The sequence below is a fragment of the Platalea leucorodia genome (genome assembly GCF_965183815.1).
Source record: "Platalea leucorodia genome assembly, chromosome: 4".
Taxonomy (NCBI): Eukaryota; Metazoa; Chordata; class Aves; order Pelecaniformes; family Threskiornithidae; genus Platalea; species Platalea leucorodia.
Window position 1 is genome coordinate 124,244,994 of NC_138826.1, and position 143,782 is coordinate 124,388,775.

A 143,782-nucleotide genomic window follows, 5' to 3' on the forward strand; every position below is an offset into this window, starting at 1 on the left:
AGGCGTTGCTCTTGGTCTCGTTACACCCTTCCTAGGAGGGATAAACTCAACGAACTACTCCTTTTCCTCTCCCTCCCCTTTGCATCAATACCAGAAGCTGCTGTGCCTCTCCTGGTCTCCACCCGGGTGCAGGATCCGTCCTGCAGCCCTTTGCGGTGCAGCTGGCGGTGGTGCGGGACTGAGCATCGCTTGGCACTGCTGCATCTCCCCCGTCCAGCCGGGTCCGGATGCGTTCGTTTGCCTGTGGCACAACGTGGGGCTCTTGTGCGTTTTAGCCAGCAGTTTAGGGGGAGAGGATGGAAACTGGATTAAAAAAGAACAGGCTGTTCCAGCTTTTTCCGCTCAATACCTGGGCGTTTCATGTCAGGGAGGGCAGAGCGATGACTAAACTGCGTGGGCCAGATTTTTCTAGCTCTAATTGCCAGGTGCCGGTTTGCTGTCGGGCGTTGTGCTCCCTCTCCCATCCTATTTACATTTATTTCTTTTTATTTTTTTGAGTTGCTCGATAGCTGGAGGCTGCGGTTGGATGCGGGACAGGAGGGGACACACTGGGAGGAGACACCAACAGCTCTTTGGGAGCAAAGCCACCCCAGTCGCCTGTGGCTGGGTCAGGTCTGGCGTGGTAGGTCCTGCTGAGCACCCGTGAGTGATGGGGGATGCTTGTCCGGATGCGGCCACCATGGTGGCTTGTATTGACAACGTGCCCCAGAGATGTCCTCTCGTGTCCCTTCTTCTTCCATCCTGCACCCCACGTGGTGGCACGAGGGGCCGTGATTAGTTCATTAAGGGGGTTTCTGGGATTTGTTGGGAGTTTTGCCTTGTTTTGGTGTTGTGTGCATGTGTGTGTAGGGATTATGGGTGGGATTTTTTTGCAGGGGAGTGGTCATTTTTTGCTCGATCGAGTTCTATATCCTATAAATGAGTGTCCTCCTCTTCCTCCAGGTCCTCCTTCATGAGGGTGTCGAGAGGAACGATCCAGCTGTCCCCCAGCTCACCGTTGAGGTTCACCTTCTTCTCCTGCATTTCGGAGGAGGTCTCCATCACCTCCAGCGTGGGGTTATCGTGGTAGCCGTTCTCCATCGTCTGCAGCTCCTCGGTCAGGCGCTGCTGCGAGGAAAGAAAACCCAGAAACCCTGGTGAAAAACAGTTTGGCCATGCTGTGCGTGCCACCTCGGGGCCATCGCCTCCCAGCCAGCCATGGCCGCTGCCCCGTATAGATGTATGTAACTACATATAGAGACTTTCACGGTGAGGTTGAGGCTGGAGTCAGTGCCGGCGCAGCGAGGGGATAGCATGGAGCTGGCAAGAGAGAGACTCTGCTAATGGTGGGAGGGAGGAAAGAGCAGCCAGAGACATGTGGAAAACCTCCAGGAGCAGCTGCCAGCTTCAGCCTGGCCGTGGACCCGCAGCTCTGTCCCCCTGGGGCCTCAGGAAGAGGCCGAGCATCGTTGCCATACCCCAACCCTGCATCCCAGTTCCTGCCTCCCCATCTTGACTCTGTTCTTCCTCTCCCCTTTCTGCCCCCCTGTCCCTTTTTAGCTGCTTTATTGTTGTTCTCCCCCTCGAACTGGGGGGCAGCTCCCACCTTGCAGATGCTGCTGGCCCATTTGCCCCTCATCCTGGAGCTCCCGGTGGAAACCAGGCAGGGAAAGAACAGCCCCTCCAGCCCCTTCTCCTTTGGCCATGCATGGTTTTGGCTGATTCATGGATGAATCAGGCACTGCATCACCCCAGTGCTTGGGTACGTGGTACTCCAGGCTCTGACCCGGCCCTTCGTCCCCTGGAAGACCCCCAACCCATTCCACTTTTGCTTTCACCATGGCAGCTTCTTCATCCCCATCCCACCCTGGAGGGATTCACCAGGGAGCTGCAGTCCTCGGTCAGCCCTTTTTTGGGCAGCACAGGGCTCTCAATAGGCACCCCTGTTAAAATCTGCCTGGAGTTACAGCTTCATTTATTACAGTGCTCCTAATAAATGTCAGGAGACAGGCGTGGGAGGGAATCTACGGAGAAGGAAAGGGATGGAGAAGTGAAACCGCAGGGCTTGGTGCTAGCAGGGGGGCTGCAAAGGCGCTGCTGGGGGGGTCCCTGGGTTGCACGTGGCGGGGGGATGCGGGCAGGGATGGCGGGATGCTCGAAAGCGGAGGAGGTACCTGGGCTCTCGCAGGGGCTGTTTCCCCCCATGGGGTTGCTGCTACAACCCCCAGATGGATGGATGGATGGATGGATTTTCGGGCAGCGCTTTCTCCCCACCGCGGCAAGGCACTCCCCCCCACTGTGCAGCAAGGGGAAGGGGTCTTTAAAGCTGGGCTTTAGTCCTGTTAAAAGCTACTGAACCCTACCAAGCACCAGGGGTGAGAGCTGGGGGTGTTACGGATGCGGCACCCGCCCCTCCGATCCCTGTGTTGGAACTCACATTAAAGATCAGGGCCACATGTCCATCATCAAACCCGGGGACATCAGGGTGGATGTGCTGGTTATTTCCAAGGTAAAACAACAGCAGGGTTTAAAGGGGAGGGAGGGGGGAGGATTGGAGAAAAATAAAAATAAAAAAAACTTTCAAGTCATTTTTGGAAAAGAAGTAGGAGGAAAACAAAAGAAATCACCCAAAAACAAATCCAGAAAGGAGAAATGGGTTTGATTTTCTAAAAACTTGTTGCAACTGCTTGGAAAAAGATCTTTTACCGTGCTCTGAGCAAGAGCCGCACTGAGGAACTGGCATCCTTTGCTTTGGCTTCGCTACCTTACCCTGTGGTGGTGGGTATTTACCTCCAGCATCCAGCCAGGGCTGGTATGTGTTCCGCTGCACCGTGTTACTTGAGGGAGATGCAGTCCCATTGCTAAAAATACCCTATTTCTACCTGTTTTATGAACAATACGGGGCAAGAGTGTTATGCTGCTCCCTGTGCCTGCTGGGGTGTTTTTCACCCTGACCAGGGGGATTTCAGCCGAGGGATGGCCCAGCTGCAAAACCCCGTAAGCTCCAAGGGGACCACAGCAGAGGTCAAATAGCTATCGACGCCTTGCATCCTTGCCCCATTCCCTCCCAAAAAATCAAGCCTCATAAAAACAAGTCCGATGGCGGCATTGCTTTGCTCTTCCCTGCCTCCTGTGTACATCTCCCTTAGACTGCCAACATTTAAGGCAAAGGCTGCCTTATCCCTCGCCTTCACGCAGCTCCCGGCACGTGGGGCAGGGGTTGGGACCCCCTGGGAAGGAGGAGCTGCTTTTGGGGGGAAAATGACTTGAAGTAGGACCCAGGGGTTTGCTTTTCCAACGGTGGTTTACCCAAATTGCATCATTTGGCCTCATTTTTTTTTTTTTCCCCCCTCCTTTCTCTTACTGTCTCTTCTCTGGAGCTAAATCCTCAGCAAGAGCAGCAGGGGCCGATGCAAACCTGGGGTACGTGGCAGAGCTCTCCCCGCCGGTGCCGTGGGGCGTGGGAATGGCCAGTCCTTGCAGGTGGATGCTACACTAAAATCACCCAGAATTGCTTCCTGAGATAAAAACGATATTATTTTTTTTTTTTTTTCCATGTCTGTTCTTCCTTAAATCCTGCTGCTGCTGCTCTGAAATTTGGCCCTGGCCCAACTCTCCTAAAGGCTGAGCTGTACAGCGTCGATGCCCTCCTGCGGCCATCCTCCTGCCGTCCTCCCACCCTGCAAACAGCCGCGGGCTCGCCGCAGCCACTGGCACCCCTGGGAAGGCATCGGGGTGATGCTGGGCACCCAACCCTGCTCCCCTACTCATAAAAGTATTTTGAGAAATTTTTTTGGGGTGGATGGGAGTATACATGGGTTTGGAGGGAGGTTTTGGGTTCAGGAAGCCTTTCTTGTCAAAGTTATGACCCAAGGATGCTGCTCAGCTTCCCTGGTCTTCATCCTGGCTGCTCCCCACCCCGACACCCCCAAAGGGCAGCTCCTGCCCCTCCGGAGCATCCACAGCACTTGGGCACCCCTTGAGCAACACGCAAGGGTGGTGCCCGCTGGGCAAGCCAGGGCGTCTCCACCAGCAGAGACGGCAACATGGATGATGTTCCTCTCCTGAAGATGCCTCTGGGACAAAAAGGTCTCGGGGTACCTGTCCCACCCCCCTCCCACCTCACCTGGTCCTTCTTCTGGGAGAAGCGCTGGTGGCAGCAGCCGTAGATGGCCGCGATCAGCAGCAGGGAGCCAGCCAGGGTGACGATGGTGATGATCAGGGGCGTGCTGAACTCATCGTTGATTATCATCTCCCTCTCCATTTTGTCGTAGGTGATGTTGGTGATCCCAAGCTGCCACGGGAGAGATGGGTCAGGCCCCGAGGAGGGCTTCCCGTGCCACCCACCTTGGGGGACATCCGTGCTGTGCCCAGAGACCTGCTTACCTCCTCTAACTTGTCCTTCTTCTCCTTCAGCTCCTTGAAGACTTTTTCAGGGTCCAAAGGGACTGGGGGAAGAAAGAGGCTGCAATGAGCCCAAGGGTGGGGGGCCAGGTTGTGCCCCTGCCTCCCAGTCAATGGGGTGACCCCCTTTCTGGAGGAGGCTGAGGGAGATACGTGGGCATGAAGCCAACCTTTGCAGATGTCGCCACAGCCCGATAAGGAGCCGGGATCTCTTCTCTTGGAAGGGGGACAGAGACCCCAGTCCCCACCGTCCCCCAGCCCCAGGCTGTGCACACCCTGGGGGGGGTCTCCGCTTCAGCGGGCGAGACCAGCGAGGGGCTGTAACCAGGTACTCCAGGCCATGCCGGAGCGGTGCAGGATTAGTCCCCAGGGCCCGGCTGCCCTGCTCATGATCGGGTGCTGGAGGCTGGACCCCCCATCCAGCCCCTGACCTCATGATGAGGAGGAGGATGGAGCTCAGTCCTTCCTCCTCCTCGTGCTAGGGCAGCGTGATGTCTCCATCCTCCCAGCACCCTCGTGCTAAGGCAACGTTTGAGCACCCCTGGGCTGAGGGGGCTTTCCCCAAAGGGCTGCGATATGGTCAAGAACCTCCCCTCTGTGGTCCCTTGGGGAAGGATTTGTTAGCTGGGCACTGGATTTTAACCACTTGGGAGGAATTTTTCCTCCTAGAGCCTGGTCCCTGCCTTGGCTCATCATGGATGGGAGAGGGATCTGATGCATTAATTGGGGAGCAAAGCTCATTTCTGGGCTCATTGTGCCTCTCCTGAGCCACTGAGATGGGGCAGCCCAAGGAAAGGAGCCCCTCGGCCAAGCTCTAGCAGACCCCAAGGGCTCCCCCAAGCCTCAGGCTGCATGCCCATGCGGGGGTCTCTGACACGGGTCCCATCCCGTCCCCCTCCGGGCAGGATGGTGGGATCATACTCACGGTGCACGACCGCCCGCATGGCCCAGTGCTGGGAGCGGGGCTCGCGGGAGTTCAGCGTCACCGTGCACGTTTCCCTGCTGGCATTGAAAGCGTGCTGGCCCGTCGAGCAGAAACTCTCGAAGAAGGAGATGTTGACGCTGGCGGTCTTCCACTCAGCCTGCAGTGACAGCAAGGGCTCAGCACCGTTCCCCCACCTGGGGACCGCCGAGGAGCATCTCGCCCCATCCCCAGGGATGCTGCGGCCATCCCCATCCCCATCCTTCCCCATCCCTTTGCACCGCCCGGCCACCGCCGGCCCTCCCAGGGAACAGGAAAAGTATAAAAGTAGTTTCTTTACAAGAAGCTGAGCTCTTGGCTGCCGTTCCTCACCGGGGCCCTGCGCCGGCCTTATCTGAGAGCTGCAGCTTTTGGCGTTACAGGAATAGCAGGTCCCCAAGGGAAGCAGGGCGGGGGGGCCAGGGGAGGCCGAGGGGCCGCAGCGGGAGTGGGACGGGGCTGTGCAGCCCCCCTGTGCCCCCACGGGCATCTGCGGCCCTCCCACCACCCACATTTCTACCCTCTGTCCCCAAAACACAGGTCCCTGTCCTGGCACTTCCCCACGGCTCTGCGGAGGCAAGAGAATGTGTTTGGCTTTCGGATAAACTGGAGCATCCCTGGAGGGGTTAGCCTGGATGGAGCCGGAGGGGTGGTAGAGGTGTGGATGGAGCCCACATCCCCTCTGAGATGCTCCTGAGGCTTTTTACATCTGCTGAATGCTTCATAGCTGCTGGAAGCTCATTAAGGTAGAGATGATCGCCCTCCTGCACGCACAGCTCCTGCACAGCTGCTGCTTGCACAGGCGCTGCGTGCACAGGTCCTGTATGCAGAGATGCTGCGTGCACAGGTTCTGCCTGCACAGGTCCTTCGTGTGCAGACCTGGCCTGCGTAGCTTCTGCAGGCACATGTTCTGTGTGCACAGGTCCTATACGCAGAGACGCTGTACATACAACTCCTGCTTGCACAGGTCGCACGTGCCCAGGTCGTGCATACAGAAATACTGCGTGCGCAAACACCGCGTGCACAAGTCCTTCGTGCACAGATGCTATGTGCACAAGGTCTTGCCTGCACAGGTCCTGTGTGCAAAAGTCCTCCGTGCACACTGAAACAAGGTGCCAGGCAGCACGTGCCCTGGCTGGGAAAGGCTCTGCTCCCGCCTGCTCCAACCCCAAACCTTCCCCTCCCTCTGCAACACCGTCCGTGCCAGGTCTCGCTCGCACGGATGGCCAGCAGCATCCCGCTTTCTCCACTGCAAGGACGGGAGCCACCCAGCCGAGGAAGACACCTAATCTCACCCCATCTTATCTAAATATTTGGGAAGCGGCAGTGGAGACAGGATGCACTTGCCAGGGCGGAAGACCGGTCCTGGACACAGCGCGAGGGTGAGCTCAGCATCGTGAGGCCCCGGCCGTCCCTGGGAACCGCCGCTGGCCCTCGCCTGTCCTTTCACTTTGCACGGGGAGAAACTTCCCCCGGGCCCCTCTCTTGAATCCGCACCATCCCAGCTGCATCCCTGGGAAAAGAGCTGGATGGGAAACCTGCCCCAGCCCTGTGCCAGGCAGCCCGCGGGCAGCGCGGTGAGACCTCGGCAAGGCAACATCCCCAAGAGAGCTCGTAGACAGCGGGACAGGGAGGAGAGGGTCACGGCTTGGTCAGGGCGGTGTTTTTATCATCTTCAGACGCTGGGTTGTGCTCCTACGCTTTAAATGCCCCGCAGTTTATCAGTCCCTGCCTGTTCAGCATTTTCTGCTCAGCAGAGGCATGAAAAGCCTCTCTGCTGCCTCCCTGCATCCTTCTTTCCCAGTTTTTGCTGCAGGTCTGCCTTCCCTCAGCCCTTAATAACCCACTTCTCCTACCACTCCGTGGGGGAAAAAAAAAAAAAGGCCTTTAAAATGCCTTTTTTTGGGTGGGAAGGGAAATCAGATGCGTGGCTAAAACCCAGCTGAGCACCAAACCACTTTGCTGCCGGACGGTGAGTGGTGCCTAAACCCCTTTAGAGGCTGAACCGCAGGGATTTACCCTTTCCAGGGTTGGAGAGGGGCACGGAGGGATGCCCCGGCAGCGGTGCCATGGCCCTGGCAGCTCTCCCCTCCCGCCACCGGAGCCGCTCACATTCCTTGGCCGGAGTTGACAGGCGCTGCCGAGCAGCTCGAATCCGGTTCCCACACTGGCGGGGACCTAAAACTAACATCCCCAAATGAGGTAACAGCACTTGAGTCAACAAACTGCCCCCGCCAGCTGGACGGGACAAGGGGGACCGTGACCCCGCTCGGTGACAGGGTCCCTCCGCCTGCTCTGGGGACCGTCCTGCTGTCCCCAGGCCCGTGGGTGTAACACAGCAAATTATTTCGGGCACCTGGGCGTGGGTCCGGGTGGTCCCACTGTTGCTTTTGCATCCCCTGCCTGGAGCAGGCTCTGGTCCTCCCCAGCACCCTCCAACTTGCCTTGCTGGGCACATCTGCATCCCAGCTGGGGACATGATGGAGGAGTGATGCTGGCCCCCTGGGAGGTGGCCACAGGGTTGTGTGGCTCAACCAGAGCTTGGGGGACACCAGCCACCTCTGACATGGTCACCTCTCGCTTCATCTAAGGCATTTTGGGGTTGGGATGAGGAACAGCTGTCCATCCATCCGTCCGTCTGTCCGTCCGTCCGTCCATCCATCCATCCATCCATCCATCCATCCATCCATCCATCCATCCATCAATCCATCCCAAGGCTGGAGCACCTCAAGCAGCCAACAAAAACCCAGCTGAAGGTAATTTGTGAGCTGGACCTTGGGAAAGTCACCCTATGTCGCACAAGGCATCGAGCTAATGAGCCTTGTTAGGAAACTCATTAAGGTCCTGCTGTAATCAAAGGAAGGAGAAGGGGCAAAAGGGAGGGTGGGGGAACATGGACCAAGCTTCAGTGCTGGTTAAAAGCACCACCTGAAAAGAAGGATGGTGGGAACCAACCAGCCCCAGCCATACCTTTGGTCCACAAAGTGGTACCAACCATGTATTTGGCTCTTTTTTTTAAGATTTACAGATTAAGGTTTTTTTGTTTGTTTTGTTTTGTTTTAAATTTACTGTAGCTGGAGAAACTGAGGTGCAGCGGGGCGCAATGCCTGCAATTCCCAGGTTCGGACCCTGCTCGGGTCTCTGCATCGCCAGTGCTGCCCCATGAGCCTGTCTCTGCACAGGAGGGGTGGTCTGCACTGCCCTCTCCCCTGCCGGGAGGGATCTGGACACGTCCCCCACCACCGGGCCCCCGCGTTGCCCTCGATGCTTCCCCGGCTCCTCTCTGGAGCCGAGCTTTTGGTACGATGCCGCCCCGACCCTGGATCGTTCTTGCGGACCAGGATTGGAGCTGTTTCTGGAACACTTCTCCTTATAGCGCACACTTTCCTGTTTTCCCACGGGTTGTGAAATGCAAAGGATTTTTTCACTTTGCTGTCAAGATTTGGCTAGAAACTTGTTTACCGGGCCTACAAAGCAGGGAAACCAGATAGTGCCATTTCTCTGTTATCTGCTCAGCTTGGGAGGCATAAAATTCGTTGCAATTTTCAGGAATACACCGAGTGGAAAGTTAACGGCAAGCGGGTGGGAGGTGTTTTGGCAGCTGAGGAGGGCGATGCTATGGGAGGATGCACCCTTGCAGTGTTTCTGCAGCTGTTTTGAGGCGTAATTGGCATTTTGTACTAACAATGCTTCGGCTCGTTATTACACCCAGAGGAATCTAAGGGAAACAGAGTGGCAGACTTGCTGGCTTGCCAGCTCCAGCACGCCATTGCCCAGCGGAGCAGGCAGACAGGAGCCATGGATGATGCCAAGCCATGATGTCCGCCCACCCCTTAGCTCGCCGGCGCATCACTGCACACCGGCACTTCCCAGCCTTACCATCCCTGTTTCCAAAAAGCCTCCCAGCACAGCTCCAGTGAAGCCCCGGGGAGGACAGCGGCTCCATGCAGAGCATGACTGTGCTCAGAAAGAGGAAGGAAGCATTAAATACCAGCACGGTCATAAGGCACCAGGGTGCTTTAGGCTCCAAAATTAGATTTTGTCAATATCTGATGAAATATTTTTATATATTCAGTATAAAATTTGATGGGAAGCTTTCCCAGCGTGGACAGGGCTGGAGGTTCAGACATTACACAAAGCATGGCAGGGGATGCCCTCAGGAGAGGCTGTCCTGCTGTGGTGTCTGGGCCATGGGCATCATGGTAATAAGGTCCCTCCTTGGAGTCATCCTCAGCATTAACGGCAGCACAGCTAAGAACATCATCATTTCTGCAGGTGTGTGGACAAGGAGCATTTTCACCCAGCAGCAGCCAAAGTAGGAAGGTGATGACCATGAGATGGCAGCAGACAGGCGCTTTCCCTCCTCCAGGAGCACGGTGGGTGCTATCGGGAGGTCCGAGCCCTCTCCAGGGCTGCCAGGCAGGGCCACCACCAAGCCACAGGGAATTTCAAGAGCTGCTGTGGTCAGTAGGAGCGATTGTGCTCACCTCAGCATGTATCTCAAAAGGTTTTATGAACACAGTGTGGCTTCACTTTGCATCTGACCACTGTATGGTGAAGTCAAGTCAGTCCATTTTACAAACGGGACAGCCGAGGTTCATGAAACTGAGCAGCTATTTCTGATGCTGTACAGTATAAGCTGTGAGAAGGTCCCTGAAGTGCCAATTTCCCAACGCTTACGCTGCCTTGACAGTGCTGAGATCCAGAAACCAGAGCATTATAATGCCCAAAACCACCCCTGAGCCCTACCCGCAGCTCAGATAGATACAATCACTCTGTCAAGATCTCACCAGCCATGTGGTGTTGACTCTTTCTCTTTGTCATAAACTTAAAACTTCAGCCTATTTAAAAGTTATCAATACATTGCATCTTCCCTATTACAGGAAACTCATAGTTTCCACAAGAATCATTTTGAAGGTGGGTATCCCTCAGAAAAGCCAGCAGACAGTACCCACCCACCAGAAGAAGGCGTCTTGGTGTATAGGCTTGGGTTGGGCTTGCCTTTCCCCAACCTTGGCACTACATTTTACTACTCCCTGGTCTTGTAGAGGATCTGAAACAAATGAAATGGAGTTTTTTGCTCTCACTTTAGGGTTCTGTGAGAGCTGATATAGCATCGAGGAGCATAGTGAGTCCCAAACTCCAGGCTGCTGCGCTTCCCAGTTGCTCTGCAGTCGGATGCCACCCTACCCCAACTGTGAGGTGCCAAGATCTCACCAAGTACACAGCAACTGTGGAGGAACTCCACATTTTTTTGCTTGGGTTTTGGGATGAACTTCTGGCCCCTCTGCAAAAGCAAAAAGCTTTCCTGTTAGCCTTTGCAAAGGGCACGTTTCACCCTCTAAATTTCCCATTGCTCTTTTTCTGAGATCTGGGTAGGCTCAGCTGGTCCTTTTACTTGAAGACCACACAGGTCTCTTCTCCTCCTGCCATATCCCCCACTGGGTCATACTGCTGAGTATGGGTTTGCATTTACCATTTTACACGCCAAAAGCGGTTGCATCTTATTTTGCTGAAATTACTTTCATGTCTGTAGGCTCACATGCTCACAGTACCACTGGTTAAAAGCTGATCTCCCACAGTAACACAGCTGCTAATCCTACACAGAAGTCCAAAAGGGTGGTACTTACACAGGTTTTAGCTTCTTTCAGATATATGATGGGCCAGTCACTTTGCTCCTCATCTTTACAGATGATCTGGAAAGACAGAAGAAAAGCAACTCTCAAATTGTTGACATAGGTTGGAAGGACAGTTGGTCGCCGATATAACAGACTGCCCCAAGCCAGGAGACATCCCAAGCAAAGCTCTGGTCCATTTTATGGAATTGAGACAGGCCTGGGAGCCCTTCACTCCACTCTTTCTATGTGGAAAGGGTTTTCACAGATAACTGACACGGCTGTCTGCGGGATGTTTGCTGCTGCACTTCCCAAACCAGGCTTAGGATTTGCAGTGTGGGGTAAAGCAGGAATTGGCTTGGGCAGTAGGAAGATCCATGCCAGTGGGCTGTGATGCAGTCCTGCCCTACAAAAGACAAGCATCTAGAAACAGGATCCCCTTCCCTCCTTCCCAGCACTTTAGTTATCCTGGCTTCTGTTTTGAGACGCCCCTATGCTCCCAAACCATTTTCTGCTAATATCATCCATGAACGGTTGACGCTGAATTGTGGTCTTTGCCCTCTCATCATGTCCAAATCCACCCCAAGGCAGCTTCTCCTCTCCATAATGTTTCCCTCTCTCTCCCCAAATTTCACGTGTTCCCTGTTCAGCATTCAGACCATAATCCCCTTCACCTCCATCCTCCATGTCTCTTCAATGGAAAGCTACAGGAGAAAGGGGTTTAATCTAGAATTATTTTGCCGCTTCATGTTTTCCTAAGGCAGATCTCTCTGACACAGACGCGCACAGCAAGACATGTACGTGGGATGCCAGCTAAATATTAATAGACACCACTACGAAATGCCCACCTTCCCGTAGGTGTCACTACCTGATTTTGGAAAGGATCGTTCGGGTGCTGGTGGCCAGGACTGCTGCTCGCCGTCTTGTCCCCCGGGGCTGGGGCTGATGGCTGTGCACCGGCACGGCTCTGGTCAGCACTTGTAGGAGTGGTTGACACAGATCCAAGGTCATGGCTTCTCTGGTCTGGGTCCCCTACAGCAAAAAACAAGCAGACAGACACTGATACAGTATAGAGGATACAGCTGACACAGGTCTGTTCATCAGCAGTTAAAAATAAGTTTTCAGTTCTAGCCCTGCCTTGAAGCTGGCTGTGTCAAAGCTTGGAGAGGTTTTGGGTTTCTTCTTTCTTTTTTTTTTTTTTTTTTTTTTTTTTTAATTAACTGTGATATGAAAAAAATATTGCAAATTGTATTTTCTGCTGCTGAAACCCATCAGACTGTTCTGGAGAGATGAACCCAAAGGCTATCATAGCTGTGCATTGGTATCTGGGTAATCACTTAAAAAAGGAGTATTGTTGGGTAAATGGGATGGCCCTCATCATTACACTTTATCTGGGGTGTTGTCCATGGAGGTTTTTACAACAGAGGCAGACTATCTGAGCTGGCTACCCAGGATATCCCAGTGAACGGAGTTCATTGTGCAGTCCCACTGATGACTGCAGCCGCTTCTGTTAGGAGGGGATGAAATGCCATAACCTCTGTTGGCTGCGTCTCCATCAGCTATGGAAGAAGCCCAGCGTGACGTGCTTAGAGGTAGTGCCTGGCACTATGAGAGCAGCCTGGGGTGTCCTGCCTGCCTGCTACTCCAGAAGGGCACATACCCCACGTCTACCAGCCCCATGCAGGTGTCTCAGATACCCGAGATCATCTCAGATGCCTTTATCAAGGTCTGCAGCATCTTACAGTTTCTTGTGCAGTGGGAGCAGTGCAAGGAGCATAGTAGCCTCCTGCCTCCCCAAAACCTTTTGAAGAAATGGATCTCCATCCCTGGGTTCCTAATTGATCCTTAAATGGTGACAAAGAGAATTAAAACACCACATCCTGTTCACAGCCTGTTTGCTTTTGGGATTCCTGCCTCTTGAACAGAAAAGATGAGGGATATGTCTATCCCAGATGCATTCTGAAGGCTCCAGGAGAGAATTAATTTCAAAGCCATCTGTTTCTCTTGCATTCTCTCACCTATTTATTAAATATAAAGGTTTTTTAAACCTCTTCATGCTCAATGCTTGACGTCAAATTTAAATTAACATAATTTCATATATCATCCTTTAACGGAGAACAGTCCTGTGGAGCAGGAGGGGAAAGAAACATCCTTCATGAAGACACCCATTTCACCTCCTAAAGCCTGCTAACATGCTCAAAACATGACTTGGATGAAGCTAGTGAAGATGGTCTTGCATTAAGACCGTGGACCATTTAGTGATGCTGACAGCAAGGAGGAGCTGGAAGGCTGAGGGGGAAGGAGATGGTTTTTTGAGTGGCTTCTGTATTGCAGGTAGCTGGAAATTGGGTCAAGAACAACCTTCTCCAGAGGAAGACAATGAAGGGCTTCATTGTCATCACAGCTTTTATTCAGAGCCAGATGTGAGCTGAACCCACAATCCCACCCAAGTCTGGAAGGTTCCCTGGAGCCCTTACAGTCCCACAGTGTGATTGCTTTCCTGTAAATGCTACCAGACAAAATGCCAAAGGGGACCCTAGACTGTGCCTGACCGGGACACTTATGAACTAACATGGCTCTGTAAAGCTCCAGAGGTCTAGAGAAAACATATTAATGCTGTTCAGCAAGATCCTAGACACCACATGGACACTCACAGTGCTGCTTAGACAGAAGTCAGCAGCCAACCCCCCCCGCAGCAATGATGAATATCCTACCTAACTCCTTAGACTCTTTAGAGGTTGTAGACTCAGAGTTTAGCCACAAAATCTCCTTAGTCATCTAAAGTTTATTTTCTATGCATGCCCAGACAGCCTTCACTAAGCTGTCAGCCATACTAGGGATCTTCTACAGTCAGCATTCGGGGTGCTGTCAATCATCTCTCTCACCAACTCTACAATGTCAGTCTCCACCTCCGAAATCGTCGCTGCTGGCTGCCTTTTGCAGGCACTGAAGATCGAGTCATTGCAGTTGATGTTGCTTCAGGCACAGTTTGTTCCATGGGAAGGCCAATGTCTACGCTTTGCCCGTTGACTCATGCCTTGAATTTCACTAACTACATTGACTCGATCTCCACCAATGACAACAGGGACATAAACACCCAGTTGTGACGGAGACAGCCATGCTGAAAAGTCCTAAAGGGACACGAGGTGATGACACCCCATAATGACAGGAGGTGTTTAGGGTAGCCAAAGGAAAAGACCACAAAAGGGCCTCCTAACCCAAGAAATCAAGGTTCTCATCTTCTGGTACCTGCTCCAGGAATCGGCGTGGTGGCTGCCTCTGAGCCCTTCTTGGTGCTGCCAGGATGCTCCTCACCCACAGCTTTACTAGTGGTGGGGGAGATGGATACACCAGAAGGGGTAACAGAAGCGTCAGTGCTTCCAGGTGCAGTGGAAGAGGTCAGTCCCTGGACTGGAGAACTGGGAGAAGAGTGAAGCTGCTTGGTGACAGATGTGGGAGAAGAGACACCATCGTTCTTGTGCCCAGGGGTAAGGCTGCTCACTGGGACGCCCGTGCTTGCAGCAGTGCTGGTCAACTGGTCCGAAGGCTGCCCTCTCTGAGCTTCCACACTGCGAGAGGATGTGACAGCAGTCCCTGAACCTCCTGGGGTGGTTGGATGGCTGCTTGCATGAGTGGCAGCTGACGAGCTTCCCAAGCTGGCTGGAGAGCTGGTCTTCTGCTGGGCCATGCTGGAGGTTGCAGCAGGAGTGGCTGTTGAGGCTCCAGAGCTGGTTGAAGAGCTGACCTGCTGAGACAGGTGGGGCAATGTCATAGGTGGGGTGGGTGATGGGTTTCCCAGCTTGCTTGTAGGGGTGCTCCCTTGAACTGTGGTAGGTGACATCGCAGAGGTGGATGCTGAGTTTCCCAGGTTGCTTGTAGGGGTGGTCCCTTGAGCAGCGCTGGGTGATGTCACAGGGGTAGGCGATGAGTTTCCCGGCTTGTTTATAGGGGTGCTCCCTTGAACTGTGGTAGATGACATTGCAGAGGTGGATGCTGGGTTTCCTGGAGTGCTTAGGGAGGTGGTCGCTTTTATCTTGTCGCTGTGTGTAGTCGTCATGGTCTGCCCATTTTCTCCTTGGCTTCCAAGGGTTGTTTCCTTTGTAGCATCCTGAGAGCTGACACCTAGGGAAAAGTAAAAACGCCAAGATAAACTTTGAACTAAGGAAACTACCCTTGGTTTCCACCCAGAACAGGTATTTGTAGAAATAAACGCTGACCAGAAACCATGAGTCATTCACTCAGGGCTTGTCTCATACCAAACTCATACCAAATGCCACATTCTGGTATCACTGTCAGGCAAAAAGCAGAGCAGAGGAGGAGGAGGAGGAAGAGAATTCAAACACAGGACTTCAAAGATATTGGAGGGCAAGACCTGCTGGTTCCCAGAAGGCACGTTTCCCTCAGATGGAATGTGCACCAACTCCCATGCAGAGCACTGCAAGTCATTCCCAAAATAATGTCCAGCCCTTGTAAGGGAGCAGTCAAGGGATGTGCGGAATGCTGTTTGTCCAGCCCCGTTATGAGGGTCTCTCACATCCCTGAAATGGCGAGGAGCCTCAGATAAATAAGGTGACATTTCTGACCATTCTGAAAGTTAGGTGCTGGAGCGTGTCCAGAGAAGGGCAACAAAGTTGGTGAAGGGTCTAGAGAACAAGTCTTACAAGGAGCAGCTGAGGGAGCTGGGCTTGTTTAGTCTGGAGAAGAGGAGGCTGAGGGGAGACCTTATTGCTCTCTGCAACTGCCTGAAAGGAGGTTGTAGCGAGGTGGGGGTCGGTCTCTTCTCCCAAGTAACAAGTGATAGGATGAGAGGAAACGGCCTCAAGCTGTGCCAGGGGAAGTTTAGGTTGGATATTAGGAAAAACTTTTTCACCGAAAGGGTGGTCAGCCATTGGCACGGGCTGCCCAGGGCAGGGGCTGAGTCCCCATCCCTGGAGGTATTTAAAAGACAGGTAGATGTGGTGCTCAAGGACATGGTTTAGTGGTGGGCTTGGCAGTGCTGGGTTAACGGTTGGATTCGATGATCTTAAGGGTCTTTTCCAACCTTAATGATTCTATGATTCTATGATTCTATATTCTTTTTGCAAGCTCAAGCTTTGTGTCTTTAATTGCTCATATTTCAACTTAGGGGTTTTTTTCCCTCCTAAACTCAGATAATTACTATAAAACCACCATAAAATAAGCACTCTCACTTAAATCCGCAGAATCAAACTGTTGAGAGTGGTGAGACACTGGAACAGGTTGCCCAGAGAAGTTGTGGATGCCCCATCCCTGGAAGTGTTCAAGGTCAGGCTGGAGGTGGCTTTGAGCAACTTTGTCTAGTGGAAGATGTCACTGCCCATGGCAGGGGGGCTGGAACAGAGGATCTTCAAAGGTCCCTTCCAACCCAAACCATTCTCTGATTCTATGAAAATTTGTACACACTGAAATTCCCAGTTGGGTGAACTGTAGAAACAATATTTATTCTACAATTCTATTTATTCTAAGAACGGGTCAACACTGGACAGAGTTTGCCAGTAAATACAAACAGCATTTACATGGACCTGCATTATTTTAATTTTAAGGATGTTCAGTTCAGCTGCCCATTGCAAATATTACCACCAATCTACAATCACATACTTGTTTAGCTGATTATTTTACTATTCTGAAAAGCCTGAGAAAGTCACATTAAAATGTTTAAAGTCAGTGTTCACTTTCAAAGGAAAACCTTAAAAAAAATCAAAGGATGCATTTAGGAAAAGGAGACGCAAGCCAGGAAAATGAAGGGCTCCCTCTGCACGTACCACGCAAATCCTTAACGCCACCACCTGAACCATGAAATTCCCATGTGTTTTTCCATGACCTTTATCCTGCATTTGTACATCACATAGAAATACTACTTTTATCATGGTTTATTTGTTTTTGAGGAGATCCATGAAGTATTTCACTGAGAGTTGACATTACCTAAGTGGGAAAAAAGCTCGATCTCCAAGCAAAGAGGGTTGTCCATTGCTCAGTTATCTCACATTATCATACATAAAGAGATCTGCAGTTGGTTTCTGAAGAATACTTCAAATTTTCAAATTATGAAGCTGTTTCTCAGTGAGGGATGCAGCTGAAGGACAGCTTGCCTCGCGAAAGATTGCAACATCCTGCAATGCTAAAATGTGGTATATTCACTACTAGACTGGATATAAAAATTTGGGTCCATTTTTCTGTTTGTAATCACTGCAGGAGCTCCGTCAATTGCCACGGAGATAACTTCCCCCCATTGCACGTGGTGACCACCAGCTCTGGGCTCTTGCCCAAATTCACCCCAAGAAAGGTTCGACCAGTTTTTCACCTTTCAGGAACCGCAGGCTGCACTGAGCCACTTCGTCTGTGGATCTGTCTGGAGTCAATACAACAGCCTGATTTTGGAGTGGGGGGTTCTTCTATTTGATGACCCTGCAGAAGAGGGCTATTTTTTTGCCCCATGAGGCACTTGTATATTATTTCCAACCCTCCAAAACAGGAGTCACACATCCAAGGTTTGATCTTTAGCTGTACCCTAATGCTGCTCTCCAGAGATCTGCTTCGTTCCTCCATGCTGGCACACTGGCAAAGTATTTTCTCTTACAGAGCCTGTTTATTAGCACTGGTTGTGCTTCAAAGATCTGATGAAAGCTTGAGCTTCTGAGATTCATACCGCTGGGGAAATCTAACCCCACCACATCAGGACACCAGGGGGGTGTGGAGGTATGTTTGAGACAGGACCTGGGGAGTGGGATTTGGCGTGGGGAGGCTGCAACACTATATTTGTGGGAAAAGAGCTTTTGTGGAGACAAGTCGTATTTCCTATAGACCAACCACTGTCTACAGGAGAAGAAGAGGTAAGGAAGCAAAACATAGGCACAGGCACCTAGCAGATGAAACCCAGGTGCAAAAGATAGGAGGGAGTTTTCATCCAGTTAGCCACAAAATGGGTCTATCCCATAAACAGGGCTGTAAAAGTTTGACAGGGGTTTTGACAACAAGGGAGGTTAAAAAAAAATCCTCTCAAGGTAGAAACAATACACAAGAGACGCAAATAAAGAAAGGGTCAGAAGGAAGGTGGAGGAAATCCCTCGCTGCTCTTGCTTCCTTTTCATGCTCCAGCCCCATCCCAGAGAGGCAGGAAGCAAACATGCACCAAAGGAGAGGTAGAAAAGACAATTCAATTCAACTCGGTCCAAAAGAGAAAGGGGCAGGCCCACGCTTTGGCTCTGGGCCAGCCCCGGTGGCCAGCTGGGACCCCGCGAGCCAAGAAACTGGCATCCCTGCCCCAGCGCTTCCCCGTCCCACCCTGGGGAGCTGCAGCTACATTTTTACCACTTTTAGCAAAAACTGGGAGAAAAAGCCCAAAGCAAGGGGTTGCTCTGCTGATGGAGAACGCTGGTGTGATCCTCCAGGCTTGCCCTGGCTGGGGTGGTAGTAGGGCCTCTTTCAACAGACACAGGGTGACACAGTCCAAAAAAGCAACTGGGAGAAGAACCAAGACTCAAGGTGATGCCCACAAAGCTTACTAGTATTTTATCTTTCCACATGTCTGCAGCCACTCTTAGCGCTCCTCTCCTGCGAAGGTCAAGAGATGTTAAAAGATCAATTTATTCTTCCTCATTAAGCCTGGACCAGTGATTTAAGTGGGCTCAAAGCAACTTGAGGAGCCAGCACACTCCTGCTTGGAAGCGGTGAGCCACCATGCAGGGGGATGGATGCATTCAACAGATGCTGACCACGTGGGCAGGTAGGACACTATCCATCCTACCACATGGGCCTGGCTGAGGTCAGGTGATGCTAAGTGCCACAGAGGTAGAAATCACTCTCCTTTGTGGGTAGTGACCTTCATCCCTTTGGCAAAAGGCAACACAAATGATATATGAGCCAGAAAGTACTTCACCACACTGTTCCCTCCCTACAAACCAGCTCCTGCTGTAGCGGGCTGGATGGGAGCACTGGGAAGCCCTTTGCAAAAGATCTCCCATCCTAAGCTTGATCTGAAGGTGACGTTTCTTTAACAGCCTCCACCCCAGCTCAGCTGGGCTGCTACCAAATTTTCTCATTCCCCCTTTCTTGTCCCACAGCTTGCTTGTCTCAAAGCAGACTGTTTTGAAGAATTATTGTTGCTGGCTGAAATGCAATGGCTGTGGTGAGGAGCAGCCACGGAGATGGCCACGGGAAGAGGAAATCCAGACAGGGTGCAAACTTGACACTCTTCAAGACAACGTGCACCACCATGGCCGGACCCACAACATACCAGCAGAGAGCAGCCGTGGCTACGGCTGGGTGAGATCCTCCTTCCATGGAGGATCAGCACCCTGTCCATACCCACACTTGTCCGGCAGATTTTTGGGCACCCATCTGTCAGCGAAATTTACCTTCTCTCTCCAGTCACATTAAATTAAGCTGATTTCTCACCGCTGTTGCACAAGGAGCCAGATGCTGCTGCGGTCGTGGGGCTGCACACCTTTTTGCAGTTTTATTGCTCTGGGCTTAATATTAGTCGTTTGGCCAGGGTCTCTGTCTCACTGCAGCATTGGGAAAAAATGTATTTTATTCAGACTAGGGAAAAACAAATTGCATTTTTTTGGTGTCTTGCAGGTTCACCACCCACAGAATATGCAAACTCATTGCTCTCATTTTCATAAGCCTAGCCAATACTTAATTCCAAAGCAGAAACAAATACAGAACAAGCAGTGAGAGCACTGCAAGCCCCGGAGTCACCGCTTTCCTTCCACATGTGCTATATCTCTCTCAAACGCCAGACAACTATTTTTTTATCTCTTCCTCCCTAACTGGCCACCCGTGCCAAATCTTGGTGGCGGACCTGGGGGTAATAACTGGTAATGAGCCCCTGTTTGCCTGGGCTGGTAGCCAGTATTGCCTGACGACTGTCCCCCACAGAAGAAATGAAAAAGACCTTGTCGAAGGAGGAGAAAACCCCTGTAACCACAGACTGGCGGTAATAACAACCAGGCAGGACAGGATTATGTTTGGTGCCCCTTTAGCATGAAAATTACTCACAAAAGATACAGTACGTCCATTCGCAGGAAACAAATGACCCTTTCATGCTGTGAGCCCCAGAGAGAAAAGGATTTAACGCATGCTATGAGAGAGAAGGAGGATGGAGGAGAGGTCCTCTAAGCTATCTCTCCCCTTACCAGGAGGAAATCCTTTCCAAAAGAAAGTTCACTTGAATTTCAGCCACAGTCCCTCACCCTGTTTTCCAGAAGGCAGAAAAAACTACCTGCCCATGACTTTCCTGGCTGCATTTTGGCAGGGCAAGGCCACTTATTTGATTTCACTTTTTGACCGTCGTCAATTCCTCATTTTAAGGAAAATGAGAATAATATAGCAGCTACTGGTGTATTTTGACAGCACTGGTTGCAGTGAGTCTAATGCTTTGGTCTGCAACTCTCCTCTCACACGCATCACTTCGAAAACCCCAAACCCTTGCACTTCTGTGCTGGGTGCGGGGTAGATCCGCAGGAGGAGAGTGCAAACCCTCCACGCACGCATCCGTGCGCACGGCAGCCAAACAGCCCGGAGGAAATGAGTCTGCTGCAAAAACATGATTTAATTTCCGGATATGCGTATCCTATGACCGTGCCTGCCATACGGTGTCTCCACGATGGGGACAACCCCGGAGGGGAGAGAACTTTCCCTTATTGCTAGCTATCAAGATGAGTTTGTTCGGCCCCCAGTGAGCAGTATTTGGGAGGCTGGAGGTGCCACTGTCAGTCCCTGCTGCTGTGGGCGCTCCTGGACAGGGCTGGTGTGGGAGTGCTCTGGTCAGGAGCTGTTGGGATGTGAAAAACCACCCAAAATGGAAAAGGAAAGGCATACTGGCTTGTGCCAATGCAGCTCCTTGCAACATCAGTGGAGGGCCACAATATTCAGCCGCTGTTCACCACCACTAACCATGCCATGAAGTGATGCTCTGGTTGTAACCTCGTTGCAGTAGATGTGTGGTATTTTCCGGGCTGGGGAAGATGCTTGGGGGGAGTAGCTTGTTTGGAAAGGTCATGGCTTGGAGCACAAAAAGAGAAGCAAACTGGCACAAAATGCAAAGCGAAAGGACACGTCCTGTCCCTGCTACCATCAGCCCACCCGAAGCCATCACCTCTCCATGCAGCTCCTCTGATTAATTCCCTGCCCAACAGCTTCCCGCTTCCTACTTTGGTAAAGCCCCCCCCCCCCCCGCTTATTGAAACAGCTCAGATTGGCTGAAAATCTATTAATAGTGAGAAAAGGAAACCCAAAAGAATAACTTAGGAAATGGTGGGTGACACACCCCACGCCGGCGGGCTGAGCCCAGCTTGGAGCCTTACGCCAGCCAGCTCCTGCTCCTCCCAAGGTGGGATGAGAAAGCTAAGGAGCCCGAGCAACCCAGGGAAGGGGAAGGGATGTGAGCCAGGCCTGAGGAAGTTCATATTTGCCTCCTCTTTTTTGCAGCCTTTCCTGATTAAACAGGGGCAATGGGTTGAGTTTATCAAAGGGAAAGCAGGGGCTGAGGCTCCAAGGGTGGCCTTTGCTAGGGGTAAGCACGTGCCAAAGCAAGTGAAGAGGCTCCTGGTCTTTTTGCATCGCAAGAGGCTCCTGGGCAAAAGGAGGGTTTTATCCACCCTCTGCAACGCAGCCGTGTCTGAGCTGGAGCAGAGACCAGTCGCTGCAGAGGACAGGAAATTTGTCACCTCCTTTTAAAACTGTGAGAGCGATTGGCAGAATATCACAGAACGGCATTATTTATCCTGGACTTAAGCTGGGCTACCAGCGCAAATGGTTACCTCACAGGGTTTTTAAAGTTTGCCTGTGTAGAGGCTTTCTCCCTTCCATCTGCTTAGGGAAAGATGGGCTCCAAACAGCACCATCCTCCCTAGCTAGCTGCTGAGATTTTGGTGAGGGATGTGGGATGAAGATGCTGTTAGCATGCACGCCACCCTTCGCCTTTGCAAAGAGGCACTCTCCACGTGAGAAGATATGCTTCCAAACTGGCATCACCCAACCCCTTTGCTGCCAGTCTCACCATCAACATTATGAAATGGTTTCACCCAGGCCAAAGACCAACTTGCCTTCCCGGGTGGGAAGATGGGGAAAGGTCCAACAGCCACTGCCAGAGCATTTTCAGACTCTAATCCATCAGTCCAATTATCCAATGCAGGGATGTCTGTCTTCTGCAAAACCCTGCCAGAATAAAAACTGCTGCAGAACAGTCTTCATAGAATTGCTCTGCAAAATATTAAAGACAAGACCTAATGGCTGGATCTAATTAGTGCCACGGTATCACGCGGGAAGGAAACAAGTATGTCTGGACTCTGACTTAAAGCCACGGGCTTGTTGTTAGCAGGGAACCTCCTTTACCTCGCTGTGAAAAGGCTCTATTGAAAAGACCTTCAGATTGGTGCTGATTAGATCTTGTATGCAAGTGACAGAGAAATCAAGGTGATAATACTGACAAGTGTCATCTTCTTTGCTGTCAAATGAAATGAACCTGCAGCCGCAGCCTCTGTCCTGAAGGACTTACCCAATAAGCCCTTACTGGCTGGACATGGAGGGGAAAAATGGATGTGCTTCAAGCCCTGAGGGGTTTTGCTCCATCTCCAGATGGAGAGGAGCATCCAGGGCTTCCTCCTGCATTGCTGCACTGCCAGCCTGGACATAAGCCTCGGCTGGAGATTTGGGGCACGTCCCTGCAGCACCTTAGCATCATCCTGAGGACTCATCAGTCTGCAGGATTTTGCAGTCACTCACATCCCTACAGTAGCCAAAAGCCTTTCTGCTTTAATTCAGACCTGGGAAAATTTTAAGTTGTCCTTATTTTTACCCAGTGGAAGTAACCCTGAAGCTCAGAGAGCAGGACTTGAACCAAACCGCATGCAAGCTTTGGGCTCTTCGTCCCTCCTGTTAGATCTGCCTCGCTTTATTTTATTCACATGGGAGCCTTTAAACCTCCTTGGGTTTGACCAAGAAACCCATCTGCAGCCTGAGATGCCTTTGCTGCCACGACTGCAACACATGTCCCCAAAATCCAGGTTCTGATGAACTGGCATTTTCTGATGAGAAACCTGCTTCATTAACAAATTCCCCATCAGCTCTTTCTCCAAGTGTTTGAGCCAGCTCAGCTTGTCTGCTGTTTCATTTGGAAGTGTGACAATATTAAAAATAATCATCCCAAGGCACGTCTCCCCACTTGGACACACTCCTCTTCCCCTGCAGCCCTCACACATCTCCTCCTCGCTCCCTTGGTCCCTCTAAACACCACATTTGGGGAGGCAGAAATGGGTTCATTTGCTGTACTAATTAATGACCAGACAGTGGGTTTGAGGGGGCAGAAGTATCTCAGCACTCCTCACTCCCATCTTCTCAAAAACATTGTCATTGAGTTGTCTTCCATGCCATGCTTGGACCTCTCCTGAATTTCTCCTCGAAGACTGGCTATTGCCAGAAAATTGTGATCAGAGGCATCTTTCACCCAAATGGACCCAACTGGTCCATCCCTGGCAATGCTCCATCCCATGGCCAGCTCCAGCCAGAGGCGAGGGATTCCAGTGGTGGGAGGAAGCACCAGTCCAGCCTCTCTTATGGATAAACATAGGGCACCCTACTTAGGGTTGCGTCTCCACGACTCTTCCCGTTGAAAGTTGGTAGCTATCTAAGAAGTGAAGGAAAAGACAAAAAAATAATCGAAAGCAGACAGGAAGACCAATGTGGAAAACTAAGGCTCTGAAATCCTTCACACGAGGTTGTCAAGGAGGCAAATAAACAGACACATACGCACACCTCTGTCCACACCACCCCCAGACATTTTTCATCACCGAGCCTGGAAACATCCTCTTTCCACTGGGGGCTGATGGGATTTATAAGGGACCCGGCTCCAGCCCTGCACCTTTCCCAGGCTGCAAAATGAACCGGGGACTCTGCAGCCCGAACAGAAATGTCCCATTGTGCAGGAAACGGTAGCAGAGCTGCTGGAGCGGAAACGTGGGGAGCATGAGCCAAAAAAGCCGCACGTCCCAGCCCAACCAGACCCTCCAAAGCACAGAGCGTAGCCACGCTCCTGCCGTTCTCCTGCCTCCTTTATGCCCTTAGCGTGGAGTTATCCCCTGATGACCTTGTTGCTTCAAAGCAAGATTTGTGGCAGTACAGCCTATTCCCGTATCAAGCGGACATCAATCTCCCATTGACTGAAGGACATGATGTCTGGTACATTTAGTACTGAGACCCCTCTATTTCGGCAAAAGTCACCCCGGGACTTTGGAAGAAACTCAAGGTTTACACTGAGTAATGGGCCACAAAAGTCACTCTGCAGTAAGGTAAAACCCAGCTACCTTTGCCCCTAAACAGCGGCTGTGAATCAAAATGACCCTGAAAATCACAGGAATGCCATAATACCACATGACTTTGTTATACACCGAACATTTGGCATTCTTCTTGTATAACTTCGATGTTGTAAGTCTTTAAGATACTCTTTCAGGCTTTTGTCTGTGAACATGAGTGCTAAAAAAGCCTGATTTTTAAAAAAAGTAAATAGATTAAAAGCCTAGATTTGTCTGAACTTGGAGAGGAATCTCAGGTCCACAGGGAGGACCGAGACACTAAGACTACCAGATTGGCAATGCCACCTTGACTCCATGAAGGGACTGCCCAGCTTCACCACCTCTCTTCAGCAAGGGTTGAAGGCTGGCCCATGAATTGACTTCAGCAGTAAGGACCTATGAAGCTGGCAGCAAGGTGGTGGGAAGGAGACCTTCAGGGAAGCCAACGTTATGAGCTGCTTGGCCAAAGCCACCGGTTTGCTCTTGAGGGCTGAACTGTCACAACACAGCTGCCCCCCTCCTGGAGACCTGATCTCCTTTCTCCAGCCCAGAGCTGCCACTTGGTGCATGGGGACAACTCGGGGCACAGATTTATTCATCAAGACAGAGCAGAAGTTCCTTCTCCTGCTTTTCACCCCAGAAAGATGAATCATCCCTTGCTGGCTTTTCCTGGAGGACTACTCCAGACAACTTGAGAAGGAGTGAGGACATAAGCCCCTGAGGCAGGAATGATTTTTATTCAGCCTGATGGCTTGTCTACAGAGAGGTACTCAAGAAAATTAATCTGAAATTAAAAGAAGGTATGATTTCAGAGTGGATTAGTCAAAGTGCACACAACCCACCAGGTGGCCACTCTTGTTCGGCTTTAAATCAACCCTCATTTCATTTAGCCAAAATGAAGTAGGTTAAATCAAATTAAAGTCTCTTTAGCTCTGAAAGCCGACAAGGGGGAGGTGATGCAGTTTAAGAAAGTTAATTCAGGAGAAATCTGGTGATGGTCCCCACATAAACAAGCCCTGAAATGTCGCATTCAGCACTGACACTGACCAACCATCAGAGATGGGGCACACCTGCCTCCCCAGCTGAGGTTGGCCTTTCCTGATTCCTGGACATGGAAACCTCTGATTAATGTCAGATTTGATGTCACATCAGCAGGTCTTGCTATTTGCTCAGATTTTGTCATGGAAAAAGGCAGGACAATAAGAAGACAGCAGACAGACCACACCACAGGACTGGGGAGCAGGCAGTGGGGTCCATCCACTGTCTACTGTCTTCTAGGACAGGATAGGCAAGTGGACAGAGAGGTGAGGTGGGCTTGCCTATCCACAGCAAGAAGCAGCCTCGCTGGGTGGCACAGGGAGACCAAATTCATCACCTTGCCCTCCTCTCCACCTGGCTGGTTTCATATTTGGGTTCATACTGAGCAATGTGGGGAAGGAGTTGGCCCTGAGCTACTCATCCTGCTGGCTGAATCTCTGCCAGCTGGCCAGCACCGGGGAAGAGCTGTCACATCTAATGTCACTCAAGTTAGGCGCCGTGCATTGGTGATGTGTCTAGACTCTATCCATGAGAGATGAGGGCCACAAGGGTCTCTCAAAGGGACAAATGAGCAGGTCTCCTGTGGGTAGGTTTTGCAGCCAAAAAATCCCCGCTTTTTGTAAGAATCACATTAACTCTTGCAATAAGGAAGGGGAGTGGAGGAAATATGCCCCTTCTTGTGGCAGGGGCTCTTCCTAAATGGAGAGAATCAACCCCAAACCCAAATAGGGACTATTGCCTTCTTTGGGACCTCATAGCCCAACAAAGCCAGACCACAGAGGGGCATTAAAGCTGGCATTAGCAGAAGGGATCTAATGACCAAACTTGTGCCATCAAAAATTGAGGATGCCAGCCTCAGCTGGAGGCTGACCCTTGCTGGAGGCCTGGCACGGAGGACGTCCAAGTTGCAGCCCTAAGGGGCAGAAAACAAGAGGAGAGACTCCAAGCCTAAAGCAATAAGGAGACCTCAGCCTGGTCACAGGCAGCTCCGGTGCAAGGGGAAATGAAATGGAGATGGGTGACTGGAAGGTCAGTTTGTGCTGGCACACAGCACTGCTGTGGCATTGCGAACCGTTGTCCCCCTGCTTCTTGCACCTCCCTTTCCTCCCCACCTCCCCCGAAGATTTACAGCAGGAATTGCCCTCCTGCAACAGCCTCTGCCTGCTCCTGCCACGGAAAAGTGATGGCGAGGAGGCGATAAGACCCAAAGCCTCACCCTCCTTTGTGTGCCCAGCACCTTTGATGAGTCACCAGTCAGCCCAAATTTACGCCCTCCAGCCAGCAACTTTATTTTTAACCTTTTCGGGGTCGTGAGTCACATGGCCTCCACCAGTCCATCGGTGCATCGCCCACGACCAAGCCAGGGTGGACCGAAAGACGACGAGCTGAACACGTCTTAGACTGGATGATCCTTATGGGTCCCTTCCAACTTAAGATATTCTATGATTCTGTGCTCTTTGGTCCATCAAGACTCAAAGGTGCTGTGATGTGAAGTGGATAAAGACACAAGTGATGCCAAGTGACGTAGGAGCCACCTCCAAGAGGCACTGGTGACCTCCTCAAGTATCGCATCTTCTCTAAGTAAAATATTGGGTGATTCCTTGTTAAACGCCCACTCCCCAGTGCCATCTGCTTTGCTGCTCATTCAGGCTATGCTGGAAACAGGTTCCTCTGCTGGCACATCTGGGACACCTGCAAACCTTCACTGACATAAAAGCTGCCACCACACACCCCTCACCCCGTGTTTTTGCAGAAGAGCCAAGCTGGATGGCAGGATCCATTCCTCTGCCGCGATCAGTCCCCCATGACCTTGGCTAGCCGAGGTTACCGAGCCAGAAGCCCAGAGATTTCCTGTTAATGCCTCAAGGAGGGCTCCGCATTTCCTTGGGATCCTTTGTGTGTCGGTGCTATTTTGGATCCCACCTTTTTTACTTCAGCTCCCCACCCACACCTCCCTCAGGGTGGGGTCTTCCCGGATAATTCGGAGCTCTATATATACACATGCATATACGTATGCACCTACATATATTTAAATAGCTGTGCATGCGAGTTGAACCTTCGGGCATTGACTGGACACGGCGGACTTGGCAGGAGGCTCGGTGCTATTCTTTAGGTGGGGAGAGCCTAGGAAGGGAAGGACACAGCTAACCCTCCCTCCTATTCAAAACTATTTAAAGACTGTCTGGCACAGAGTTTCTTTCCCACCAAATGGCTCCAGTGACGATCTGGCTTTACAGGCTGTGTAATCTGATCAACTTCTATTGTTGGCAAATTCATAATTGCCTCATTATTTAACTCTCCTGAAACAGATGGTTTTACAGAAAAAGAATATCCATTTTAAAACTTTCTTTTTGTTTTATTTTGTTTTTCAAGAGCACTGGGACTCAGTTTCCATTTGAAGAACTTTTGTTCTTCAACAGCTCCTGCTCTTCCGCTCCTTAAAATAACACACATGATCACAGGAATCACTGATGAAAGGCACAAACGGCGAGAGATGATCTTTTCCAGTGCTGCCCTAGTGTAGCATTCTCCAGCACAGCATATTTATTACCCAGTGGCCTCTTATATGTATCCGTAAGCAGCACAAGTAGAGGAGCCTTACCTATTTCCCCCTCCAGAGAGGAAGGATGCTCTTGGAAGGTCTATGCGCTGGCTCACATCCTCGCTCAGCCACAACCCTCTGAAACAACCCTGGTTACGTTTCTTAACCTCTCCCTGCCTCAATTTCCCCCGTCTCTACATGCAAGAGCGGATAGATTTCAGATAGAGGAGCTGTCTTCATTTATGGGCTAGTCCAGCACCTTGCTAACCGGGGCCCCAACCTTGGTTGGGTGCCAGAGCAATACAAATAATTACTAATAGTAATCCCCATGGGAGTCTATTACATTATGGTTCAACTTCCTCACAAACAATTGCTCCTCTTCCTTGCTTTGTATGTTCTTCAAAAGAAGCGGCTGCTGTGCTTAAGGGCTGGGACACCAGCCGTGGTAAACATACACCCAGCGTTCCTGCTCAGCTGGGCCTGGGCAGCAAAAAGAAGATCAATCTGATTTTAAGACAATCACATTGTGGGCAGGAAAAAAATTGAGAGTTTAATGGAAATGGCAACCTAGTGGCACGAAAGAGCATTTATCCTGAGAAGTCCCTTAGGGCATATTTATTCACTATTTACAGGATGATCTTATTCAGAATAGCAATAAGAGCAAGAAATGTGGAGAGCAGAACTGCCCACTGGTCTCAGGGCTCAAACCATCTTCATTCAGAGAGTGGGGAAGGTCCCGGCACTGCAGGAGCATTCAGCTGAAGGAAGCAGAGATTTACTGTGGACACATAGCTTGCCAGTACTTGGACATTTCCTTGCTTTCTGCTTATGTTGAGGGGCACCCTGCCTACACCACCCAAAAGGTGCATAAAGGGAAAGATGTCCCATAAGTGGGCAGAAAAATGCCCCCGGTCCACAGCCAGTCCTGGGCTGAAGCTGGCCCAGCCACTGGGTGTGTGGGCCAGGCAAATTGTCCTTGTAGGGTATACAGAGTATAGGAGCACCCCAATGCCATAGGTTTAGGTGCAATATCAAACTCTTATGGGAGCTGGGAACCCAAAATATCAAGTGTCCAACAGCAGGTTCGATGGCAATGCAGAGAGGCCATCCCAAAGTGGTTTGAGCTGGGTCACATTGGAGCAGAGAGGGCTTTAGGTGGGCTCTCTTGAGGTCCTTGGGTCGTCATTCAAGCAGTTAGCTTGCTCTGAAACACATGGTGGCACATCTCTGAGGAGGTTTTTCCACTGCCAGGACCAGGAATTTAGGCCTATGCAGCAAGTAGCAAGGTGGAGAAGGAAGAAGGGACTCGCTTATTAGTCGGCCAACTGGCCTGACTTAATGCTGACGAAGAACAATGCACATTTTGGTCACCCCTTCCAAGATGGAGTCTGCAACGGCTTTAATTAGTCAATTAAATGTGGCTTTGTCACAGGAGATGAGACACAACCGGGACCAGCCAGCTGGGTTCTTGGCTGTTGAATGACATTGTCTTTCCAGCCCAATGACCTCATTGTTATGACTCAATAGGGGAACAATGTTGTCCACCCAGCAGCCCAGCAAGGAGTGGGATTCCTGCGTGGTTACAGCTGAGCAGAAGAGCATGGGAAGTTGTGGGATGTCGCCGGGTCGGGGATGCAGCCCTTTGCACTCAGTGCAAGCAGGCTGCGGTAGGTTTTAATGGCATGGTTGAGTGCTGAGAAATTCCAGCAAAAAAATATAATAATATATAATACAAATATAGCATTCAATGGTGATCATATTCAACTCTCCAAAAACTCAGCATCTGTTCCCTGGACAGGTAGTGGGTTTGAGCATGAAGAGACTCACTGGGTAGGGAGGAAAATGCTAAATGGTATGTAATGGAAAGGAAAGCTTGCAGCACTTACAACCCAGGTGATCTGGATGGAAAAAAAAAACCCTGTCCGTGTCAACCTTTTGAGCTCAGGGCTTCACTGACATCTCCCTGCCACCAAAACCCTTCTCTCCAGGGCAGTGTCTGGCGGTCGTGCCGCAGGGCAGGCCATGGCAGGGCAAGGGAAGGGAAGGGAGCAAAGGAAGCAGGAAGGAAGAAGGAGCTGCATCCCCTCCCTGCTGTTAATCATTCTCCTTTCTCCTAAGAAAGGCCGGCAGGTCTACAAACCTCACACTGGGCTCCCACCTTGGAAGGGACCCAGAGAGGTGACCAGCAGCTCTGGGTGAAGGAGGGGAACGCTGGGCTGAGCTTCGCGATAATATCCAAATTACTCTGCTCCTGGGATGGCAGAGACTGGATCCCGCTTTTGGCTCAGCAGTGAAACTCTGGCACATCAGCTTGGATATTTCCTTTAGAAAACTGAGCTGGAGTGGCAGTGGAGTTGGAGACGGGAGGAGAGGGTAGGGACTGTGGGTCAGGTCCATGATGGGACCCGCAGAAAGCCATTAGCAGAGCAGAGGAGAGTGAGGGACAGGGCACTGAACTGGGATTCAGTGGGTGCTGCCGGTTGTAATCCTGGAGCTGGGGGGGGTAGGTACAGGGAGGGCGAGGGAGAGCAAATGCAGCCCCACGTTGGGGATGTGCTACACTGGTGAAGGCTGCAGCTATGTGAACATCTCTCTCATGTTTGCAAGTGATCACTGCCAAATCAAAGCATGGCTTTGCTGCAAAAACTACCCTGTTCTATGAGATACCAAAAACCCAACATCCGTGATTATAGAAAGGCAGAAGAGACAACTGAAAAATCCCTACGCAGACTTCAAATCCACATTCGGAGAAGCACCATCAGATGTGCACAAAGACCCTCCTGTTACCCTGAACCCGATCTCATCGAGATGTCTCTGAAAATTATTATCTGGGCAAAATGCTCCTTCACTCCAGTCAGGGCAGCTCTCAGAAATCAAGCCCTGAGGCTGCTGACCGTGGAGGCAAGAAAGAGCTGAGGCATCAAAAGCGAATAGTGACTTTTAGCAATGCTTATTGATAACTCTCATTAAATGATTGTTGTATTATTGCTTTAAATAATTAATAACTAGCAAGCCTATCTACTCCAGACAGTGCTCTCTGGTGCAAGCGTGATCCTGGTCCCTGTGAGCCAGGACATCTCTGCCTGTCCATCACCGGTTCCTTCCAGTACCCAGACCTCTCTATGTGGGCCACAGTGTCATGGATGAGAGGCTGAAATGCTCGAATGATGCAAAACAACAGAGCCAGGTCCTTTGCCCAGCAAGCTTCTGCACAGCACAGCGGCCAGAGAAATAGGGCACACATGCTGGAAGCCAGGCATTGCATTTTGAGACTATGGATGCAGCAGATGGCCAAGTCCTGCTGCAGGATTTGAACCAGCTCTCCCAAAGGGGAGCAGAACCGTGTTGGAAAAAAGCAAGAAGTGGAGCAAATCCTCATCTTGCAAACAGCCCAGACGCATGGAGGGCCAAACGCACCTGCAGTGGCGATCAGTTACAGCACCAGGACGTTCAGCACCGTGCTGCTGCATGCACACACAGACTCTCACCCCTGGGAGGCTGGCTCAAATCCTGATCCAACCAGATCCAAAAGCTGCTATTTATCGCTACGAAACAAATGCATTATTCCTAACCTATATTATCAAGGAGAGGGCTCCTCCTTTCCCCACTCTTGGTAGTTTCATGGCAACAGCCATGGATTGAACAGGGCTGGGACAATTTGTAACCCTTTGACTTTGGGAAGTCCTGAGAGGTCCAGGTGGCAGCAAGTTGCTGTAACAAGCCATTCCCTGCCTTTTGGGGGGAGAAATATGGGAAATCTGCCCACAGGCACCTCGCACACATCTGTCCACTTCAGTGAAGAGCAGTCTTGTTGCTTAAAACAGGAGCTGAGAGATCTGAGGGTCTTTCTCTGCCTCTACAAAACAAATTCCTGTGGCAGGAATACCTTTACCTACTTCAGAGGCAGGCTGTGAGCATCTGCTCTTGTCAGATTTGGGCAGAGGCAAAATCTTATTAACCCTTGCTCTCTCCTATCCCTTGATGGGGTGCGTGCCTCTGCTCAGACTGAGCTGAAATCCTTGCAGAAATAGCTCACAGGATGCACTTTTCTTACTCTTCCCTTCCCCAAGCTCCCCACTGTGATAAGCATCAGCCTTCAGGATGGAAGTAAATAAATAAATAAAGTACGATCCTAAGAGCGCTCTCCAAAAACCAGCTTCAAAGCCAATTCGCCTGCAGAGGTTTCCTAGCCCTGGTCCCCCTCACCCATCTGCATTATCAGCCCCTTTCTTCCAGCACCTCAGGGTACCAATTTTCCCAGTCAAGAGACAGATAAACCCCTGCCCCAAAACTGCCTCTGAGCTGGATTATAGGGAAACCCTCCCTAAAAGGCCAGCTGGGCCGTGTTCACCGGCTTGGGGCAGCCCCCGGCGCCTGCTCCCAGGGAAAGCAGCTTACATCCCTGCATGGCTGCCACCCCCCCTGGGAGAGCCCTTTCCTAATCAGATTGGAGCGGTCCCGCCAGACACGCAAAACAGTCTCACGGAAGACAAAGCAGAGAGCTGCAACCCTCAACTGCCAGCTCAAACACAAATACAGCCCTGAAATAGCCGGCATTCCTTTGGCACGGCTATCCCCCAAGTATTTCTCATCAAATCCACAAGGCACATGCAGCTTCTTCTTTTGGTGGTTTCCTGACATTTTTTTCCGGGGGAGCTTTTTGCAGGTTCTTATCAGGACTGTTAGCGGGATTTTTCTGCATGAGAGCATAGCTGAGATGCAGAGAGTTGTATGCAGCAGGACCTCAGCAACCACCACACCAGAACTTGGCTTTTGTTCTTGTCCAAAATGCACCAGCTCTCCACGGTTCCCCCCAACTTTCCCACCAGTAAGCACCATGCTGGGGCTCTGCACTGGTCCTGATGCCTATCCAGTTGTTCATGCCGTGTCCTGCAATGACAGGAGCTTCTGCACTGGCCAGGGAGTACATGTGGAGTGTCCTGCAGGAGCAGGAGCTGCTGACGGGGCTGAGGCATGTTTCTTCCATCAGAGATGCTGATGAGACGCCGTAATCTCCGTTTCTAATGTGATCAAGGGAAGGACAGACCTACTCCCTCGCGGGTTGGCTGTGCCACCAAAATCCCTTTAAAACCCCCAAAACTTCACCCTGTGCAGCTGTCAACTACCTATGGCCAGGCTTCATAGGTGGAAGCACAAAAGAGATGGATTTTTTTTTTAAACAAAAAACCCAGCTCTTTCTTTTATCAGCCCATCAGTTTGGACTTTTGCATTTCCCGCCCTGCCCCTTCATAAAGGGCATTCGTAAAGGACCGTACAAAGTGTACGTTGACCATGAGGTCCCCTACTTCTCTTGCTGCCAACCCAACCTTACGTGCCCACTTTTCACTGCCCCCCTCCCACCAGTCCACCCTTCTTCTTGTTGTGCCACTTCCTTTGCCCAAAGAAGAACATTTTTTTCCCAACTCGGCTGTCCTAAAGCATCACCCAGCAGCTGAACCCATGATTTAATGAGGAACACTGACATAGGGAATGTGGATGGTGATGGGTGACAAGCTTTGTGGCTTGGTTGCGCAGACCACAGTGGTGGTTATATTGGTCATCCTTGCCCTCATTAGGAATTGCTTAACACTACCCCATCTGCTATTGACCTTCTCCTGGTTGGAAAACCTCACAGAAAAAGGGGGTTTGGGTGAGATGGTAAATTATAGGCCAGACTTTGAGAACCATTCCCCAAGGCAGAGCTTCTCTGGGGCATGGCCATGCTGTGATATTGCTCCCCGCAACAGCCTAGGAGGGACTTGGCCTGATGAAACACAGAGTGAGGGCTGCAGGATCTGGCCCAGGGTCTGAATGATGTTAGTGCATGCTCCACCTTGAGCTGGGCCTAACTGCAGCATATCAGACAACTTGACCAGCCTTAACTGATGTGTTGTAGCAGAAGCAGATGTGTCCTCACCATGGAGGTGATACCCCAATTGCTGTAATGGCTACGTGCAGAGCGGTGATGGCAGGAGTGGCAATTGCAATCATCTTGATGGCAATGATTGCTCTTGGCAGCTTCCTGCCTAATTAAGATGTCCCCATTTCTTCATGGGGAGGCCCCATGAAGGGCCTCCTATGGTGAGGAGCAAAAGGCACTGCACCAGGGATGTGTCAGTTGTCAAGACTTTTTTCTTCCTTCTTTTTTTTTGCCCTGTGTTTGTTGCCTTAAACAGCAGTGTTTTATTTGTCAAGCCTGTTAGAGAAAATGCTCTCCTGTAGGATCAGCAAGGAGATACATCTAAATAGAGTGGATGAGGGGCTCCAGGCTCCACCAGACTTTGCAGAATCGTCTATTAATAGTGTTTTACTTTGGAAAGAAGAGGGGAAATTGAGTTTATCATCACTACCATCCTCCCCAGACCCCCATGACAGGCATGCAGTGTGGATGGATGGAGGTCCACCAGGATCTGCTAGGCTACATTGTTTTCCTGGACACAAGAAGGATTGCTCCAAGTTGGCCTTGTCCCATCGGGAAAAGGTGTGTGCACTGCCATGGGCCACAATCCATCGAGGCCAAATCTCCTTCTAATTTGTGAAAGGCCAAATTTTAACATCTAGCACCAAAAAGAAAATCAAATATATTGCAGCAGGACTAAACCCAACCAGGACACACACGACACTTGGGGAACTTGGATTTTCCAACACTAAATGGGACTGGATTTGGATGTGACATGAAAACTGGGCAGCCAGTTAAACGAAGCCTCATTAATTCTTGCTTTGCTTTCCTTTAATTCCTGTCTGCCCACACTATGGGCAGATATCCTGGGTATCCAGACACTAAGTGTGGGGTTCTTCTGACTTCAGTTAGATGGCCAAAAGTTAAACCTCAGCTACCCGTTTAAAGTCCCTCTGCAGATCAAGGAGAGACACATTCAGCCACTCTGTCAATAGCTAATTCTAAGCTGCAAAAACAACTGGAAACTGGCAGCTGAAAAATCAAATTGCTTCCTCTCCCATTTTGAACAGTAAAAGTGAGTTTTAAGAGAACGACTCCTGTTTATTCAAAACCCTCGAGGGACACGAAACAATTCATTTCAGTCACTAACTCCATCAAAGACTGACACTTGAGATTTGCTCAATGAATTGCTTAGCATTAAACTCAAAAGTATGTTGAAAAGTTTATGCGCTAGGTATCCAGGCCCTTGGTTACTTGATGTATCTTAAAGGAATTTTAAATGCCGTTTTGCACCTGTCAGTTTAACAGAAATTTCCTCTACAAGTGAAGAGTGATTGTCACCAATGAGCCCAAAATTAGTATTATTCAGCATTACCAAGGAAGACTTAAAAGATGCATAAATTAGAAATCAAAATAGAGCGGTGGCAGGCTATATAACTGCTTAAACAAACATGTTCATAGTGTGTCCACCTGGTTAGAAAACACAGTTGAAAGGCAAAAGTGGGCTGTAAATCTCCAAGCTTTACAATGAACGACCAAGGAGAATCAGCCCTGCTTAAGGGATATAGCTATGAATTGTAAATGAAAAACATGATTAAAATCAAATCATTCAAATTAAGACTTTCTTCTTCCATATTTTATATCACGATTAAAATTCATAATTTAAGCCACATCAATTTAAATCAAAGCATCCTGCCATAAAATGAGGTTTTGAACCCTTTGTGAGGCTTTAATGAGAAAAAAGGACGTTCTCCTGTTGAATGCAGTTAACGGGGATTTATTGGTACCATTCATGGGTAGGAACTCTCTTAGAAGCCTACAAAATTGTATAGACTGAGATTCTTGAGGGCTTTTTTTAGCTGTCTGGGAAAATTTTAAAGAAACAAAATAATTTTCTATACTAGGGTGTTGTAATAAGCTCAAAACTTACTTTTCCACAATATTCTACATGACTGTTCAGGACAGGAAAATTTATCACTTGTGCCAAAAAGGTCAGCATCTCTCATTGCTTTTTTGGCATGGGAGCTACCCCAAGGCTCGGGTGAGCATGGAGGTGATGGTGGGCTGAGATTAACTCCTGCACACTTGAAAAATGGGGTCAAGGGTTTGATTTTCGCTTGCCGGTTTTGCAGCCAGTGCGATGCTGTGTCCCATTTTGCTTATGTTTTGCCCCGGTTGTCTCTTGGCTGGGTCAGACTTTGCCGGGAGCCCCACGGCAATTGCTGGTTCATCTCATTGGCAGCACAGGCATCGCTGCCACCCAGCTTTTCATTGCCACAGGTGATTTTGGTGTTCTTATGGCATCACTTTGATCTGCCATAAATTCATGTGCCCTTTGAAAGAGGCAGTGGAGAGCACAATGCACTTCATAGCATTGTGTCAAACCAGATCAAGGGACTGATCCATCTGAAAACTAAACCAATATTAGAAGGAAAAAATAAAAAAAAAGGAAAACAAAACAAGCGGGAGTTGTTTCATGCATTTACTGCATGTTGCTACTTTCTCCACTTTGCCAAGAGAAACCCATGGGAACAAATTCTTATTTGTTTGTTCGTTATTTTTATTTGTTTAGGCTCTGAAACCAAATCAGGTCACCAGCAGCTAGAGAGTGGGAAGATGGCTGAAAAAATGCATGAATGAGAATGCTGGTTTTGGAATCGTGCAATCACAACCTGGTTTGAGGGTGGCCCTTATTAGCTGGCCTAGTACCTGGCAGAAAACTTGCTTCCCTTATCTGTGCTTTAAACATTTCTTCTATTGCTTAATAAATTAGAAATGTCCAACAAAGACAACTTTGCTTATTTAGTATATATATCTATTTATATATATACTATATATATATTCAGGACCTTGGTTACTTGATGTTATTCCAGTACAACCACTGCTAACTGGGCAGCGCAATGCATCGCTTTAACTACTCTGCTCTTTCTCATAGTCAAGGCATACAGTATCTTGATAAGCAGCATATAATAGTCACCCTGAGAGCTATCCATTTTCTGTAGGCTGCAGCAGTATCATTTAAACTTTTCCATTTTTTTCTCCCATTTGCGTACGTGGTGGAATGTCTTATCTCACCCTCCTGCCTTTAGACTCCAGGGAGGAGGAAAAAAAAAAGTGGTTTTTGCTATTAGGTTTCAAAGAAGGACTTTCTCAAATACGGTTTCTCCAAACCCTTCTGCAGACTCTTTCAAATCCCCTTTGTCAAAGTTAGAAATCGGGCATTTTCTCTTTTCCTGTATCTAGCAGAAGCCACTTAGAATAAATGTCTGACAAGGTTGCCTCCTCCTTTTTCTACAGTAGATTTAATATATCTTTAAGTACTACAGCTTAATAACTCTAAGCCAATTTCTACCTCCTCCTACAGTTAAATTTACTAAAATCAATTAAGGCTGAGACAGAAAATTTCAGCCTTTGCCATTAATAACTAAGGCCTTATTCTTCCACTGCAAAATGACCTTCCTCCTCCCTTTCACCAGTCTCATGAGCCATGTGGCATAAGAGCAAAGCCCCCTGCACACAGAGCTTGTAAGACAGAGAAAAAGCCACTGGATTAATCCATTTTTTATTAAGGATGCTAAGAATATGAGCCAGACCTCAAAGCAACGTCTAAAATGGGACTAACTCAGAAATATAAAATTACCTTTTCCATTTTGGAGGAGGTTTTAAGGCAGATCTCGTCTGTCTATTTCCAAGGTATCTGTCCTGCACCTGCCTTTAAACACAGACTTGGGTTTTAAACCCAAAGACTGTGGTGCTCTTATCCGCCTTTCCATTCTGCAGCCTTTAGGGTGTACTCCTGCCCCACCTCCAAGAAGTTCTTCCAAATCCTGAAACCCACACTTTTTTGACGTTTTTAAGTAAACACAGATATGCAACATAAGGGTTTCCAGGGGCAGATCCTGGACATTTTTCGTGTAACATCAGACCCTGGAGCATGTACAGAGACAAGCGTCTCTAGGGGCCAAATCATCCCAAGAAACATCTGAATTGCCTTCAGAAGATGCTCCTCTCTCTCTCCACTAACAGCATCTGGATTCAAGGACAACTCAGCTCCAACCTTAAACATCTTGGTTAAGTATCTGAACCTACGTGGCATTACCTTGGGTCCTTCAGTGGGAGGGAAAAGCAACTTGCCTACAATTGAAGAAGAGCTGGCAACACCGGGACCCCCAATTTTCCCTTCCTCCGCAAGGCAGCTCATCCCAGCTTGCCCAAACCAAGGCCCATTCCCTTTCTGCTGCCACCCACCCCCAGCACTACACCAAGACACGGGACCTTGGACATTACACACAAGTCGAGCCATGCAGAAAGCCAAATATCAACCCGGCATGTTGCCTTCCCGCAGCTGGTTTATTGCAAGTGTGCATCTAAAAGCACGTGCTTCAGCAGCACTGAATTCCTGTCGCCCAAAATAAAGGCTCATTCTCCTTCATTACCCCTTCTGCTCTATGCTAGGTGTTGAGGCATTACACTGAGTTAATTTTAATAAGTCATTTGCATTTTCCCTGTCTCCTTGCAATACTTTGTCACCAAACTGTCACCGGCATCTGCCGAGCGCTCCTGGCCTGTGGCCAAGCAAGCCATGAGATGTATGTTATTTACGGGACAGAAAAGGTGCCTGCAACACGCAGAGCAGCGTGCACTGCAAAGATGCAAAGATTTGCAAAGCAGCCACATTTAGTGATGAGAAAAACTTCATCAAGAAGACTTGGGACCCAATAAGCAAAATAATCAATGGAGGATATTGGTGCCTTTGGAGTTTGGAGCAACTTCACTCCATCTGTTGAAGGAGAGAGGGGTTTTTTCCTCATTAGGGTCGATGGGGCATCCTGGTATTTGCTGGTTCCCAACGGCTTTCAGCAATAGTTGGTACTGAAGGCTGACTCTGAGACACACTATGGCTAAAGTCAAGTGAATATGTTCATGCAACCCTCAAGAAGTTCACCCCAGATAACCCACCACAGAGCTTTGCACTCCCAGAAGGCAGTAACATTACTATTGGTGTTTTCCGAGACTCCCCCAGGCACTCACTATTTCTAGCACTATTTGCAATTCAAAGCCAGCAGCTAACCTGAAGCAGGCTAAGTCATCCTTGAAGGAACCCGTCCTTCTCCCTTGGCTGTGGAAGGAGGTGAGGACACTGATACCCGTCACCTGGAAGTTTAGCTAGAAGAAAAATACCACTGCATCAGCATGGCCCCAGGTGGCCACATTGTAAAGGGGTAGAAACGAGCAGTGCTCAGTCAGCAGCTCCTCCTGAATCACAGCACAGGGTCGAGCTCCAAATTTACTAGGTGTCATGGTAAAAGCCATGTAAATGTGACTTGTGACTTCTGCCCTTGCAGCATCATCAGGTTGCTTCTGGCCAGGGAAAGCTGTTGCTGCATTGCAGTCCCCTGCTCACCAGACCTTCATTGATGCTATTTGTACTGCAGCAGCCCCAGAGACCCCAACTGAGAGCATCTTCCCATCCCTGAACACTCACCGCATGGTCTTTCCAGCAAACAGCATGTAGTCTAAGCAGACACAGGCAAAATATAGAGAAACTGTGGCACAGCCAGTCCTCTAAACAGCATTTCAGCACTTCAGTTCATAGCATATCAGATACGATTTTTGTGCAATAACAAGGAAGATCATCTGTTTCTCCCCAGCTCTGTCTACCTTCTCGGACAGGGCTGTTTAGCTCAAAAGTAACATATTTTGGATATAGGCTAGTCCCAATGCTTAGGCACCTCAAAACGAGAGTTATGATATGGGCAGAACACATCCCACCAGTTTGAAGTGGATCTACATATTCCTCAAGGACCTTCAGAGCAAAACACCACGAGGCTTCAGCCCAGCTCCACAACAGACAAATACGCAATTAGAGCTGTTAAAACCTGATGAAGCTCAGATGAACTGTCCCTGTCTCTCCCAAATAACAAAGAAGCAACAGGAGAAAGCACTTCACTCGGAGGTGGGGTGGGACACCATCACACCAGGTAGTTCAGGGAAAAAGATGGGGATTTTTTTTTGGTTAAGCCCCAGTGGGACACAGAAAGGATTCTGGGGGAGATGGGTGGTGCATCCCCAAACCCCACCATGCAGTAGGACCTGCAAGACCCCCATGCAGAAGCAGGGTTGAGCTTGGTTGTCTCACACACTGCAAGAGAAAGACTTGGCGTATTTGCTTGGCAATCCCAAGACCAAAGGCACTGCTCTCTGCAACGTGGACTGTTTGGCGAAGCCCTGGGGGTTGTGGTGAAGTGAGCACAGGTAACTGGAGAACAACAAATACCAGATGACTGTGTGCATTGTTTAGAATTAACAAAAAGCAAGGTTTGGTCAGGAGCTCTCAGAAGGAAAGGGCAGGCATTGCAAGAATTCAGAAACAACATCCTTGGTGGAGATTGGCCAGTTATGGAAGAAGCTGTGCACGTAAACAGGCTTTCGACAAGGAAGTTGGCAGAAGCATGTGAAAACGCTTCACAGGGTTTGTGAGGTTTCACATGCCTGCACACGGGGAATGGACCAAACCGGGCCACCTGGATTCCTGCAAAGTTCAAACCCTCTTACGATGTTCTGCTCTCAGTGGCTGTCTGTTGGCCTGGGAGCAGGACTGAAGGTGAGACGGATACTCAGGCTCACAACCTGCACAGTTCTGCCTATGTGGTGCTCCTCATCCGCTCAGCAGCTGGGAAGGAGGAATTTCTGCACATCCATGAGTGGGTTGTTTGCCATGTGCTTAGTCCTCCTATTGCTTGGACCACCTGGAGATGTAGCTACTGAAGGCACCTGGGCTTGAGGCTTGAGCCCCCATAGCCCAGAGCAGGTCAGCTGGATGTTATGGCAGGATCTCACCTCTCCAGAGCATCACCCTGTAAGGATGAAGCCCCCCATCCTCCCTGGCCCTGCAGAGCATCAAGGGGCTCAGGGTGCTGCAGTTGATCCTCGAGGAGAGGGCAAAGGAGCCACCCAGTCCAGCACCGGGGAGAAGGGGGCAGAATTCAGGGCAGGTGTGAGCAGGTGGGATGGATGCGGTCCTGCACCTAAACCCCAACAGCCCTTCTCTGCTCTCATATAGCGATATAACACCCAGAATAACATGGGTGCTGTTGCACAGCCTGAGGGAGCCTCGCTGGCTATAATTAACCCCCATCAGACCCCACGACCTGAGCCCCAAAATACCCCAGAGCTTGTATTGGCAGGCTTAGGTCTTTTAGAGGGTGCAGATGGGGAGAGAAAATGCATGATTTATAGGGCATATAATAACCAAAGCGCAAGCCCAGCCTCCCTGCAAATGCTGAGAACAGATATTTCCAGCCGGTCTCCTGTCACCAACATGAATGATCACCAGCCTCCTCGTCATAAGCCTTTAAAGCAACTCTTTGGAATGAAATCAGTGTATTGCATGGTTCCAGCTCCTTTCATCCAAGGATCTTCAAGTGCTTTACAAACAATTCTTTAATTAAGCCTCCTAAACAGACCCACGGAGTTATCATTACTGTATCTGCTTTGCCACTGGGGAATCAAAGGCATTGCACTGCTAAAACAGCTTGCAGAAAGGTTGCAAAAATCTTATCAAAGTTCCTCCAACAGCAAATATATAAGAAGACACGCTCCGCTTCAATGCTGATTTTAAAACTCTCTGGTTAACAATTTTTTTTTTTTCTCCTCCTGTAGACATGGCCCCAATTGCCTGCTCCTGCCTGTGTCAAGATTAGTATTCAATGGATAAAATGGATTTTAAAAAATGCACATCTTTGACAGCCTGTCTTGGACAAACACGAACTCCCAGTACCACGGAGCCAGCACAGCTTTGGGAATGAAAAGGGGTGTTTTGGCAACAAGGATTTAAAACCCATCAATCTTTGGTTTGCTTTGAGCCAAGCAAAGGGCCGATCTCCGGTAAAACCCCTTCCTGCCTTTTTTGCCCCCAGGACAGGTTTTAATCCTCTGAGGATAAAAAGCATCGGTTTTCTCTTCCTGATGCAATGTTGCTATCATACCCCTGTGGGATAGAAGATCTAATATGGGGAAAGAATAAATAAAATAAAATGTTCTGTCAACATGCTGTAATGCGTAACTCTAAGCCCCTTGCAGGCTGGTTGAATTTAAAGATATTATTTGCCCAATGTCACATTTGCTGTACCTCTTGTACACGCTGGCTGTGCCTTGTCTGAGGCTGGTTTTATTCTGATTTACAGTAGGGGAAATTAGGGGGGATCTCTGCAAAATCAGGGGGTCGGGATGATGTGAACCTGGAAGCCAGTATTTCTAGCGAACTAGCCATACCCAAAATAGCTGCTTTTAAAAACTTCAGCAACCTTGGGCTCGATTCCGCTCTGCCCCACGCACGATGTTGTCACCTTCTTCCTCGTGACACCCCAAAACACGCTCCGAAATCCCAACTCCCTGCTCACCCACCCATTTCACATCCAATTTAAACAGAGCAAATCATGCAGGCTCCATCCCAATTACTATTTTTTAAGATACCAAAAATCTTACAGTTTCACTTACAAACCCAACTTCTTCCCATTTTAAGGGGGGAAAAAAAAACAAACTCTAGGCTTTGAGTAACTCAGATGGCTGCCACCAATCCCAGCCCTAGAGGTAAGCACTGCTGGGACTCCAAGCCCAAACCCCCGGCAAGGAGGGATGCCTATTTTGGCCCCTAAGGAAGAAAATCCTGGTGCCAATACTCAGCAACATAAAAGCTCCTCTAAGGAGCTTATATCAAAACTTAAGAGCAGCACTAATGGCAGAAAACACTGTTTTGAAGGATTTAATCAAAGAATTTCCGAGAAAAATGTAATAGGATCACTCGAGAGTGCTACAGAAACAGGTCCCCCCACCACCCTACCGCTAAAAGCCTGGTTTGTACCAATCCCAGCATATTTATCACTCCGTTTTGAAAACCAGAATAAAACCTTCTGAGAAGGCAAAGTCAGCTAAACTCAGCTAAATTCTGGCTGGCACAAGAAAAATTGCATTAACAGCTCTTGCTTTATGCCAATATTAATGAGGCTGAAGCTTCTTGAGTTTTAATGGGCTATTTTAAAGCCTGTGTTGGTGTCAGGGGGAGATGGGGGCTTCACAGCTGCTTGCCCACCAAGCCCCGCTGCTGAGTCCTGAGAGGAGCAGGAAAAAACCCAGCAGGCAGAGATTTCAGCTGGACCTCCGTGAATTCACCCCGTAGTTAAAATCCCAGAGCCCTGCCTCCACTTGTGCTTTTACCTCCGGAGCATCCCCCAGCTTTTGTTACCTTGAATAAAAGCACATTCAGCTCGGCAGAGGCTCCGCTGGGAGACATGACCCAGAGCAAGATTTCACCTTCTCCTATTTAATTTCATTTTATTTTATTTTACTTTACTTTATTTTTCGCCCTTCCTTATCTTCTCTGAATACAGGGAAGAAATGCCCCACTCCTCCCTGCCTTTATTCACTTCAAAAATAATCAGTGCATTTCCTTTCCCCACTACTTTTCGGTGCAGTTTATGGCCATCTCTCCGACGAAACACCCTGCCGAAGAACCAGCCCTCCCGCTGCATCGCCCACAGCTGTTTCCACAGCACCCTTAACCCCAGCACTGTTGCAGGACCTGAGACACCATTTCCACTAGCACACCCGAACCTCCCCAGCGGGATGCAGCCCCCATCCCACATACGTCCACAGCTGCCCCAAAGCGAGGGGTCTCCAGAAGTTTATCCTTTTTCCAACTCCATCATCAACTTCCATCAGAAAATTGCTGTCTCCCATCAGTTTTTCCCCCCTCTTTTCCCATGCTACCTCCACAAACCAGAGGCGAGGGCTCATGTTCAGTACATGCAGCACCTGGCATGCTGGACCATTGCAAGAGTGGCTGTACCAAACCGAACCAAAGGTCTCCCATTGCTCGATGGGACCCAAAAAGAGGGGTGTGAGGCTCAGTGCTTCGCACATTGGTCTTGCAAGAGCTCAAACCCCTGACCAGGGGTTTTGTGAAGCTGGATGAGGGAGTGAAGAAGCGGCGTGTTTAGCTCATACCGTTGCATAAAGAAACAAGCACTGCGGCTCTCGCGTCCCAAGTTGAGCTGCTGTGGACAGTTTGATGTGCTTAGTTTCTAAATAAGAGGGTTAATCAGCCTGGATTCGTAAAGCAGACGGGCACTTAGCATCCCCCAGTTTATTTTCCGCGTTTCTGCCCAATTTCCTTCAAACTAGACAACAGCAAAGGGAACAAAAAGAGGGGAGGCGAAAAGGCGAGGGATGCTTGGGGCGGGGGGGGGGGGGGGGGGGGGGAGGAAAGCAAAGCAAAAAAGCGGGGAAGCTGAGGGAGGCGAGGAGTGCGGGGCCCGGGGAGGTGGCACTTACCGAGCAGCAGCAGCGGGAGCAGCGGCAGCAGCAGCGGTGCCCGCATGGTGCCTCGGCGCGGCCGTCCCCGCCGCGGCTCCCGGCGCTCTCTCCCCGGCGGGGCGGGCGGGCGGCCGCTGCCCTCCCCCGGCCCCGGCCCCGGTCCCCCCCCCCGCCCTCCTCCTTCTCCCGCCGCCGGGGGAGGTGCACAGCGGCCCCGGCCCGCCCCCGCCTCCGCCTCCGGGACCCGCGGGGGGGCTGGGGATGGAGGGTGGCTGCAAGGATGGAGGGGGGGGGGGTTCACCTGCGGTGGGGGGATTTGGGGGTTTCGTCGGGGTGCGGGGGGGGTGGAGGGGATTTGGGGTTCCCATCTGCATGGGGGGGATTTGGGGTTATCACCGGGATGGGGGGTTAGGGAGGATTTGGGGTCCCCCCGCCTCCATGGGGAGATTTGGGGGTTTCATTGGCACTGGAGGGTTGGGGGAGGGAATTGTGATTTTCGTTGGGATGGGGGGATTTGGGGGGTTTGTTGGGTTTGGGGGTTTTGCTGGGTTTGGGGATGGATTTCAGGTTTTCATTGGGATAGGGGTTTTGGGCAAGATTTGGGGTGTTTGTGAGGATGGGAGGTTGTGGGGGGGATCTGGGTCTCTGGCCTGCTTGGGGGAATTTGGGGTTATCAGGGGAATGGGGAATGGGGAGGAATTGGGATTCCCGGCGTCGGTGGGATTTAGGGTCATCATTAGAGTTGGGGACTTGGGGCGAAGATTTTGGGGTGGGATTTGGGGTTTTTATCCAGTGGAGGGTTGGGGGAGGATGTGGGATTCCCACCTGCATGCGGAGGGATTTGGGGTTTTCATTGACATGTGGGTTTGGAGGGGATTTGGGGTTCCCATCTGCATGGGAGGGGATTTGGGGTTATCACTGGGATGGGGGATTAGGGAGGATTTGGAATTCCCCCCCCTGCATGGGGAGATTTGGGGATTTCATTAGAATTGGGGATTTGGGGGACATTTATGGTTTTCATTGGGATGGGGACTTGGCGGGAGGGGGGATTTGGGACTCCTACCTGCATGGGGGGATATAGGATTTTTATTGGGATGGGGGCTTGAGGGATTTGGGATTCTCACCTTGGGGGGATTTGGAGGTTTGTTCTGGTTCAGGATGGATTTTGGGTTTTCAAGGGAATGGGATCTTGGGCAGGGTTTGAGTTTCCCACCTGCTTGTGGGGGGATTTAGGGTGTTCATTGAGATGGGGTCAATGGGAGGATTTGGGGCTTTGGTTGGGATGGGAGTTTGGGGGGGGCCTGGGACTGTAGTCTGCACAGAGGGATTTGAGGTTATTATCGGAATGGGGGGGAGTGGGGATGATTTGCGATTCCCCCCTGCATGGAGGGAATTTGGGGGTTTCATTGGATTTGGAGCTGGATTTCGGGTTTTCATCAGGATGAGGGCTCGGGGGTGGTTGGGGTTCCCACCTGCATATGGGGGGATTTGGGGTGTTTATCAGGACAGCTGCCTGGGGGCATTTGGGGTTTTCATCAGGGTGGGGGCTTGGGAGGGAGTGGGAGTTTGCAACTGGATGGGGGTTTGTAGATTGATTTTGGATTCCCACCCACATCAGTAAGGATTTGGGATTTTCATCTGGATGAAAATCCCCAGGGGACCTGAGGATCATTTTGGGGGAAATTTGGGATTTTTATCAGGATGGGCATTTAGGGGTGGATTTGGGATTTTCATCTGGATGGGGGGGGTCGGGGTTTGATTTTGGATTCCCATCTGGGCGCGGGGTTGCTTGGGGATTTTCGTTTTTCTCACCATGGCTTGGGGTTGATTTGGGGTTCTTATCTGGAGAGGGGTTCAATTTGGCATTGCTCTCTGCAGGTACACACCCTCCACTGTCTATGCTCTGATGGTACAAAATTCCCCCAGATCCCTCCTCTTCCCCCCTAATGACATGGAAAATCCCTGGAGCAGGAGATGGCGAAGACCCAGGGGATGCACAGTGTGGGGGCTTGCTGGGGAGCATTGCCCTGGTGGGGGGCAGCACCCCACCACTGCGGCAGCTACGGTCCCTCCTAGATCTGGAGGCTGGTCATGGTGCTCACACCCAAGCTTCGGTGCCACACATTACCCCGGCACCCCCTCCGAAACTAATCTACACTTTCAAATATTATTTAAATAAATTAATGCACATTTGCATAAGATGTTTTCTAAGAAAATTTTGCACCAGTTTGAGAATGTCTCGAAGGAAGCAACATGGCCAAAGTACTAAGGACGAAATTATTATCAAATCTTTGCATTTTTTTGTGGCAAGAGGGAAGGGCGCTGAAAGTTTTTTATCTAGCGTTCAGGCAAGGAGCGTTCACTGCAGCTAGGATGAGACTAAAAATAAGCTCAGAGCTTTGCACCAAAGCCTCCCCCTTGCACTGGCAGATCCAGCTAAACCAGGAACCTTCCCAGCCTGGACCCAGATGTGGTAAAAATAACCTTCACTCCAAAAATTACTTTTCAAATATGGTTTTCTTGATGCCTTCAGTTAAAGGTGGACTTTCTTCTTATTTCAAAGTCACCTTGAGAAGACTTGAGGAGAGGCTTGGGTTAGCTCGCTCAGCCCTCTCTACCTGCTTTGCATGTTGTCCCCAGTAAAGGCTTCTTGTCCTGATTTTAGCTTCTGGGTCAGTGCAGTGAGACTTTCCGTGTCCCTCAGCCCAGCCTCATCTCCTTTTGCTACAACTCTGCATTGCACAGTACCTAAATGCCATGAAACCTGAGTTGCAATAAATGAATGAATGTGTTGATGCACATTATTAATCTTGCCAGTATTACAGAGGCAGTCCCTTCTCTCCCTGCAGAATATTTTTAATAACAGATCACATTTCCCCACACACACTCACTCGCACAATCAGCATGTTTTGGTGTTAACTGCCAAGTCAAGACAGCCTAGGGAAAAACCTGAGCTGCATCAGTATAACAGTGTCCCTGGGAAGGAGAGGAGGAAAGTGATGCTGAGCTCCTCGAACTCTCTATTTACTGCACCAGCACCCATTATACACTGCAAAAATATCCCACGGCACATTGCTCTGGGGTAACCGTTACTGGGAGACTGGGGCTCCCCCAAGGTATGTTGGGTCTCCACGGTGGGTAAGGGCTGTGGCAAGAACAGGCAAGAGCAGAGCTCCCTTGGCAGCAACTAAAATAGACTTAAGGAAAACAGAATGGCCTGAAATCCACTTAAAAAATCAGGCTGGCTTCAATGGCCATTGGGTTTACGCTGTTCTGATTGTGTCGAGTGTTCGGAGGAAATGAAATTCATCTGGCTGGTCTCATCAGCAGATCTGGGCTGTACTGGTCCTTTGGCCTTGTGCAGGGGAAGGGAACATAATGCCTAAGTCTTTTTAGATTGCCGATCTGGACTGTAGTTTTTCTCTTAAATTATGAGAACAGGCACCCTGCCACTGACACAGGGAGTTTTGTCAGTTCTCAGCAGGGGTTTGCTCTCAGCACGCCTGTTGGACCTCCTTTTGCCTTAAGAGACAAGGAGGAGAGCGCAGCCATCGCAGGGGGAGGGTGGCTGCCGTGCAGAAAGCTTCCTTTTGGGGTTTTGTGGTTATCATTGGATACTCAAATTATAACAGCTCTGCCATCTGTGCTGGGTATTGCTTCTCACTCAGCAGGGCTATCTCCAGAGGGTGTCCAACCTCCTCTCTGGTCCCTGCTGCATGGTCATGCAGGTCCTCCCTTGCTGCAAGCCTTGGCTGCTGGCAATTACCGTGGTGGCTAAAGTAATGGCACAGCCTCTGCTTCTTGGGAGAAGAGCTTCATCCAGAAACATAGTGTTAAACCTCCTTTTCCAAGGGGGTAGCGGAAAGGACTCACACTATTTCTGTTGCTTTGCAGGGTACAGGCGCCTTCCCACTTACGTCGGCTCAGGATCTGCCTTTCGTCTCTGCCGCAAAGGGGATAATTACTAAGAGGGTGTCAGATCAAGACTATGAATCATGAGCAGCTGAAGGAGAAACGAAAGGGATATTTAGCATGACTGCTTCAAAAGCTGGATGTCTGTTAAAGCATATCCCGCTCTGATGCCTAGCCATCAGCTAGGAGAAAAGGTCAGAAGAAACCCTAACTTGGGAAACTGGGTGCTTCTAGGGGTGTCAAAAAGGCATCAGTGTTTCATAGAAACAGGTAAACAGTCTTTTACACCCAAAGACATGCAACATTGCTAACTGGGAGCTTTATCTCAAGTGTTCCAGCTCTGGAGGTATTCCTAAATACCAGCAATACGGGATCAGGAAATTATGTAAAGGCTTTTGCTTTCAACTCCAAACATGAAAAGGCATGCCTTAGAGGTGAAGAGAAACCCTTGGGAGAATGATCTGCACATCTGCCTGAGAAATGGGAATAAAAAGATAATAATTTACTCCAAAATTTATTGTTAACATTATTATTATTTAAAATTTCATGGGCTTAGGTCACTTACGTGTCTTTTTTAAGCTTGATATTGATGTGATAACACACACAGACTCAGGTACATGTGGTTCCTTGTGTCCCAGCTAAATATTTATCTAAGATTGTGAAAGAGAAAAACAGGGACCCACTAGTTTTAAGGTATGTGACTCAGCTGGGATGAAACTGTCTCAGGAGGAGGAAGACTTCACATGACACAAGATTTCTTTGTTGGGGAAACCATAAGATGCTTTCACGGTTCCCCAAAGGCTATGGAAACCCCATTTCTTCTGCCATTTACAGGTGAACTGGACAAAGGAGAGGAAAACGTAATGCAGGAGATGCTCTTGTGCCTCACAGTACTGGGATAAATTCCCAAAGAAAGCTTTTTCTTCTCTGTACCATGTAATTCCTTCTCAGCTGTGTTCAGATTCGTCATAACATTTGAGTGACGTCTCCAGGCATCCTTGCAATATTTACCTCTTTTCACAGAAAATGACAGAGGAAAGCCTACGCAGCATGAAAATCCTCAGGCTGAGATCCAGCTTAGGATCATTTAACTTGCCAGTAATCCGATTTTACTGAATGTCATCACTTATCTTCCTTGTGCGATGGGGCACAAAGTAATAATGTTTGGAATTCAAATTTGGGGTTAAGATGGGAAGAAGAATGGCAGCACATGAGGCTGATACCTCTGGCGTGAGTAACAGCATGAACAACAGCACCTGGGCTCCTGAAGACTACCAGTGGCTATTTCAGGAACAAAAGCAAAAAAAAAAAAAAAAAAACACCACCCCAAACTACTCTCCCTTCAGCAAGAGACAAAAATACCTATGGTCTGATGTCTGCTTGACAGATAGCCTCAAGGAAATGGGACCACTGATGGAGTGAAGTTTGCAGCTAGATCTGAAGTGAAGAAAAGAGGCTGTTCATGAGACAAAAAATCAGGGAAAAAGTTTGTGGTGTGCACAGGATGGGGAATGGAGGCAGTTTCCATGTATTTCAGAAGATGGGGAGTCAGATGCGTCATGGAGGGGTCTGTTCCTTAGCCTGGACCTGACCCAGCAAGAGGAACTGAAATGCAGCTTGCCTTGGGAGCAGCAATTTTTTTGAGAAAGCTAAGAACAGTAGGGGATACCACTCACAAGGCTATCTGTGGTTTCCCAAACTCCTGTGAGTGAAGCGGCAAAAACCTTTTTGGAATTGATATATTAGACAAAGACTTATAAAATCTGGGTTCAGCCCTCAGCTCTGAAATAAGCTCCTGATCTCAACTATGATCCTATATTGAAGGACTTCTGTTCCTCCACTTTGCTTTGGACTTGGCTGCTCAGACAAGTAGAATTTGTGATTCTCTTGGGTTTAATTTTTTAAGAGAAGAAAATGAGGAACTTCATTTTTAGTGAGCTTCTGACCCTCCTGGAACACACACGCTCCAGGAGCTTAGTCACCACCTCCACCACACACAGATGCACGCACACACCTATTTGTGGGTGGATTCGGGTCTGGACCAAGGCACCTACATTTGTGTGTCTGTGTCTCCAGGATAGTTGTTGGTATCTCCATTTGAAGTGGTGTTGGAGTTGCCGTTATCATCACTGGAAAAGGAGGTCACTGTGCAGTTGCTTAAACATAGCTGGAGGCATCTCAGGTGCTAGAGATGTCTTCATGGGGATGCACAAGGCTTCTGTGAAACCCAAGCCCTCTGGAGCAGCAGCTCTGGTCCAGTTGGCATTACATCACAGTGTGCAAAATCACACCCCATGGCCTCTGTTCAAGTGACCAAATCCTGCCCCTACTCTGAAGAGCCTGGAGAGAAATTATCATCCTGAAGGACACAAAGGCATCAGATGAGCTGAATTGCTCTCTAAAACCCACTCACTGCCTTGACTTGGGGTTCAATTCAATTGCCTAAAGACAGGTATCCTGCTCGGTAAAGGGTCCTGCCCAACCTCCACCTGCCAGTCCAGGGGTGCATATTTGTCCCATGTGTCCCACGTCACATCCACCAGCCCCAGGGGGATGTCTCAAACGACCTAGGGCACCTCAGGTGGCTGAAGAAGGTTTTGTCAGGCACCTGAGTCTGGGGCTGAGCCCCACATACCGTGCAAGGAGAAGAGCTGCTTTCAGATGGCTTAAGAACCAACCTAATCTCAGCAGAAGCCCGTGTTGCACACCAGATCACTTAAATGCATTGGCTTAGCACCTTCTCCTTGAATCCTTTCCAAACCCTTCAGTGAGCCCTGCACAAAGATATCAAACCCAGCTCCCAGGGCAGGGCCCCCTCTGTGCCTGGAAGTCACTAAGCCCTGCCTGCATACCACCGTGGCTTTGTGGGGGAAGAGAAATTATTTTGACGAGCTCCATCCAAATGGCCACCTTTCTCCTCTGCCCTGCAAGCTGCATGGCAGCCCTGGTTCAACTATTGATATTGGGTTGGGATGGATTAGACATAGGTGTTTGGAGGCATCTCAGGTACTGGAGATGTCTTCATGGCAAGTGGAGATGTCTTCATGGCAAGAAGCAAGTTCACAGAGAGGAGATGTGGAGCTGCAATGTTGGATATTAATGGCTGCTGTATGGCAGGTGCATTGGAAAGGGCGATGTGGAGAGGCAAAACTCTCCCCATTGGGGCTAAGGAGTGTTCGTAGATACATCTGGAAGTTTCGTATTGCTTCTGTCTTGCATTGTTCTTCATACAGAGCTTGCGTAATGGTTTGTATTAAAAGGGAAGGGGGACGGATGCCGGAAAGAAAAGCAAACAGCCCTTTAGGAGGGACAGGCAAAGAGCTAGACACATTTTCTGCTGCTAGAAATAGGCACTGGTGAAAACCTGTCGCTCTGTATGTCTCCAGCTAAATAGGCATCTCTTTTTTCAAGCCCAGAGTGAGTGGAGAATTATATCACTCCTGTCCCAAAGTCCCTTCTGTTCATCCTCCCCACAAACTCCCAAAGAGGTCTGTGGGCTGGAAAAGACCAGTAGGAGACCTCTAGAATAGATTCGGCGTGGATTGCTGCCTTTTGCTGGACAATGGACCAGCATTATTTCCTTCCAGATGGAGCAGGGGAATTCCTTGGGGTCCTGGATTCGGTGAGAGTTTCCCGAGATGATCCTTCGGGCCTTGGCATTGGGTGCAGCATGTCCCTCCAACCCAAATATCTTCCATGCCTCCCACTTGGGTTCATGCTGCTCTCCAAACACCAACTCTGCATCTCTTCCCATAGGCTTTGCCACCTTCTCGTCCCTCTTTGACAAGGATATGCCCCGAAACAGCCTGGGAGTTACCAGGGCAACCTGCAAAGGTCCAGCAGCCGTGGTCATTGTTCAGGGCTACAGCCGCCCTGAGGAATTCACTATTTGTTTTAGAGATAAAAGCTGCAACTTCCACACATTCTTCTTCAATTTCACTCTCCATTAACTGCATTGCCCTGTCATAACAAAACTCATCAAATTATTAGAGATGAGGTGAATCGTTGGAAGCCTGGAGAGAGGAAAGGGATGGGGGAGAGCTTGTTGTACGTGATTTTTCTTTATGGGCCCCCCTCCATGAAGCATGCATTGGTAGCATGGTGGACTTAGGACGTGGTTAGGGCTTTGGGGGGGTGCATGGGGGACAGTGAGGGTTGCTGAGCGTTGCAGTGAGCTGGGAGTCAGGATGGGAACGTTAATGGTCGGGTTGAGTCAGGTAGCCTTGGGCAAGTCCTGTTTGCTCGTCTCTCTGGTCCTGTCCTGGATTGTAAGCGTTTCAGGGCATGTCCTCCTGATTCCCCTTGTGCTTTTTCAGATATGATGGAAAAATAAAGAGTAAAGAGGGAGTCAAATGGAACCCTCATGCACCAGAATAGTGGCTGACCTTTGTAAGCCACTTTGTAATACGCTTTTTTGCAAGGGGAATTCACTTCTTTCTTTGGTGGGAACCCAAGCTAGGCCAGAGGAGTCACTTATTGCAGCCAGATAAAGTGAATCCCACTCCTAAGTCTTATTTCTAATACTGATGTATGTTTAGTTTTTAACATGTATTTTTCTCTGCCAGCGCCTCAGTTTCCCAAAGCAAGCTGTAAATTGCATCTCAACAAGATTAACAAGACAGTAGTGGACTGGGTCTATGAAAGGTTTGGAGATCTACAGAAAGAACATGCAGTAGCTATAATAAATGTTATTATTTCCAAGAACTAAAGTTTTTTGCAGATAAACTCATGTGCTGTTCTTCTTGCTTAATAGTGTGGTGGTTTGTGTTTTTTCTTTTTTATATTTTATTTGGAGCTCTCCTGTATTTAAAGACAAGAATAAAACCCAACTGGGAGCTAATTGAAACACTGTCTCCCTTTTATTTCCCTACTCCCATGTTTTAGTGAAGATTAATTTAAGGGACATTCATCCAGTTAGTGGAAATGCGTCATTGTCATCAGCAGTAATGGAAATTACAGAAGGACATCGGTTGCACAAAGAACCCCCTTAAATCCCTGCAGCCTAAGAAAGATAAGTACAAATCACAGCACGTTTCAGTTTTATTTGGCATATTAAATGGACAACAAAGCTAAATTGCATCAGTAAGACATGCTGGCTCACTCCTTGGCATGGATGTTAACAGTAGCTGGTGACTCCTGGCTCGGCCAGCGTCTTTCTGAGGAAGAAGAAATTAAATCTGTCTTAGATGAATGCAGCATCACCAAAAGATTGATAAGGATGGAGACACAAGTCCTGTATTTCCCTGCTGGACAAGTGCAGAGGAGACAGGGAAATTCCTGCTTGCATCACAACATCTGGCCAAAATACTTACCTCTGCAGTAGAAGAGAGCTGAAGCTCTCTAGGTCTCTAGTTGCGAAAGAATTGACCACAATAAATAGCTAGAGTTTCACTGAATTTAGCTTTCTTATGGGGACGGAGAAAATAGGGACTGATTGTACCTTGATACTAGTGTAGCCAGTTCTGCTGCTGAGACCAGACCTTGTGTGACATGCAAAGTCCTTCAAAGACTACTTGCACCGAGACACCCCATATATCATCTTCTTCTGCAAGCAACTTCAAGTGCACTGTTTTCCAGACACATGACACTGCTGAACATCCAGGTAGCCAGCACCTCTCCCAGGGGCTGCCAAGCCTGGCTCAGGAAAGGAAGACTAACACAGTTAACAGCGCTTTTCTTCTCTTCTTCTTTCCCTCCCTTCCCTTCTTTTTTCCTTCCCTTCACTCCTGCATTGTAATACAACCCAACCTAACTCTGTACCTCCCTGTGTCCCTGCCCCTTTGCTAGTGACAAATACAGGCAGAGTGGAACTACAGGCAGCACAGCCTCACTCCCCTACCCTCGCCTCTGATGGTTGCCCTGCACAGAGCAGAGCAGCTACGTACTTTGCCAAGTGCATTTGCAAGAAGGTGTGTGGTGGGGAAAAAGGGAAACAAGGTGAAGACAAAAGGGGAAACCTCAATCCAGCCGGTCCCTCACCATTCCTGCAGGTCTGTGCAGGCGCCCACATCCGCAATACCCCCAGCGTGACACTTTTGCATGGCGTTTACAAAACAAAAGACATCTTGGAGCCGCCCAGCAGCTGGGAAGGAAAAGATCTTGAGGATGTGAGACCCTGTCATCGTCTCCCCTCTGCACGGTGCCAGGACACTCAGCAAAGGGCTGACCTGGGTGCATCTCAGGAAAGGTTTATTATATGTTTCCCTGCTGCAGATGGGTGCTGGAGATCTGTGTTGGGTTTAATGTTCTCTCTGGTGCTTAGGTCTAGGACAGGTTAGGCAGGAGTTACTAACCCAGATCACCCCAAATGTGGAGTCACTGTTGATTCAGCTTAAGCCACTTCCAAATCTACTGCCCAGACACTGGGAAATCATTGCCAGGAGACCTTGTGCGAACAATTCACCCACCTGAGATCAAGCCAGCCTGGAGGGAGTCTGCCTACAGCCTTATACCAGTAAAAAGAAATTCTTCTTTTAGCCTGGGACATTGGCAATGAAATGGGACTTATTAGAGTTAAGGAATATTACTATTAATTCTTGTGTTTGGATTGATCTAAGAAAGCTCAAATTGTCTTTTGCTAGATGCTGTGCAAACAAGTGTTGGAGACCATCCCTATCCCAGCACAGGATAAATCCACATCCTCTTGGCTGGGTTAAGGATGCTAATTAGGTACCTGGGGAGCTGGCATTTTGTGATTGTTCCCAGGCACCACAAAGGAGAATTAGCAGCATTCACAACTCTTCACCTCGGTATTTTACATCAGATAGATACAACCCTGCTTTTTACAGCAAGTGTCTCAGCTCTCTGTTACCTGCAAGAGGAGGGATTCAGCTCACAGATGCAGACTGCGGTGTCGGGGGAGTTGCTTTGTCCTAAAAATGTCAGTTTTACCTCTGAGGTTGAGAAGCCTGAAGGAGGGAGCTCTTCAAGTGCACCCCTACACTTGCACCAGCCACATGCATGCACCCACTTACCCCCTGCTCTGCAGTGTGACGGACTGCAGCTGTGCTAAGATTATAAAGGGAGGAGAGTTAAAAGCCAGGGTAGAGAGGTAAAGAAGATAGATAATCAATAAATAAGGCAATCAATGCCCAGTAATCTGTGGCATGTGGCCTGGTCTCCTCTCTCTGGGAGTCCTTGCAGCAGAGTCCTTGCAGTTACCTGAAGATTACAATATGGATCTAGCAACCTAGAAGGGTGCACATCACATCCGACAACCCCCCTTTGCCCTTTGTTGAAATGCAACCTTTTCTGGGGCACCAGTTAAGGGTGGAGTGTGATTCAAGTCACCAGTTTTTTGGACATTCACCCACAGTGGCAGATATCTCCCCGTAACCGGAGGAGGCACGTGTCCTTTTGGAGCAGTAGCTGGAAGCCATGAGGGATTCTCTGAGGCATCTCAAATGGACCCTCTATTTATTGAGGGGACCAGGGAGACATCCTGTGCTCCTGGAGGCGAAGGATGTGGCTGCTTTGTTGGTGTTTCTGAATTTGAGAGATATATTTATACAAAGAAACCTGTGCAATGGTGCATGCACGCAGAAGAGGAGAAGATCTGAAGACACTGCAGAGAGACATGGAGGGTTTTGCAGGATTCAGCTCTGTGCCAAGTGGCACAGCAAAGCAGAGCTATTCTTCCCAAGTCAGTTAAAGTAACAGTTAACCAAGGAGGCAGTTTGAATCTCTCCTTCCAGAGAAGGGAATAAACACCACAAAAAAGGGTTGCTGGTTAGAAAGTCAAATGTCCAGGACAACTCTCCAGCTGAGGTCTATGTTTCAAACTGTTGAGATTAACAATAAAAGGAAATTCCGTGAAGAACAGGGGGCTGGGCTGGATCTGCTCCAGCGTGCTCACTAGCTCTGTACGAACATGGTGGGAATGTCTCCGTTGCTGGGAGAGCTTTGCTGCAATTTCTGGGACCAAAGGAAGTTGTCATAATATCGCTACATCCTGTATGTGAGTGAGCTGCGGTCCACTTGAGAGACCATCTGCAAAATATGCAAAAGGACACGCAAGACCTTGGCCTCTCTTTAGCTGGTTGAGTGTGATTGATTCCCCTGCTAACAAATGGCAAATCCACTCAAAGAAAACCTGCAATTCCTTCCCAACAGGCTTGCAAACAACCAGAGCTAAACCCACCACCAGCAATGAAAATGCTGGAGAGATCCCATGGCTCAGATGATTGATCAAACCTATGGGTTTGGCAAATCAGGTAGCAGGGGAGAAAGAGGAGATGCTTTCTATGCTTTGGTTGATTGACCTACTCCATGATTTGAACTAGACCCTAAACTTGCCAAGAGCAGGGTGGAGCTGGGATGTATACTGCAGCCAAAGGGAAGGCTTAGTCTCGGTCAACACCCAACTAGTAAGTGCTGCGTGTCCCACTGTAAAGTTCCTATAGGTCTTAGTTCACCGGCAGCTGGCCATTTTCAAGTGGGTCTCTCCATTCAGGGTCTCTCCAATCAGTGGAGATGGAGAGGTTCCCCTGTATATGACTCACACCACCAGTCTTAGATGTCTACATTGCCCTGGGTGGGATGAACAGAGAGATATTAGCATGGATGTTTATTTTTTTCTGTGGCTAATGTTAGATGAGGCATTGTTATCCTCTCATGCCCCAGTAGGTAGTGGCATATTAACTTTCTTGGTATTTGGACATATTTGGGATTCTAAGTCAACAAAGAAAATATAAGTCTGCTCTATTTCTATATTTCTAAGCCCCTGGATGATGGACTCAAGCATTGAGATGACCAGTGAATCGCTTTGGTGAAGGCAGGGTTGCTCATCCATGTGTAGTGGCCACACTGATGAAATCGATACTCTGGAGCACCCGGTAAGAAGGGTGGAAGGAGCAGGATGGGTTCACAAGGGTAAGAAGGGTGCTGCAGCACTGGGAATAGTCATGTAACATTGCAAGAACTTCCAGCCCTTTTGGCTCAAAGATCTTGAGAACAAAATTAATTCCTACCTAGAGTCCAGGAATCGCTTTAGTTAATATATAAAACTTCATATGGATCAGTGTAAACTGCGTTCTATATAATGGTGAAAAACCTCCCTGAAACAAGGAATATGAAAACAACCGCTGCCCTGTGAGAATCTTCCCAAGAGGAAGAGCCTCAGCTCCTTCAAAGCAACTGAAGTTACAGGGTAGATGATAAACCTAGATGTTGACTCTAAATGTTGCTTTTCAAGATGCTAGGTTAAAGAAGAGGTTGATGCTGTAACATTATAGTTCACATGCTGAATCACAAAAAAATGTTTTCTCTGAAAAGAGTCTGCTTGTCCCCTTCAAACTCTGGTTTCTTTGTCTCTTTAACGTATCTGCATGTGATGGCATTACAGAACAGCATTTACTCCTGCAAAGTGCCCACTCTGCACATAAGTAGTCCTGGAAGGCAAAGATGGAAAACAGGCTAGGAAACATTATTGACTGTTTTCTACAGATGGCAAAACAAACTATGGGAGACCTGAACTCACCCCCAAACTTGAGTGAGTGGGTTCTCAACTTAGTTTTCTTTTTTGAGTGCTTATCCTCAGATAAGTGAGAACCAGAGAGCCAAGCTGCAGTGATGACTAGCCCAAGCTGGGATCTCTCTTTACCTGCTTCCGTGTGACATTGCTGAGTCTGAATCATGTGCTTCCTGGGCTTCTACAGCACCAGGCAGGGTAGGACCAACCATTCCTCATTAAATAGCACAGGGAATAATCACAGGAAATAATGAGAAAGAGAATGGAAGCCTGAAACCTCCTCTGGTGTATTAGCCACAGAGAGTTTTTCCTCTCCAGTGAGCTCTGATTTTGATATGAGACATTCATTTGTCAATGAATGAGAGAGATTCTCCGCGGATCTCACTACGCAGTGCTTCTGCATCTTCTGAGCACGGTCAGCAGAGGGGCCAGCTGGTCCTTGCAAACCAGTCAAAAGCAGAAAGAGGAGTAGGGAAGAAGAGGTGCAGGAGATGGTGAGGAGCTCCCTATTTCCTTGAGGTCACTCTTGGCAGGAGGCAGAAGCACAAGACAGCATGTATTTGGGTATAAATGAAGTTCTTCCTGCCTTGGTTCCTTGGCTGTTGTCATCTCTTATTTACTAGCCAAAAGCTGAGCTACTGGCACAGCACATATTCCACACCACCTACCTGTGCTTAAGAGCAGCTCTCCCTATATTTAGCATTCACCATTTTCCATTGTGTTGCTGCAAACAGACATCCTGCCGGGCGCTCCACGGGCGCGCCGAGGTGGGGCTTGGCGATTTCAGATGGACGCTTCCTATTTTTAGCTATCAGATGGTGTGTGGATGCGTCGGCTCATTGTAATTCTTTCCATGCGACAGATCTGGACATCATAGTTTATAGCTCGCCATGATGCAAAATCCCGTACATTTTTCCCTCCTAGTGCCAGGTGGATGGAGGAGGGGAGAAGGACTGGGAGCTGTGTCCTTCACATAGGCTGGGTGGGATAAGGCGAGATGACTCACCCAAGGAGAGTCAGACAAGGCTCAGGGGACTATCTCAATACTCAAGTCTTAGGTTGTTAGGTGCATTCATTGTCTCGTGGGATCACATAGATTCCAGGAAGGCCTCTTGTGGGAATGCTCCCTCATGGCCACCAGAAAGATGTAGGCTGAACGTCAAGGGTGAGGTCATCCTGCCACTGTGGGCTTTCTGGCCTCTTTTGCTGGGCTCGGTCAAAAATATGGGTGAGATGGCACATGAGTCAGATCCAATCTGATTGGACTGATCCAGTTCCTGGGAAGACTATCCTATCGTCATTATTCACAAACTGCAGTGGATTAATTAAATGTTCAAAGCTGGGGAACAAAGAACAGGAATGCATGGCTGATTTTCCCAGTAGAGACGTGATGCTGGTAGGTCCCAGCCTCTTCTGGGCTTGTTCTGCTCAGTCTTTTCAGGGGTGATGTGGCAAAGGGGGGTAGATAATGAAACCAGCAGAGATTTATGCAACTGAAAGCTTAGCATGAAAAACTGCAGAAGGATTTTATAGTCTGCAGGAAGTGAGCAGGAAAAGGGGCAGTCCATGTTTGATGCTGAAAAGTGTAAAAGACTGCACATGGAAAAAAAGCAGCCTAATCATGCGTGGGCTCCAAATTAGCCATTCCTAGGGTGACACCTTTATGTCCCTGGAAAGATCTGAGTGAAATGTCATCATTCCACTCAGCCAGAGTCAAAAAGGTCAAATAGAAGTTTAGAGTTTTTAAGAAAAGAATAATGTTAAAAAAACCACCCGTGGCATTGAGTAAATCTCTGGGGCATTGACCCCTTGCATGGTGTATACAATGCTGATTCCCCCCACCTCAACACAATACAATAGGACTGGAAAAGGTAAAAGCACCAGGAACAATTACAGGCCCCAAACAAGTTCTATCTAAGCACTACCTAGGGAATAGACTGGGACTCCATTGTCTGCGGAAGAGAAAGCAGAGCAGGAGAACAGCCCTTGGGTCACAACATCCGGAGTGATATGGTGAGTGGGAGGAGGCAGGAGCATTTGCTCCTTCCTGTAACTTGGCAGCTGGGCGGCATCCTTCAGCCAAACAAAACCTGGGCAGAGTTCAGGTGTGGCTCTTGCTGCCTCAGGATGCTGTGGAGACCAGAAGCTTGAATAAAGCTAAAACAGAATTAGAAAAATTCACAGAATCACAGAAATATTTAGGTTGGAAAAGACCTTTAAGATCATTAGGTCCAACCGTAAACCTAACACTGCCAAGACCACCATTCGTGGAGGACAGGTCTATCAGTGGATGATAAATATGATGCTCTGGATAGACGTCCTCATGCCGGAGCTCCTGGGGATGTCACCTATTGCTGCAATTCTCTTATTCCTCCTTAGGAATATTCCTCCCTGGCTATTCTCCCTCTTTATCCACGTCTAGTTATTATGAGAACATGGTGGTGGCTTAGACCAGGCTTTGCTCTGACCCATGGTGGTTGTCGTTATACCCTGAGGAATGTGACTAGCTGGGATCTGACACTGAAAGGAAGCAGTGCAGCATCATGTCAAAGGAGGAGCCGGGGAGCCCCATCAGATGGCAATTATAAAGTGAAACCAGACAAAAACCTGCAGGGATTCAGCCCCCAAGGATGTGGGGAGAAGATCTGAACGGACCTTTCCCATGGGGATCAAAAGGAGTCAGTGTTATCAAGGGAGATGGCAGGGAGACCTCAGAGTTTCCTTGAGAGCTGTGTCTCCCTCAAAAAACCACTAAATTTGTAGGTTTTTTTTTTCTTGGAAGCTGACTAGGGAAGGGGATAAAAAAGGCTCTCAGTTCTGCCAGAGCAATCCCTTCTCTGCTGGAGGGGGCAGGAGGCTTAATGCAGCTCTGCATCCCTCCCTTTCAGTTCAGCCCCCAGACACAAAGGCAGAAAAATGCCAGGAATTTCCCAGCGCTCTCCCCAAACCCACTCCCATCTCACTTTTCCCCTGCTTCACCACCTCCTCTGGCTGGGAAGGAGGAATACTAATAAGAAAGCAGGGATCTTTAATAGGTCCCTTGCCCGGTCACTTTGAGATTGAATGCTGAAAAGGATGGACGTGACCAACCATAAGGAATGAGGCTTCTTCATCTCCTTGTGTTTCTTGGTTTTGCTGCTTTGCTTTGTTTTCCCTTCCCCAACTTCTCCCCCCTTGCTTCTCAGCTCTGAAAAAATTCCTCTCAGCCCCTTGCCTCTGTTTCTTTTCCTTGGAGTCAGGCTGCAACTCTAATCGCTGCTGGGTGATTAGCATGTGAAGCGAGAGGGGAAAACAAAATCTTTATTGGTCGCTTGTGGAGCAGGAGCAGCTGTCTGGATGGATGCTGGCTCCTGTGTTATGCTCACTGCCACCGCTGATCTCTTTCATTGTGAATGTTTTCCTGTAAGAACAGGCAAAACACCAAAGAAGTGCAGAAGATGGGGTAGGGATGAAAGTCAGAGCAGGTGGATTGTTTTTCATGGGGGAAAAAATATAATTTTTTTTCAGTGTTGAACTTGGAGAGCATAGAGGGGGACAGGGACTTCTGCGCTATGCTGAGGGGGACGACAGCAGGAATGAAAGGACAATTTGTAGTGCTGACCTCAATAGGAGCGGGAAGCACAACACAGAGCCCTTTGATGAGACAAGGCTGGGGATGGAGGGGGAGGCTTGAGCTGGAGGCTGGGAGGGGAGAAGAGGTAACAGCCACACATTGGGTGGTGGTGAAGACAGCGGGGTGGGGGGTCATCCTTTGCAAGCCATTACTGTCCCCTGAGAGAGAAATCTTGGCCAGTGGAAGATGAAGGGCTTGTAGGTAGATGGCATCTTTTTTGCTCGCCCTCTCCAAGTCCCTCGATGAGAGACGGCATCTGCAGAGCCTGGTGTGATGAGTGGCGTAAGGAGTCTGAAGGCAGCCCAGTGCTGGAGGATGGGCCGGCTCTTGTTGCAGTGATTACAGCTTCAGGCTGGACAGTGACTCCAAAGGGATGTGCTACTGGAATGGAAAACACTATATATTTGTTATTTGTTATGAGGCTGTGATGGGAACACCAGTGCCTCTGGGGCGGGTATTCCCTGCAAGCACCAGAGCTGGCTGTGCTCATCCCCCCCTCCCCTCGCTCCAGGTGTTTCCTTTTCTGAGCTCGATAATGAAATCTGTGAGCCTGAGCCAGTTTATATTTAGTTTCCATCGTTGCTGGCAGGGGTCCGCTGGTGCCTAACAAACAGCAGCAAAACACCACCAGTGGGTGCCCAGACCCGAATGTTTAGGAGCTGCCTATGTGGCGGGAGGAGGTGGGGTATGAGGGATGAGGACAGGGACAAGGAGGGACAAGGACACGTTCTCAGAATACATCTCACCATGCCATTAGCCATTTCTTTGGACTAGTCCCCCACAAAGCTATGAGATCCAGACCAGTTTTGTTTTGGGAGCTGTCTCTGGCTATGCAAACTAATCCTGTATAATGTCTGGTATTCCTGACCTGTCTCTGCTCTGTTTGTGAAGAAGCTCTTAGCCAGTGCAGGTAATTCTCCATCTTCCATGCCACTTGTTCCTCAAGCCGATCTTTACTTTGGACTACTGCTCATGCCACCTACAGTAGGTGGGATTCAGCTGCCTAATAGTAGATTTATTGGGCCATCTGAGTTGTCTCTGTAAGGTATCTATCTTATACATCTGTAAGTTGTCTATATCTCACATATCCTAGAGCATCTCAGCTAAGTCTCCGTTGGCTATTATGGGAGCTTAGATACCCAGCTCACCAAGAGACACCCAAATGCAGGTGACTTAATTTTGATGTGAAAGTTGGGATTCTGTTTCCTAAACAGAGATGCCCAGGGCCATGAGATCCACCTCGTGTTGTGCAAGATCTACAATGTACACAAGGCTCACCGGTATGACATAGGACTTAGCCATGCCTTTTTGGACAGGTAGCAGAAGACCGGTCATAATACCCAAAAAGTCACTAAGTACTTGCTTTCTGAGGCCTGGATATTCCCAAAAAAGTCTGCTTTAGGACACAATTCTGCTGTTTCTGGCTACTTTCCAGAAGACGCTGCTGCTGTGCCACTGAACCTACCACATGCTTACCCAGTTGTGTTGGGTAAGGTCAGAAGATACCCTAGGCAGGCATGAAGCATCCTCTATACCGTCTTCTGAAATGGCACCTATGTTTTGGGTTGCTAATGGTTTTGTTCCTGGGTGGCACCATCTGCACTTCCCCAGAGGTGATGTGGGAAGAGGCTGATGTGCATACTCCAGATTCTGGTTGACATCATAAGGTCATTCTTATTGCAGTCACTGCTTCCTGAAAATTTTGGGGCATGTGTCCCCACCCCATGTACAAACCCTCTGTCATATCCTTCCCAGACCAAGGGCAATGTTTTTTTGTTAAAACTCAATTGAAGTGGGGATCATTTAGGACAAAGGAAATGCAAAGGTCTAGACAATACTGCCTGTGGGTGCTATCATTTCAAGTAGTATAAAACTGATGAAAAGGAAGCAGGAAACCTAGGTACTACAAGGAAGGGTCAGAAGTGGGAAGAGAGGAGAGAAAAAAGGGAAAAAATCACAAGGAGTTTCTAGATGCAGTGAGCAGGTAATGGCACAGAGTGAAGTGATTTTCACAGCGAAAGTGAGCGCTGAAGCAAATACATCAAGATGGAAGGACTCTGATTCAGGAGTGAGTCATGGATGGTCTGGAAGGATCTTGAACTTCTCCAGAGTGTCCTTGAGGTCCTGACACCTGTTCCTGAATGCTCCTTGCTCCTTTGGCTTATCACCTGCACACTCCTTATCTGCACTATTCTCTGGCTGTGCACTGCCTCTTCCTGCAGATTGCTGTGTTCCCTGCCCACTTTAACTCATCCACATTGTGCATCTGACTTTGTCCATGCTCCTGGAAACTTCTGGCTGCAGGGCAATGCAGAGTTCCAGTGTGCCTGTGGTTGGAGGCATCCAGCAGCCAGACGCTTTCATGCTTTCTGGAGGACTACTTGCAGAGAAATTGCCGCTCACTCTCCCCTCATCTCTTGCTGCATCATCATTTTGTCACGGCTGGACTAGCACCGGGACAGAGAGGGAAAGTAGCAATGGGCAGGGGGGAGGAAAGAGAAGAAGGACAAATGTCCATTCTCAGGGCTGGGCCCTGGGACAATTGTGGAAGTATATTGGGGAAACTCTTCTGTTCTGACAACACTGCTGAAAAATCTTGAGTCATCTGTGAAAAGTTTTGACCAAGCTTATTCTGGGAGGTCGGTGGGGTTGAAAACCACTGAATTTGGGGAAGAATACATGGCAAGAAGTATTTCTCCTGCATCACTAGGCAACATGAGCCTGCACTGAGCACCATTTGTAGTCTGTCACATCTCACAAACTCCCAACCCTTGCCTGTTCCATGGAGAAGTTTGAGCACCTGAATCCCCATCAGTTGTAAAAAAAAAAAAATTAACCCATCTACTGTTTTACCCAGATTTAGGCCCAACTAGACTGAACAATCTTTGGAAAACTGCTTCTAAGCCATGTTTTTATTCTGGCCGCAGGAAGCCCTTGATCTACCGGCAGCCTGGAAGATATCTTGAGCTCACCAGCCAGGCAGGACAGAGAGGAAACCTCTGAGAACTAGATCCTTGCATCTGCTCTTAAATAATCTGCTTGTGGTTGGGTAACTCACTGTCATTTAGGACTCTCTCCATAGGCTTAAATTAGAAACATAACTGAAATAAGCTAATGCCTCACAGTTACAGTGACTTCTGTCATAGTGGATCCTAAGACAAAAGACTGGTGGGTCAGAAAGTTTGACACTACTGATTAGGTCAGAACTGCAATGTATTTTAAAACTCATTCAGCATGCGTTTGGTGCAATGGTGGTGTAATGCCTGTGTGTCTCTATTCACAGAAAGAAAATTCCAGCCATGGGGACAAAAATACTATGTATTGCCACATGTGTCTATGTACCTATGCACTTGCACTGGACACTTATTTTAAGGGTCACACTCCTCCAGCTGAGCACTTAAATGACACCATGTGGCTTTCATGACCAAACAAAACATCTGCAGTATCAAATTTTGAATACTGAGCAAGCAAAACTAGTACCCTGAAAACTCCAAACCCAACAAAACTCATCCAAAGGCACTAGGGAATTATAAAACAGAGGGTAGTAATCCCCTAGCCCTGCCTAGGAAGAATTGCCCAGTTTAGAGTTGTGGCTGCACTAGTTGCACAATGGGACTGCTGAGATTACCTGACCCACTGGAGACATCTTACAGAGGGTTCCTCCTCCAAAAGTCTTGCTGTGTATACAGTAGTCCACTGGCAAAATACTACAGCAGGCTGCCTACTGAACCTGAAATGGTGAGTATGTTCATGCATAATTCTGGTAAAGCATTGGAATTGAGATATTTTATCTTATAATAGGTTCCAACATGTCTTAACTGTCATGAGTTCTCAGGACCTTTGATTTTTCCCTTCAACCATAGCTAACAGCTCCTGTGTTGCCCTCTGTCCTGCAGCCTGGAATGACAGTGGAGTGCCTTGTTTGTCCTCAAAGGAAGAGCTTTCCGTGGGCTTGAGACCATCACACAATGCCGGTTGATATATATTTTTGGCAAGAGCAGTGACGTTTGAAGGAACATCCTTCTTGATGATTTCTGTAGATATTTCCATTAAAAATAAACTTTTGTTTAGTCAGGGCTTTCATTATAGACTCACATCCTCTTGAGAGCTGAAGAACATAATGAAATGCATTGTTAAATGAAACCTTTGTTTTAGTGGAAATCAGTGGATACAAGCTACTTGAAAGAAGTTTCAAACTGAAAGGCAGTCAGTAGAGTTTTCTTTCTGGATAAATTTAAAAGATGGTCTTCCTAGTATAAGAGTATGTGGAAATAAAAGGAACATGTTGGTCATTGAGACTGGGTCTACACTTTCACAAATTTTTTTAAAGAAATCAAAGAAAATTTGCTTTAAGAGGAGGAAATAATTTGTACCCACTTATACACCCTGCCTTTGCAAGGGGAACCTCTTGAGAAACTCAGAAGCAAGGACACAAAACCAGAATGAACTTTACATAGTCAATATGGCTGAAAAGTGGACCAAGGAGAGGAGTTTTGGCGTGGGCTGATGAAACAATAGTCACAACAGCATGGCAAATAAAGCCAAGTGAGGTCAAAGTTCAGAGGAATCAAGGTATAACATTATCCTCACACATATAATATCCCTATGATTCAACACTGCATAAATGGTTGAAGAAAACATCCAGAAGGAACCACAAAGAGCTCTTCATGCTGCCAGAGAGCTGAGGTCTTTCTGCATGGGTTCATTTTTCTTGTGTTGGCCACACAACCAAGGAGGGCCACAAGAAGGTGATGGGTGGAGGTAGGCCGCCGTACTTTTCTGGGAAGGGGCACGTAAACTTCTGGGTTAACATCGTATAAATGGCATGGGAATTAAAAATAGTGTGATCAGACTGTGTGTATTTAGAATATCTAATGGTGAGAGTCTTGCAAGGGGTAGCTGTGGTTTGACATGGAGCCAAGAAGACGGATAAGCTGGACTCTCCTCCTGTTGTGGGATCTGGTTGAAGCACCCTGGCCTTCCCTTGTATGTAAATTGGGAACAGTGACATTTAGTCTTGAGGTGACCAGAATGCTGTCTAGTTTGCTGAACTGCAGTTAGAGAAGCGCAGTGGACCTGCCACATGTTGGTTGTTATCTGTCCTCGTTCATCAGATGACCGGAAAGGCTTCATGGAAGCAACCTGGAAAATGGAAGATGCCCATGTCTCTCAAACTGCCCTTTTAAGAGATGTGGCATCTGATAGACCTGTTGGATGGAGAGGTTCTGGGGAAGGGGACAAAGCCTGGGTAACCAGAAGAGCAAAGCATTAAGCAAGGGAGTGGACGTTGTGCAGCCAAATCATCAGTATAAATGGATCCTCTCTTGCCTCTTCCCATAGGTATTCCCCGTGCTGGGGGATGGCAGGCAAACCCTTCTGCTGCTTCACACCTAAGGGCCTCCCCAGGAGTGGAAGAAATGGAGGATTTGAGGGAAGAATTTCAAGCCTGGCTAAAGGAGCTGCTGTGCTGCCCTGGCACGGGGGAGCTAGCTTTGTGCCAGTGGCTGCAGGAAGCTAAGAGGGTGTGATCCAGCATCGTGTTGCTCTGCCAAGTATTGTCGCCAAGCGCTGCAGTGGCCTGCCTGTTTGCTGGAAAGGGCTGTGAGCCACCAGATGGGGACAGCTGAGCCCAAGGGCCTTGATATCTCTTTGAGACTAGTTGTAAAGCATGTCCCACCTTATTGTCTCTTTGCTAATGCATGTGGCAGGGATTGGGTCTATAGCGAGTGCAAGGTGGATGCTAAAAGCGACCAGCAGTCAGGTTCAGAGCAATATTCTACACTTTGTTTGCACAAAGGTAAAGCAAATAGTCACTGATGTTATGCTCCTTCCAGGCAAATACCATGCCGCTTCCGTGTCTCTCCCCCAGAGCCCCGCATCAGTCTAGTCAGGGAGTGAAAGTGCTTACAGACACCATTTTTTGCCAAACAGTTGATCATATCTTCTCCAGAAGTGCTGCAGTATTCAAAGCCCAAACTCCGGGAGTCATGCCAGTGAGCTGCCATTGCCATTTCAAATAAAAAAAAAAAAAGAAAAAACAGAAAAAAAGACACATTTTTTGACATTGTGGTAGCAGAGAAAAAAAGGACAAGGAAAATGGACAGTTAGATCTATCACTTGCAGGTGAACCCCGAAGTATTCTCTACAGAAGCAAAAGAGGGTAATTTAGCTCGTCTAATGTTTTTTTTGGGACAGGGAAGTGACCAGCTGAGAAATGCTGACCTTTATGGCCAGTACTCCTGGAATGAGAGGCCAAGAGAGCGAGAGGAGGTGGAGGGATGGCTTCCCAGGGGCTGCATCATTCTGCCGCAAAGCAGAAACAAACCTGGGATAGGGATCACACTTGGCTCAGTGAAGTTCTCAAGGAGGTACGAAGACTCTGTTCAGCTGATAAGGCTACACACTTTGCCAGGCAGAGGACTCAGTGTATGTACAGAGCGCTAAGCGTCGTTATTTCTTTTGCACTGTCAGCCTGCCTAGCTACGAGGAATGTGATCCTCCTCCCTCTTTCTTTTTATCAGCACACTATTACTCTGTAGATTTGTAACTGTCTTGGATTTGCCTTCGTAATCCTGACGCAAACTCATCAGACCCGTGGAGTGAATTATTACTGTAATTGAGACACTCTGCTTGGCTCTTCTTCCACAAGCTGATTCCAGTTATGGGAACAAGAGGAACACATGTTTGGGGAAAAAAAGCTACAGTTCTCTCTGTAGTGATGTCTTTCTGTGCAGGCAGCTGTCCTTCGCCGTGTTATTCCAGCCCATCTCAACCTCTCATTTGAGGGCTGAGACAGCTCAAAAACAGCCACAGAGAAATCTTCAAAATTCATCAGCGTAGATGGACGTGTAGAGAGTTATGGGACAGAGATGAAGGAATAGCCAGGAGCTAGCTCTCTGCTAGGAGAAGATAGCAGATAGGTCTATGCCACTTGTTGAGCATCCAGCCCAGCCTTGGCTATCACTCAAGTTCCAGTGATCCACAGCTGGTAGCCAGTGTCCTGGCATGGCCAAAGAGGGGGTCTGCGAGGCAGTTGTGAGAGATGGAGACGGGCCACATCGTGCACACATCTTTCTTACATTCAGAGCAGCACCAATACAGACCTGCTGGCAGGTGTTTAGGCCCTTTTGGGCAATGCTTTTCTGAACACTGCACCTCTTTTAATGAAGGCAATAAGAGATTTTCAAGACAAATCTGCTGTGAAGACTTCTATTAAATCTGTACATTGCATCTTTGTAGGTTAAATGCACTGCAAATAGACTATCCAGCCACCTAAGGCACACATAGACATCCGATTGCTTGCAGTGGGAATCTCTCAGATGCAGGCACTGGGGAGGAATGCCATGGGAGGGAGCTGGAGAAATTACCTGCATGCCAAGGAGCTGAGTCATTCTGGGACTGAGTTTACTTATCAGGGGGAACTGGTACATGGTGGAACACTGTTTAAATGTAAAATCCCATCTGTGTCAATGAATCAGGAGAACCTAAATTATGGGAAGAAGAGGGAGGGGAGGGAGACTGGCATGTGGGAAGGCAGAGAAATGAAAGGCAGATTTCATTTTGAATTCAGACTAGAGCCCCAACAGGAGAGGGCTGAGTTTAAAGCAGGAACACTGGAGCTGGGGAAAAAGAAGGAGCTCAGCACTGTGCAAAGAGGAACAGATTAAAAATGTACCTACATTCTTGTTAGTATTGGCCCATATTAGTAGTGGAGCCCAGGAGCTCCAGACGTGTTTCTCTGAGCAAGCATGGGTCAGTCCTAACCTTCCTCCCAACCCAACCCTGTGCAGACATAGAGCCAGATTTTCCTTTGGGGTACAAGACAAATCAGGAGCAAGGACTGAGTTACGCCAAAGTAAGAATCTGCTCCTTCAAAAAAGAGAAACAGGATGGACTGCAGCAACACTCCTTCCTCTGCTCTTCCAGCTCAGCTTTCCAGGCAGCATATGGTTGTTATACACTGGATTTTCACAGAATCATAGAATCATAGAATCATTAAGGTTGGAAAAGACCCTTAAGATCATCAAGTCCAACCGTTAACCCAGCACTGCTGAGTCCACCACTAAACCATGTCCTCGAGCAGCACATCTGCCCGTCTTTTAAATACCTCCAGAGATGGAGACTCAACCACTTCCCTGGGCAGCCTGGTCCAATGCTTGACCACCCTCTCGGTGAAGAAGTTTTTCCTAATATCCAACCTAAACTTCCCCTGGCACAGCTTGAGGCCATTTTCTCTTGTCCTATCGCTTGTTACTAGGGAGAAGAGACCAACCCCCACCTCACTACAACCTCCTTTCAGGTAGTTGCAGAGAGCAATAAGGTCTCCTCTCAGCCTCCTCTTCTCCAAACTAAACAACCCCAGTTCCCCCAGCCGCTCCTCATAAGACTTGTGCTCTAGACCCTTCACCAACTTCGTTGCCCTGCTCTGGCCACGCTCCAGCACCTCGATGTCCTTCTTGTAGTGAGGGGCCCAAAACTGAACATAGTACTCGAGGTGCGGCCTCACCAGTGCCGAGTAGAGGGGCACCATCACCTCCCTGGTCCTGCTGGCCACACTATTCCTGATACAAGCCAGGATGCCATTGGCCCTCTTGGCCACCTGAGCACACTGCTGGCTCATGTTCAGGCGGCTGTCAACCAACACCCCCAGGTCCTTTTCAGCCAGGCAGCTCTCCAGCCCCTCCTCCCCCAGCCTGCAGCGGTGCCTGGGGTTGTTGTGACCCAAGTGCAGGACCCAGCACTGAGCCTTGTTGAATCTCATACAGTTGGCCCTGGCCCAACAATTCAGCCTGTCCAGGTCCCTCTGCAGGGCCTTCCTACCCTCCAACAGAATGACACTTCCACCCAACCTGGTGTCATCTGCAAACTTCCTGAGGGTGCACTCAATCCCCTCATCCAGATCATCAATGAAGATATTGAACAGGACCGGCCCCAACACTGAGCCCTGGGGAACACCACTCGTGACCGGCCGCCAACTGGATTTGACTCCAAATCCTGAAGCATGGGTTAAATGGTAACTGATGGATGAGACTCCTTGTCCTGCAGCAGTAATGAAGAGGTTTCTCTTCCTCTTGCCCCCTACTCAGCAACATGGGCACTGGCTGGCCTGTTGGTAGGGCTCTCTATAGACACAGCTAACTCCCTGACATCTGTGAGAAAGGTTAATATTTACTGAGCGTGTAGCCTTGCACAATATGTTGAGAAAAACAGCTTTAGCTCCAAAACAAGCAGCTGATATCGTCATCAGGTATTCCTTAACTCTGTTCTAATGATGAAGATATTGCACAGAAAAGTGAGTGTCTGATTGAAACTGCTCCAGGAAAAGGTCATAGAGGCAGCTGCTTTCTCCATTGCCACAAAACTGTGTAGGACTATTTATATGGAAATAACTGAGGTACTTAGAGCTTTCTTTGCCTCAGGATTTACTGGCAAGTTCTTCTCTCAAACTTCGCAGGCCTACCTGCCTTGTAGCAGCGGAAGAGAGGTACTACCCAGAGTAGAGGAGGATTAAGTTTGGGACTATGATGGTAAGCTAGGCATGTACAAGTCCATGAGACAGGAGAAAGCATGTTCAAGGGGGATGAGGGAGCTGGCCAATGTCATCGTGGGGTTTTATGAATGACTGTGGCAACTCCAGGAGTTTCCTGGTGGAAAAAGGCAAACATCACACTCAGCTTCAAAGGGACAAGTGCAAAGGTTCAAGGAACTTAAATCTGGTCAACTTTTCTTCAGTCCTTAGGAAAATAATGGAGCAAGTCCCCCTGCAAGCCATCTCCAGGCACGTGAAGGACAAGAAGGTGACTGTGAACATTCAGCACGATTTACTGAGAACAGACTGTGTTTGGACAACTTCTTTGACTTCTGTGATGAGCTGATTGGCTCTACAGACAGGCAAGAGCAGCTGATGTCATTTATCTCTACTTAAGCAAGACTTTTTACATGTTCTCACATAGTGTCTTTATATACAAATTAGAGAGATGTGGACTGGATGGGTAGACTATGAGGCTTATGGAGAAAATGGAGATGGACTTTGCTCCGAGAAGACACTCCTCAAAGGTGAAGAGTGAGATGGCAAGAAACAAGTAAAAAGTTGCAGAAAAGGAAATTCTAGCTGGATTTAAGCTGTAATTCTTCACCATGGGCATGACTGACTATTGCAACACCTGCAGAATCTCCTTCTTACAGATGTTCAAAGTTTGACTAGATGAGGTCTTGCACAACTGAATCTAACTTTGAAGTTAACCCTGCTTTCAGCATAAAGTTGGACCAGAGACCTTCAGAGCTTCTTTCCAGGCTATGATTGAATGATGGTCTGTAGATATACCTCAATGTACTCTTATCAATGACTGTCAGAGTCCAGTGCTTTTTCTGCTCCCTACCAGAGGTATAAAAATGGTTAAAAAAAGCTATGCAAAGAATGGCATGATATAGGAGGAATTACAGGATTTTATTTCCTTGTTCCTGAAGTCTGTGAATTCCAGCAGCTTTCAAAGCCAACCTATACTGTACTGCACTAGTGAATATCATGTACATAAGCTCAAATATTTGCAAGAGAGAAAAAGATAAAAGAGCCCACTAATGAAAGTTTATGTCCAAAAGGGGTTTAACTTAGTCAAAAGGGGGAAGCTTTAAAAAAAAAAACCAAAAAACCAAACTATAAGAAACCGCAAAAGGTGCAAAATGCCTATAGATGGCACAGCAAATACTTTCAAGGCAACAAACTGGAGACTCAGAGGATAAACATATACCATGTATTATTATTGTTAGCGTGGCCAGCAGGTCGAGGGAGGTGATTCTGCCCCTCTACTCTGCTCTGGTGTGACCCCACCTGGAGCCCTGCGTCCAGCTCTGCAGTCCGCATCACAGGAAGGACATGGAGCTGTTGGAGAGGGTCCAGAGGAGGGCCACAAAAATGATCAGAGGGATGGAGCACCTCTGCTATGAGGAAAGGCTGAAAGAGCTGGGGTTGTTTAGTCTGGAGAAGAGAAGGCTGTGGGGAGACCTTGTTGCAGCCTTCCAGTACTTAAACGGGGCCTACAGGAAAGATGGGGATAGTCTTTTTAGCAAGGCTGGCTGCGACAGGACAAGGGGTAATGGTTTTAAACTAAAGGAGGGTAGATTTAGACTAAACACAAGAAAAAAATTTTTCACAATGAGGGTTGTGAAACACTGGTTGCCCAGAGATTTAAATGATAGGTTGCCCAGAGGTTTAAATTATTTTTCTTGCATTTAAATGATTCCTAACAGAAGGGTTAGTAAAACAAATTTAAAAAAAAAAATTAAAAGAAAGGAAACATGATTCAAGAGTTCTAGGGGAATGGAGATATGAAACTACTGTATATGGAGACATGAAACTACTAGGAAACTGTGGTTCAGTAATGCTGACATTTGTTTTAAACTCACTGGTAGGGTCTACAAGGAGGAAGAGCATCCATAGTCTCAGGGCTAAATGCAACATATTGAGGAAAAGGCAACACTGCTTTTAGAGAAATTACTCCCCACAAATCAAAATGTTTTGAAGGATTTTGTGAACATGTAGTAGAATGATCCAGCTGGTGCAGTGGAAGTGGAAGAGTTCTCTGCAAGGTCTTTCAACAGAGGATTTCAAAAATGAAATTTTTGTGGGATGGATTACTCTTGTGGATTATTAATTGATTAAAAGGTAAGAAACAAATAATTGCTTGGTTTTGATAATGGAAAGCATTGCCAGGAGAGTCCTGCAGGGTTTTCCACTGGGAGCTGTGTTCTTGAACACACTTGTAAATGATTTGGAAAACATTGACAATAAAGGAGTGATAAAATTTGCTGGTGACACAGAACTATTCATGGTAATTGAAATTAATATTCCCATCAGCAGTTGTAGGAGCATCTCAAACTCTTGAAACACCGGGCAACAAGGAGACAGGTGAAACTGAGTGTCAGTAAATTCAAAGTAATGCACATGTGGGAAATGCAGCCCTAAATATTTATACACAGCGATGGTCTCTAGAGTAGCTATTTCCACCCAGAAAAGAGATCTTAGCATCAGAGCTCAGGGGAACTGAATGTTAGGAATTATTGGAAGGGAATAATGAACAAAACAGAAAGTAACAGCATGGAGTTGCTTAAATCTGCAGTGTATCCACATCTTTTGTATGGCATAATTTTAGTTTCTTTTCTAAAACCACATTTTAGAACTATGAACAGTGGATGAAGAACAGAGAAGGTGGGTAGGAAATGGTTAGTCACTATTATTCATAACACAGGAACTAAGAAGCTTCAAGTAAAATGACCAGGAGTCAGACTGGAAGACAAATGAAAGGAAATACTTCATCACACATGCCCGTATTAATGCAATTCTTTCTCTCTGAGTCACTAGGGTGGGATTCATCTGACCTAGCTTTGAGTGGATTCACCCCACTTGAACTGGGCATTTTTTGTGCCAGAGGCCACTTCTCAGCTGGGACTGAGGCTCCAGTTATATTCAACAGGTAGTCAGGAGTGGTAGGCACATGATTCACTTCACCCACTACAGACATTTGTGTTAGCAGAGGATACATCATACCTCAATGTCCACTGACTGTATTGGCCAGCTCCCTAGTGTGTACATAGAACCATGGAATCATAGAATGATTTGGGTTGCAAGGGACCTTTAAAGATCATCTAGTAAAACCCCACTGCCATGGGCAAGGACATCTTTCACTAGGCCAAGTTGCTTAAAGCCCTGTCCAACTTGACCTTGAATGCTTCCAGGGATGGGGCATTCACAACTTCAATGGGCCTTCAAAAGGGAAACCTTTTTCAGTGTCTCACCACCTTCATCGTAAAAAATTTCTCCCTTATATTCAATCTAAATCTACCCTTTTTCAGTTTAAAACCATCGTCCCTTGTCCTGTCACTACAGGCCTTGGTAAAAAGTCTTTCTCCAGCTTTCTTATGAGCCCCTTTTATATATTGAAAGGCTGCAATAAGGTCTCCCTGGAGCCTTCTCTTCTTCAGGCTGAACAATCCCAATGCTCTCAGCTTTTCTTGATAGGAGAGGTGTTCCATCCCTCTGATCATTTTTGTGGCCCTCCTCTGGGCTTACTTTAACATGTCCATGTCTTTCTGGTGCTGGGGACCCAGAGCTGGATGCAGTACTCCAGGTGGCGTCTCATGAGAGCAGAGTAGAGAGGGAGAATCACCTTCCTTGACCTGCTGGTCACACTTCTTTTCATGCAGCCCAGGACATGATTGGTTTTCTGGGCTGGAAGTGCACATTGCTGACTCATGTCCGATTTTAATTCCACCAGTATCCCCAAGACCTTCTCTGCAGGGGACAAAAGGAACCTAGTGTGGCTAGTTCAGTTGTAGACTCATTGTAGACATCAGCCTTTAGACAGCTGAATCCCAGCAAGTGTTGTACTGGCACAGCAGCTGAGTGGGTTTGCCTGCAAATGGAGCTCAAACACTTGGGATAGGTGCTCCAAGAGGAGGATAAAAGGCAGGCAGAAGTCATGCCATGATGACGGGCATGTCCAACACCCTCAAGCTGCTAGAAAAAAACCAAAGCTTGAAAATGCTGCTGCTTCTCCTTTTTTTTCAGCAGGTTGACCTTAAAGGACAACATGCTCCACTCTGTCTGGTTTACAGGCAGATAAGAGCCACATCCTGACTCTGAGTGGATGAAGGGGAAGATAAGTTGCTTTCATGGATGTGTCTGGGAAAAGGATAAATTATCTCCTTTATGGGCTCTTTGTTGCTCCTTGCCCATTTCAGGGCTGTATCTCTGGCAGAGCAAACACATACTTGTAACAGAATGAAATGCTGTACATCACAGTGGGCCATTGCTCTTCTGACTGGACTGCACACTCTGTACTCACAGCAAATGTCAAGAGAAAATGGATGGAGATGGGAAACACAGAAAAAGAGGGTCAGAGGTTTTCTGCTGCTTTTGATATTGGTAGTAGAAGGGGAGGTGAATAATTATGCTCATAGAACAGAAGTGTCAATGAGATAAGGAAACCTGGTACTTGTGCAAACAGGTGTCCTTCCTAAAAATTGCATTTGCCTATTTCTGTCATGTGCCAGTCCTTCCCTTCCGCCAGCGTTTGATTCTGTCAGCCTGAGTAGGCAAGAGAACAAAGCAATAGGCTGCCAGAAAACCTGCGTTCATCTCCTACCTCTACCAATGATCTACTGTCTGCGCCTGGGTGTGTCACTGGGTTTTTTTTAATCCTTTTTCTGTCTTCTCAAATATGAACAATATTTTTTCTAAGCCTCTAAAGCTTTCTGGGAGCAAGCTTTGCTTTTATTATGCTTTCATATACAATGAAAACATACTCTCTCTTGGGTTACTGTACATTCCAGCCTTATGAATAGCATTAGTTAGACAAAAAATGCACAATAAAGTAGCAAAGCCCAGTTAAAATGGCTCCCCGAGCTTCCTTCCTCAGACTTGCTCAGCCTGAAACCTAAATCTTCTTTTCCCAGAGACTCTCTTTCACCTCCCATGTATCTGGGTCATGCAGAGGTTCATTAGCTTCTGTACATCAGAGCTCAGCAGTCTTTTATCAATGCAGCAGTGACAGAAGGCATGCTAGCCTTGTACTCTTCACTGGCTCAATTTCTTCTATGCCCACATACCCACAGTGCTGAGAGATTATTGATCAAGATCAGCAGTTATGGTTTTGTATGTATGTGCAGCTGTGTTGGCACTGGTTGTATCTCAAGTAGCCAAGCTCTCAGCCGTCTGTTGTGATGCCTTAACACAGACCATTCCTCTGTGCGTGTTACCAATGGTATTAACCCAGGCAGTTCAGATTCCAGTTAAAATTGTGATTGCCTTTATGCCTAGTGCTGTATATCCTACTGATCAGGTGTGGGTAGTACATACGACTGCACATCCCAGATGAGCTTTCTCGCTCGAAGGAATTCTCCAAATGTCTTAGGCTAACAGGTACACACAGGGTCTAAAGCGACTGAAGAACCATGGATTAGAAATCTATAACCCATCAGCTGAGCCCCTGGTAACTGTTAGCATGGGCGGTCTGAGCCAGCCTTGCCACAGATGTAGTACAGGCTGATGCACTTTGGCAATCCGTATATGTTAAGACCACAAATACGGGTAGTTAGTTACTGCAGGACAGATGATGGGTTAATGAAAAAGGTTTTACTCATTTATAACATCAGAGCTTGGAATAGTGACCCCACCCTTCCTAGTATTTTTTTTTAGAAATGACTTCCTCCAAGAATAAAGCATTCCTGAACACAGGTCCTCCCAGTAGCCCTGGGAAGGATGTGTCCCTATTAAAGCAGATGATGATTCACTCTAGTGAAGGCTCTTTTTCCTCTACATAGATCTTTCTTAGCCTTAAGAGTGCTTTTAACCAGCTCCTGACAAGACATCGGCTGAGAGTGAGAGCGATTCATGCCAATAAGCTTGTGGCTTGACTTCCCCATCTAATCTGCTGAACAAACACATTTATAACACCAACTGGGATAAACTTTTTTTTTTAGAATGGAAAATATTTAAAACTGAAGAAATATTTTGCCTTGTTCTCCCTGACAGGTATCTCCAAGGGTTGCACTACAAGACACTTGCAAGTTCTTCTTAGGAGGCAAATGAGCTTTTAGTCTTGGCAGGATAACGGTAAGGGGTTTGCTTTCAGTAACTTCAGACTCCTCCATCTGATCTGTTCATCTCTGATACCTTAATATTTAAAGGAGAGGAACAGACACTTTTAGAGATCCGTTCACCCACACAGGTTTGGCTATCTATTGTAGCATGAGAAAAATTTCATTCTGGAGTTGCCCATTTTGCCCTGTGCAGGGAGCCTAGGTGATTGCCTTATTGGCCAGCTAAAATCCCATTTTAGGTTATAAACAATTTTAGGGACAGTATTGGGAGAAACAGACCTGTGAGGTACAGGACGGTTTGCTCTTGGCTGGAGCTTTGGTAGGAGTCAGCTCACAGGATCACAGACTAGAGGTTGAGAGGGACCTCATGGAGTCTCTCTGTTCCTTGTGGCACAGTTAACTCTAGAGGTTGCTTGGAAAACAGAAGCACTGCCAATGGGCTGAGCTTCCTGAAAAAGGGACATCTTGAATTAGCGTATTAAGTACAAAAGCAGCAAAGACTGGCATGCAAGGTCATCACTTTTTTGAAGGTGATCTTGATGCTTACCAAGGGCCATCAGAAGAAATACTCACACCACCAGGAGCTAATGACCTTAGAAGAAAGGACAACACATCACCTACTAAGAATACAAAGTGGAGGCCCACTGGCATGTTTTATTCAGCACTTTCTCAGGCATATTCTGACTGCAGTCAATAGGCACTAAGAGCCTGATGTTGTCTCTGGGAAGAGATTGGGAAATTTCTGTGAGCTTTCTCTCTGGCTAGCCCAGCACAGATACTTTTCAAGAGTAGATGCTGACAACTTTATCTACATTGGGAGGAACAGACTTTGTCTACACAGCCATGGAAATAAGCTTAAATGTGTGAACCCCCATGGTCTCTTTACTTTCCATCTGCAACAGCTATTGTTGGCCTGGTGGCAGTTCAGATTCAAATGTTCTCTTAGGAACAGAGTGGAGGAGTGGAGGTCACTCAGCTCAGTCCAGGTCTGGTCTAGCAAGAGCACACACACCATAAGCAGAATGATGTGCTTATTATAGCAAGTAGTAATATCTTTGCTGAGCTCTTTTATGCTGCTATGAGCCACAGAGAGGTATTTAGGAAGGTATATATCCAACCCAGAGGTAATTTTCTCTGCCAGTTAAACTGTCTTGCAGGGGTACCATTCTCCAGGAGGAGAAAGATGTGGCAACCTGGCAATGACGCGTGGGTCAGCACTGAATTGTGAGCAGGGGCAGAAGAAGCTGAGATAGTCAGGCTGTGTTTGGTGCCCAGACAGCTGCCTGCTTGCCCCAGGAAAAGTTGCTGAGACAGGTTTAAATATCTCTGCATTTCCATGCATGGGTTCAGCTTGCATGTATTTGTTTGTGTATGTAGACCACTCTGAATGACCTTAAGGTTTTCTACAACTTGGGAACTGCTGAGCTAAGCCCTTTCAGTGGCCCCAGTCCCTGGAATATCCATGAAGCTGCCAAGGAAAATCAATGGAAATAGCCAAGTGGTGGAGCCAGACTTCTGCTTGAAATGTTTTCTTCCACCAGGACTTGAGGCTGAAAAAGGCTTTAAGTATTGAATGTGTCATGATCATGATAAAAGGTCTGTCTTCAGAAAGGGCCACTTTCTCAGAGCCTTACTCCATTTCCTCTGGGTATTTGTTCTTTAACCAGTCCCCTTGATCAGAAACACTCTGCCTGGGAGCTCTCAGGCTTCTTCTGATCTGCTTTGTCCCATTAGAGGAAGAGCTGTGATCCATAAGATGGAGTTTGGTCTTTATGTAGCTGGGATGGAATCCATTATTTCTGTTGAAAATGATGACTCTGCCTTTCAGTTGGTGTTGGAAATGGACTGTCCCTGACTTCAAAAGACTGAGAGGACCTCTTATCAAATATCTTCAAAAGCTGTGAAAGGAAGACTGGGAAATACCAGCCAATTTCCTCTGTTTTTGTAGTAACTTCTTTATGTTTTTCGAGTTCTACTCTGGAAAAGCAGTTGGCTTGAATTAATATGCAGTGCATTTGGTTTTTGCTGTTCATGTGTATGTGCACTTTATTTGATTCCCGGAGGTTGCCTCAGACTTGTTTTCTCAGAAAGGATTGAATTGTTTATTGATCTTTGCTATTGTTCTGCATTAATGTGCTTGTCTGATGCAAGTTTCATTTCTCGCTTTGCTGCAAATGAGTGCTCAATTATAAAAGAAAAAAAAAAGCAAGCCCACTCCTTGTATTTCCTATTTTGAAGAAAAGCACCAGCACTGACTCAGAGCCGAAGAGAAAATTGAGAATGGTTGTGATATAACAAGGTAAGTAAGTTTTACCTGGAGGGGTGATGGAGGAAGGGGGCAGTGTATCTTGACTCATGCTTATGTTGTGTTGTAAGGGAGGGGTTGCAGGAGTATTGCCCGCCCACGCTCCCTTACATTATGCCAGCCTTCAGTTCAAACTGGTTGTCTCATTGTACTGGCAGAGAGGGGAGAATGAGGCTGGTAGAGGATGAGACTTAGCACATCCTTCTTGCCTAAATCTGTACCTCAGAGTGACAGTGGATATGTCTCTAACTTGGTGGCTCCAATCCCTTTCTTGGTGCTACAACTCTCTCTGGAGGGGGTCACTCAGGATGGCTAAGGATGAGCAGGGGAAGGAAAGAACAGAGAACCACAACCCTCCTGTCCTCCGTAACAGCCCACATTTCTTTCCAAGTCTTGGGGAAGAGGTTGTGTTGCTGACATGGGCCTTCTAACCCAAGGACCAGCTGCATCCAGGGTAAGACTGAGGGGTGGGAGGACAGATCTTGCTGGACTAACTAAAAGGGAGTTACATAGGAAGAGAGAAATGCAGCTGGTAAGAGTGGGTACGTGTCTCTTCACTGCCTCATGGCAGAGAAGCAAGCCCTGAAGATGCAGGTGTTGGAGGCTGGGCTTGTCCTCTAGGAGACATTGGTGGGACACCAAGATATTGGTGTGAGACTGCACAGCAAGACCTGCCAACCACATCAGGCTGTCTAGACGTTAAAAGAGCTGAATAATAAATGAGACAAGAAACTAGACAAATGGGAAAAATGAAGGAGTGAAGAGAAGTGAGCAGGGAGTAAAGAGGGAGGTCCTAGAAATACTTTTGGCAAAACAACTGCTTTTCAGCATCTGTGAGTACTTGAGGTCTTCCTCTTCCTGATGACAGTGTAGAGGGCTTCTTTCTTCTCTTATCACTGCCCTTCCCCCATATTGTTAGTTCCCAAAGGGATAACTTTTCACCATTTATCCTAATTCTGGTTGCTATGTATGGAGACTTCATCAGTCACAACTGACCCAGAAAGGTTACTGCCTCTTAGCCTCTGCCTTAGCTTTCTGGGCCAACCAGTCCTGTGAATGACACCGTAGTGATACCAGGCTTTCAGCGCAGTGCAACAAAGTGACATAGAAAGAAGTGTTTCCCACTCTTTGTCACCAGCCTCATCCCACAGTCTTTCCCAATAGTTTCTTCATGCAGGATCAAGTGTCCCTGTGAAGCTGTTAGGATGGGTTGCTCTTCTTTGGATTTTGTGCTATCCTCCATTTTGGGGATGAAAGAAAGGACTCACTCAACCAGAGAACTTACAAGGAGCAACTGAGGGAACTGGGGTTGTTCAGCCTGGAGAAGAGGCGGCTGAGGGGAGACCTTATCACTCTCTACAACTACCTGAGAGGAGGTTGGAGCCAGGTGGGAGTCGGTCTCTTCTCCCAAGTAACAAGCGATAGGACTAGAGGAAATGGCCTCAAGTTGCGCCAGGCAAGGTTTAGATTGGATATTAGGAAAAATTTCTTCACCAAAAGGGTAGTCAGGCATTGGAACAGGCTGCCCAGGGCAGTGGTTGAGTTCCCGTCCCTGGAGGTATTTAAAAGCCGGGTAGACGTGGTGCTCGAGGACATGGTTTAGTGGTGGACTTGGCAGTGCTGGGTTAACAGTTGGACTCGATGATCTTAAGGGTCTTTTCCAACCTAAACGATTCTATGATTCTATGGTTCTAACCAAGCTCAGAAACCCCACGTGGAAGTCCTCAGTCCAGTTTGATGGGCCAAACAAGCTGACGTGGTGGAGAAGGGAATCCTCCAAGAACATGTCCTTGAGTTTTATTGTCAGAAAAGTGGGCTGTCCTTGACCCCCAAAAGGTCATATGAACCATCCTTGTGAAGCCACACCTCTGAAGACAGCACTGCTTCACATGGCTAGACACCATGCACACGTTCAGACCAATTCTTTCCTTCTCATGACCCAGGAGGGCTTAATCACTTGGTAAAAGTAAAAGCATTTGCACTGCATTGCAGGCTGTGTAAACAACAGTATTTCTTCTCTTTGTGAGGCAAGAAAAGAAGAAAATGCTGTGAGAACCAAGAGCTCCGGGAGCGTGGCTGGGATAGACTTCGAGGCTGTTTTTTCTAAAACACCGAATTACCACCCAAATTTCCACTGGCTGTTGGGACATTAAGACTTGTGAGGATATGTACAGTAACCTCCTTCACCGGCTGTGTCTGCACTAGCCTGTTAAGCTGGCAGGTCACAGGCCCAGCATGGGAACTTAAAAAGTTGGATAGTGCCTCATCCTGTCTTCTGGCCACCAAACAGACTTGTGAAATGTTTGGTTTAGTTGTAGCTATGGCGGTGTTGTTGGTAGCTCACTCATACACACACACTCATACGTATACACACACTCACATCAGTATATGTATTTCATAGAATCATAGGATCCTAGAATCATAGAATCATAGAATAGTTGGGGTTGTAATGGACCCTTAGAGATCATCTAGTCCACCCACCCTGCAGTGAGCAGGGACATCTTCAACCAGATGAGGTTGCTCAGAGTACCGTCCAACCTGACCTTGAATGTCTCCAGGGATGGGGCATCTACCACCCCTCTGGGCAACCTGTTCCAGTGTTTCACCACCCTCATCATCATTGTAAAAAATTTCTTTCTTATAGCCGGTCTGAATCTACCCTCCTTTAGGTTAAAACCATTATCCCTTGTTCTGTCACAACAGACCCTACTAAAAAGTCTGTCCCCATCTTTGCACACAAACACTTCACCACAACCACAGCTTTCCATTTTTTTATTTTTTTTTTTTTTTTTTCAGAAATTGTCTCCCTAAACCTGTCAGTTAAAAAATTCAGCCTTTTTGGTGAAAAACATCTTTTTTTTTTTTTCCCTTCTGGGGCTTTTGTAGATGAAGCAAACAAACAAAAACATACAGAAAAACCACTATAACAAAACACTTTCACCAACAAAACAAACTAACAAAAATTTGGTCACTTGAAAAAAGATCCACGCATATTCCAAGCAAAATATCACTTAACAAACTGGTTTACTTTTGACAAAATTTTAGGAAGAAGAAAAAAATCAGCTCCCTGACTAGTGCTGTCCAAAGCTCGAAATACAAGAGGTTGAAAGCCCACAGGAAACCTTCAGAGATAAAGGTCACCCAGACCCCCCATGAAGGGAATCAAATTTCAAGTAGGTATAAGATTTATGGTGCTCTGCAGTCTTGCAAGGATTTAGTAAATGTCTTTCTCAGTCTGCTCCATAGCTTACACTGTTCTCTGCAGACTACCCATGTTTTTACACCATATATTCCCATGCAATTTTCAAAATCCACACTTAAATTGCGTTTCTTGAGATTGGTAACGAAGGAACCATTTAATTTTGTTGGGAAATAACCTCTGAAGGGGATGAGCACAGGATCTGCTAATGGACACCCCGGGGGCTGTGAACCAGCACCAACTCGTACCTGCTAACCTTGTGGGAATGTATGTGTAAGGGCTGGTTTATTTGCTTTCCTTGCAGTCATTTCAAGGACAGCTTTCTGATCTCCAACAGAGCAGCAGTGGCCTTCTGGTACCTCAGACTGAGCAATGCTGCTTTGATATATCACTGTTTTAACACAGCGGCCTTTTGATATGGTGAAGTGCGGTAGAAGGGCAAGTTCAGTAAGGGCTGCGTGGAAGAAAATATGGGTGGGGTAGATCCTGGGGCCCTGATGAGATACAAGGTTTGTGAGGAGCAAAGAAGTTCAGGATAGGGGCTGAGAGAAGGAATTACCAGCAAAATAGGGGAGAGTGCTGCATCTTTCTAAAACAGTTTAGTGTGCCCTGCCTCACTCACAGCCAGGGATGTTTTAGCTGTCACCGAGCTGTGTAAGTGAACTCAAAGCTATATTTAATCACCTAGGCGTATTAGCCTACAGCCAGCCAGAAAGCATCCTAGATTGTGCTTATGTTGGGAAAAAAGGTCCTGCAGGGCATATGGGCATCTTCACAAGATAGTTTGCAGCATCCTCTGACCCATGTCCTTTCTGCAATGAATCAAATGAGCCAGGCTGCCACTACTGCCAGCTCTTCCAGAGCTTCTTGTTGAGGTCCTGGATGCTCTTTTCCTTCACCTTTTTATTTACACTTTCCTCTTCCAAGGCCTCAGCAAATAACAGTATCTCCTTGTCAACCTCAGCCTTGGCAAGGGAGAAAACCAGGGTGGGAGATCCCAGAGGCAACAGGGACATTTTCTGTTCCCTTGTTCTGCCAGGACTCCACCCAGAGCAACATTTGGCAGCCTACCAGCTCCTTGAACACCTTCAGGAGCATCTGGGCTTTAAACATTCATATTTTTCATATTTTTCTCCCTCTTCTTCTAGCTTTTCCCCTTCTTAGAGAGGTCTGTTTGGCTTTGGTAGGGCAGCCTGACCCTGTCTGTAAGAGGAAAGCCAACACAAGAGTTGCTGCAAGCACACCTCAAGGGAGAGGTCCAAGCAAGGCAAGCACATGTAATACCCTCCTCCAGATATTCTCCAGCTTCCAGTTATTTTCAGTAGTTTGTCTAGCTAGTAGCTCCCAAGGGGTCTCTCTTTTCAAGACTTGTCCTCTAAGGTATGAGACCAGATGTCTCAAGTGGAGACACAACCTCTTAAGCATTCATATTTAATAACACTTATTTTTTAACTCCATTAAAGCATGCTGGAAAGTGGATTCTCTTTACCAAACAGGGGGAAGAGGTTTAATCGGGGCAGACTCCAGGAGGATGACCGTTAGGCAGAGATCTGTGTTGACATGTGTATGTTACAGCTTCATCTTTAACCTCTGTCCTCATGGAACCAGCTGGGAGATGAGGCTGGAATTAACCTTTCCCCGCTGCAGGATGCCCACAGCTATCTGCTTACTGGAAAGTTTTCTTTTTCTTTTTTTTTTTTTTTAATTATAGTGATTTCATGCAGCTGTTGGCATCTTCCTGCTCCTCCTGTTAACACGAGATTTGTAAGGAGGGTTTCTTTTCAGGAAGGCAGCTGTTTTTTCTCATTCCTTCACTTAATTAGGATGTGAGCTTCCACTACAAAAGATGTCAGAAGTCACACTGGGCTCTCCACATTGAGGAGTCATCTGAATTAAAAGTCTACAGGGAAAACAAGTGATGCTTAGATACTGCTCAATAGTCAGGATTTGCATCATGCAGCCAGTTAGCATTTGTTGTATCATGTAACAATTTATTACACACAGAGATACGTTATTTGCCAGTTTATCTGCATTCACAGATGTGGCTGTGACATTGGCTTGGGCACTTACCATCCTTGGCGATAAGCACCCAAAACAAGAGCTGGATCTAACAATCCCCGTAGACATGTGGTCAATATCTGAGCATGAAGCTAGAGAAATGGACAATAAAAGCAGACAAATAAAGCTATGAGATGAGACTTTCCGTCCATTTTAAAATCATGTAAACTCTTCCTATTGTCTTCTGCATTAGTGCCTGTGACACCGCAGCTCTTCAGAGCTTGCTGGACTCCTTAGGACCCCATTTGTAAGAGAACAGCGACAGCAGCAACAAGAAAAGCTGCCCCTTCAAGCCTGTATCCCTTTTTACAGTCAGCTGAGAAATACAAGCATGGGACTGCTGCAGAGGCAATGTCTGGACCGTATTTTAAACCCAAAATGTACCCTGAGCTCAAGGAAAAATTAACTTTGTGTTGCCCGTTGGAGCAAGCGGGAGCAGAACATGCCCCATGCCACCGGACTGTTGCAGGTCAGAAACTTTAGATGGTGTATCATGAAAACTGAGGAAGGGGGAACTGAGGTAGCAACCTCATGGGTGATGTTTTCAGCAAATTCTGATGCACTTAGTGTTTGTTGTTCATCCTCAGCCACTGGGATTGTGGTATGAGGTTCTTGGGGTTTGTTTGTAAAGAAATGAGAATTTCTAGGAAAAAAGCATTAGAAAGAATGCAACATTGCATTCCAAAACCCAGTGAAGTAAAAGTTTTACTTATTTTAAATTCTGACTATTTTGGGCAGAAAACAGCAGTGAATTCTCAACATTCAAGGGTTTCAGAACTGTCCAGTACTTTCCCCCATTGCCTCCTAACCGTGTTGAGAGTAGAGATGGGGGACGTGTGGGAAAAGAGGAGAAAAATTTGTCTTTTACCTTCTTTGGCATGGCTCACACCCCACCTTTCTTTTGGACATACTTGCATTCCTGGTGCTCTTGTTCATCTGGGGCTTCACTGTCCTTCAGGGCATTTGCTGCTGAGGTGTGTATTACCCCAGAGTCGTGGTTCCGAACCAGCAACAGCTAGTCCCGGAGGTGTATTCCCAGTTGTGTGATACAGCAGTGGTCCCAGTTGATGTTCCTGTGCTCTTTCATTCTCATGTTCACATAGCCTTTGGAAACCGCCTTGTTGGCACATTTTAGCTGTGCTTTTAGTGACTGTGCTTCTGAAAATTGTTCCCATCATGAAAAAACAGGTTAGTTTAGAAACATGGAGCCCATCATTGTCATTGCGTGAAGAGGCACTTGGCCACTTTTGAAAAGCGGTCAGTGGGAGCGGAGCTTTGAAGCTGAAAACAGACTGTGAAGGCCTGGATTTCCATGCAAGCAAACAGAATGCCGCGTTGAGCAGCTTTTCTCCGTAAAGACCCAGGCAGGAAGGTGATAGCTCTTTGCAGCCGGCTCTGCACCTTTAATCCACCAGTGCTCCATCTCTGTCAGTGGAAAACTCTTTGCTGGGAAAGAAGGACATTTCCTTTGGAAACAACCTCAGAGGATGATTAGATAATGCCTACAGGTGGGCTGGTAAACTCAGGGTCATGGTTTGTGGAGGTCCTTAGGGTGGATCTGGACTGCAAATACACTGATGGCAGAGAGTCAATCAGACGACAGCGTTTCCTGGGAAGCAATGTGGAGTGTCAAGCTCAGGATCTCTGTCATGGTCTACTATGTGCAAAAGCTTGGACTTGCGACACTTGCAAGCTGTCCCTGCAATGACAATTAATGAGGATTTTTCCTTGCAGGCCATTTTGCAGGAACCAGACCTCTTGTGCAGGGCACTATGGGGCCTGTGGGGCTGTTACACCTGACATGTCAGCTGTGAAGAAGTACAGGAGCTGGATGCCCATCTTCCAGGGACTTCCTTGGACAGGGAGAAAAAGGCCACCTCTGGGCTAGCTATTGCCTCCTCTTTGCTCATTTTGTTCATGGCCCTGTTCCCTTCCAGATCCCCAGCCAAACTCCCCAAACTGCGGAAATCAAGCAACAAATGCATGTATGTGCCGTGTCCTCTAGGGGAGAAGGTGCAGGAACAATTCGCATCACTTAATAAATGACAGGAAGATCTCCAATACTATGCAATGGGGATAATATCCAGCAAAGCCAGGGCAGGACAGATACACTGGTTTCCTTCTGTGCATGGCTTCTGACACCTTTATTTTCTTTAAGGCTGTTACAAGTATGATTACCCACAAAGGATGGTTTGGAAGCTGGGATCATCCCTTTAACACAGGACTTGCTCAAGAGGAGATGACTGCAAACTCCCCCAGATCTCCCTTTTTAATGCAATTGGTTTTCAAAAGCCCTCCTCCTCATCACACAGCCTGACAGGGTTAAACACCTCTGAGGAGGCTGGAGGGAGGAATGCTTTTAATCCCATTGATTTATTAAAATCATCTAAAGATAGCCAGCTGCAACAGATAAAACTGCTGCCCTCTGCACTTCAGGAAGGTCCTCCCTCAGCCAGCTCTGCACAGAAAACATTGGCAATGGCTTAGTGACCTCCAGGACATGGTAGTACCTGCCTGCCAATTGCCAGCCAAATCCAGTCCTGGCCAGCTTTCCAGCAAGGCTGCCTTCTGCCAGCTCTTACATCTGCCCTGGTCGTTCATGGTTCATGGAGAAAAGTGTCGTGGGAGCAGTGGAGGTAGGCACCAAGCTCGCTGAGAAAACTGCTCACAAAAGGATTTCAAGCCTTGGCATCAGGCAAGCAGCAAGAGGAAGAAACAAAAAAAAAAAAGTCCTGCCAAAGTGAGACAGAAAGATTTTTATTTTTCCCTGAAGGGATTTATTTTGGGTATTTGTGCATGTGACCTCCTTTGAGGTCTCTACCTGAGATTTGAGGATCTGGAAGACAAAAAGTATATTCCTGAAGATTTTTCTGTCCTTCAAATTCCTGCTACGATCAGATGTTAATCGTGCTTTGCTCTTACCCTCCCAGTTGTGCTCCCTGGACCACCAGATGAGCTCTGGCCAACGCAGTGCTGCAGAACCTCATCCTTCAAGATTAGTGTCCGAGGCTGGGGGGATGAGGCAAAAGAGGCATCTCAGTTTCTACCCCACACCTCTCCTGCCCATAACAAATGGTTGCAACAAGGCAGAGTTCAGAGATCTCTGCACTCCAGGCCAAACCAGGGCTCTGCAGGACGTGACAGCTTTCATTTGTGCCTGTCCAGGGCCCACCGGAGACAAAAGACAGTGTCAAGAGTAATTGAATGAGCGTGGCAGGCAGACCCAGCAATGCTCTTATCAGCTGGGGGAGGCAGAGCAGATTCAAGGAGCAGAGCAGACCAGGTACCAGGAACCAGACCTTAAGGTTACATTCCTCACATACGTAGGATATCCTGCGGTCCCCCCTAAGTTTTCTTTGTAAATTGAAAATCTAAAATCTGCAAGGAAAAAAAAATAAGTCTTACTGAAAAAAAGGTAATTAATTTCCTGTGTTGTATTAATCTATAAAGTAATATAGTATAAAGAAACCCTTAGCCCAAGCTAGGAGGAGTGTATTGTTTAAACCCCAAGAGAAGCAATGTTTAATTTAATTTCACAGGTAGCTATTTTGCAAAGTCTCTGAGGGAGGAAGCTCTTCTAATACCACCACTCCAAGGATTTGACACAATATAATTTATATTGCCATTGTACTGAGAGACCTCAGTATGTTGCACACACATGCCGGCACCCCACGCACACCCACAGAAAAACCCTCCTGTGAACTTCCAATGTAATGACACAAAAGGCAGTGGGAAAAATGGAGAAGAGTGGTGGAGATGGCCAAAGTCTCAACACAAGTCTGTGATGAGCCAAGAGCAGGATTCCTGGTATCCCATGACCCTGTCCTGGCTGTTCCCTTGGGATCACAGTGCCTTCCTGCCTGCCTTTATTTTTACAAGGGCAATTTAGACAAACAGTGTCTACAGGAATGCTGTTTCTAATATCTTTTCAGTGAGAGTAAGTCTACACAGAAAGCATATACTTGCTCTTAGTGGCCTGACTGAATGGCACAACTATGCCAAGACTGCACAACCTCTTCCCAGTGCTAATGTCACCAAAAGGTGTTGCTCTGCAGTGTAAGAGAGGGGACCTCCAGGTACCATTTGCTCTCATTTCAGCTTCTTATCCATTCCAAACTTGATGCAGGCTGCAGTGAATAACAAGATGTTTCAGTTTATGTGGACAGAAAGTACAAATAACCTCACAGGCAGCCTAAAACTCTCATACAAGCCCCAAGGGCTGTAGTGGTTCAGTGCTTTCTGGCAGCAGTTTAATTTCATTTGTTCCCCTGGGGTCTGATCTGGCCTTATCCCAAAGTGAGAAGAGCCTTTTTCCCATATTATTCCCATCAGTCATTATCAGACCTGCCATGTCTCACTCATGGAGTGAGGGACTTGTAGAACTGACTGCCTCCTTCTCTCCTGCTGTTATTGCATGCCTTTTCCTTCAATAGCCCACCAGCCAGACCCAGCAGGCTGGGGTGAGCCATGATTTCCAGCCTGTTTGCATGTTATGATGATGATGACTGAAAAGGGGTGAGACTACAGCACGTCATCAGCTGGTATGCCATCTAACTAAATCCCAGACTCATGTAGCCCCAGGAAAAGACACATTTCTCAGGCACAAGCTGGTCGTGCAGCCTGGGGTCTAGAGACCAGACACTTCCCTCCCCTCCTACACAGCCCCATGGTGTGCTCTTCAAGCAGCTCTCACAGGAGCTTCTTGCCAAGATCTGTGCTATGATCCTGTCAGCTAATTAGGATCAGGGTGGGACAGCCTAGCCCACATCAGTCACTCCTCTGGAGAAGAGATACCCAAGGGACTGGGGGTTTATGGCTCAAGGACATCCACTTAGCTCCGCTAATCCCTTTTCAGTTCAACAGCTGTCCCATGGCACTTTGCCACCCATGAGCTTGTTGAGTGTGAAAGTCTCTTGCTTCACAGCTAGCTTTGCAAAATCTACGTTATTAGGATTTCAAAAAGTTGTTCCTGGTCCAAGATAAACAGAGAAACCCAAGCAGCCTGTGAGACCAGTCTCCTGAGGGGAGAGACTTGAGAGGGCAGATTAGAAAATAAAAGGAGAAAAAAATGTATAAGCCCTGGCCAAATTATGACTAAGGCGAAGATAGGATAACGACTTTCAGTTCTTTGAAGAACGTAAACACCACAATGTGAGAGCAGATACAGTTCAACAAGATGGATGAGGCTGAGCAGAGAAAAACATTTACTGCAGGTTAGGAGATGATTTGAGGCCACTGTGGAGGTTAAGAATCATTCAGAGGGAGGAGCAGAAGCCCTGTGGCTGTTATCTGTTTAACATGGACAAGCCCACATATAAGGAACATGCCTGGATGGTGTGGCAGTGGCAGGCTGACCTGAAATCAGATGGGAGAAGCCAGTGAAAGGAGAGAGTTGTTCCTCTGGGTCTTGCGTGGTTTCTGAGAGCGGGGCTTGGTTTGCTCATTACACCCATGTAACCCCGTATCCTGGGCTGCATCACAAGAAGTGTGGCCAGCAAGTTGAAGGAGGTGATTATCCCCCTCTACTCCACTCTGGTGAGACCCCCCCTGAAGCACTGTGTCCAGCTCTGCGGTCCTCAGCACAGGAAAGACATGGACCTGTTGGAATGGGTCGAGAGGGGGGCCACAGAAATGATCAGAGGGATGAAATACCTCTGCTATGAGGAAAGGTTGAGAGAGTTGGGGTCGTTCAGCCTGGAGAAGAAAAGGCTCCAGGGAGACCTTGTTGTGGCCTTTCAATACTTAAAGGGGGCTTATAAGAAAGGTGGGGACAGACTTTTTAGTAGGGTCTGTTGTGACAGGACAAGGGGTAATGGTTTTAAACTAAAGGAGGGTAGATTCAAACTAGATATAAGAAAGAAATTTTTTATGCTGGGGGTGGTGAAACACTGGCAGAGGTGGCCCAGAGGGGTGGCAGATGCCCCATCCCTGGAAACATTGAAGGCCAGGCTGGATGGGGCTCTGAGCAAGCTGATCTAGTTGAAGATGTCCCTGCTCATTTCAGAGGGATTGGACTAGATGACCTTTAAAGGTCCTTTCCAACCCAAACTATTGTATGATTCTATGATTCTATGATTTAACCAGGGCTGAGAGATGAAGAAGGGCTATGAAAACCCTGGTCCCAGATGCCTGAGGTCTATGAATGCCCAGGGTGTAACTGGTGCAGCCAGCCCTGGCAGAGCACCAGTCCCTGCAAAACAGTGATTATGTTACAAAACAATCCCCAAACTTTAATCAGTTCTTAATTAAGAGGTGCCTCAGAACTAAAAGAGCATGTTGCATTTAAATCCTTTGGTGTATTGCACCAAGAAATCATCCTCCTGTCTGCAGTCCCTAGAAGGCACTTGCCAAGGGGGCAGATGTATATTTCTCAAGCAGTACTGAGGCCAACGTGACAGCACATTTAAATAACATGGTTAAAATAGGGCCACTGAGAGTTCTAGTTTTTGCTTTTCAGCCTACCAAATCAAATAAAGTCAACTTGACATAGAAAAAAAACCACCAGGATTTCCAAGCTCTAAAGAAAATCACCTGGGAGCATTTGTGAAACCTGGCTTCACAGCCAAATCTGTAGTCTAAGCTCAGGCACCTGGGAACAGTTTCACTGGCAGAATATTGCAGTGAAAATTGTTTCAGCAAGAAACTCAATGTAATACTGTAGGAAATAGAAGAATTGGTATTGCTAAGTCTTTCAATTTGATCATGAGTATGCATTTTTGAGGTAAAGTCCCAGCTGCTGCAATAACGGTGTGTCGTGGGATTCCCAGAATTACATTGCAGTTGTAGCACACTTGATCATGGAGAAAAACAGCAAAATATGACAGCTTCACCATCAGAAGGCAGATAAATGTCTTGGGCATGGTCTCAGCAGTCTCCTTAAAATAGGCAGTGGCAAAACTTAAACTGGGGATAGGGGAGATGCTGTCCCTGAGGTGGGAAACGCTGCAGTTGGGCATCAACACCAAGATAAGATAATACTTTGAGCAACTTGGTCTAGTGGAAGGTGTCTCTGCCCATGGCAGGGGGGTTGGAACCAGATGATCTTGAAGGTCCCTTCCAACCCAAGCCATTCTATGATTCTGTGATTCTATAACAAAGTGTCATCTCAAACCCTGGCCAGAGGGTTTTCCACCTGCCATCAGTCTGGGCATAAAGATTTGCTTGCCAATTGCCAACCTGTTTAATCTTAGAGGAAAACCAGAGTAAATTATCGTGGTGGAAGGAGAGAGGATGGAGAACTCCAAGGTGTTTGGAAGTTGGACCTTCTGTGTGCAATGTCCACCTTCACCTGAGCGCTATTCCTTGTAGAAGCATGAAGCAGAGCTATTGGTACCTTTTCAGGAAGGCATGGAGAGAGAGGTGGAGGCAAAGTTTATCAAAACAAAAGATTTGGGGAGACCATAGTAGGGCAAAGTGTGCAGAACAAGGCAACTGAATAAGGGGCATCCCAGATTAGCCTGGGGTAGGGACAGAAAAGAAGTAACATTTTATTCTCACTTCTCACCATCAGATTGTAGGGAACAGGGCTCTGCGCCTTGAGAGAGCAAGAGCTGGGACCAGTTCTGCTGCCAGACAGATCCTGGTGGAGCCATATTCTCTCCCAGATGCTGACAGGGTTGTGAATTAGGGGCTGTGTGTTGATATGAGGCAAAGATAGACTAGAATAGATTTTTTCCTCACTGTGAAGGTATTAGCAAATTGTTTCTACTTGCTCGGTCTGGGAAAAGAACTGCGGCAACTGCTCTCCCTGAGAGCAGAGCAGTTCTCTGCAGCTTGGGGTAATGCAATGTAATTCGGACAGCGTGGGAAAATCCACTGAGTTACCCCAGAGAGACGAGAAGTAGATAGCTGGGGGGAGGATATGGGCCTTCCTTTACAGGAGGTCCTTAAGGGCAGGTTACACAAACATCTGTCAGAGAGGGCCATAGGAGAGCTGATCCTGCCTTGCGGGGATGTAACGGACTACATGACCTTTTCAGGTCCCTTCCCACCCTCTGAGGTTGTGGGCAGAGGGAAGGAGGGGGGAATAAATCCTTTCTGGCTATATGGAGGGATGTGTGTGTGTGCATACGACTGTACTTGCCTGGGTACAGGCAGAGCCATCACAAATACTACAGTGTGGGCTGAGACCTGATTTGGGTGCAGTTCTTTGGGACTCATCAGTGCCTGCAGCCCTGTTCAGCTGCCTTTTGTGCTTGCCCATCTCTTATTTACTGCATTAACCATGGATTTAGATCTGGAGAGGCTGGGCTGAGACCTTCACAGAGGAAGAACTGAGGCAAGGAGGTCTTAATCTACAGACAGGCAACTGGAGACCAAAGCAGCTTCCCGAGGGGCTGTGCTATCCGCTACCTTCCCACGATGGGCTGGGGATGACTTGTGGCTGCCTTTGTCTGCACAGAGAGCCGGTGCAAGACCAGAACAAAATGCAGAGCAGGAAATTGGTAAAAGCTTCCTACAGTTGAGGTGCTGCCACCAAGACTAAATGACTTGACCAAGGTCATACACAGGGTCTCTTTGGCAGAGTCACGATGTGAACCCAAGTGTCTTGAGACCAAGACTATTTCCCTAACCACCAGATCTTTTTAAAAGGCCCCCAAAATGTTACAGAAGCATTGATCAAAAATTGCCAAGGGTCTTAGAAACCCTTGGGACAGGTGGCTGGGATGTGTTACGTCTCTAGGAACACCTGTAGCAACTACAGGAGAAACTTCTGCTGATTTCATAAAACGGAAATTTCCTTTTATTGCGGAGAACAGTGATGGCTGTGAGCAGCACCATCTCCTCTACGTAAGCTGGGAGCAGCCCCCACGCAGGCTCCACGCAGGAGTTAGCTGAGGATGTTCCCTCAGATGGATGGCATCTGGGCTGTGCGTGTGCCCTCACGGGGAAGGAATTCGTGGTGGAGCCCAGGGAAACAATCCCAGCTTCGTAGTGGTGATTAAAATGGCCGTTAGATTACAGCACAGGATCAGGTCAGATTAAACAATGAGGTCAGATGACGGAAAGGAGCCATCTGTGCATCGGCAGAGGGCTGGGATTGCTCCGGGAACAGAGTGTGACCTGACATCCCACAGCCTGTCGCTGTCACCGAGGCCACCGCTTCCTTCTCGCTGCATCAGGTATTGCTGTAGCCTCCAGCAACGCCCTCCCACCGTGGCTGCAAGGAGTGCTCTGGAGAGAAACACTCTGACCAAATCTAATCAGCTTCAGATAGGAAAATACCCCCCTGCTGTGGAAGGGGAGGCCCTGTCCCCAGTCCCCTTCCCTGTCTCTGCTTCACCTTTCCCCTGTGAGAGTCAGGGATGTGAGGAATGATGGGATAAAGGTCTGGCTTCCTCAGACCACTGGGCTGTAGGGGTGGGAATTGCACCATGGCCAAGGCATTTGCGGATGAACGGGAGGGGCTTTGGCAGGGTCCATCCTCCCGTGTTCACCCTGAGAGTGAGAATCACAAAGAGTTGCAGAGGTGGGAGAAGCATCTGCTCCAGAAACTCCTGATGCAGTTCCAGCTGCACTTCTCAGCTTTTATTTACACTGTTTCTACGAGATGCTCCCTGGAGTCATGAGGTCTTTTCATTGCCATCCCCCAGCCCTGTGTACGCATGCTGAAGAAAGTTGCTTGATTTTAGAGGATTCTTGCTACCTCCAGGGCTCTCCCTTGGCCTCCCGCATCCCCAGGCTCAGTCCTGGTCAACAGTGGGAAGATGCTTCAGGGAGTGGGAGGACACTTTTCTCTGTATCTCCTTCCGCTTCCTCAGCTTGAATTTATTGCTATGTTTATCCGTCATCTCTGGTCCTTTTCATTTGTTCTCCCTCATTTGGTTCTCCAGTTTCTGTGCCCCAGGAAGAGCTGCAGGGACTTGACCAACCTACCTGAACACAGCTGTCTGATGCCACTGAAGATGTCCCAGGGTACCTGCAATGTCCACACAGGGCTAGCAGATGTGATACAAGACCCACGGGAGACCTGCATCCTTTGGGGTAGCAGTTGGGTGCCTGGCCAGACCCTGGGCATCTCCAGTGGCACTAGGCATTTCTTTCTTAGCAAGTTAATGATTTGATTTCTTTCTAAATTTATTTTGATATTAAAATTATTAATTTTTTATTATTTCTTTTTCATTTTTTTCAGGGTGGATTCAGGCCACCCCAGGAGGAACTGTAGAGGATGTCTGAGGCTGCAGATGCAGATATTGTACAACCATCATCTTCCTCCCCCATCCCTCCCATGGTCTAATGTTGATTTCTAAATGTTAGTGACAGCTTAATTCTTCATGCCTAGAACTGGCAGTTTTCTTCTGTCATTAATCATAACGACTCTCAGCTGCTGGCAAAAGCTGATAGAGTGAGGCGGGAGTTTCCCAAGAAGCATCACAGGGGTCTCAAAAACTTTGAATTAGTGAAGACAGCAAAAATGCTTCTCTAGAGGACAGTTCTGCTTGCAGAAGAAGGTGTACGGAGGGAATAAATCAGGGCTTTCCCTTAGTGACGGCCATGATTATCTCTGCAGTAACAAAGACTTTCTTTCCTGAAGAAATAAGTTAACAGAGTTAAACACAAACCGTCCCCTGCCCCATCCCCCTGCCCCACTGGTCTTTCCCATTTTCTGCAGGGGGAACACATGCAGCTGTTTGTAACCCAGAGCTCTGTTGCTGTGGGGATTATCGACTGTGAGGTGGACTGGAAAAAGCCCTAATCTCTTTCCTGCCAAACTTTGTGCTTATCTGCAAACCAAAAAGGCCATGTTGGGTTGGTGATTTTTTTTTTTCTTCTTTCAGGACTTCAGTAATTTATGAGTTCACAGAGTTACAGCTTATTTCTTTCTTCATTTGCCACCTCCTTTGGAATGGAGTGTGACCCAGCTTCTCCTAAAAGGAAGATATCTCTCTTGAGGTCCTTGTAGCTTCAAGGTGTCTTTGGGTCTATCAAAATGGTACAGAGGTGCTTTAGATGCTTCCTAAAGCAGTACAGCTCCAGGGGCCTTCTCCTTCCAGCCTGCATCCAGCCAAGGTGCCAGTATGGGGAAGAGAAGGGTGTTGGCTATAGAAGAAGACAAATGAACAACTTTTCTCCTTTGGTGTCAGGAAACAAGGGACGAGGGAAACCTTGGCTTGCTTGAAATAAAACCACAGGAATATATGAGTCTCCATCCTTCAGCATGAACAGGCATGAGAAGGCAGAGCTGGGAATGGCTCCACTCCACCAGAGAACAGAAACAGGCCCTTCCCGACTCTGTCCCACCATGCCAACATCAGCAGCATCCTCCAGCTCTCCCTTCCAGGTGGTGGGAGGTGTCTGGGGAATGCCCCTGCCATCCATGTCCTGTAGCTTCCTGGTGAAACTGCCTCCTTGCAGGTATCGCCCCACTTCCATAGCGCAGGTATCATGGTAGAGTTTGGCTGGAGGTTAACCCATCCCTGACAGCAATTCCCCAGGCAGCAGAGGTATGGAGAACGTGACACAAGACCATGTTTGCCTGCATTGCTGTTCTCTCACTGCCCTGCTACTTTGCAAAATTCACTTTCTTTTTCCTCCATCTCTCAGCTTTTGACACATGGCCTGTAAATAAAACCTTATGGTCATTTTACAGGTTCCTTCTTGCTCCAGTGTTTGAATGCTTAGGGATTGAAAGCCTTAAAATGCTGCAGATTCTCTCCCCTGTATCAAAACAGATTTGTCCTGGCTGTTTATTGATCAAATGCTAAACTTTTGCTCCGCCTTAGCCTACATTTCTCTGAACATGTGTGTTTATTTAGTTTTTCTTCACTTTTGAGTGAAGCAGTGCTTTGTACTGGTGAGTGTGACACTGTGATTAATTGTGCTAGGCAGAAACGTGAACTGAGCTGATCTTGGCTGCTGGGAACTACCCGCTGGAAGAACAAGAGGCTGAGTGCATCTCGCTCTGGCCAGCAGGCACCAAAGGATGTGCCTTAGACATGCCTTTCATCACAAAATAGAAAGGCATTTCAAGGGGATGTGCTCTGCTTGCTGCTTCACAGAGGACAGCTTTTGAACAGCATCAGCCAATGTCATGCTCTTGTGCAAGGGATTTATTGGTCTTGTGAGAGCACCTTCAAGGTGCTACATGCATATATGTAGTACACATAGTGACCCCAAAGCCTTCAATTAGGCAGTCATGTCAGACAAAGCATGGAGGAAGGGAAGTGGTTGGAGAAAGGTGGACTGAATTTGTTCAAGATCATTGTTCAGAGCCGGAAAAAGAAAGCAGCTGGTTGCCAATCCTCTCTGGTCATGCCCTCTGCTTTCCAAGGCATCACATCTCAGCAGTTGCTCTATAGCCAGCTGTCCCTGCCGCCCCCTTATACACATCTTACAAGCACTGAATGCAGGAGAAAACCCCGAGCGAAGCAGGAGCAGCTCAGACCTTTCAGATCACCGTGAGTTGAGAGGAAGGTCTAATGCACAGGGCAGCTTGGTTTGAATTTGCTGGTGTCTTGTCCAATTCAACTGTGCTCCTTCAAAGCACCTGATACTACAGAGGCTTTGAGACACCTTTCATCAAGGCCCTCATGCTGCTTGACTTCCCTCCATAAAGAACATTAACCTTTGAGCAAGCTTTAGGTTATTTTGTCCCCTAAATCAAAAAAGTAGCACAGAGAGCTGCTATGGAGGACTCCTGTGTCCTCTTTGTCAGAGGACACTTCTGCATTGACCCTCAGAGCACTACAAGAAATTTCCCATCATGATACTGTAGGCTGAAAGCAGTCCTCAGTGGTGTCTCAGACTTGAAGGGACAGCATAAAAAAAAAAGGGCAAAAGATTAAAGACGACATCTAGAAGCTGCTCTGTTGGGCAGGTTGATGAATTGTCCTCTATGTCCTTCATGCTGTCGATACGGTAACCTATGACTTTGCTTTTTTTCCCTATGACTTGAAATTTACTTGCTCACTGGAAGTGTAGATCTATCCCAGCTTTCATAACCTAATCAACGTGATGGCAGCATCTGTGAACACAGCTAGGTCTCAAGTGAGTTTCAGAAAAGAGAAACAACAAAGACTTTTGAAGTGCTGGCTGTGTCCAGAAACCCCCCAGGTATTTTCTCTGGTGTCCCTCCACCACGACACACATTCCGGTTTTGTATTGCACTGAGATTTTCTTTTTTCTCCTCAAGGAAAAATCATTATGGTCATATAGGACAATAGGACTAGAGGAAATGGCCTCAAGTTGCGCCACAGGAGGCTTAGGTTGGATATTAGGAAGAACTGCTTCACTGAAAGGCTAATCAGGCCCTGGCACAGGCTGCCCAGGGAAGGGGTTGAGTCCCCATCCCTGGAGGTATTTAAAAGACGGGTAGATGTGCTGCTTAGGGACATGGTTTAGTGGTGGGCTTGGCAGTGCTGGGTTAACGGTTGGGCTTGATGATCTTAAGGGTCTTTTCCAACCTAAATGATTCTATGATTCTATGATTCTGTATTATCAGACTGATTTTCTATAGGATTAATAGCAGTACTCCTACACAAAAGCTAATACACACCTACTGTTTGTTTGTTTGCAGGAGAGCTCATATAATATGACTGGCCATTTTCCAGCCTAAAAAGAGACATCCATAGGGAGAAATTTATTTCCATAATGCTGAAACAAAGGTGCAGCGCTTATCTCGGGCTGATAAATGTGCTCCCACACAGAAGATGGGTAGGTAAGGTGAGAGCCAGGGTGTCATCTCTCTCATTTGAGGGCACAGACTGGATTAAAGGAAATGTCAATAATCAACTCTCCATCACTCAGCCTTCACTCCTACCCTGGAGTTCTCTGCATGTTGTGGGCTCCTCCAGTTTTAACCTGGTTGAGCCCTGAAGATGGCAGGTAGGAGAGGCTCTCCCAGCTATTCTTTCAGTCTGCACAAACCATTCCTGGGGTGGTCTGACACTAATCTGCTTTCAGCCCATGCATTATTTTCCCTCAGTGTGGTGCCAGGATGAGATGACGAATCTCTCTGCAATAAACTGCCAATTCTTCTTTTGCATGTTTATCTATCTGTGGCAGTTGCCTGATGATTCCTTTCTTATTTGGATGGATCAGCACCACAATAAACCACACAGCAGTTATCTTTGGGTTTGTAGCGACTGGATGCATCCCCTTTCCCCCTCCTTCTTGCCAATGAATTAAAACCACACCATCTCCTGAGCCACAAATTGCTCTGTCAGATATAACGATTTTTATTCCAGCTCTTAATTTGCTTAACATGTTAAGGCTGGTGCCAGATTCGCTACTGCTATGATACTCAGCCAATTGCTCATGCTCAAGCAAAGTGGGTATAAATTGGTAATCTTCCTGATTAACTTGCTGGGACAGTCTGAAGAGCTGAGGCGCTGAGGAATCAGGCTCAAGGCTTGATTTTCTGCAGAAATTCAGCTCCTACATGCTGTCAAATGACACAGCCAGGACTGTGATAGTTCATCAGGTTGGGCTCTGGTCTTTTTGGCAAATCTGCTTTGTATGGATTGCGGCAAACATGGGAGGATGCTGTGCACTTTGGTAGAAGGCGGCTAAGTTCATGGGAAAAGACCCTTTCTCTCTGAAGAGGTGAAGGAAGATTTCTTCCAGAGGCTAATCACATACACAGAGCTTAAGCGTAGCACTTCATCAAATTCTTTAAAGGCACCCCAGGGAGAAATCTGGGACTAGTCTTTAAGGAGCATTCATAGAAACAAGTTTACTTAATGATATTCACTGCTATTCCTTTTCTCTCCAGAGATTCTGACTGCAAGGCTGGCATCCTCACTCAGGGCTGCCAGCTTGGACGCAGCAGGGTTACAGCAGTGCTACGACCACTGAAAGAAACCACTCTGGCTCTTTCTGCTGATCTCTGCTCCATGAAGGCAGGTCTTTTACCTCGACCGGGATGCGAGTGCACAAATCAAGGTTCCAGGGAACAGCAGAAAAGGACACTAGCCAGGGCAAATATTTAACCCATGTGTGTAATTCAACGCCTTCAGCGAGATGTTCTCTCCCCATCCAGCGGTGACTCATCAAACAGCAGCTGAAAAATCTACTGCAACCTCTGGGTAGCAAAATCAGCTTTTATTTATCTGCTGTATCTCTTGGTGTAAGAGCCAGAAGAATCCGGTGGGTGCCTGTTGGAGTTGACTTGCTCAGGAGCACAGCATTGCACACACCTCTACTCAGCAGTCATAAAATTAATTATGTTTGTATTAGCCAAACACTTTCAGCATTCACAATTTGAGGTGTGAGAATACTGTTAACACCATCCTTCAACAATATTCCTATAGCTCCAGGTATCCTTTTTGGAAGACCTGTGATGACATTTTTTATTATGGGGCCATATTTGTACATCTCTTGCTGAAAATCAACCAGCAGTCAGTATCACTAGGGCAATATTATCACCAAGGGACTTCAAACAAACTAAAGAGCCTTTTATCTTGGATTTGGGAGGTTGAAGGGGGATTTTTAACATGGGAAGGTGGAAGAGGCTGCCCTCGTGTGGTAGTTTTAATGAAACATTCCTTTCTAACATCTGGCTTTCCCAGGCTTAGGGGATTCCCAGGGAAAGATAAACTCTTGGAGGGGGATTCCCTGGGTCACATTTGCATTCAGAGCAGAGGCACTGGGGATTGAAAAGATGAGTGAAGGGATATCCTTTTCCTAAACTTAACACAGTTGCTTTCTAGGAAAGAAACACATCTCCAAGTTAGTGTTAGTCAAATTAAAAAAAAAAACCCAAACCAAACCAAACCAAAAAAACCCACCAAAACCACAAAACAAAACATTGGAGGAATTTCACAAAGCGAAGCAAGATCACATCTCAGCAGGTGCATGTGATGGGGAAACTGGCTCAGGTCATAGGTATCACCTCGTGTTCCCAAAGATATTGAACCTTCTGTGCAACCTCTGCCTTTGCTGTTATCTTGTTACGTCCTGTTGTACCAAGTGTCCAGCCTGGCTCAGGTTTGTCAGCAGTTTGTCATAGGAACTGTCAGGGCTCTGGTACCATTTTATCCTCTGTCCCTGGAATGACTGTCCAGCTGTAGGACTTGCTTTCAGGAGTTATTCTTTCTCCCTGCATCCCCTAAGAAATGTTAAACTGCATTTCCACCCATTCCAATAGCAGGCGCAACATGGAGCAGAGCTGCATGAAGACATTGCCTTCCTCTGCCTTCTAATTCTGTCTGTCAGTGCCCGTGCTCTCTGCATTTGACCCCACCTGGGTGGGTGGTGAGGGAGGACTCCCCATGGTGCTGATGGAGTTTGCTGGTGTCAGCTTCTCCCCACTTGCATTGCTGAGTGCAGACTGCTGTCTTGAAAACAGACATGGGAAAAAAAACCTCCAAAAATGCCCCCATAGAGCCCTGGTTTGGAGAAAGCTTAGCTGTGATTCCTCCTCTGCAGAAGCCCAGGTCAGAGAGAGAGAGATAAGGCTTGGGTTGGTCCCAAATGGACCATCCAGGTGGCTTCAATGTTGGCTCTCAGGCATCTTTAGCTGCCTACATGTCTGATGTTACCTCCTGGGAGCATGACCAAGCAGTTTGGACAGCAGAGAAGCCAGGCCATATTCCCTCTCCACATCCACAGTTACCCTCTCCCCACCCACCTCCAGTGGCGGATATCTGACCACCGCAGGTCCTGCTGACAGCATGACTGAGAAGCAATCTCTCCCCACCATGAAGATGCTCACAGCAACCACTAGCAGTGCTTTGACAGCTTGCTTGTCAAGCTGGAGCAGCTTTTGTTCCCTTTCTTAGCAGCTCCCCCCTGCCACGCTTTCCTCAGGGACATCTACTTTAAATTTTCTCCCTTCACCTCCAGATGTGAGATCTCTGGAACAGCAGTTAATCACCAGAGACAGTGTTGTCAGAGGAGCTGTTGGCACCAGGGACATGGTTGCAGGCAAACTGATGGCAGCCATTCCTGCCTATAACCCATAGCTCCTTGCATACTGATACATTGTCCTCTCCATGGTGATAGACCCCGATTGAGAAGCTGTAAGGAGGGATCTCAGCTACCTCTTATGCAGCAATGTACCTGCTTTCCTTTGCAGAGATGCCTGGTGGAGGGGTAGAGAGGGTGAACAAGCAACACAGATAAATGGATGGCCCCCCTCAGATTTGGTTGCACTGACTAGGCTGCTGTTACCAGCTCAGTAGCAGGACACTTCTGTAGCTGAGCTAGCTGAGGTCTATGTAGGAGGAAAAAAGCATCAGTTCTCCTCTGTAGAAATGGGGAATCAGCCTGGGTATGAGCCTGTATCCATTGCACGTCTGGAGAAGGCGAAGGCGTGAGAGTCCTTAGAAATGACAGACATTGAGGAACAGACCCTTCTGTTCTTCCTGAGACACCTCCTTTGGGACAAGGAGAGCTGTGCACTACAGCCACCTCTCCTGGACTACAAAGAGAGTCTGAAGTGGAACACAGTTGCCCTTATATTGATGCTTTTGAGATGCCATAAAGTATCTTTTTTTTAACCTCCAGCTTATACTTCAGAAGCATGCAAGGCTCCTGTAGGTCCTGGGTTATATCCACTAGACCCAAGGAAATGTTTTGAGTATGCTAGGGCATCTCAAAGGATACCAGAGAGTTGATTCAGTTGCCTAAACAATGTTTAGAGCCTGTGGTTGAGATTCAGCTCACAGATGAAGATGCTCATGGTGTCTCCATGCTCACCATCAGGGAGTCTCCAAGTAATCTGAGTATCATCACCCATTACTGCTGGGGGACATCCAGTCAATGCAGGTGGTGGGAATGGGGAGGACTGAGCTCACCATTAACACCTATATTTGATCAGCTGAGTCTCTCTTGACCCTGCTGAGTCACTGATTTTCAGAGGCTGTAATGGGAGCTCAGTTACCAACTCATGAGGAGATGTCTCTAAGTAGACACACACACACTTATATGTCTCTGTCTGTGAGCTGAACTCCCCCTCCCTTAAAGTCTGGTGAGACAAAGGCCACCCATGACTGTTTGGGTGGATTCAAGAGACTTGGCAACATATTTGAAGAGCCTGAACCCATGGCAGGACCAGAAACATCTTCAGGTTATGTGTGGGACAGACACATCTGTACAGACAGATGCTGTGTCTGTGAAGTCCTAGTCTCCTCTATAGAGAAAAGTCACCTCGCCCTTGCCAGGTCATTCCTGCATGAGTACAGACTGCTTTTCCGCTTTTCCCACCACGATAGGGCAATGGGGAAACTCTGTGTCTCTGACAGTGAGCAGCACATCCATGCCACCATGTCTCCTGCGGAGAGCACATAGCTGAGTTTGTCAGAGAGACAAGTGTGTGTGGGTTTCCATCCTTTGCCTTTGAGAGATGCCATCACACAGCTTGAGCCCTGGAGGTAGGCCTTGTAAACGACTTGAAGAAATAGTGAATGATTCCATCTCCTATTTCCTGCACGGATGTCACCTGAATTTGCTGGGCTGTGCTAGCAAGAGGGCAGCCAGCAGGTTGAAGGAAGTGATTCTTCCCTTCTCTTTAGCATTTGTGAAACTGCATCTGGATACCGTGTCCAGTTTGGGCTCCCCAGTGCAAGAAAAGAACTGATGACCTGGAGTGAGTAAGTCCAGCAGAAGCCAACAGGATATTTAGGGACCTGGAGCACATGACATGTGAAGAGAGGCTGAAAGATGGGTCTGCTAATCCTGCAGAGGAGAAGACACAGGGGACACTTTATTGCTGTCTGCAAATACCTAATGGGAGCCTGCAGAGAAGATGATTTTCCTTCAAGACGCACAGCAATAGGACAAGAAGGAATGAAGACAAGTTGAAACACAGGAAATTCTGATGAGATATTAGGAAGAATAAATTCAAAATGATGGTGCTCAAACCCTGGCTTGGGGGCCCAGGTTACTTATGGAAAGTCCATTCTTGAAGATATTAAAAACTTGACTGCATGGGGCCCTGAGCAAACCAGTGTACCTTTAAAGCTGTCCCTGCTTTGAGCCAGAGTTCTTTCCAGCCTATATTGTTCTAGGAATACATTATTTTACACATTCCCAAATTCTAGGAGCCCTTACCAAGCAGCGGTTTCAGCACGACTGGTGTGTAGTGTGACTGTTTTCTCAGCCAGTATGACCTGAGGCAGGCAGAGGAATGCCCACACCAATACACCTGAAGGTCTGATGGGAACTGGTCATGACCCAGAACACCAGGAGCAGCAGCCAGAGGCTGTAACTTTGAGCAATCATTTGTAATTTCATCTCCCTATCCCAAAGGTCTTTCCTGCAGCTCCTCCCAGACGGACATGGGGACTTGTGCTGTACTTCTCCAGCTAACGAGCAGCAAAGTGATGGGGTCTGGTCTCCTCTGGTTACCCAGGTATGCTGATAAGATAAGCATAATAACATCTTCATTTCACAGGTGAGGGAAACTGAGGTATGGAGGAAAAGCTTGCCCCAAGAGCTGGGAGGAAAACAAATGAACCCTGAGGTGGTTGTTTGAAGATGTTGTAATTATTGATATTGATTTTTGACTTTGTTGAGTTTATTGGGTTCTTTTCACTGAACAACCCATGCAAAGCTTTATTGCGAAAACCTAAGTTTTCTAAACAACCCAGCATGGCAGAACCCATGTGAAAGACAGCTCCATTTTCCTGGGGAACTGCTCCAAAAAGCCTCCCTTTAAGACATTTTTTAATCATTAAACTAATTTACATGTGGATTTACAACCAGCTGTGGGAGGGACCATGTCTTCTCAGTCCCATGTCATCATAGTGACATTAAATAAGAGCATTGCTGTAAATGTACTCATGTCTGAGTAATATTGCAATGCCAGAGTAACTCACCACATTAAATACCATGTTTTGTGGAAGGACTTTTGCCCTTCCACTTATCCATAAGTCAATCCCACGCAGTTTAGTGCCCCATATTCTGGGAGTCCACACTACACACCACATTATTAAGGGTAAATCACTCTTTCCCCTCTGTTTACCATCAAAGTTTTACCGATCAGACTTCTGTCTTATAAGTTCTTTCCACATTTCCAATGCTTTTCCTGCTAACTGTAAAACCATAATTAAGAGTTAACACAGATCATTACGGAGAGCCCCAGCTCAGCTTTTCTCCAGTGTCATGCTCCCAGCACTAGCTGTGTCTCTGTTAATCAAGGTCGGCGAGAGGGACTGCATCAAACAGTCCTTGAGTGTTGCTGAGATGAAGGCTCCTCTTCCATTCAAACTGAGACGACTTTGAGATTCGGTGTGATTTTGGAAACTGGGCAGTTTGCATTGCGGTGTGCAGCCAGCTGAGGGCAGGAGAAGCCCATGCATTAGGCGAATGTGTGTGCATGTATTTGTGACTGTGAAGGAGGAGAGGGAGATGAGGGGAAGAGGAAGGCAGCACTGCCTTGAGCATGCCTCCTGCAGCAATTCCCCCTATTTTGGTCCCAAAAGAGGGCCTTGAGGGAGGCTGGGATGGGAGGTGGTGGTGTTGAACACCCCAGAGCTGGAATGATAGAAGAGAATGGATGTTGAGATTTTGCACTACACCAGTCCCAAGCATGAGGAGAAGTCCCAAGCACGAGCCTCAAGAGTCACTCTCCAAAGACCCTGGGATGGAATAGCCCTGCTCATGGACACAGGCTGGCGGTGGGACCACTGTACCCTAGCAACTGGTGGATAACAAACTCCCTTCAGGCAGGCAGATGGGAGATGATGTCCTTGCATTTCCTATTTCTGATGGAAGGACGCTGACTAGGAAATGAGGAAGGTTTTTGTGATGGGCAACAATTGTCATTAAGCTGTTCCTGTTGACAGTGTCTATGATTACTCACCATATAAACCAGAATTTTTCATCTGAATCCCTTTATCTGACTCTTAGGGTCTGCCGGGTAGTCCAGATCCCCTTTGCAGCAGGGCTGAGTCCAGTGGGGCTGTTGAACTTTACAGTACCAGTTTGCTCCAGGACACAGCTACAAATCCAGCCCTGCCTTGATGCTTAATATGTCCTGTTGCTCCTGTTGAGCTTGAATGCTGCAGCCTGAGATCTGCTCTCGGACTCCTTCCTGCCCACCTACAGCTCTTCATGACTTTTCATCATTTGAAGATTTGAAGATTTGAAGATACATACCCAACACCACCGTACCATGGCCACCCTTGGGTCATGTGTTATCACAACCGTAGATCCCTCAGTTTCTCCTTAGTCAGGCCAGGACATGGCCTCCATAGGGTGACAAGGGACAGTATCATACTGAGACATCTTTTTCCAACAATGTCTTCAGACCTTCACACTCCGGTGAGTGTGTAGTGCTAGATGGAAAAAGCAAGCATTAGTGGAAAGAGGTAATGCTGCAGAGAGCAGGACAACCTGAGGGCATCTCAGGCAGGCAGCTCACACACTAGTGGTAACTGATCTTATCCAGATCATCCCAGCTTTGCACATTTCTGAACTAACTTCTAACACATCTGTTGACAGTGTGTCTGTTTGAACCCTTTCCTTTAGCACCTGCAATACCTCATGGTCCAGACAGTCCTATCAGTTAGACAGACTCCTATTTCCACTATAATCTTCCTTTTTCTCACTTCTCCATATTTTTTATTATCACTGTGCCTTGCATGGAAGTTAGGCAGGGGGCTTCATGGCTCTCATTTTCTGTTTAATGTGTCCCTAAGCACAGACATGGTGTTCTCAGAGATACAGCTACCATGCTTTCCCTCGGGAGTACTTAATATTGCTCCATTCCAGTTGGTTTTCTTGCTGTACAATAAGTATTACTGCTTGTGTAAGAAAACCAAAGTACCTTGGGGTGGCTGAAAAGTCTTTTCTCTCTCCAGACTATTCACATGATTCAGATAGCTTTTGTAAATATTTTACTTGTCTCTTCAGGTTGGATTGATGAACACAGCTCATTCATAAACTGGACAGAAACAAATCAGAGAAATGGTGGGGCTTCTGTATGCCTTCCCTTCCAAATATGATGTACAAGAAAGGTGTTTAAACTTTCCTCTTGTGCCCTTAATTTTAAGCCTGACTGTTAAACAGTTTTGTTTTTTACAAGTATCTTTCTATTAGAATAATTTTTAGCCTTCAAAATTGGTTTGCCAAGTCTCATTTTCCTTGAGTTTTATTAGAGTATGTTTGCAGGAGTCTCATAGCTACTTTCTGTGAGTATTTTCACCTTACAGGAAGGAACAGCATTTTGAACCTCTGACAAAAAATGTTCTTTCTCCCAAATCCTACGCTGGGACTTGTGTTAATTAAGAAATCAACCCAAATGAAAGGGGTTTAAATAGCTGGACTCCAAAGCCCTTTTTGCAACAATTGTTCATCATTCATCTTATGTATTCTTGCAAAGGCACATTCTCTTGGAAATATCATATTTTGAGTGCTTCAGCCAGCATTCATCTTCTCTAATTTTACCCACCTACAAGTTAAGCAGCTAAATTTTAACTGACTACAAAGTTTTCTTCAGAGGAGTGAATTGAATTTTGGGTAGATTGGTACACATCAACCCTCCTATTACATAGAAGGGTTGAAGTCATGTTTGTCATCATTGGCTAGAAAAAACAATTGTGATGATAGCTATATGTTAGAACACTTGGTTGTGTATGGAGAATTGGTTTGGGGTTTGAACCAAACACAAAGGCAAACTGCAATACTAATATAACCATAGCAACGCAATAATATGTACTTGAAATGATCTGTGTGGTCAAAAAGAGCAGAATATCTGAATGTCTTAGCTAGAAGAGCTAAAAAATTACGAGGAAAAAATAAGATACGAAGCAGCATGTGTTAAAAAAGCTGACTGTTGGGAGCTTTCTGGGACGATGTTTCTGGATGCCCTGAGGATAAAACCTCAATGGGAAAAAACTCCACATATTCTAACCCTTGACTTCAACAGAGGCAATTCCATGGTTTTCTGTGATGAATTTTAGCATGACTGGCCCAAGTTACAGCTAGAATAAGATGTGCTGATCAGATCCTTTAATGCTTCCCTGCGTCTGATGGACAACATCCCACCCAACAGCCAAGCTGCTGAACACTAGAGTACCTCTGAGCTTTCCTCAGCAGTCAGGCTTGGAAATCTCCCCACATTCTGCCAAAGAGCTTTTATTCCCCTAAATCTCTTTGGTTTTGCCTGCACCAAGAGCCAGTGTTTCAGGCTGTGTCCCACCAGGCTGCTGACAGCCCTGGGAGGTCGCAGTGACCTCAGTCCTCTCCCATCTTACGTGCCCAATGGACAAACCTGGTGCCAGAACTTCCCATGCAAAACATCCCTGCAAAACCCAAGCGGCAGCTGCCTCCTGCTGACCCAGTAGATCAACACAGCCAAGTGTCCAGAGCCATCTCAAAACTCCTCTGCCAGCCAGCACCCAGGGCTGTCCATCTACAGGAATAGCATCTGCAGATGCAACCCAGTGCAGCAGGTAGCACTTGTAACACAGACCCAAATACCTATGAAAAGCAGCCAAACTGCAGCTCCAGAGCTGCTTGCCACCATTTCAAGTGTGGCTTGCACAAGCCTGCGTCCCAGGTGGTGTACAGGCAGGGAGAAGGACATCTGCATAATCTGAATGTGCTCAATTAGTTAAATCACCTCTAGCAAATAATTTGCCTTCTCTGTCAGCACAACACAGCTAACTGTCCCCTCCTTGCCCCAGGGAGTCAGCTGGCAGTGTGTCTTAGTGATACAAGACTGGTCCCCAGTCCTGGAAATCCTGTGCTTCAGTAAAGATTTCAGTCTAATCACTGCAGAATGGGTTAAAAAGCAACCACATTCCTCTCTGCAAGTCCCTTCAAGGATGCAGGGAAGTGATTTCTTAGAGCAAAGAGCTCCGTCATTCAGCAAGCAAAAGTGTAATAAGATCTGTGCAGCTGGCATCCACACCAAAAGGAGAAACACGTGTAAGTGTTTAAAACTGGGGCAATTACTCTTTCAAACAATTTACCAATGGAGGGCAGAGGAGAAAGGAAAGAATAGGGACCAGGTGGATTCTCCTCTTGGGAAAGAAAGCCTGAATAACTTTCTTACACAGATCCTCTTGTCCGAGCCCAGGCTCTGTGCTTAACACAAGGACGCTCAAGGTGAAGCCATAGGGACATGCAATGTGGGAGGTCAGAGAGCATGGTCTGAATATGGGTAGGGGTTTGAGGGCTGAGCCTGCAGGCAAGGGGCACACTGCTCAGATTAGAAACAAAGGAGGAATTTCTTTTTCTTTTTTGGATTCACTTTATAAAAATTGAATTAAAAAGAAAAACTAGAAGAACAAAAGAGTGAGGAAAGAATGGCTAAAATACAACATACAAGTCTGCCTCTATTTAGGGCCTGGCTGGAGATGAAACCCAAATGTTTCTGAATTAGAATAAAAACAACAAACTGAAGGACATTGTGTTTTGATGGGTTTCATTTTATCCTTTGATAATTTTTCATTTGTATCCCGCAATGGCATTTCATTCGGGTCTCTGCCTGACTGCACATTTTATTCTGGAGCTTGATTTCACCCTATTACTGCATACATCAGTGGCTCCCGAGATTCAGTAACTTGGTCCTGCTCCTTAGCAAATAGACATGTCTGTGGCGCACTTTGCTGTAGATACTTTTACAAGCCATTTCCCCATTGTGCAGGCTCATAAGTATTCCTCTGGCATGGCCTTTTCTTCTGTAGGAAAAAAACAACAGCAGTGAAACTGAGAGTCAGTAACAACTAACCAATTTGTCAGTGGCATCTTTGGACAATTAAAAAATCCTGCATCTCTCCCTGTTTTTTTCTATCCTCAAGAAGAATAGATAAAACCAAAGATGAGAGGAAATGTACCTGCTGCTCATTTAACTTAATTAAAATCCAGGAACAGGGGAAGAAAATGCAGAAGAACTGAGGGCTTTTAACACTGGGGCTTTTTAAAAAATAAACAACTGATATTGATGTTAGCTGGGAACAACAAGGGTAGAGAGCGTCTTGGCTTTGAGCAGAGGGAATGGTTTAGGTGATCTTGCCAAGTCCCTTTAAGCTCTGTTGTTTGCTGATCCTATTTGTTGCTGAGATTTGGACAGAGGGTGAAGCTGTCTCAGACCATGAGTTAAGTGCTTTGTGTCTCAGTTTACCCACCAGAAAAGTGAAGATGCTCCTTCTTCATGACACAAGGAGTTAGTCAGGGTTCAAAAACCCATCACCTCTTTCCAAGAGGAGATGCTGAAAAGGGTGTGTTTGATGCACAGCACTTGTTGCTGTATAGTGAGTGTACACAAGAAGAGGTGAAGATTCGCAGATGAGGAGATGCTTTCTGTTCTCACAGCTTTCCCTTTCTATGGGGGCCCAGGAGCTCTCTTACATTATTATCAGGATCCCATTCAGAGGAAGCTATTTCTTCACCTTCTCTGGCCTGTTCTAGAGTATGGAGAACTTCTGAGGTTGTAGATCCAACAGCAACATCCATGGCCCAGCCCAAGAGTTATACTGTCCTGAGGCTCAGCATACTGCCTCAGCTCTGGAAACACCACTTCTGAGGGATGTAGAGGGTGGCAAAACACATTTCCTTGCGGAGGTTTCTTTACACAGCAGGGTATCTGTTGTGTTACGGCATTCAAAGCCAAGAAGGGGAGAAAATGTTAGTGGGAGAGTTAGAGAGGAGCAAAGCAGATAAATAACACATGGGAAAGAGCTGTCCCTCCCTGCTAATGCAAATGTTCCCTTCAGCATGTCCGATAGTGTTTGGCCTCCCTGAAGTTGAAAATATCTCCAGGAACAGCTGCTTCCAGCATTTCCCTTTGAAAACAGTCATGTATTCAAGAGACTGTTTAGGGAGCTTTTCCCAGCCACCTAATATTTTTGCTCCACACTGTTGCCCGTTAACCTGTTAACCCCTTTCATGTTTTCCTGAGCAGTCTCAATTCCTCCATCCAGTTCACACCCACCTCGTGTTCAGTTGCCGTTGTGATGTCCCCTTGGTCATCACTATTTGGTCAAAGCACATTACTTGATTCTGCAGGGATGGAAAGCTGGCTTGAACTCAGGATTTGTAGCTTCAAATTCTTTCCCTTTTCTACTAAAATCGATCCCAGCTGAGTCTTTGCTTGAGCTCATAATTTCTGTTTCCAACCTGAAGAACAGATTCTGTGCTCAAACCATGTTCCTCCTTTAGATACCATGATTGTGCTCCTTCAGAAAAGAGTGCTTCCTACAACTAGTTCAACCATCCCAGTTACAAACAGTGTGATTGCAGTCGCAAATGGCTAATGCCAAAAAGTGAAATTTTTTTTCACTGAAACTATAAAGGATGGTGGTTGTGGGCCAGGGAGTGGTGTGTTATGCTCTGGTAGTTCAGTTGACGCAATTCATTGTGGCTGTGATTTACTATCTGTTGATGGGTGTAGCATGGGTACTTGGTGGTGTACTCCCCAGAAAGGCAATCTGTGCCCCAAAGAAATGACCATCTAAATAGAGCAGCCAGTCAGGAAAGAGGGGAATCATTTACCCATTTTGTAAAAATTAATCCCCTGGAGTTCTGTAATTAATAGATGCAAAATACACTGTGAGCCTGTAGCCAAGTGGGGATCTGAATCCAGGTCCCAGCCCAGTGCTGCAATCACAAAGCCTTCCTTCCTCTATTCACAGTGCATTAGGAAAAGGTCTTCATGACCTAGAATGATCTTTAAATGACTCACTTTTCAATCTTTCGGCGTCCTCTTTGAGGGGAGGAGGGATGGGGAGAAAGGCAGAGCTTTGGTTATTGTTGTTTTCCATCTTTTTAATTTGCAGCTACATTGCTTGTTAGTCTAAAAGCAAATTGAGACAAGGCTGAAGTAACCATCTCAGCAATAAAAGCTCTCTGCCGAGACAGACCAAACACTCTATGAAAATGCAAGCAAGAGTGAAAAATTGGCTGCTTGAGCTAAACAACTGCTCAGGTTGACTTTCAAAGACAGTCGAGTCTCATGCCCTGAATATGACACACACACACACACACATTCATGTCCTCTATACATTTAGAGCCTCTTTCCTGCTCTGGGACCCCATGTCAGACACAGCTAGGGGACTAGATCCACGTTGTACCAGCAGCAATATTTTGCCAGGTGTTTTGTCCAAGGTGGGAGAAGGATGCTGGGCTGCTGTGATCAAAGAAGCCCTAATGCTTCCAGGCAGGCAATTGCCTTGTCATGGGACCTGAGGGAGCTCATCCCGGATTGCTTGACCAGTGCCTTGGCCGGGATCCCCTTTGTCGGGGTGGACCTGTGGTCTCACGTGTGGGAGGGAAGGAACTGAGTGAAGCGCTGTGATTTTGGTGAGAGCAGCCACTCTGCAGGATTTATGGCTAAAAGAGAGGCTCAGCATCCTTTCCTCCAGAACCCAACAAAATATCAGTTGTTAACAAGACATACCCTTAATACATAAATGTTGAAATTTCCAGCCTTTCACCATAACCACAAGAGCCATAAACTTGAAAAGAAATACAGAAAATTTGAAAGTCTGAAAATATTCATATGACTCCAGAAGCAGAGACTTTCAGAAAGCCACAAGAGTCATCAGCCATCAGAGCTGGTAGCATTGCCTTTAAGCTCAAGTGTCCCTGGAAATGTGACCTCAGAGATGATGCTCTGGTAGGAACTAGAGTGGTGTTTTACTTGGAGCTCTCCATGGGGAAATAGTGAATGTTCAAGTGAGAGGGTGAAAAGTAGACCCCATGAAACCTTTTGTGGCTCAGCCAGAAATGCTCACTTCCTTGCAGAGCCATAGGATGGTACCAGACCCACTTCTGTGCTGGTGTCAGGATCTGCTCTTCAGTTTAGAGGCTTCGGTCAACAACTATCTCCTGAACATAGGTCGCATGTTGTTAATGCATTTGAGCTTTTCCAGACTTATCTGTATTGAACCTCCCAAGGCTCCCTCAATAAAACCCTTCTGTCTAATGAAGTAGTTGGATTAATAGGTAAACAGCATGTTTAACAGTATGTTTAGTTGATGTTCCCAGGTAAATCAGTACAGGTAGTGCTTATGTTTAAGGGCTGTTTCTGAAGGAAAAGCAGAAATTAACTCCTTTTTGCAGCTTTCTTACGATGTCTGAGACTGATGTGAAAGGTTATGATTTTCTCCCCATTTGCCTTTTGCATTAGAAAAAAATTGATCTCTGCTGTCCTGTCTGTATGTGTCTCACCCTCCTGGAAGATACCACGGGTGACTGAAAAACTGATGGGGCTGCAATATTGAACACTGAGAAGTGTGAAGGGACTAATATTTAGGGATGGAGAATTTTTCTTAGCCTTGGTTTAATTTGCACCCTTCATTTACCTGCATGTAACTGAAATGCCTGTTGAACGGTTGGGAGGAGAAGCACTTTTGCTACAAACCCAGCACACTGGCTCTTTGAGTTAAGGGCTATGCAGGCACCAAGAGCTTCTGCCTTTGGTTTTCCAGGGGAATGTTCCCCCAAACCAGGAAGAGCTTGATATTATCTTTCTCTTTCTCAGAATTAAAAAGTCAAGGAAAAAAAATCACAGATATGAAAATAATGCTGTTAAAAGGGGAAACAAATACTCCAGGCTTTTCTGATTTCCTTTCCAACTCACTGTTACAGACACGGCACTGCTGTGCCTAGTCCAAAGGTCTTTTAAATCAGGGGACTTCATGATGCATTGCTCTTTCAGAGACTCTGGATTCCACCATTGTGCTTCACCACAGGCACTGTCCTCAGAGGGAGGGATAATGATGAACAGGAGAAGACAGTGGAGAAGAGAACCAAAAGTGTGTGAGTGGCCTGGAGGGACTGGTTTATGAGCTGAGATCAGAGAGAACTAAGCAGGGCAAAGCAAGGACAGAGGAAGGTCTGGGAAGAATCTTCCTCACAGGGATTTCCCCCTCCCCCAGGACAGGGCAAGACTGTTTGCAGAAACAGTGGGATACCAGAGGAGTGTCTACCTAGAGGTTTCTACCAGACTGTGGGACAGGCTACATTACTTCTTGGGACATTTTAAATGAGCCAGGGTGGCTCAGAGCCTGCGTTAGAGAGGACACGGCAAAACCGATTGGCAGACCTTCCTCTCTGCACTTCTTTGGATTTAGGGCGAGGTTCTTTTTGCAGCCCTTCACCTACTTCTGCAAGACCCCATGAATGAAGTGAAGTGCTTACCCCCTCCTTGCTCCAAGGACTCTTTTAGCATCTTTCCACAGGTGCCTTGCTGTCCCTGTTCCCCACACACAGTCTCTGCCTCTAAACTCACGATGGCAGCAACGTGCTGCAGCAGAGCACAGTGAGGCGCAAGGTGGTGGCTTCCCCACCGAGAAATTCAGCCTCTTCTTGAAAGATCCTGACCCTTCCCTGGGGCACATCAACTGGCAATGCTCAGGCGGCAACCAAACCTGTCCCAGGGACTGCTCTACAAAGCTGAGGTGAGGAGAAAGGCAGCACTGGACAGAAGATGGGACCCTACTTCCTTGATTCAAGCAAAGGCTCCATCAAATGGAGCTTTTTGCAGGGGAATTCCCTCTTTTTCAGGATGTACCCAAGGGGTTCCTGTCACTTGGTCCCTGCTTTTTGCCAGCTGCTAAGTGTAAGACAGTGGGTGGCTTTGTCTTGAGCAGGCCATGGAGAAATGTCACTTTTGGGAGCTCCACAACTAAGGGAGGTGGACGCCTGGGACCAAGACCCTGCCTCACCTGCACCTTTACTTTGGCAAGGAGAAAGGTGAGTGCTTCCTTGCAGCAGGAGAGGGCAGCAACAATTTTTTATCTTTGGTCTAACTTCAATATGTGCTCAGAGTTGAACACAGGTCCCTGAAGCTTTACACCTTCTGCAGTGCCCATGGATAGCAGCTCTCTTAGGGGCAGCAGCACTAGGCCAGACAGAATAGAGCATCTTCTTCCACTGTCCTACTGCACAGGCCTGTTGGCTAGTACAGCAATGGGACTCAGTGTCAGCTGGCCTTGGGAGGAGAAGGAGGATGCTGGGAACACAGGAGACTTGGTTTCTAGTCCTGCCTTTACCATTAGTTTCTTACCTGGCCATGCACGTGCTGTAAAATGTTTTCCAGTATTATCTGTGAAGACTGTGAGCTCCCTTGGAGAGCTGGGGCTGGAGTTTGGAGAGGGTTTGGGCAGCATTTAGGACAATGCAGGAGGGGCTGCTTGGGGACTCCAGGCAGCACTGGAACAGAACTACATTAAATCAATAAAATATGTCTACAGATTTACTTCCCTCTGATTTGGTGTGGATGTTTGCCTGGCCCTGTGCTGAACCAGATCAAGACTTTAACCTGGTAGAAAGCCAGGATTTTTTTGATTAGGTTTATTTTATTCCTCTTTGGAGAGCTGAACTGGCACACTGAGGTTTTCTGCAAGAGCCAGACTGACATCAAGGACATGGTATGAGTGAGGAAGGGGCAAGGTCAAAAAGTTTTTAGAGCACTTCTGCTGGTTTTGTGAAACCACACTTTCATGGGGCCAGGATGCTGCTGCCTGGGGTCAGCTCCAAGGGTTTTCTTGTCCCTGGATGCTCAAGTGCATCAGACGTGAACTGAGCTGGGTAGTGGGAAGCCAGCCCTTTCCCTCCAAATAATTGTGTCACAAGCCATCAGTGACCTCCTATGCACCAGACCACTCTCCCAAAAGACATGCAGAGGTTTCCCGAATCCTCCTTGTGAAGGAGCTTTAAATCACAGCCAGCAGTTGTCACAAACTGCCCATTGATTTCTTGCAGCTTGTGAATGTGGCAAGTGGCACAGAGTTGATACTGCAGATCCATAATTAATGCTTTGTGATCCCAGATCTGAAGGCCCTTTCACAGTCAGAGGAACTGCAAAACTGCCCCTGAAGATGAGGGACAGAGTCGCGGAAAGGATTAACAGCCAAGCCAGTAATGAGCTCAGAAAAACACAAGCACGGGAGATGAAAAAAATAATCTAAGCTGGGAGTGAAAAACATTCATTTATGAAGTGCTTTTTTGCAGAAGGCGGGTGCTTCTGAAGCCACCTAAAGCACTGATATTCTTGTTGCTTGCTTGCCTGTGAAAGCCTGAGTCAGACAGACAGTTTGGAGTCTAGACTTCTCAAGATGTGGTTCAGCCAGATCAAGCTGGAAGAAAGTTTGGGGGCTGATACTTTATCCAGATGGCAGAGCAGTGACCCTGGTCTCCAGACTGGTGGATCTATCATTGGGCTTCTCTTGCTAAGAAGGTCCCAGTGATTTTTCTTACGTGTGTTGACAGATGAGTGGACAGTGGGAGAAGAGAGTAAAGGAACCAGTGCAAGGAGCTGAATGAGGACCAAGCACTTGGAGTTGCATGAAGGCCCTTAGCCAGTCCCTTCCTCCTGATAACTCCATGCCCAGCACAGACTGGGGTAAGAGCTTGCCTGCTGAGAAGGTCTGTCGAGAAGAGCTGTTCCCTGACACTTCTGTTTCATCCTGTTCTGTTCTAAAATGCTGCACTGGGAACCCGCCCTGTGGTGTTGGCACCCACTGTGAACCCACCCACTGTGGTGTTGGTGCCCATGTGCACCATGTGCAGATCGGTCGTTTTAGGTGTTCACTCCTTGGCCAGAAGGATGTTGCTTGGTAGTGTGAGGGCTTTTCAGATCCAGTGGTGGATATTCACTGGGACTTAAGCAGAAAATATAGACAGATATACATAGATATTATTCTACACAGGCAACAATGCCAATATTCTCATATGCACTAGGGCAAAAAAACCCAGTGAGAGCCAGGGGAGAGGTCTCGAGGACAGATGCAGGCTGTCTCCTGCTTAAGGATATTGGCTTTCTACACATCTTGAAAAAGAGGGATTTAAATCAGCTGGAACCTATAGTCAGATAAAGAGCCCACTTCAACGGGAAAAAGAAGCCATTATCCATAGCACAGTTAGCTTATGAGAATGAAAAAAGAGCATTTGGAGAAAATATCTGCCCATTAAATATGAAGTTAAGAGCTTGGCTTAGGTTCAGAAGGGAAAAAAAGGCTTTTGATTAACCAGTAAAGCCAATGGTGATGTTGAGATTATTCAGGGCTTATTGCTTTTATGAAAAAAAAAAAAAAAAAAGGAAAGGAAAAAAGTGAAAACAAAAAAGAAAGAAGAAAGAAAAGAAAAGACAGTCTGTTTCACATTTGTTGTGACTGCAGTAGATTGCTCTTGCCAGGGTAATAAACAGTAGCTTGGATGCATCATGCAAGGCTGGTTACGAAGATGAAAATATGTATCTCTTTTTGGGTTTTAAAACGGTTAGAGGCATTTTAGACGACAGCACAACCTTCTGATGCCTCCATGGAGGGTAGATTGACTACAATAACCTTGTTTGTGGCTACTTAATCTCAATGAAATTCTTCTACTCAATGGAGCAATGGGAGGTCTTCAGCTTAGTTATGACATTTAGATGGACCCCTTAGAAAGAATCAAGAGTGATCCCAGGGCTCCCACTCCATGAGGAAAGGTGGAAGAAGTGAGAGTGTTTTGTCTGTTGAGGAGCGGGCATGACACCACCTTTCAATCTGCAGAAGGCTAGCACAGAGGGGAAAGGAATATGCTTTTCTCCATGCGGTAAGACATGAAGCTCTACAATAAAATTGAGGGAAGTTCAAATGAAGAACTGGGAGACATTTCCTAATGTGACACTGGGCTAGATGGTCTGGGAGGGACTGGAGGAATCTCATAGCAGGTTAGGTGCACATCAATCTGGAACAGCCCAGGCAGGGTTGAGGCTGGGCACTGCATGGTAACATATCTCAAAGTTCCTCCAAGACTTAATTATCATAATCAAAGCTGTGGATGGCAGAAAATTTGGGGAATCATACCTTTAAATGGACAAATGAATAGGGTACAACACTGCAGTGTACCCTGCTTGTGTCCCTCTTACATCCGGTCACTAAAGCAAAGTCTCTGCTTCCTGGAAAGTGGACATAGACACATGTAAATGAAAAATAAAGGGAAATAATTTTAAAGACTCATTTTGAGACTAACTATTAGAATAATCTGCAAAAGGAGGCACTAGATCCCTCACACCAAAGGGACAGTGGATTGTCCCGTAGTCAAAAATGGATGTAGAAGGAAGTTCTGGAGAGTTCAACATAGTTTATGCAAGTAGCACTGACTATGATGTCCTGCTGTGGGCAACATAGGCGCTCAAATTAGGTTGGCCTAAAAGATCCTTTCTGGCTTTGAATTATTCCCCTGTTCCACTGAGTCCATCATCTCTTGTGTCTGAGTCTGCCTCACCCAGGGGCTCTCTTAATTTTGAAGACATCCATCACACGGAACTGGACTCTGGCCAGGCCCCTTTGCTGACAGGACTTGGCTTTCTCTGGCAGACACCCATAACAATCAGGGTCTGTTACGAAGAAGGATTCCCTTGTCTAGTTCTTTGGCTGAAACCTGATGGGATTTCAGCTCTGAGTTCCCTCATTTCAGCATTTTCTTTGTCTGAGGGTGGAAATTCATTAGGCCTCTTCTGAGGTGACTTTCTGTGAGCACCCTCTGAGACCCCAGTAGGACCTTAATTAAAGCTTTAGGAACCAGGACAGATTAAATGAGAAACAATCACTGCAGAAATCCAGTTTGCCTTTGCTGAATAACAGGTAAGAGGGAAGAAAATGGCCCCATTTTACTTATTTTTTCCCCTGACTACCTGATGAGATGTTTCCCTACCAGAAGCTCCTGACTGTTTCTCCCAGAGCTCCACACAATACATGTGTCCTTGGGTGTTTTGGAGGTCCATGTTGTTCCTGAAAACAGACACATAATTTCCATAGGATGGCTCACCCAGGACACCATCAAAAAGTGGTGGTCCACTGCTCAGCTCAGTCCTGCTGGCTCCTCATGTCCCAGCCCTCAACATTCAAGAGCCTCCATTTACTGGTGTACGACTGGTGGGATGTGGGACTGATCCATAACCCTGCAGGAGAGGCTCCACTGCCTGCTGTCACCATCACAGGCTCATCCACCACATGGTGGGAGAAACTCACAACCCCTCAGTGAGCAACCAAGACCTCCTGGCAGATTGGAGTAGGCCTAGGGCAAGATCCCCCTGTTTCCAGCATGACTATTCACTTCCAGCCCTCTACCCAATGCTGCCGAGGGACTACAGGCTTGACCTGGTGGGCTGGCTGCTGCATCTCATTCCCATTGCCCACAGTCTCTCTCTAACCTCTGTCTGCCTTCCCAGTGGTTTCCTTCAGTCATCAGCAAAAGCAGGAGCTGCGTGTGCCGCTATGATAATTAGAGTGCTGCAGGGTGCTTAGTATGCAAGCAGTGGCTGTGCTATTGCTCAGGAAAAAAGAAAAAGAAAGAAAAAAAAAGCAAGTGAGAAAGTCCAATTGCCCAAGCAAGAAAAAACGCTTTTTATTGCTTGATTCTCTACTTCCCCAAGGAAGAATTTTGTCCTGCTCTACTCTGCACTGGTGCGGCCTCATCTTGAGTACTGTGTTCAGTTTTGGGCACCACGGTATAAAAAAGGATATGAAGCTACTAGAGAGTGCCCAGAGGAGAGCCACGAAGAAGGTGAAGGGTTTAGAGGAGAAGCCGTACGAGGAGCGGCTGAAGGCACTTGGTCTGTTCAGCCTGGAGAAGAGGAGACTGAGGGGAGACCTCATCGCGGTCTACAGCTTCCCCACAAGGGGAAGAGGAGGGGCAGGCGCTGATCTCTTCTCCCTGGTGACCAATGATAGGACCTGAGGGAACGGCAGGAAGCTATGCCAGGGGAGGTTTAGGTTGGACATTAGGAAAAGGTTCTTCACCCAGAGGGCGGTGGAGCACTGGAACAGGGAGATAGTCATGGCACCAAGCCTCACAATATTCAAGAAGCGTTTGGACAACGCCCTGACATATGGTGTGAGTTTGGGGGTTGTCCTATGCAGGGACGGGAGCTGGACTTGATGATCCTTGTGGGTCCCTTCCAACTCAGGACATTCTATGATTCTCTGCAACAGAGGTCCTTCTCCTGGCTGCCATGGGGGAGAGCTGTCTGTGGAGGGGTTACCAGACATTGTTTGGCTCTGCAATATGGCAATGCTTTCTGCTGATGGCTGCCCAGAGGACGGCTCTACCCCTTGCCTTCTGCAATGAAGGAGACTGCAGAACCACAATGGAGCAGGGGTGGCAGGTTCTGTGCTCCCTTCAAAAGCAAGGGCTGTGTTGAGGTCTGATGGAGCTGAGATGTTCTAGGTTTTCATGTTTAGGGCCAGTTGTGCAATGCAGACCTGATGCCCTCTTGCTATCCTCCATCCTGCATGTGATGGGAACCAGCTCTGATATCCCCAGTGTGGGAAGAAGAACAACTGAAGCAGGACCCAGACACAGTACCAGGGGTGCATAAAGGAGCATCTGCTGCCTGTAGCCTCATTCCTCTTCAGGAAATATCAAGGGAAATAATCTCTGGTTCACTTTGCTCCATGCCTCCATGATGAGAGGGGAGAGAAAAGTAGGAGAGACCACTCACCAGGGAGCATTTCCACAGCAGATGGTAAGCACAAGGCTGGAAGCTATGTGGATGCCCTTGTTTAGGCAGGGAACAGAGACCTGATCCTTGGCCAGCACAGAGCAATTACCACCTCCCTACTTACCTATCACCAGCCTTCAATTTACAATGCCCATGGTCCTCCCCTGTTCCCGTCAGACACTCCAGAGTAAAACCTGCAACTTTCCACTAAAAGTGGCTGCTTTTCAAGTGGAGGTGGAAGGGTTAAACTTTTTCCTTCACCTAAACCACAGGCACAAGGCAATAATAGTAACAGCAGCGATTACAGCAGCACTTCAGAGTCTGAGGGAAGACTGAAGCACAGCACCTGGCACACAAAGGCAGCAGGAAGCATTCCCCACCTGAAAACCCCACGGGCTGTGGGGACAAGAGAAGGGGATGAGAAAAGGGACATCTTCCTTCTTATTTCACAGGGAGGGAGCTAAGGCACAGAGGGGGTCACTGATGTGGCCCATGAGCAGGCTGTGGCAGAGCTGGTTTCACACCAGGGCCAGGTACCCACAGGGCTGTTATCTGAAGTGCTCTGCTGCAGACGTACTGTTTCTCTCTAGCTCAATGCATCTAGCGTGAATCAAGCCTGGGTACAGTCATGGGAAGACAGTGAGGTGTCTAGTGCTGTTCTCATAGTCCCAGCAGATCCTCAGGGGTCTCGGGGTCCTTGGGTGTCCTGAAGAAACCAGAGTATCCAGATAATGCAGGCCAGGAGAAGACCTTATCCCACTGCCTCGTACCGTGCACCCACTAGAGCTCTCCCCAAATGACCCACCGTCCCTGTTGCTGTGGTGAAAATACAGCTACTCAGGATGCTTTGCCATTTTGGGTAGCCCTCCAGTTTTCTGGCCATCCACCAGCCCAGGCAGAGCAGAATATGGCTGATATCCAGAAATCCCAACAAATGTCACAGTGACTCTATGTGATTACCTGTGCACATGAGATAGAGTCCATTGAATTAATATTGGTGCCTGTGCAGGTGTTAGCAGATATGCTAACCTGCCCCAGTAAAAAAGATGCTACTATTTTCCCAAGAGGCTCCTCCAGTGTTTCACAGCCTGGATGGGAGGACAATTTTCCTAATGTCAGCAGTCCTTGCTGGAAATTAAACTAACTAAGCAACTTAACTTTCTTGGATAGCTTCAGGGACAAATGAAAAGAATTGTCCTCCTGCTAGCTGCACCAAGTACCCTTGCTGAGAAATACTGAGATGTTCTCCTTTTTACCTACCAAAACAAATTTGCTTTTATGTTACTGAGCTTTAACCTCTGAGTACACTTCATTCATGCCCCTAATCCTCTTTTCCAAATTTCCGCCTATCCTGTCATTTCCCATTTTCAGATATCCAATTCTCTTTCATAAGTTTAGCCACTTGCACTGGCAATGAGGTGGCAAAAAATCAGTGGGCTGTTGCTCTGGAAGAGGAAAGGACATGCTGTGATACCTGATGAAAGCCATGTTGAGTCTCCTTGGAGGACAGTGTATGTAAGCAAAGCACAGAGAAGGGTGTGGATCTGAACAGAGAAAATGCATGTAAGGAGCCTGGCAGACCCACCTTCAGGTGAAAGGCTAGAGAAAGCTTGGAGATAAGGAGATGGGCCTGTAAAGGATTTCCTATCTTTTCCATTCCAGATAAGGATTTACAAAGCGCATTAAGGCAGCAAAGATGGTGTTAGTCTGGAACAACCAGACTTTGCCTTTCCAGAAAGTTTCCTATGAAATCTGTATACGCAGAAGGCATAGAGACTTCATCAGAGAGACAAGTGGTCAAGAGGTGAATTAAAACACTTCCTTCAGCATTGAAGAGAGGATCTCCGCTTTGTAAGGCGTGAGCATATTTCCAGTAGGCAATGGCTGGAACATAAAATAAGAGGTCAATGCCCCTGGGCTGGCCTGGTATTGCACACAGCAGTGTTGTTTTGGATATTTATTGGAGCTCAGTACCTTTCCTTCACAGCTGTTTGGTTTTTTTTTTTTTTTTTTGTGCCTCTTGACTTCAGCCACTGAAGCAATCAGTAATTACCTCACTAGGCAGAATTCAAAGCAGGTGGAAGGAGTGAGGGAGGGAAATGCCTTTTCCTGAATAAACTGTGTTTTCCTGAACTGAACATCCCCAAGTGTCTGGAAACATCGACTCTGAATCCAGCCAGATTGCCTAACTGGAGATGGAGCAGCGGGCTATGTGTGTTTCAGAATTACAGATGGATGATGAAAATAGCTAGCTCTTTTGCAAACTTATTAATACTTAATATCCTGAGACAAAAAGTTCCTCTGGTGAATCTGGGACTTTGTGAAAAAGGACTCACTTGGCTTGAGTTACGCTGACGGTCTGACTGTTTCACTGGGACCCTCTTAGTTCTTGCATGGTAGGGTCAACTTTTATTTCAGCCTGCCCCACCAGACAGGCCTTCAGAAACCTTCTGACATTTCCTTCCTACACTGGAGAGCCCTGCGCTACACAACCCAACTCAATTCACTCTGCAGACCCTCCCTCTGTGGGGCTGTGGAGATTTCTAACCTGTTTCCAGCAGTTTGGTCTCAGCCTCCTTCCCTCACACCAAAGTAGTGCTTTGGGCTGTAGACTTGCTGTCCACTGAAGACCTTGATCTTGGGGAAGCAGAAGCCTTTCCAATCTAATAACTCCTTCAAACACCCTCATAAACACTCCCTTAACAGCAAACAACTTCTCCCATGCTTTGCTGCAAAAATTGGCTTAATTCATATCGGCTGCTGAGAGATGTTGGGTGTCTGGTTCTGTCTCCGAGAGGGGCATGTTAACCCCTTCTCTGTGGAGATCTCAAAGCACCCTGCCACGCATGTTCATGGGAGGCATTGGAAGGGAGAAGTGTTGTCCTCCATGGGAAGGAGGTACAGGCTGCTGAAGATGATGGGCTGGCAAAGCCAACCGGGATTGCAGCTCTGGATAATAACAGTGAAGCGTGCCTTGCCCTCCTCCTGAGGATCCATGTGGACAGGAGGGAAAGTGAAGCACAAGGTGCCTGTTGTGCCCAAGCCAGCCATGATGTCCTGAACTATGGGGACTGGCAACCAGCTACCTCAGATGAACACCAGGAGATTCTTATGCACACTGGTTACATCCAGCCTGAATGATGGAGTCCTTCATGCAACTCCTGATATTGGTGCATCCCAGGAAGCAAGCTGGACTCAGACTGCTTCTGATCTCAGTATTTCTTATGCAAACAATGTCTGGTCTCTCCTTAAGAAGGACCTGGGGTTGTCTTCTCTGTGGACCATATGCTATCACTGCAAGATGAGTTGGAGAGGGCTCTCTGCCAAGCCTCAAATGGAGGGGACCAAGTGAGGCTCCACAGATTCAAAATTCCCTTGAAAGCTAGATCCAGCTATCACCCCCTGGAAGCTGGATTTCCCCAGAGACGACCCCAAGGAAACTCCTGCAGGCAAGTGTTGTGGATGGCAGGAGAGCTTGTCCTCATGCCCTGCACAGCCCTGCTTCAGAGCCCCAGCCCATCAGATGGGCAGCTATCAGGACTCATGCTGGCATGGTGCTGGGGGACTTGATGAAACCTAATGGAGAGGAAATCCTAAGGGTCCTAAAAATAAACCCACTGAGGAATATGATGTACCTGTTCTAGGACCCAAAGAAAGCTGTGCCAGCAGCTCCTGTGCTGGAGCAGAGTGGGTAATACCCATGCACGTCTTTGCTCAGACAAAGGGAGCATGGGCAGACTGATCCCACCCTGCAGCTGACTGTAACGAGTGACTGCAAAATCTTTTCAATCAAGTTTTCCTCCCTCTCCCTCTCTCCACCAAGTGTTGAGTCATCGTGAGTCATTTAGCAGTATGGGTAGCTGTGGTATTTAAGTCACTCAGCACATTTTCAATGGATTTTCCTCAAGCTGAATGCTTTATGGGACATGTGGCACAATGGATAAGGCTGTGAATGGGGAGTTAGGAGACTTTGGGATCCTTTTTCTTGTGCATCTGTTTCTTCCTTAGCTTAAGATGATTTAACACCTGTGGCACGCCAGTAGTCATGATAGCTGTGACAAGGGCTTGGGCTCTGGCCCTGCTTCATTCCTGCTATCAGAGTCTGTGTTTGGGTCCGTGAGTCCCTGTGTCCCTGCTGCCTTGATCAGCGGGATGAGGTGATCTGGGTGGAAACTGGTGCTGAGAAGTCTGTCACGGGGTGGGTTTTGATGGAACGGCAGAGACTGATTTTTCTGGCGAAAGCAAGAAGACTTGGGAGTGCAGGATTTGGGCAGTTCTCAAAGGGAGAGGCCCTTCTCAGCTGTTCAAAACCAAAATTTCTAGTTTGAGCAAGTTGTCTAGGCTCCCTGGAGAAGGTAGTGGAGACACAAATGCATTTTCAGGGAAGATTTTATCCTACCTCTCTCCAGCTGGGCTAATAACCTTCTGGAAGTATCTGTCTCTATCCATCCACTATCGAGGGACCTCAGGTGACTGTTCAGCCTGGACACCTCTCTTGCTAAATGCTAGCATTAGGTGACCTTACTGGTTCTTAAGAGAATAAGCATTCCTCCAGTGAGGACAGGGGACACTTCATTGCTGGAGATCTGCAAGACAATGGGGAACTTGTTGGGATGTTAACTCTGGAGCCTACTATGGAAGAAGTCAGTCATCCAATTGGTCAGAGATTCTGAGCAAATTTCCTTCCCCTTTCCTTTTCAGTCTGATTCATATCCTGGTATACAGCAAAACTGAAGGTAGCCAGTTGCCCTTCCTGAGAATGGCTGGTGTGATTGAAAAAAGAACACAGTCAGCTTTAGGGCTTCATATTCTTCCTTTCCTCTGCTCCCCCCAGTCCCTCTTGCAGCAGAGTTGTTTGAAATCTGTGCTGAAAAACTCCTTTCTCTTCCAGCACCCTAACCCACCTCAGCAACTCTAACAGACGTGCACACACAGGCCGCAAAAGGCTCCAATGATCTTTGTTGCTGTTGCTGTTGTTTTGATGCTGAACAAAAGGCCTGGCTCCTACCCCTCTCCTTGCTGTATCACCTTCAGGATTGTGTGTCAGGAATCAATGCTACAGATGTTGACTTAGCCACGATGCTAGCAGGAGATTTTTAATACATTTCAGATACAACAACAAAGAACAGATGCCAATTCATAGGGAGGGAAGAGAGATGTTTTGATCTGGGTTTTTGGAAATGAATTTTCATGCAGCCTTTATTTCCAATTTTATAGTTTTTTCTTTTCCCTGGAATGCATATTAAATGCTGATAGCCTGTTATCCTTGACCTTTAGAGCCTGTGAATTTGAAAATTCAATTCCCTGTGAAAAGCAATGCATACAATATGGACTTTGAAGAAAATGCCAGTTAGTGTGTTATTTTCTTTTTGGCCCTATAAGGGCTTACTACCAACAGAAAAAAGGCAAGAGCACAACTTGAGTGGAATACAGTCAACAAGAAGAGAGGTTTCTCTAACTCCTTGCAGGCCATGGGTTTTGTTCACCCAGTGGGGAAGGAGGAACATTAAGCTGTTAGGACAGATAATTCATTTTCCCCTTTCTCAGCACGCCAGTTACTGTGCTTTTTAACTCCTCTAGTGCTGCCTGATGGGCTCAGAGTATCTTGGTAGAACGTGTCTCCTGACGTGCCACTGTGTCCTGGTGGGATTTTCTTTAAACGCTGCTAGATGATGCTGGGAACATAATGATCACCTTTTCTTTCTGATGTGCTGGAAGCACATCAGAAGTGACCTCCAGTTGTGTTGGGGACATCCCTTGGATGCCGCCTTCCAGATGTCCTGGAGATACCCCAAGGGAGTTCTCTAGCTGTGCTGGGAACATCCCTGGGGAGTTTTCTTCCAGGTGTTGTGGAGATAGGTCAGGAGACTATTCATCCAACTGTGCTGGTGGACGTCTACAATCCAGTAAACCCATTGCAGTGTTCAGTTTGCCAGATATTTCCCTTCTCTTGTCCTCAGCCAGTCCCCACTTTTTTAAAACTGTGTTTACTTGGGCAGAGATGCACTGGCACTTACACAGTCTGCTTATAACACGTAACAGCACAGTTCCCCCCACTCTCTAGCTTCTGGCCAGGAATGATGGCTACCTTATTTTTGCTTTTAATATGTCCTGGGTTTCTTTATGGAAAAAGGCTGGGGACTGTATTCAAGAACTGTGTTAAACCCATGAGTATGTTTACCAAAGGCTGTTGGATGGCTGTGGAGTAGGTAAGGTGGGAAATCCAGCTGTTTTAAGAACAAAATAAGATCCTTCACAAATAAGAAGGTCATTCATTAGTGGCAGTCCCCACAGACCTGCTGTCTCCTCTGGGCATCAGAAGAGCATACTGACACTAAGGAGCAAAAGTTGGAGTTTCTGTTCCTGAAGAATCCAGGCACAATCCCATTGCTTTTCAAGCTACAGGCCCTGAGCAGATACACAGCACTTCTGCAGCCTGCATATTTGAAAAGCTGATCTCTCTTATTCTCCATGAACAGTAAGACAGACAGTGTGACCCTCCACCATTTGTTTGGCCATCACCTAGCGCCATGGGACTTGGACGCTTTCATGGTGTCACTGAGAAAGGGTTGCAGGAGGAATTACCCCTGTGTGCAGGCACTGTAGCCCAGGACCAAGGCAAAACGCAACTTCTTTGGGACTGGGTTTTCTGATTTTTATGATGAAGCCAAACTTTGTATGAAATCCAAAGGCTGGAAAGTCACGTGGACCTAAACTCCCCAGTCAGGGGCTTTCTGAATCATTTTGCTGGCAGCTGAACTCTGTCTCAAATAAGACACAGCTCCTAAGTCCCTCTGTGCATCTGGACCTTTCTGTGCATCTGGACCCAGGCTCAGGCAGTGAGTCTGCAGTAGAGCAGGAAAGGAAACCAGGTCTGTCAAACTCCAGGATGGGGCTGTGATCACTGGATATCTCGCCCCTGGCTGTGCTGCCTGTGACTGGCATGAAATGAATCTTCAAAGGGCTGTGCACATCCCTTGCCCTCTCTCATCCCTGTGGTGGCCAGCCCCTCAGTCTTTGCTTGCAGACAATGAAACTACAGGGTAGTTGGCGCACACAGATATGCTGTGCCATGCTTGGTTTTCTAATTTTTTTCTTCCCTTTCTTTTTTTTCCACTCCTTTCCTTCTAATTTAGACCTCTAGATTAAATTCAACTTAATTAGCAGGATTATACATCTTATAAATTTAATATTTAATATGCAAGCATAGGCTTTTATTAAAGGTATCCTAGGAGGAATGGTAATGAGTTATTGCACAATAAATGGTTGGATGGAAATGAGTGTGATAAAGGACTGGAACTTCTGGAGCAAGGGAGGGGGAAAGCGGATGTGGATGTTTAGGGAACATCTCTGGTGACTGCTCAGAGTGCTGCTGTCATCTCTCTGCTGCTCACACAGCGACTGATCCAAAAGCAAGAGGAATTTTCTTTCAGCATAGGCAGGAAAAGAGATTTGAGAGGCTAGGGAGGACAGTGGGGAGGGAAGGACATGAGGAAGGTCAGGAACTAAAGATCCTTGCAAAGAGAAGAAACTCTGATGTAGGGTCCTCTCTGAAAGCCACGTACAGGAGTTGTGAACAGCTCGCTCACTGCCTCCGTAACTGTTGGAGGGGACAGCTTGGGTGTGGTTGGGGGTCTTTATTGCAGTGCCCATCCGTGCCTCCTTCTGCCCTTGGGAGCAAGATCCAGGGCCCAGCTGTGATTTGCAATGTGTCATGAAGCCCCTGCTTTTGTGCTGCCTTTTTGAATTGAGAGCTAAGGTGGAATTCATCTCTTCAAGTGTCTACAATGTGGGTGTCTTATGAGCTGGCGTCTATATTCCCACTGTAGACATCTAATTAATACTGTCAGCAGGATTTAGGGTATGAGTCATTGGGCCATGCATAGTGTTTGTTTTAGGATGAGACAACTTGCACTGTAAATTCTGTACACTGCACAGGCGAGGTCTCCAGTGACTATAAGGGATCAAAGGCTATGCTTGTGCTGGTAAATAAAATGGGCCAGAGATTACTCTTCAGCCTTGAGGGCAAATGGACCACTCTGATTCACGCTTAGTATTTTCTGCAAGAGTGTTAGCAGGTCTCTTCATCTGTGTCAGGATGCTTAATAATGAAACAGTGTGGATACTGTGGGCTAGTGCTTGCTACCGTACCCAGTCCCAGTTTGGTTCCTAGGACAGGCAAACCACTTCCCAAACACCAGTGTCTACACCAAAGGCACTCAGCTGAATTTTTTTCCCTCCTGTCGAATGATGTCTTGCAGAAGGGGATCATTTTGCCATCCTGGCAGCATTCCAGCCTAGTAAAGCTGTGTGGCTTAGATGCTCAGTGTCCCCACAGCAGCTCCTGGCAGCCAGTGGTTGTTGCCATTCAGCTGATGGATAGTAACCAGCTTTTCTGGTAGCAAATCCATAGTATTGGTAGGAGTTGTGCATCCTGTCTGGGGGCCAAAGCAGATCTAAGTCAAGGCACATCTGGGAAAATGGGGCTGGGAACATGCGGTTGTCCTTCAGTGAATAACCTTAGGGAATGTCTGATATCAAGGTGGGGAAAGAAGATACCAGCATGCAACTGAAGTCCCAATATGAGGGTGTGGAGAGCACAGGGAAAAGGCTGGAAGTATGTGGTGGAAGGATGGGAGCTGGGTGATGGAGGAATGGGTTCTGGTGTATCTCCATGCAACCTGGTACAGAACTGGGCCCATCGTGGTCCGTGGGGTAACTGAGATGGGGAACCATCTGACTGGTGGTTTTATAACTGACAGACCTTCTGGGGCCAACACTCTACTGTGGTCTTAAATGCCCAGTGAGAGAAGAAGGCATCTCCTCCTGGAAGTGAATTCAACCCAAGGCTTTGGGGAGTGGGAGCATCCCATTAGGGTGGTCCTGTTGCACTTCACATCTATGCTTTCAGGGGCCATCTTCTTACTGTGCCATGTCCTTTCCCTCCCACTCATCCAAGATTTTCTAAGCTGTTTTTACCCAGCCAGACTAAATCATTGCCAGCACTACCTGTGTGTATTTCTGTATGGGAACTGGAGGGTGTTTGTACCTGAATTCAGGTCTCCTTGCCCACCCTTAGTATTCATCTTAACTCCAAATCAATGCATATTTTTCTTTGGCTCCAAGGAATGCACAGGATGTAGACAAAGCTGGCACCCATGGGACTGGCAAACCAGGCTTCAGGGCTCATGCAAAGAAACACCTTTTTGTTTCAAGCCAGGACAGGGAGACTGCCCTTGACAAGAACTGAGTTAAGGCACCATGCAAATACAGAATTTTAGGCCCTTTGGATTTATACAATGAAGCTGGCAAATAGCTGGAGCCACCTCTGGTTGCTCTGGTCAGCAAACAGGGCAGTTGTTATCTCCGCAGATGGCCCCTGTGGCCCCCCACGCCTGATATTTGTAATTACAAGCAGGGATTATGCAGGAAGGAGATGGAATCAACTATGAAAACCCAGCAGACAGCAGGGGAGCTTAGGCACCGGCTGGTTCCTTGCCGATGAAGGCAGAGATAGTACTAAGATATGTGAACAGGCTTGGGGTGCATATGTCAAACCTATGGGGATCCTGATAGAGGGATTAAAACTGAGGGGAGGGGAAGGGGAGAATCATCTGATTAACATTTTTGATGCATGCCCAGGGCTAACATGGTGTGCTAATGAATACTGGTGTAGTAGCAAAGCTTTCTTGGTGCCCTCTGCCCTGGACAGCCTCACAGTAAAGCAAGACATGGACAGGATTTAACTCCTACCTTTTAAGTACAGCTAGGATGGACCCTTTGGAGTGCAGGTTGGAAGGAGGGGTGCTTTTGCTGGGGCAGGAGTGTTGCAGGAGGATGGAGGAAGGGAAGCTCCCGTTCTCATGTCTTTTCTCCCATGTGTTGTCATGATAAGGCAGGGAGGGCACCTGGCACCCTGAGTTGGATATTTCATAGAATCATAGAATCAGAGAACCATAGAATGGTTTGGGTTGGAAGGGACCTTAAAGATCATCTGGTTCCAATCCCCCTGCCATGGGCAGAGACACCTTCCACTAGACTAGGTTGCTCAAAACCCCATCCAGCCTGGCCTTGAACACTTCCAGGGATGGGGCATCCACAACTTCTCTGGGCAACCTGTTCCAGTGCCTCACCACCCTAATGCTGAAAAATTTCTTCCTTATATCCAAACTAAATCTACCCCCTTTCAGGTTAAAGCCATTACCCTTTGTCCTATCACTACATGCCCTTGTAAAAAGTCCATCTCCAGCTTTCTCTAGGTGTGTTTTTTGGTGACAGGGGATGTCTAGGTGGCTGGTCTGTTCTCCAGCAGTGCCAAGAGCCCTGTCATTTCCTTGTAAAAGGACCCACACTGCAGTGCCTGGGGATGCTGGGCACTGAGTGCTTGAAGCTGCTGGCGAGGCAAGATGAGGGAGACATCAGGGCTGGAGCTTTGCAGAGACATTGGGGTGGGAACGGTGCAGGGAGCTTGGAGAGACACAGCCTACAATCTCTCCATGTCCTTGGAAAGGGGAGATGGTGGAGTCAGCAAAGAGTCCTTCCAGAGACAAATACCACCCACCTGCTTCCAGCTTTGGAACAAACTTTATCTCCCTCATCCCTTTGAGAAGCACAATAGGGATGTCAGTCATTTCTTATGCCCTGCAGGTAAAGCCAGGACAAATCGAAGGGCAGCTGTAAGCTGTTCCTGCAAATAACCAGGAGTCCTTGAACTACTGCAGGGTTAGCAGGGCTGGTAGGAAAAGGGACATCCAAACCTTTTCATAGGATATCTGCCATGGTTGATGAGGTTATTACAGTCAACTAAAAGAACAGAACTCTATGGGACCAGGCACTGCACAAACACAGAACTGGAAGATGCTCCCTTGTCTGAGAGCACTTGTGTTGCTCCTGGCCAAATGGTGCACCCCTTGGGATGAAGACACCTGGGGAGCTGCAGTCTTGTCAGGGGCTGAATTCAGCAATGTGTATGAAGAGGTCAACCCATCGTGGAGAGCAACAGCAGGTAATGCCCCTTGTTGGGCTCCAGCACACCTCATAGAGCTACCTTGCCCTACGGACAGAAGCTAATTCCCTTTTTCCTTCCTTCTTTCTAGTCCCTGTGCAGAGGATTGGGAATTCCTGCTTGACTGTGAATCAAAACAGACAGAAAATATGGGTAATGACTCCCTCTGATACTTCTTTTTATCAGAAGGAGAGGGAAAATGTATGGTGAAAGAAAAGGAGGAGAGAGGGGGATAGACATTGTTTGGGTCAAAACTGTTTGCACTTTTCTGCTTCATCTCTTTTTATAAATGCATCCAAACAAGACAACAGGAGCAGATGATTCAATAACACGCAGGGCTGGGAGACAATGGGGGGAAGAAAAACAACAGAGCAAAGAGGGTTTTAATAACCGTTCATTGAGGCTGTAATTAAATCTTGGTTTCTGTTTGGAAAACAAGAATCTCATTTTGTGCATGCGCCTCGTCTCCCCACCACATCTGCACCCATGTTTTCTTGTGGGCAATTACAGAGCATGCTGTGAGCTGATTAGCAAATACAGGTGTGGCAGGCACTCTCTCCTGCAAGGGAAAAGGGAGGAGGAGAAGAGAGGATGAGGAGCTGATTGCCAAGTCTGATACCAGCCCTGCACAGGTGGGAAGCAGAAACCTGCAAACAAGTTGTGGAACCACCCTGGGACTTCTTTGGTGCCCGATAGAGATGAGGAAAGGGTGCAGAGAGGGCAAGAGCGTGGGGCTGCCCACCTCATCTCAGTCATTGCCAGCCAGTATGATTTGGCTTGGAGGAGGGATTCAGCCCCTGTGGAAAGGTAAGAGGATGCTGAGCATCAGTATGGGAGTTGTGGCACCAAGTGTGTTGCAGTCCGTGTACTTTCCATGTGGGCTAAAGAAACTTTTCACAGGCGTGGCTGTGTCTATACTGAAACCAAAAAGGGCACATACTCTGAGGCTGAAGGCAAGTAGCTATTTATTTCCATATATCTCCCTTTCCTCTCCTCCATCACATGGACTAATGGGCTCAGGCAGTGTACAAGTTAGCTCCTCAATCCTGCTAGGGCATTGCCGGTGAGGGTATTGGTGGCATTGGCCAAAACTCTGTCAGTAACTGTGCTAGCAGCTGTGTCCCTGGCCCTGGTTCATGTGCTTTTACAGGCTCAACCTCAGAGGTGGCTGCTTTTGTAGGAGGATGAAGAGCACACCAGAAGCACAGCCTCCTGCTCACGTGATGAACCATGTCAACAGCAGGTTAACACATACCTGTGGCCAGACAATGGGAGGTAGAAACATGCACGTGCTCTCTAGCCAACTACCCATCTTACAGAGGAGAATACAGTATTTTACTTGGAGCTGCTGCTTGCAGCAGCTATCTTTCCTCCTCCTTCTCTCCCAGCCTGATGAAATTCAAGGAATGACCAAGGAAAACCCTACCCCAGCTGGGCCAGGCTTTCTGTGGGACTAAACCAGCATTTCTCCTTCTCAGGATCCACCTGCAGGACTCATTGCCTAATTTCTGCCTGCTCATTAGAAAGCACAGCAATAATGCTGCTGTGGTTACTGCCTCAGAGCCCATCACCTCCTTGCATTAGTTCTGCCTGCTAATTGCCAGGAGTTGAGTGGAGGCATGGCTCCTGGTCTCTCCCAGATTTTACCCTGGCAGAAGGATTGCATTCAACTTTCATTTATATTCCAGAAGCACCACTCACTTAGCAGTATCTCCTGCCATCAATAAACCAATGCAAACAGAGATAAGCCAGATAAAGTGAAAGTAGGTCACTTCTGCAGCACAATGACATCCAGCTCGGTTATTCCTTATGCAGCCCTAAAAGTTAACTCTCTCTCCCATCACAGCATTTCTTTTCTCTTCCTTTTTGTTTAAAGTTGCTAGGAGCTGGGGCAAGGTATGAAAGTCAAGGCAGATATGAAAGCCTTCTCACAGCTCTACCATGCACCAGACTGAGGGCATCTGGAGATTGTTCTGCAGCTTCTCAGTGGAGGGGTAGATGGAGGGCCTGATGTCATTCACTAATTCTCTAAACTCTGTGCTGCTTTTCTACCAGTTAAAAAGTCCTAGAAGTGTCCTTCATGCTGGTTTTGCTCCTCTCAAGGACCCATATTCTTTATATGTAGGTCCCATATTCCCTGCTTGTGTCTCTGGAAAAAACATCAACAATGCAAATTCATCCCTTAGTATCGGCTCATCTTCAAGCCTTGATATTGACTTAAAGCCACAAACTTCCTCTGGTACTGAGGTAAGATTTCATTCCCAGTTGCCTATTATATCATTAACTTCTTCACTGAGAACCTAAGAGCTGGTTAGTGTCCCATAAAATGAGAGTAGTCAAACACTGGAACAGCCTTCCAAAAGAGGTGGTTGATGCCCCATGCCTGTCAGTATTTAAGAGGCATTTGGACAATGCCCTTAATAATGTGCTTTAACTTGGTCAGCCCTGAATTGGTCAGGCAGTTGGACTGGATGATCATTGTAGGTCCCTTCCAACTGAAATATTCTATTCTATTCTATTCTATTCTATTCTATTCTATTCTATTCTAAAATGTCACTCTTGTATCATGACATGGCAATGGCTTCCTGTTGATGTCACCTGAGACCAAGTTTGGGCTGGTAGCATGTAGGTGAAAGGCTTAGTGACCTAGCCACAATCACCTGAGCCATCCAGGTCCCTAGGCTATGTGTGATTTTATTACCAAAAACATCAGTGATCTTTATTGGTTGACACATAGATTTCAAGTGCTATTATGAAAACATAAGAACCTCTGGAGATGCTTCTAAGGCCTTCTAGCACTGCAAAGAAACATAAGCATTAGGTCAGTTTTGGATGATCTCCAGAAAACAAGGCAAGCAGGGATGATCCAGTGCTCTTTTTTGGAGATTTCTGTAAATGCTGTCTTCATTAGCATAAATGCTTGTGGGAAATAAATTTTAAAGCTTCTTATTTAAGTGTTCATTTTTAAAAAAAGAGGTCCTAAAAGTGACCTTCATCCATCCAAGAAAACAGAAATGACACCATAGAAGTTATGAGTTTGGTATATCACCAGCTTGAATGGCAAATAATCTCTTCTTTTTGCTACCTCCACACCAGGAAAGAAATTCATTGCAAAATAAAATGATAAAATAAATAAATCTCGGAAGACAACAGCCTCCTAGCAGATATTCCACAAGAGGGAAATATAGCAGCATCCAATAAATAAGTTGTTCTGGAGTGAACAATCCACCTAGCTCCCAATGCTGCAGATAAGCAAGGCACAGGCCACTGGACTAAGCACCCAGATCCCAGCCACCTCCAGGCAAGTGGCTGTCAGGAATCATCATTAACGGGGGTATCAAATTTACTTGTATTAACCAAAACACTTCTTTTGTCCCCTGAGCCTAGCTGAAGAGCCTAATTACTCCTAAAACCTTTCCCCTGCCTCTCCCAAGCAGTTGCTGCTTTGGTGCCTGTGGAAGGAGGAGCAGAGATGGCCAGAGTACTTACCTGATGAGGTGGCTAGAAGTCCTTATCAAGGCTCTGAAACACGTGAGCAGGTCCTGAGATGCTCCTTCTACTCAGATAACCTTGGTTTATGGTCCTTTGAAGTACCATCATCCCTTGCCTCCCTTCCTCTGAGAGACCACCTCATGCTGCTTAACCAGAAATCATTCTTCCTAGAGCTGCAGCCTCCAGATTCTCGCCCTCTAAATCTTTGTATATGTCCTTCAGGGAAGCTAAAAGCATTCACTGTGGCTGGCATTACCTCTTCCAAGTCATGTTACTTATCAGCTAGATGGAGAGGTGCTGAGCGTTTGCAGCCTGTCCTCACCCTGGTTTAGATTGAAGAACCAGCTCATTTTCTCAGCACTTACTCAAAGGCCAGAGATGCTGTCTGCAATACTCTGCAAGTTGATGCCCTATATTCTATTTTATTCATCATCTTGAATTTATATTCCAGGTGCTGCCAGCAGCCTGCATACATCTCGTTTGGGGATGGGTTGATGCTGGTGCATGGAGCCTACAGAGCCTCAGGAGACAGCTGTCCTTGCTCCTTCCTCCAGAAACAGTGCAACAAGCAATTAATAAAGCCTACTTTGTGTGTCTGCCAACAGAAAACATCATGTCCCCTGTCCAAGGTGGAAGGGCTGTATTTAGGGTCCTAAAGCCCCATCTGTCCTGACATTATTCCTACAGATCTTTTTCATGATCCTTAGCAAAATTTCCCCTTGTCCGCTTTCACAAAACCTGGCAAACAACACTTCTTTCCTTAACTGTGTCTGTCCAATCGAAGCTATCACCGTACAACTACTATCTCTGCTGCTGTGTTTGCCCATAATGGGCCCCATTCCCTGACACACTGCTTTTTACGTTGTGTTGGACTCCAGTGGGAGAGTGCTAGCACAGACAGGCAGACTGTGCTTGTGAAGGAAGGATTTAATTGTATTAATGAGTGGGGACACAAATTCTTGAAAACAAGATAAATCCCTTTCCACCTAAGTTTTTTTTCATGCTCTTCTTAGCCATCCGGGTTGACCTCTTAGCCAAAACAAGATTTTGCCTTCCCTGCTTGCTCTTAATGCGAGGTCTGTATTTCTGTGCACACGGTCTCATGTCTGTGTGATCCTGACGGTGGTGCCCATGAGTGGTTTGGCACCAAAGTGTGCCCCTGGTTGCCCTCTCTCTCTTCCTTCTTCCTACAACCTCCTCTGGGCATTGCTGCTGCTGATCAGGCAATGCAGGCAGCAGACAACACTCTTGTTTGCTGGTGGAGGCTGAGAAAGCTGGGGAGGGGTGAGAAGCAGAAAGCACCTCCTTGGTCCTTTTGCAGCACCTTCAAGGCATGTGGGGCTGCCTCTGCTTCTCTTGGGCTCTGGGAGCTGCATAATGAGCAGAAAGAGGTGGTAAGGTGTGGTGAGAGCCTGGAGACAGCTAGCACTGTTTGCTCCCTGTTATGCCCTGCCCCTTCCAGCCTCCTTCTCTGCTTCAAGCCATCATCCCTGGGGAGCTGCGACAGCCGGAGGAGGCTGCGAGGGAAAAGAGGCTGAAGGGGTCAAGTGACTCTGGTAGCTCTCAGCTCCTCACCACCTCCCATGTCTTCCCACTGCTGCCTTGGCTGAGGCTAAGGGGCGGTTGGAAGCAGCCAGAAAATCCATGAGGGCTGACCTGGAGGGAGTAGGAGCATCGGCAGCTGATGGCCGTATGCGTCCCTAAGCCCTCTGCAGTCCTCAATTTTAGCAATTTGTTCTAAGTAAAACTCTCCTGTTTTGGTCTGTCAGTCAGTGGCTCTACTACCTTTGCCCATTTAGCCAGGGCTGTGCTCCTAAAGAGCTGGCAGGCTTTTAGATCTGGCTGATAGCAAGCTGGAATAAAATTATTTTTGCCAAACCAACCTATGGGTCATTTTTTTTCTTAATTTTTCTTTTCCTTTTAAATATGTGTGTCAAGAAAGGGCGAAGGAGAGGGCTTACTAGTTAGCACACCCACCCAGCCCACCTCACCTGCAGGAATTGCATCAACATAAGGTGGGGGGAAAGAAGACAACAAAGTTCTTTGGGGTGGGGTGAGCACATCAAGGAAAGCCCTAAAGCTGTTGTCTGAGAGGATGCCCTGTTCATGGAGGCACTGTCCTTGCAGCACAGGGGATGAACTGGCAAACTGTGGCTGTTGGTGCTGCGGCAGAGGCATCAACCCACAGAGGGCAGTGAGTGCTTTCCTCTCTCCTCCAGCTGCTGCAGACCCTGCAAGCAGGTCCCACTGCATGTGAGCTGAATGCCAAATGCCCAGGGTCACAGAGCAGGTGAGAGCCTGCACAGTCCAGGCAGCAGAGCCAAGGTGTCCCACAAACCCAAATACAAAGCGCTTTCCCCAGCTGCAGTTTTAAGTCTTCTGCACACCACCATCATGCATCCCAGTAGATGAGATGGGTGAATGGTGAGGAAGGGCTGTTATGGACCATTGCCCATCATCTGTGTTTCAAAGGCAGAAGAGGAGCAGTAAGGCTCTGGTTCTTGTCTCGGAGGGGTAGCATGGGATTTTCTCCCTCATTTTCAAGCAGACATGGGAACTGGCATTCCCCACAGGCGAGTGCCTGCAGGACAGGGTTGATCTCAGTATGGATGAACTTTCTATACTGGCCTGTTATCCCCTTAGCGGAGCCATCCTCATTTCTTTATCAACTGTATTTCTTCTATAACTCCTTATCTACCCATTACATTTGGCTCTCCCAACAGCCCATCCAACATCCGTGAGAATTTGTGAAAACCAAGACACCTTCCCCCTTGTGTGTAAGATCTCTCCTCCACCCAGGTGAGCTCCTGGGCTAGCAGAAATGCTGTGCAAGCATGTCTGTAGCCAAAGGCATAGAAGAGAGAGGATGCGGCTGGCTTCGCATCCTGTTCCCTCTTCTTCCTTGGCTTTGTGGCTAGGCAACCACCTGCATAGGAATTAATTGGATGACCTTCTGTCTGAGGCCTCTGTTGAAGCACCAGACCTGTTTACTAGGGGAGGTCAAGTGACTTATGTAGGGAGCTGAGACATGAATCCTCCCTTGGTGTTGTGTGCCAAGTCCTATCCATCGGCTCCAAATCTCTACCACCGCTCCTTCATCCAGACCTGCTGCTCCCACCATGTTTGGCATTATTAAATGCCCCAGGAGGCAGCATGGAACTTTGTCCTGCCACATCCCACATTTGGTACTGTTTCATCCCTGCATCTAGTTCATCTGTTGCTGTTCTCTCTGATACTGTTTGGAAATCAGGCTTTGCCGGCAGCACACAGCACGGCACGTGCCCAGTCTGGCAATAAAGTCTCCTCCAGAAGCTCTCCCATTTTCCTTGTATGTTAGTATGACCCTAATGGCCTCATTAGTTTTAATTTGTTTGGCCACCAGATTTAGATGAGTATTCCAGTGATAACGCGAGACCTGGAGAGAGTAAACAGTGACTAATTAATGCAGTTAAAGTTACTGCCTAGGGTGGCTGTTGAGGAGGATGGTGCTGGAAGGCAGATTTTCATGCACCTGGATGCTGCTGGCCACAGCCACTGATTCACAGCTTTTGTCCTGCAGAGGCTCAGAGCTGGTAAAGAGCATCTGCAGTCTGACCTGGAGAGAAGTCAAAGAAACTTCCCAGAAGTCCCTGATGCAGGGGCAACACCTCAACTGGCATGATAAGTACAGAAACGTAGGGATCGATCAAAGGGTTGCTGATAGAGAGGAAATGTCTCACTGCCCAATTTCACTGGGGTTCAGGCAAGTCAGTTTAATGGGCTCCGAGAACAACAGCCTACATAAGCTGGACAGCATTCTCCGTGTCACCACAAACAGAGGGAATTTGCACCTTCAGGTGCAAATGCAGGTGTGGATGAAGGAGTCCCAAGAGAATGGGGTGGTGGCCAATGCATATTTTTAACATTAAGAGATTCCCAGTAGAAAAATAGCTTCAAATGCTTCTTCCTTTGCATACCTCTGCTCTGTCACAGTCCCTCGAGTCCTTTGCTTGGAGTCCTCTGATAAAAGTGGGGAAAATAGAGCAAAGAGTGGATGTACTGCAGGCCTTTCTGGGTTAAAGAAAGAGGATGTCTCTCAGAAATACTGACAGGCTGTCCTGGGTTGTGTTCTTGTGACAGAGAAAGCAAACATCCTTTTCTTCCTGCGCTCTGGGTAACAGCTTCCTCAGGAGTGGGTGAAACCACTGCAGCTCTCGGCCAGACAATGTGATTGCAGAACAGAGTTTCCTGGTCCAGACGTTGCCCCTGATCGTGGTATTTCCAGGGTCTCCTTTAATCTGAACACTCCTCCTCCTTTCCTTCGAAATTTTCTCTGCCATTTCACATTCATGTCCCTCTTTCTGCCTGAAACAAGAGATGCAAAATAAAATAGAAGACTAGCATAGCTGCAAGTTAGCTCATTTAGCTTGGGTTTTATTGCACCTGAGAAAGATTCAGTCACCAGCATTGGTTTGCTTTTATTGAGGGCTGTCTTGAAACTTCAGATGAGTTCTGGGACAAAGGGACTTGAGCCCGTCTTCAGCTCCGGCTGTGTAAATAATTTTTTGTCCAAATGGATGAGTGACTCCTATAAGAACAGAGATGCTTAAAAAAAATAAGTGTATGTGAGACCTCCTTCCTCATGCCATCTGTTCCCAAAACACTGCGATTGCTGCAAGCCTTAACTATATCACAAAACATCATCTCACCCTTGACCCCGCTCCTGTGCTCCTATTCACTGATTTCATCTGATGTTAAATGCTGCTTTGCTTTTGCAAGCAGAGAACAAGCCTCTGTGAGGCACTTCAGGGAAATTCCTTTCCTCTCCAGGAAGCAATGGCCACGAGTGCCAGGCAAGAAGCAGTACACTCCTCTGTGCATGTGTGTGCATTTCAACCATGTTTCCTGCATTGTCTTATTCATGGCTGGTTGCAAGAGCAATAAATGATGTATATTTAGCATAGAGAATGCTTGTTCAACAAGGGCATCTCTGAGCAGAAGCAAGAAGGGGTTGAACACTACTGATTAGAGATTTGCCTCTACATTGCTCCTGGAGATGGGGAAAAGATAGACTTCATGCCAATCCTGTTCTTCACTGATGGGATAACAAACTCACCTTTGTGACAGAGGCACCTGGAAAGTGGAAGTGTGGGAGTGCAACAGAGAGAGAGCAGAGGAAATGTGAATGACTGCAGGTCTTCAACTGTGAGAACCACCAAGTACAGACTCAGCTGGGCTCAGATTCTCCTTGTGGTTTTAAACTGGGGAAGGCTGGGGTAGTGGTTAACCAATGGAGTAATGAAACCTGGAAGTGCCCCCAGAACCAAATCCCATGATCCTGCCTGCAGCACAGATTCTGCTGTAGTTCACTCTTCCTTTAAATTCATTTGTGTCCAACCAGGAATGCTAACAGCAAGGAGGGACTTCAAGAATATGTCTTCTCTAGCAATTAAGTACAGGTCAGAGCTCCTTTTGCAAGCTCAGTCTCAGTACTGTTATGGACTAGCATGCATTTAGACATGGATGCTACCTGAGCTCTTGAAACCCATGAAGGAATGAATGCACACATGAATGTGCAAGCATTTGTGTGGGTCCAAGCTCTCTTTCTTGTGCCTTGGGTGTATTAGGGGTGGGAATGGTGGGCAGCTCTCAGTCCAATTCATCAGCACATACATTGGCTGCAGATCTTCAGCTGCATGTCTGGAAAGTCCAGCAGATGCATGCTTTGGTGTCCTGTTCTCTGCACCATCCAGACCTGGGACCTGACCAGAGCACATGGCAGTTTGCTTCCAACACTTGAGCCCCCTTGCATACCTAGAGCTCCTTCCAAAGGGTGTCTGTGCAGGTGTTTATGGTCAGCACAATGCTGCATGGCCAGGACACCGCATGCTCTGAGATGTTCCCCAGCACACACTCAACTCTGGGACCTTGGATTTCCTCCTGCTTCCCAGTTTGAGCCCTGACTTTGGTAAGGCTGAGAGCCAGTACTGTCAGGAAAAGCAGAGAGAACACAACCCAGATCCTCAGCATTTTGCAGTTCAAACATACCCTTAAGTTACCTATGCTCTCTGAGTCTCTTCTGCACTGTTTGAGCATGATTCTCACCATCTGGGCAGTATAAAAATACCCCCAAAGCTACCCATGTCCCATACCCAAGTGTAGCTGCCTAGTCTGGTACCTTTACACTCTTTCTCCCACCTCCTCTGAAGGGCAGAAATGAGATTTGCTTTTGTAGGAGACAACAGCAGCCCTTGCTCTCATTAGGTCATAGTTATCATCATTAGCTGTCTGAAACACAGCATGGGCCAAAGTACAGATCAGCTACAGCAGGCCTGAGAAAATTGCTGGAGGGTTCATTACAGCCAATGATCCTGGGGAGACGAGCACCTAAAAAGACACTGAGGTTGAATTCATCTGAGCTGGTTGTCTAGACTCCTGCTTTAGTTGGAGAAAAACAGGTGCTTCCAGAGTGTGATTAATCTCATTCTAAAGTAGACATCTCAAATAGGTCAGATGACTCATGTCCTGGCAGTGCTTATTTCTCTCTGCAGACTATAAAGGGAGCCGAAGGTGACTAGCTCAGCTGCAGACTATCAACGTGGTAGACATTTAACATTAGGTAAGATGAATCCCATCCTGCAAGACAAATCAAAACAGTGGACTTATGCACGCTACAAGGAGGTTAAAATTGTCTGGCCAGTCAAAGCCACTGAAAAGAGCTGTTGAGGGAGGCAAATCTAAAGAGCTGTGGTATCAGGCCAAAGAACAAAATCTTCCTGTGTACATGTTGTCTGGCAATTATTATCCCAGGCATTGTATTTACAGCAGAGAAGGAAGGAAAACTGAGGAAGAGGGTAAAGCAGAGTCAGCCATGCTGGAGGCTGTGCAGAGGGCTCTAAAGAGGTTAGGCACTTCCCATCTCCATCATGACCATCAAAAGTGTTTGAAGGTAGGGACTGAACTGCAGATGGACCTTTGAGAAGATACAAATAGACTAAGGGCTGTAGCCTGGTGAGGTGAAGGGTAAGCAGGATGAAACTAGTCAGAGGTTGCAAATCCAGCTTTGTTCTCCATGTTCAGTGCTTCTTCTGGGTGACATGGAGCTATACCAGGATGCAAGAAAGGAGGGACAATGACTGCCATTCTTGTCCTGTTTAATGAGTAGACTCACCACTCGTCCTAGGGATGCAAACTCAGGCCTTGAGATCTGGGACAGCAAAAAGTACTGCCCTTGCTGGTTGCCTCTGCAAGTGCACAGGACTGAGTGCATATGGTAGCTCGGATGCATCTCCTTTTCACAGCTTTGCTGGAGGAAGGGGGGCCACCAGAAGGCCTTACAATATCCATACTCACCCTGTGTTCCTGAGAGTCTTCTCCACATGAGAAGCCTTCTTATCTGCTGGAGAACTGACCTGTGTGCAACCAGACTAACGCTCTGTTCACCTCCAGGTCTACCGACGAGCTCTGGTGCTGGCAGCCTCTCATCCTGAGCCACTTTGCAGCAGGATCACGGCTCAGCTGTGCTTGGCATGCAGGAGGGAGGCGAGATGTTTTGGGCCAGGTTTGTTTCAACTGCGTACCATGGCTGCTGCCAGGAAATCAGTTCCAGTAGCTTATTCAACCATATGGGAACCTTCTGGGGTGTCTCTGGGGGACATCCTTGGACTTTTGGCTTCAGGGGATTGCAATTCCCTCCATCCTGTGGCCCACAGTGAAAGCTCACAGGAAAAGGGCTGAGGGGTGACCCTTGTATATAGGGTCATAGCATTAAAACCATAGCATTAAAACCCAAAATGTACACCACCAAAATCAGAGATTTCACGCACCTTTTTTTTTAATTTTTTTTTCATCCAAATTCCTTCCAGCTCTCATTAGATTTTAGCATCTGATTCCCTCAGTGTGGGGAAAGGATATGGGTTAGACCTTCCCTGTTAACCTGTGGGGTTATTGAGTGGGATGGCTCTGATCCAGGAGTACTCTTGTTTCTCTTAGTGCTTGGCAAAGGAACAAGTAAGAATATCCTCTCTGTTTAACACCTGAGCATCCTTCCCCACAAAAGCCCAGCCCTGCTGTTGTCTGGGCACACATCCCTTTTGGAAGAGGAGCTATTAGCTTCTCAGGAGCCTCTTTCTCCCAGGAGGAGGCCCAGGCCTCTGAGTAGAATTGTTGGTTAGTTAAAGCTGCCTATTTGATAAGTTTAAATGCATTGTACTTGGACAGTAATTGCAATTCATACTGAGCAATCACCGTGTCAGCTGTCACAATAAAAAACTGCTTAATAGATGTACACTGATGGGCTGTCAGTGGAGCTCCAGAGAGAGAAAGATTTTGGCTCAAAAGGAGATGTCATTCCTGGCTTGACGAGATCTAAGTAGTCACAGGGGCTGCTGGTCCTGATGTGCGAGTATGCCCAGGACTTCCCTTGGGCCTTTGTCTGCTCTTTCCTGATGTCCGACCCAAGTTACAATTTTGTCTGACACATTCATTACAAATCCTGTTCTGCTCCTTTTCCTCCAACATTTCCACCCCATTCCAATCCTGTCTTGCCGCTCATTCTTGCAAGTTCACTCTACATCTGCAGATGAGGGTGAACATGAACACCAGGCGCTGCATGCGTGTGCTGAGCAGGAGACACTCGCTGATCCCAGGCTGACATGACCAGCCTGTGGTACAAGGAAGGAGATGTTGTTGTCGTTGTTATGCAGAGAGGTCCAAGGCCAGACAAATTAGGCTTGTGGTGACAGGATATTCTTTGAATTGCAGCACTGCCTGGATCCTTCTGCTGAAAGGAAATAAAGGACAAAAAGGCACTAAGAGTCTGACTGAGACAGGAGGTGGTGGGTGGTTCTTGCATGGCAAAGCAGCAGCATGGAGCTGAACTTCCCTGTCTACCCTGCCTGGTGCGAGGGATGCTGGGAACAACTCTTCCTCTGGAGGAGGAAAGGAGTGGAAAAGGAGGAAACTAAGGATTTGGGAGCATTCAAGTAATTTTAGGAGTTCAGCACTGCAGGTGAGACCTTGCCTGGAGAAGCTGAAAAGTTAAATACACAGAAAATTAATGGAAGTGCTACGTACAAATTGGAAAGGAAAGCTTTCTGCTGTGGCCAAGGATGTGCCTACCCTGTGTGCTGCAGTGGGATGCAGAGTTCCCTCACCCAAAGTGACTCTAAAGCAGACATAGGGTAAATTTGATGGAGATGAGCTCCACTGTCCTGACAAGACCAATCCTTATGCCCAGAGTATGTCCAAACAGGCTGCTCAGCATCTCTCTGCCACCTTACTCTACATCAGGTGGAATGGCAATGCAAAAGGTCTTACCTGGAAACCTGTGTGGTATGTAACTTAGAAGTACTAGGACAGACATCTCAAAGGCTAGTGTAGTTCACCACCCTGTGCCACCGTATTTTGACCACCATGGTGAGTACAGGAGATCTTGGAGCTTTTGCACTGAGTGGCTACAGAACCAGAGAGAGCGCAGTAGAGATGTGAGGTTGAGATGACAGGTTTGTGGCTGGGTGAAAGGGGTCTGCACAACCCTGAAGTCAACAACATCTGAACTGCACAGCAACATGCAGAAGGGACCCAAAAATTGTTCCTTCCAGGGACTGTGAACATCCTGGCCAGGAGTCCAGGTCACACCCTGTACAGACACTGTCTGACCTTTTATCCCGGTGCAATGCAAAAGGAAGGATGTCTGAGCATGTCAGAGGGAAATGACAATTGGAGGTCTGGGGACTATTTTGAGCCCACAAAAGCCATAGTTTACCA

General features: G+C 47.6%; 1 protein-coding gene across 4 annotated transcripts; it reads right to left on the bottom strand.

The window, feature by feature from the left end:
• Positions 1 to 616: 616 nt before the first annotated feature.
• Positions 617 to 44,205, bottom strand: PODXL (podocalyxin like). Of its 4 annotated transcripts, none has more exons than XM_082309422.1 (9): positions 44,081 to 44,205; positions 14,209 to 15,081; positions 11,828 to 11,991; positions 10,975 to 11,040; positions 5,309 to 5,465; positions 4,366 to 4,427; positions 4,106 to 4,273; positions 2,417 to 2,473; positions 617 to 1,104 (listed from the first exon to the last, which is right to left on the bottom strand). In XM_082309422.1, the coding sequence occupies exons 1-9, from the start codon at positions 44,124 to 44,126 to the stop codon at positions 913 to 915; spliced, it is 1,785 nt and encodes a 594-aa protein (XP_082165548.1). In that variant the 5' UTR covers positions 44,127 to 44,205; the 3' UTR covers positions 617 to 912. The 4 variants fall into 4 exon arrangements, with proteins under 4 accessions (XP_082165548.1, XP_082165547.1, XP_082165550.1 ...); XM_082309421.1 differs by having other exon boundaries at positions 617 to 1,107; XM_082309424.1 differs by lacking the exon at positions 2,417 to 2,473.
• Between the last annotated feature and the right edge of the window lie 99,577 nt (positions 44,206 to 143,782).

Coding starts and splice junctions, on each gene's coding strand:
- PODXL (XM_082309421.1), bottom strand. CDS start 44,126: ATGCGGGCACCGCTGCTGCTGCCGCTGCTCCCGCTGCTGCTGCTCG. Junction 15,082..44,080: donor GCTCCCGCTGCTGCTGCTCG/GTAAGTGCCACC, acceptor ACTTTTCCCTAG/GTGTCAGCTCTCAGGATGCT. Junction 4,274..4,365: donor AGAAGGACAAGTTAGAGGAG/GTAAGCAGGTCT, acceptor CTCCCGTGGCAG/CTTGGGATCACCAACATCAC.